The sequence below is a fragment of the Podarcis melisellensis genome (genome assembly GCF_964234715.1).
Source record: "Podarcis melisellensis genome assembly, chromosome: 11".
NCBI lineage: Eukaryota > Metazoa > Chordata > Lepidosauria > Squamata > Lacertidae > Podarcis > Podarcis melisellensis.
The window spans coordinates 36,707,351-36,825,887 of NC_138543.1; the positions used below are offsets into that span (position 1 = coordinate 36,707,351).

The 118,537-nt window shown below is 42.3% G+C and overlaps 1 protein-coding gene and 2 long non-coding RNA genes across 6 annotated transcripts; 1 reads left to right on the forward strand and 2 right to left on the reverse strand.

Moving 5' to 3' along the window:
• Positions 1-14,598: 14,598 nt before the first annotated feature.
• Positions 14,599-23,639, reverse strand: LOC309379960. The gene is made up of 2 exons (XR_014172695.1): positions 23,585-23,639; positions 14,599-15,117 (listed from the first exon to the last, which is right to left on the reverse strand). It is a non-coding gene; the product is annotated as an uncharacterized lncRNA (long non-coding RNA).
• Positions 23,640-33,823: 10,184 nt separating this feature from the next.
• PIK3R1 (phosphoinositide-3-kinase regulatory subunit 1) lies at positions 33,824-97,147 on the reverse strand. 4 transcript variants are annotated; one of them, XM_081929381.1, is made up of 16 exons: positions 96,974-97,147; positions 87,112-87,849; positions 58,632-58,724; positions 56,723-56,797; positions 54,772-54,903; positions 53,629-53,830; positions 53,210-53,289; positions 45,728-45,830; positions 45,085-45,183; positions 44,814-44,994; positions 43,437-43,562; positions 41,688-41,830; positions 41,398-41,574; positions 41,224-41,292; positions 39,408-39,578; positions 33,824-38,294 (listed from the first exon to the last, which is right to left on the reverse strand). In XM_081929381.1, exons 2-16 carry the CDS (start codon positions 87,443-87,445, stop codon positions 38,105-38,107), a joined length of 2,175 nt encoding a protein of 724 aa, XP_081785507.1. In that variant the 5' UTR covers positions 87,446-87,849; positions 96,974-97,147; the 3' UTR covers positions 33,824-38,104. The 4 variants fall into 4 exon arrangements, with proteins under 4 accessions (XP_081785507.1, XP_081785508.1, XP_081785510.1 ...); XM_081929382.1 differs by lacking the exons at positions 87,112-87,849; positions 96,974-97,147 and adding an exon at positions 62,999-63,272; XM_081929384.1 differs by lacking the exons at positions 53,210-53,289; positions 53,629-53,830; positions 54,772-54,903; ... (2 more) ...; positions 87,112-87,849; positions 96,974-97,147 and adding an exon at positions 49,490-49,599.
• Positions 54,910-56,429, forward strand: LOC309379914. The gene is made up of 2 exons (XR_014172669.1): positions 54,910-55,578; positions 56,128-56,429. It is a non-coding gene; the product is annotated as an uncharacterized lncRNA (long non-coding RNA).
• Positions 97,148-118,537: the final 21,390 nt, after the last annotated feature.

Here is a 118,537-nt window from a genome sequence, read left to right on the forward strand (position 1 = left end):
TGGAGAAGTAAATAACTCCCCTGAAAAGTTCATGAACTCTTCCTTCCCCCAATAAGTCTTCATATCTAAGTCTGATACCCTTCTGAAGTTATGCACACACAACATTTTGCCTTGAAGTCTGGCTGATTGTATTTGAATACATGTTTGCTGTCTTCTTCACACAGCTGAGCAAAGCATGTTCCAGTTTCATTTTTACAATATATATTTATTGAAGTTTTAAAATTATAAGAAAAAGGAAAAAAAATGCAGAAAGAAAATATTTGTGTGTCATCCTTGTGCTGGGGCCATGCTAATCTTCTCTGTAACATTACAATTTTAGTATATGTGCTGCCAAAACGAGAAAGAAAGAAAATAAGGAAGAGGGAGAAAGGTTATGGGGTGGAACGTGTACCTGAGTACGGCAAAATATATTTGTGGTTTAACAAATACTGGAAAAGAAAATATCACAGTAATTACCAATGTGTTGAGCACCCAATTGCATTTTACCTTTTTCTCGTTTCTAGAAATTTCTAGTTTCTAGAAATTCATTTATGCCATCCCAGCACTGCTGGGAATACTGCCTGAATCAGAGACACGACCACTGGATATTATGAGTGGAGAGTAGGGATGGGAGAGAAAGTTGATTCAGTTTGCATTGTCAGGTGAATCCATCAAGTTCACACTTTCTGAAACAATATGAGCACTGAAACACAACCATCCTTCGAAATTCCCACGTATCTGGATTTTGTGATGCAGCTCTCCAACCAGTGTTTAAAAGGTAAGCGTATGCACAAAAATAAATACATTCATAGAATTGTAGAGTTGGGAGGGACACTGAGGATCATCTAGTCCAACCTCCTGCAATGCAGAAAGATTCAGCTGTCCCATATGGGGACTGAGCCTGCAACCTTGGCATTATCAGCACCATGCTCTAACCAACTGAGCGTGAAAATAACATACAAAAATGTGTTGCAGTAGAGAGAATTGCTTGCAAAAAAAGGTGTTGGTCTTTCAAAGCAGCAGACAAAAATATGTTTAGTAGGAGGTAAGGTAAAGGTAAAGGTACCCCTGCCTGTACGGGCCAGTCGTGTCCGACTCTAGGGTTGTGCGCTTATCTCACTTAAGAGGCTGGGGGCCAGCGTTGTCCGGAGACACTTCCGGGTCACGTGGCCAGCATGACGAAGCTGCTCTGGCGAGCCAGCACCAGCGCAGCACACGGAAATGCTGTTTACCTTCCCGCTATAAAGCGGTACCTATTTATCTACTCTCACTTAGGGGTGCTTTCGAACTGCTAGGTGGGCAGGAGCTGGGACCGAAAGACGGGAGCTCACCCCGCCGCGGGGATTTGAACCGCCGACCATGCGATCGGCAAGTCCTAGGACTGAGGTTTTACCCACAGCGCCACCCGCGTTTAGTAGGAGAGATTTGCACTAATATCCTGATGAATTTTCAGGAGGATTTTTTTTTAAAAAAATAGAAAATGACAGTGCAAATTGCTGCAAAAACGTGGAGTACTGAATTTTAACTGGAAAAATGAGAAATGGGGAGAACTGAAATGAGCAGAGCCTTTTGTTTCTGGTGAAGAGAGCTATTGCGCTTGTGGAGTTTCCATAGGTAACTGCTTGGCAAATGTGGGAACTGGATGTTGGACAAGACAGATGTTTGGCCTGACCCAAAAGAGCTCCTTCTCTGCTTTCATGTTCTTAAAACAAGGCCACATCCATAGCATACATTTAAAGCACATGGCTTCCTGCAAAGAATTCTGGGAAATGTAGTTCATTCAGGGTGTTGGGCACTGCCGCTCTGTGAGGGGGTAAATTTCAGTTCCCAGGATTCCCTGGGGGAAAGCCACACACTTTAAATGTGCTTTAAATGTATGGTGTAGATGTAACCACACATTAGAGGCAATAGTAAGAAGATGGGAATTCTTGCAGTGAGCAGTCTAGCTGTAGATTTTCTAGAAAGAATAAGTGGCTCCATCTGTTTGATAGTTTGGCTATATGTGTGATCCTGAACAGGAAAGAGGAAGCAACACTGAACCTTCAAAGTGAGGTACTGTGTGGAGCTGAAAGTAATTAGGGATGCCAAGGGCTTTCCCCGACTCATCTTGCAGGTTTCACCACAGAGATGGCTGTCAGTTTGACTGAAGCTATCATCAGTCCTACTAATGCTGAACTCAGGTGGTGTGTATGCTGGCAGGAATGGAGTAAAACAAGGACCACTGAAAATAAGAGGGGGCTACTAGCATAGGGACGTGGGTGGCGCTGTGGGTTAAACCACAGAGCCTAGGACTTGCCGATCAGAAGGTCAGCGATTCAAATCCCTGTGATGGGGTGAGCTCCCGTTGCTCGGTCCCTGCTCCTGCCAACCTAGCAGTTCAAAAGCATGTAAAAGTGCAGGTAGATAAATAGGTCTATTCTCTGGCAGGAAGGTAAACGTCATTTCTGTGCGCTGCTCTGGTTCGCCAGGAGCAGCTTATTCATGTTGGCTACATGACCCGGAAGCTGTACGCCGGCTCCCTCGGCCAATAAAGCGAGATGAGTGCCGCAACCCCAGAGTCGGTCATGACTGGACCGACTGGTCAGGGGTCCCCTCACCTTTACTAGCATGCATGTGGCCTTGGGGTTCACCGAAGTACATTTTTAAAATAAAATAAAGGGGTACCCTCTAAAAATAATAATAGCAGCCTAATGTGGATTGAGCATGCTCAGTAGCCATCGAATGCTGACTGTCAGCTGGAAAAGAAAAACAGGAAGTGGCGGGGGGGCAAAGGAATGGGCAGCCCAAGGAGGCCATGGTTGGTAGGCTGGCTCTGAAGCTACTCCAGGAAATGTGGCAAGATGGTAGCAACCAGCTGCCCTTCCTGGAGTGGCACTGAAAAGTGTAGGCACAATGAACGTCCAGAGAGGGCTAATGATAGGTGCCTAAAATAAAGCGGGGTGGGGGTGGGGTGGTGGTGCTGGTGGAATATTGGGTATGGCTTAGGAGGAATCCTAATGTTATCAGTATTGTTTAGCAATGTTTTGTCACCAAATACGTTTGCTAAACATTAACTGAACTACTGACTCCATCATCAGGCCTTTCCATTCATACAGCCCCTCTGTACTCTGGACCTTAGGGTTAATGTGTCTTCATTTTGCAGGGGGAAAGTCCAGCTCACATAACCTTCCCTTTTTAGGTTTCTCAGAACTCTTTGCTAGCTGGCTTGGCAGGGCACATTTCAAGGTTTTGGTTTCGGAAGAGTTACTTAACAGTTTCACATCAAGGCCAAGGTTTCGGCCCATCAAGAATGACTGTCCTTTCCAAAGAGAGTGAGTCAACTCCTTATTGAGGATCCTGAGGAATGAAGTATGGCTTTGAAATCAGCATTTGCTCCAGAAAACTTTGCTCCAGGGAAACAGTGCAAGCAAAGTAGACTTGAGCCAAGAGAACAAAACAAATTCAGGAGAAAGTAACGCAACAGACAGGTGAATGCTTGTTAAGACATTTGAAAGCCTTTTAATGAAAGTGGTAGTGATGGGTTAATGTTCTGTGTAGCAATAACCATCCAAATGCTGAGAATAGCCTATTCTGAATAGATATGGGGTAGGGCCTGGTTAAAGAGGAACATTTTTGCCTGGTGCCTAAAGGTGTATAGTGAAGGCACCAGGTGAACCTCCTTGGGGAGAGCATTTCACAAATAGGGAGCCACTGCAGAAAAGGCCCGTTCTCCTGTTGCCACCCACTGGACCTCTCATGGAGGAGGCACATGAAGAAGGGCCTCAGAAGATAATCTTAGGGTCTAGATAGGTTCATATAGAAAGAGGCGGTCCTTGAGGTATTGTGGTCCTGAGCCATTTAAGGCTTTATAGGTCAAAACCAGCACTTTGAATTGGGCCCAGAAACTAACTGGTAGCCAGTGCAGTCAGACTAGGATCAGTGTAATATGCTCAAACCATCTTGCCCCAGTGAATTCTGCACTAGCTTCAGAGGCAGCCCTACATATAATGCATTGCAGTAATCTAACCTCGAGGTTACCAGAGAATAGAGAATAGAAAATAGAAGTTAGGCTATCCCTGTCCAGATAAGATTGCAGCTGGGCCATGAACTGAAGCTGATGGAAGGCACACTATGCCACTGAGGCCACCTGAGCCTCATATGACAGGAAAGGATCCAGGAGTACCCCCAAGCTACATACCCACTCCTACAGAGGAAGCGTTACCCCATCAAGAGTAGGCAACTTCCCAACCATTCCAGTCTAGGGAACCACCCACTAACAGAGCCTCAGGTTTACCTTGTTTAAGTTTTGGTTTGTTGGCTCTCAATCAGTCCATTATCGAGTCCAGCACTTCCACATAACACCGGTCTTGAAAGACCTACATTGGCTCCCAGTACGTTTCCGAGCACAATTCAAAGTGCTGGTGTTGACCTTTAAAGCCCTAAACGGCCTCAGTCCAGTATACCTGAAGGAGCGTCTCCACCCCCATCGTTCTGCCCGGATGCTGAGGTCCAGTGCCAAGGGCCTTCTGGCGGTTCCCTCATTGTGAGAAGCAAAGCTACAGGGAACCAGGCAGGGGGCCTTCTCGGTAGTGGCGCCTGCCCTGTGGAACGCCCTCCCATCAGATGTCAAAGCGATAAATAACTACCTGACATTCAGAAGACATCAGGGAAGTTTTTAATCTGTGATATTTTAGTGTATTTTTGGTTTCTATGGAAGCCGCCCAGAGTGGCTGGGGAAACCCAGCCAGATGGGCAGGGTACAAATAATAAATTCTTCTTCTTTTTCTTATTATTATTATTCCACTGCCTCACTTGCAGATGTAAAGGAGAAGAGGAACTGAGTACAGTGGTACCTCAGGTTACAGACGCTTCAGGTTACAGACTCTGCTAACCCAGAAATAGTACCTCGGGTTAAGAACTTTGCTTCAGGATGAGAACAGAAATTGTGCGGCTGCAGTGGGAGGCCCCATTAGCTAAAGTGGTACTTCAGGTTAAGAACGGACCTCCAGAACGAATTAAGTTCTTAACCTGAGGTACCACTGTATCACCCACATACTCCAAACCTCCAGATAACCCCACTCAGCCATTTCATGTAGATGTTTAACACCATATGGGATAGCAGCTAACCCTGCAGAACCCCAGAAGAAAACCATGGTTAATGGTATCAAAAGACACCATGTATACATTTCTACCTCTGGCCATGGAGACAGAGCCCAGGCATCTTGGCTAGTAGCCATTAAGAGGAAAGTTTCTTTGGCTCTTCAACCAAGAACTCTTTCTAGTGTTGATAAGGCTGACCCCATGCTTGGTGCTTTGAGGGTCAGACACACAGCTAACAGCTTTCCAGACAGAAGTCATGAGTTCTGCAGTGTCTTGTTGTGAGTGGGCACCTCCCACTGTGTGTGCGCAAGATGGCACAACCCCAAATTGTGAACATTATAAACTTTCAGGAAACTCAGTACTGACTCTAGATCAATATCCTGTTGCAAACCCCCAAGGTTTTCCAAGCTGGCTGCGAGTCAATTGTTCTTATCGGTCCTACCAACAAGTAGCTATTGAGGTCTCTTGTTCTTGGATCTGACTATTGACACCATCAAACCTCCTCAACCTGGTGCCATCCAGATGTTTTGGATTACAATTCCCATCAACCCTCGGCCGGCGCAGTTGGGGAAGCCTGCAATAAAAACCTTTTGCCGTATAGCATAGCCAGCATCCCTATCATGGATCAGTTGCTGCAAAGGCTGCCAGGTGACATTCTAGTTACTGGAGGGAAATTGGCAATGCATTTGAAGAATTTGGAAGCAGTTCCGCTGAGGTTGCAGAGCTAAAAATGAATGAGTAACTGTGATTTTTTTCCAAGATAAAGTTAAATATGCAGGACACATAATTCTCTGAATCTTTTGCCAGCAGAAAAAAAGTTCAGGCAATCACAGAGCACCCACCCCTAAAAGTATGCCAGTGTTGAAAGGTTAAATCCATGACTATCTTTCCTATTCTGTATATATCTAGCTATCAAACAAACAAACAAACAAACAAAAACCCCAGCTTTCATCCAAGGAACTCCTCTTCCTCATATCCTCACAACAACCTCATGAAGTAGTTAAAACTGAGAGAAAGTAACTGGACCGAGGTCACTCAGTGAGCTTCATGGAAGAGTAGGGATTTGAACCTTGATCTCCCAGATCCTAGCCCAACACTTCAACCTGGACACTGAGGTCCAGCACCAAGGGCCTTCTGGTGGTTCCCTCACTGTGAGAAGCCAAATTACAGGGAACCAGGGCCTTCTTGGGAGTGGCACCCTCCCTGTGGAACGCCCTCCCACCAGATGTCAAAGAGAACAACAACTACCAGACTTTTAGAAGACATCTGAAGACAGCCCTGTTTAGGGAAACTTTTAATGTTTGATGCATTACTGTATTTTAATATTTTGTTGGAAGCCGCCCAGATGGGTGGGGTATAAATAATAAATTATTATTATTATTATAACCTCTATACTACACTGGCTTTCTACAATAATGCAACTTTTTTAATGAATTGCTAACAAAACAGAGGGTTGGGCCACTGGCTTTATCAGCAGCGCGCCATGCAGTTTGTGGGTGGTCTTCTCAGATTTGGAGCCAGCCTTGAGTGAGGACCTTTTACTTTGATGTGATAGCAGATGCTGCAGAGCGGATGATTGCTTATATGTCTCTCAGGCCCATTGCAAGGTGCCATTTGCAAAAGTCTCTCAATGGTTGCCAGTTCATGCTAGCCACTGACTACAGCAGGGGTCTGCAAACTAAGGTCTGAGGGCTTGATCAGGCCCAATTGCCTTCAGGATCCGGCCTGCGGACTGTCTGTGGATTGGCGTGGGGATTCTGTTCATTCGGGCTGCACCATTTTCCCCCTGTGCCATTCCATTCGCCCCCCCCATACACACTGCAGCGCCGGCTCCTCCCTCCCTCCTCCTGGCTTCTCCCTGCCATGCCTAGAGGAAGAAGGGGGCTGGGCTGAGCTGGCTAAGCAGCCCCTCTCCGGAGCCAACCCTTTCTCGCCACTCATCTTCCCTCTGCCGCCGCCACCATCCTGGTGCTCCTGTAGGCCAGAGAGCGGAGCGGACAATCTCGCTCTGCCTACTCATGAGAAGCAGCAGCAGCCCCTGGGAAGGTAAGTGCAGTGGCTGGGGTGAGGGTGAGGAGGAGGATTACTTGTCCCCCTCGCCTCTTCTTCCAGCTCCCCCCCCCCAGTGCCACTTCTCAGCCCGCCACAAGGTCTGAGGGACAATGGACTAGCCCACAGCTTAAAAAATTTGCCGACCCCTGGACTACAGGCCATTCATAGGGTGGGAATCTTTCCCCTGGTGGAAGCTTGGCTGCAAAGCAGAGCTCTGAATTGGACTTCCTATCATTTCAGCTTAATCTTTAAACCTTTGACATGGTGTACAAATGCAGGTGTACTCTCCCTCTTGCCTGTTAAAGGAATTGCACAGCCACTCACGTTGGATATTTTTTTTGAGGGGGGTAAAGGAGAACATTTACATTTTCCAGTCACAGATGTTGCCCATACAATGTGACATGTTGCACCTCTTTTCACACTCACATGGGATGTCTCCTTTAAGATGGGCACCACCTCCTACAAATGCATGTATCATTTAAGGCCAGGAGAAGCGCATCCCCCCGCAAAACCCACTATTGCAGTCAAATGCAAATTTAAGCGGTTATAATCAATTAAACATATGATTATTCAACTAAGATTTCTCTAATTGGGCCACAGCTGTACTAGTCAGATTAGTACTCTAAATATAATCCAAGAAGACAGCCAGGAGGAGTGGGTGTAATTGGTTTTTACTATTATAGAGTAGAATAAAAAGAAAATATGCTTTAACGCTTGGGAGTTCCTTTGGGGAAATGATATATGACTTCCACAGACAGTCATCACTACCTTATCATGAAAATAAATAGAAGTTTGTTGGGGGTCTCACAGCTTCTCCTTTCAAAGTCTGCATGTTTCTTCAAGATGCTTGAGTAGTTCTCCAGCTAAAGTAGCATCCTGGGGATCTTTTTCTTCTCGTTCCTGAAAGTAGCTGTCATGAGAATAAGTTTGTTTGCATCTATTGTGTCCACTTTTCTCATAGTCTATTTCCTTATTTCGACTATCCAAGGAGAACACACAAGGAAGCATGCAGCAACCATATCTTCCCTTACAAACTGTGTTTTAACTTGAAGCCATGATCCGCCAAGGAAAACAATCGGTGCACCAATGCAGAGATAGGCGAGGATTTGATTTTGGTTCATGTTTTAATGGGAAGCTCCCCAAATACGACCTGAAATGCAGCTATGCTTTGAAATTCACACTTCTCTGATTTGTGCAATGCTGTCCTCCCCAAGATATTAGGGGGAAATGTGTGTGAAAGCAGCATGAAGCAACATACAAAAATGCATTTTATTATGGAAATTTGCTTTCAAAAATGTGCATATTAGGAGATGTCCATATTAAAATGCTGAATAATTTTCACAAGAACTTTAAAATAAATAAATCACAAACTTATGTGGAGAAATGAACCTAAAACTAGCCAAATGGGAAACTAAGAGAAGCTGAAATTGCCAGTGTTTCCCATCCCTAACTCCATGAACCATATGCTCGGAAGATCTGCATATACGGGAACATTCAATATACACATTTACTGTATATTGAAGTTACAACAGATTCTGCTCATGTCCTGCTTTTGGGCTTTTTGGAGGCACCTGGTTAAGCACTGTGAGAATAGGATGCTGGACCAGACAGACCTGCCCCTTCTCCTCCTTATCCAATAGGACTCATCTTACATTCTTAAAGATTAAGGATTCTCACAGGCTGATATGGAAAACAAAAACAATTGTTGCCATTGTTAAACAGCTGGCAGTCAGAAAAAGATATGAATCTACTGCAAATCATCCAATCATAACGGTCATCTCTGGTCAAACAGATTTTGGAATTTTTTTTCGAAGCAAGAGGGAAAATGAATCCTGCAGAACTTGAAGGACTGGCCCTACCATCAGACAGAGTGAGGTGCCTGCCTCGGGCAGCAGATACATGGGAGGGAGTGGCAGCAAAGTGTTGGATGACAGAGCTGCGTAGGGTGCATGGCCTCCTCTGCACCCTCTGAGCTAGAGGTTATTGACCCATTGCCACTGTTGATGCAAGAGTCAACTTCTGTACATGGAATGGGGGGGAGGGGAGATAACATCTCCTCTTTCACCTCAGGCATTTCTTGGGCCAGCCTGTGCTTATCAGATGTGAAACTGTACTCACCTTGGTAGCAGTGATCCCCTCTTCAAATGACTTTTTACTTTCCCGCAAGATTACTGTCTGCCTCAAGCCTTTAAAAAAAGGTGGTGCGCCAGTGCTCAAACCTTAGCGCAGATCCACCCTCCAGTAGCATGACCTCTCCTTCCCTGTCCATCGATTGGAGGCTGAGGGTTGTGTCCAGTGGTGTCTCTCAACTCACTGTAAGCCTTCCAGCTGCAGTTTTCAACCATTTATAAGCCCAGTGCCACCTCCCCAAATCAGCTCCATATGGCCCTCCAACTCTCTGGTATTGGTATAGAGGGGGAAGCTGAAAATTGCTTCCCTTCCTGTTTGGCTGATGACAGCCTTACCAGTTGCATAAAACCCTGACTCTATACTCTGCTCTGTGCCCAAGCAGGGCTAACCACGCTTTACTGCTGCTTTTCATATTGACAGGTATTCCTGTGCATTTTTAAAGTCAGCGGGAAGGTTGATTGCATCTATTTGGTATTCTTACTGCTCCGTTGCCTGTAATACTGTTGCTTGCTCTGGACGCTTGCGATCATAAGGGTCACAATTTGCTAGGAAGATAAGACTCCGTTGAGACAAGCGAGAACTGCGTGGGAATCTGGCAGTGCTCTAGCAAAGCTTCCATTCGTTTGAACATTGCTTGTGCAGGAGAACTTCCTTCTGGTAGACTGCATCCAAAGCGCATTGCATTTGCCCAAGGCTAAACACATTTAGACCATAAACTGTAACCCTCTTCCCTCTTCCCCATCAAAGGCCCTGTGAAATTCTCCATGAAAAACAAAGAGAAGCCTTTTGGCTGCATTACATATTTCTCCCTGTTTTGTATCTCCGGCTTCTTAGCAATGAATAATCTTTCAGAGCTGCAGTAAGCATCACGACGCCACCCACATGGGAAAGGAGAAATGGAGGAACATGGCCAGGCCCTACCTCCTACAGCCCCTAGGAACTCCACAAGAACTCTTAGAAATGAATTTTCCGTTTCAAGTTACACATCCTTGCATCCCTGTGTGAGTTTCAGTTTCAAGTAAACCCAAATCTTATGGCAAATTCCGTCCCCACTGCCAAGTCTCAGATTGGTTTAAGGTGGAATCATAACTCAGCTCAGCCTCTTTGAAGCCTCACCCTGAGTCATTCAAAACTTGGCGCAGGTTTGCTGAAAAGTCTTCAAAATTCAGCAAAGCCAGGCTGTCTTTAGGGCTGTAAGGAACCCAAGAAGCAGTTGGCTTCCTTCATATACCCTTCCCATTTCCTCAAGAAATGTTCCGCCAAGTCCGCTCTTTAGTGGCTTTGGGAAGGGAGCTGAGAGTGTCAGCCAAATCCAGGATAAGAATCTCACCTCTTGAGATCCAAGTCAGCGTGCAGGCTAGGAACCGACTGTGTGTTTCTCGCACACAGGTGTATATCTCAGGAGCAGATGGTTTTACTTCTGAGTTTCTCAGTTTTTTTAAAAAAAGCATTATATAGCATTGAAGGAAAAAATTCCTTCCTGAAAAATGACACATATACAATCAAAAATAAGAGTCATTTAGCATCTTGCAGGCCACAATCTGATTTTTCTTCCATGCTGGAAGCCAGTGGCGTAGCGTGGGTTGTCAGCACCCGGGGCAAGGCAAGTAATTTGCACCCCCTAATCCGTGGATTTACGCCCCCTAACCCGTGGATTTGCGCCCCCTAACCCTAACCCCCAGATGTTGCGCCCGGTGCGGCCGGCCCCCCCTGCACCCCCCACGCTACGCCACTGCTGGAAGCAACATTCCCATGGTTCTATGTCGGCACCCATCCAGGCATTGATGACCAGCCCCAGTCCTGCTTAGTTTCAGGAAGATAGTAGCCTCATGTGCCTTCAGATCATATATCTCGGGACAGCTTTTTCTGGACCAGAGTCTACTTCAGTGAACACATGAAATTATTTTCTCAGTTGGCAGCCGAGTATGGGTAATGGTGTAGTGGAAACATGAACTGCGGGCCAAATGTCTTTAAAACAAAATGCAAAAAAAGTATGGCTTCTGATCATGAAAGTTTAAATGTATGCAAAACAAGCAGAGTGGCCATTTTCAACAGTAGCCCTGCCACCAATAGCTGCTGTTATGAATGGTAGCTGTGCTTATTTTTTTGTTAAACTTTATTTGAATGATCAGGGACTGTACTTTTTTGGATTACATTTCATGACGTTTGACATCACTACCAGTGTTCTCCCTGCTACCTTGACATCTCTTTTAATCTTTACCTATCGTTACCTACTGAAGAAAATACTGAATACATCTGGGGTGCTTTCCTCCACCATGGCTGTATATTATGGATGCAAACCCAGGTTATTTTCCCAATTGTTCCTGAAAATCCCATAAGTAACACACACACACACACACACACACTGAGAGAGAGAGAGAGAGAGAGAGAGAGAGAGAGAGAGAGAGAGAGAGAGAGAGAGAGATATGTAAACCTGGATTTAATGGGGAAATATGGGATAGCATTTTGATGAGGATAATGTCATATCAATGCTGCAGAAAATTTGCATGCATAGTAATGGGGAGTCAACAATAAACTGCTATATGAAAAGGTACTGGATGTCAAGGCACCAACTTCTCCCAAACATTGCGGAGGCCTGATGCCAATTCCTGATGCCACACTTTGGTAACACTTGGAGTTCATAAAATCATAGAACTGTAGAGTTGGAAGGCACCCTGAGGATCATCTAGTCCAGCCCCCTGCATTACAGCTGCCCCATACAGGGATCAAACCTGCAACCCTGGCATTATCAGCACCACCCACATACTGGTAGAGCTGTCCAGTTGTTGCCCTTTTCTTTCTTCTATATTTTTTTCTTTTGTTTTGTTTAAATGTCGCATTGGGTGCTGCAAAGCCGTTCTTGCAATAAGGAAAGTGGCCACCTTTGCTAATAGAGTCTGAGCAAAGGTGAAGGGTGTGTGTGTGTGTGTGGAAGGAGAGTAGAATAAATGAGGCTTTAGATCTTATTTAGGAAAGTGCTCTAGTCGGAATGTCGAACAAGGAGAGACTGATTGGAGTCAATGAGATCGTGTTTTCTCCTTTTGGACACTGAATGTAATTACTGAACACCCCCTTGGCTCACGTTGTTATTTCATGTCAGTGTTATCCATCATGTATCTTTCGTCTCTGTAACAGGTATTTCTTGTGAGGCAATGGAAGGGAATAAATTCACCTTCCCATACTCATGGAAGTCACAGAACCTTTCTGGGTGATGAGTTTAGAGCTCGACATATGTGATGCAGTTGCTCACTTGGTGAATGCTGCATCCAGGTGTCAGGCTTGATGCCAGCTCTCGACACCCTTGGTAGGACCAGCTGGCCCTGACACCTGCCCTGATGTCTGTGAGCCACCCTTTAAATTTCCCACAGTGCCCCTAACCGAGTGTCATTGTGGGAAACTTAAATGGACTCCTGCTGTTCCCATCACCAGATCAACCCACTTCTTACAGGAAGGGTCCACCGGGGACACTTGGCTGAGGGTTCCCTCAAACTGGCACCAATCTTGCCAACCATCAAGTGACAAAGAACACCTCATGGACATTATATCGTCAAGCTTATAGTTTGGGTGATAGATGTGCAGACTGCTGCTTTGCTGCACATATAAAGAATGAAGGGGGAAATGAAGCTGCAAACTGTGTTTTATTGTGTAAGGCTCTGAAAGAAACAACTGTGATTTAATGGCCTGGTGAAAAAAAAGGATTGGCCACAATCCAGCACACAGGTAGGTAGGTATGCACAACCCCACTGGTCCCCAAGTGCTGAACTGCAGCCAGAGGGATTTATGTGACTGTGTATGTGGGAAGAATATTCATTTACCTCATGATCTCATCAGCCTTGCTTTACTTTGTGTGCCATTCAGGAGACAATGCACGTTGCTTCATATAGATTGTGACTTGGTTTCCTAGGACTATTTTCTGCTGACCTCCAGCAGCTAAAATGTATCTGCAAGATCTCCCGTTGTCAATCCTGACTGTTGCTTGTACAGTGCTCAATGGCAGCCTTTTCTACCTTGTTTCCATGGAAATGGGAACTGAAAGAGGACAAGTAAGATCGAGAAGGAACTCTTGAAAATATAAGCTTTGGAAATGCTTCCCAATGTGCTTAGCTGTAATTGTACGTGGAACATATTTTTTCGACTTGGGTTGAATTTTTCAAATGAAGACTAGAATTCGGTAGGTAATGGAAGAGGAATAGACTGACTTTAGCACCACCACATTCCTAAATTCATGGAACATTACTACTTCATAGTGTCACTGCACTGGGAAGAATGCAGAGAGAAGAGGGTCTTCTAGTCCAGTAACTGGCACAGAAGGAAGAAGGTCTGCAATGCTCATTCTTCTGAGCAATAAAGAACAGGTTTCTCATGCTCCAGAGAGGAGAAAGAATCTATGTATCAGTCATAGGAGTCAACTTCTAGGGGCTGAGGTCCCCCAATAAAATATGTGAGGGGGCTGGGGGCCCCATAGTCAATAGGCATTCAAATGGTGTGTGTGTGTGCTGTGTCATGTGATCAGTTATGTGGGGTGTGGCTTACCTGGGCTCCCCCAATATTTTATTCAAGTTGGCACCCCTGGAATCAGTGGTCAAGATACATCAGCTAGAGAGCAAAGATCCAGGACAGGGGGTGGAAAACCTGTAGTTCTTCAGGTGTTGCTCAGCTACAACTCCCTTACAATCATCCCTTACAATCTGGAGGACACCACATTGGTTATCCCTGGTTTTACAATGCCTGAAGAAACTGTCCTGCATATCCAACTCTATACTTTAGGTGTTTCCATACCAGCCTCATCAATGCAACTTGGATGGAAGATGCTAAATCTATAGACTCAATGTGCCCATGCTAAAGTCACATCAGACACTGACATTGTGGGAAGGATACCTGAAGTTCCTAGACGGAGCAATTTCTGAGAAAAATATTCACTGGGAAGGAAATCAAGAGAATGAATTATACTTTGAAATGATTAAGATGAAACAGGACCATAGGAAGATGCCTTCTACAGAGTCAGACCACTAGTTCAACAGTGCGTACAATGACTGGCAGTGGCTGTCCAGGATTTCAGACATGGGGCATTTCCTGCTCTGCTTGGAAATGCCCGGGACAGGGGAGTTCTGAGGCGGGGGGGGGTCCCCTGGGTGCCATTCCAAAGGGTGTGTGTGACAAAATGCCAACCCCCAATTGGTGGCACCTCCAGGCAGCGCACCAGGCCCCCTGGGACGAGTGCCGCTCCGGGTACCACAGCAGGTTGCTCTGCTTCTGGCCAGGGAATAAACTTGGGACTTCCTGTATGCAAAGCAGATGCTGCAACTCTGAGCTCCACGTCTTCCCCGTGTTTAAAATGAAATCAAAAGAGGGAGGAAATAGATGAAAGTAAACATCAAGTATTCTGAAAGCAGGAGAGCTGGTACAATATCCATTGAGTTCAATAAGTTTTAAAAAAGCAAAAAAACAACAACCACCCTAAAATCCTAGAGACCTTGCAGGTGCATGTTACTTAGGCAAACCTGTTAGATAAGGAGATATCATGAACCCGCCAGCTTGCTTACTATGGCTTCCTGCCCAAGGGCACTTCATAGAGATTACACTGCACAAAGACATAATTCCACGATAACTCTGTAAGAACAGCACCCTTTTGAGCGGAGCTTTTGCTAGCATTCTTGTTAATTGTTTACAGATGCTGTGAAAAAAAGGGGGGGATTTCCCCATTGGTCTAAGCAGTGCCAATCCATTCACCACAAAGAATTCTCAGGAAATGCAGTATGGAGGAAGAACGAGAAGAGATTCAGAGACTAGTTTTCATCCATTTGTCGAAGTGATGATAGCTACCTATAGAGTTTTTTCCATACTGATGCTGGCTGCCTTGAAGAACCACAGTCAAACCTGGGGGGAGGAGGAGGAGGAGGAGGCTAAAAAAATGGGCATGGTTTAAGACAGGTTTGGTATGCAAGGCCAGCAGGATCTGTGGGAGTAAGTTTCCACTTCCCATCACAGGGCTGTTAGGTGACACTGTGGTGCAGTTAGATTCTGAACTTAGTGGTGTTATGAGAGCATTCTTTTGCTGGTATGAGCATCAAAAGAACCCAGGAAGTTGCCTTATACTGAGTTGGACCACAGACACATCTAACACCACATTGTTGACACAGATTGGCAGTGACTCTTCGGGGTTCCAGAAAGGCTTCTCTCGCAGTCCTACAGAGATGCCAGGGACTGAGCATATGTAGATACAGGGGAATAACCTTCCATAAATACCCTCAAAGATCTCCTATTGATTGAGCCTCATTTTGCTCCCCTCATTGCAGTGGGGTTGCAGCCTGGACTGGGCTCTTGGGTCCCTTGGCCCCACTAAAGTGTGAACTTCTCCTCACTCTTGGGATATGGTGGATATGACTGCACTGGGAGCACCAGAGTATCTGTGGAATGTCCCTCATACTTTTCATGGGGTGTCTGTGAGAAATCCATCTCCTGCAGCGGTGTGAACCTCCTACATTTTTGTGCCCGTGAGAAATCCAATATACAAAATGTCTACTGAAATAGTGAATTTAAAGCTCTGTCTCTCTCAATCCCCCCACCCCCCGTATCCACTGCTACCAATCTGAACAGAGTCTGGGTAAATTTGCCCATCACTCAGCTAATCTAACTTTTTGCCATGTATTATCATAAACCTCATAAGACCCAGCTATACAGCTGCAAATAAAACATTTTAAATGTGTTGTAAAGTGCAATACACAAATGTGGCACTAGACAGCGACAGTGAGCTATGCAAAATTCAATGTATTTTTCAAAAGGTTTTAAAATAAAGCATTTTCACAGCGTTGTTTTTTAAAAAATATGTGTGTAGATTCTTCCAACATAGTATGTCTTGAAGCGGCCTTTGAATATATACTGAAATAAATAAATCTAATTCTGTGGGTGCAACTGGAAGAAAATATATACACGCTTAAATTCTGCTGAAATTAGTCACATTTGAAGCTCCTGTGCTTGCTCCATTCAAATGCAGAGAGCTGCTTCCGTTCATTTTAACTGGACTTGCATAGGCGAACATCCTGCCAGATCGTGACCAGAGCTTATAACTTATATCCAGTCCCACAGTTTTCAATGCAACTTGAACATGCTTTCTGTTATTTACTTGGCTCTGGGTCATTAACCGGCAAGGAGTGATGCTTTTGCTGAGTAACCACCATTTAATACCCTCCTGTTTTCTCTTTTCTAACCAGCCCTTTATTTTCTTAGGAAATAATTATAGTTGATTTGCTGTAGCAAGGAGCGTTCTTGCTAAATGTTCAATTGTTGTACAAATCTAATGTTATTTATTTGTTTGCAATTTAGCAAAATAGCACACTAATATGTTCTTTTTGGAATTTCACTTTCTCATAAAATCAGGCTGCCTGCTTGCCTAGGCTAATTTGTATCCCAGGCAAATTGCGTGCCTCGCCATTTTAGACCCTGCATGTGACGCTTCCTCTCTTCCTACTCTGTGTTCACATTTTCTTCTGGTTCCTGATCACCTTTTTTGCTGCTGCTTCACACTGTTGATTCATGTTCAACTTGTGATCTACTAAGACTCCTAGATCCTTTTCACGTGTACTACTGGCAAGTCCCCCATCTCATTTTATCTTAGAGTTTCCTGCCTACTAGCATGTGTTTTGCTTAACAAAAGGTTGAAAGAATATGTTCCCAGTGAGCAATTGACTAAACCTGGCCATCCTTTGCCCGCCTCCTGTCTTAAAATTATCTCACCATTATCTTGATGTCATCCATTCAGGTGTTAAACAGAGTTTACTGGCAACTTGATTTACATGTGCTGACTTTTACGAGGTGTGAGGAACTCAAGATATTTTATGAATGCCTTCCAGGGCATGCTTTGAGATTAGACTGGTACCAGGGTTCAAGAAAGTTTATAATGGTGGGTCACCTGTCATGTTTAGTAATGCCTATCTTCCTACTTACGCCATGATCTACAGTAATAAACCATAGAATAAGTTCAGATTCACATACACACACACACACACACCTATTGACACAAGGACAATCTATGGTATCTGTCTAAACAACCTTTGCCAACCTGGTGCCCTCCAGATGTTTTGGACTACAACATCTGGGTGCACTGGGAGTTGTACTCCAAAATATTTTGATTAGCCTTTCTCAACCTTGGGTCTCTGCATGCTGTGGGACTACCACTCCCATCATTCCTAGCCAGCTTCGCCAGTGGTCAGGGATGATGGGAGTTGTAGTTCAAGAACATCTGGGGAACCAAAGTTTGAGAGAAGCTGATCTAGAGGGCACCACGTTAATAAAAGCTGGTCTAAAAATATTTCCAGTAGCAGGAGATTTGAAGGACCCCTGCTTGCTATCTCAGAGATTCAGGACCAGAAAGAAAGAATACTGGATTAGTGGTATTATCTGGCTGACCTGGTATCCTATGTTTCCTGTAACTTTCCTTCAGACTGTACTGTATTCACTGCACCAAGAAAAGACTATCACTTTGAGTATGAAGGCCTTTGGTTCTCTGAAGTTCTGCATTTGCTTGGAAATGTGAATAACCTTTAAACAGATCTTCCCCATCATCTTAGGCACCAGCTGCAATCTTTTTGCTTATGTAGGGTTTTTTATTTTTTTGCCTGTGCAAGTTTCAGTTCTGGCCTTTCAAGTTTTCCTTCCCCCACCCTGGGGAATAATGATCTCTTCCTCTGTCACATTGGCCTGTAACCCCTATCCTTGTTTTAACATTATTTTGGGGTGGGGGTGGAGAGATGGGACTTTTTGCCTTTAAAAAGAAAATGTGAGAGATACTGGGAGGGGAAACAAAATATTTTTTAAAGTCAGATTTGGTCAAGCACTTTGGGTTTTAATATTAAGCAAATTAGATTAGTTTGTTTGGTTATTGACTTATTTCAAAGATTTTTTTACATTACCCGGCATCTGGCAATCTAGAATACTTTGCATTAAAAAAACCCAGGTGATTAAAACATTCAAAAACTGAAACAAAACTAAATACAGAAGGCTAGAAAGTGACCAATAGGACCAATGGTTAACATATTGAAGATGCAAATGCATTCCCCACAAGTGTCACAGAAAAACCATATTTTTATTATGAGAAGACAGTGGCCATTTTGGTCACCGTGATCTTGTGCAATTTTGTTGTGCAATCCCCCCTGAAAATACACTTTTTAAAGGGTTGTGATCTTGCATGATGCCCCCAAACATCTGTTTTTGGGCGCCGTGGCCCAAAAAGTGCTGGGGGGGGGGGGGACACGACCACAGTGCAAAATCACACTAGATTGTGGCAACCAAAATGGCTGCCATGCTCTCACGATAAAAAAATGGGAAGATGGCATCTGGGAAAATGGGATCCTGCATTTGGGCTTCAAAGTGTTGGGGGGTATGCAACTGCACATAGCTAAAAAGCCTAGAAGTGAAAGGAAGTTTATACTTGGCCCCTAAAAACACTACAGTCCCAACAACATAAGAAGAGAAGAAGTGTTTGGATTTGATATCCCGCCTTTCACTCCCTTTAAGGAGTCTCAAAGCAGCTAACATTCTCCTTTCCCTTCCTCCCCCACAACAAACACTCTGTGAGGTGAGTGGGGCTGAGAGACTTCAAAGAAGTGTGACTGGCCCAAGGTCACCCAGCAGCTGCATGTGGAGGAGCGGAGACGCGAACCCGGTTCACCAGATTACGAGACTACCGCTCTTAACCACTACACCATACTGGCTCTCGAGGGAAGTAGGGAAGGTTGCAGCATCTACAGAAGCCAATCCTCCCTCATTCTGAAAAATAACAGTAAATGATTTAGGTGTTGTTTTTTTTTTTTTTTTTAAAAAAAGATGGTCTAGATTCTCTAGAAAGATGCTCATGCATTCAGTCCATTGCTGTTCTCTCTTAATTAGGAGCCAAACTCTTCTACCAACTAGCTACAAAGTGTTAAGTTGTGGGTGAACATATCAGACGACACAGTGATTCTTCAAACAGCACTTGTTTATTCACAGGCCAGAACAGAACTGAACTGAAGGGTTCAGTCAGCCTGCTTATATAGAGCTCCAGTACAACGTAACTGTAACAATTTTCTAAAACTATCCAATCACTGAACTTCACTTTCGTTCCCTTATTTGCATAACTATCTACAGTATCCCCCTGCTGGCCCAGGCTGAGAACTTCTGTACATAACACAAACAACATGCTTTGAGGTGAGCTCTGAGCATGTTTGGATTGCCCTTTGAGGTAGCCCTAATATGCCAGTATGAATGCTGCTGGTTAGCCCTCATAGCAACAAATCAGGTGAGCTTTTCATGCAGGTCTAACTGCAGGCAGTTTGAACAGCCACATGGTTTACCTGCTTAGAGACACACAGGAGGGATCTCTTTGCCAGAGATGTGTTTTTGGTTTAGGACTGGCTGAGTACTGCAGAGGCCTAGTTGGTCAGAGAACTGTACATTAACAGGAATGTTTGCAGAGCTGCTCCGAGTTCAGAGAGATGTATAAAGTGTGTGTAGAATACGAGAGAGAGTGTGGCTTTGAGATTTTTTTGAGGGCTGGAGTTAAAAAAAAAGTTTGACAAGTTTCCACAGCAAGGCTGTGATCCAGTGGCCCTAAAGGATCAGCCTACATTGAGATCAGCAGATGAGGTGTTTAACCTGGTAAAAGGCACTGCATGCAACTGAGGTGATGAGCCTCACCGTATAACCAACTTATTTTAGTAGACCTGGAGGTAGCATGCATGGAATTCCTATAGTTCTCCCATTCAGCCACAACTCTGTTTAGCTCTAGCAAGTTTGTTCCATCTTGTGCTTCCATGCTATAGACTTGCCCATGGAGCAAGACCCCCCAAGAGGTGTCTATAGTCTAAGTGAAGTGCTACTGTTAAGCAAAGCTCAGAGCTTGTTTGGTGCTTGAAGGTTATTTTCCATGAGTAGCCTTAGTCGAAATGCACTCTCCCTGCGCTGCTGTAATCTGTATTAGCCGGCCACAGATTTTTCCAACGAAAGAAGATGAAACATTGTTCTCGCCTGCATTTCACATTTATTAAAAGATTTCATCTGTTCCTGTATAATGTCTGCATCACAAAACAAATCATCAGCTTGCTTTGACCCTGACACCATTTTATAGGCTTAATAATAATAAATCTATGTCCTGAAATAGTTTCAGCAGATTACGGCAATCAATCAACATTCAGGGAGCCTTAAACCATTAATGTCATCAGCAATGATCCAGCACCTTGGGAATCTATCTAAATCAGCCATTATTACCAAAAATGTTCCTTAAGAGCTTTAAGAAAAAGGTAGTCTTTGGGAGCATAAATTGCAGCTCTCACCCTCTTTGGGAGATGGGAAGTGATTGTCATAGCGATTTTTTAAAATCTCTTTCGAGCAAGGCGTTACTGAAATAGTGCCTTGCCTTATTACGTGCAACACCTTTTAAGCACTAGGGGGAAACCGTATAAATTGTGGCTTTGAATATCTGGACTAAAATCAGGACCATTCCAAGTTTGCTGGCTGTCCTACACAAATCCAAATGTTTCTCCACCCCCTGGAGTGTATGCTGAGAGGCAGAATAGCACCTTACATAATTCAAACTTGATCAGGATTATGTTTTTTGTTTTGTTTTCATTTTTAATGTCACCAGCTTAACTATTGCGCTGCTACACTCCACATTAGCTGAAGCGGAGTAAATAGTCACTTCCCTTCTTTTCCTAGGCAATTAAAGCACTTTATTTAAGCCGGCGGCCATCTAGATGTTGGGCTCCCAACTTCCGTCAGCTACAGCCAGCATGGCCAATGGCCAGGGACAATGGCAGCTGGAGCCCAGCCACATCTAGATGGCCACAGGCTGGCCACCCCTGCTTTAGAGGGAACCTGAATGAAGATATATATACCGGTATATGGTAGGATTATAGTATTTCTCGTCTGAGGACAATGAATCCAAGAATAAGTTTTTGTTTTCTTAGTGAAGGAGGTTGGAATGTTAAAAACAAGTCCTAATAATATATCAAGCAAAGATTTAAGTATCATACTTAAAAGAGCCAGTAGGGTGTCCTTCAGCTAAAAGAGGAAGCATCAGAGGCAGCCCAAATAACTGTGATGTTGGTGGCCGAAAATTCAAATGGTGCTCCATCTGATCTTCTGCCCAGTCTGGTATAAATACAGAAGTACATCTGCCAGGTAATAGTATCTTAAGGAAGGTTGCTCACTCAGCCAACCCTGGGAAAGAGGCATACCAGAAAGGTGAGCCATGGCTTCATGACTCTTAGAGCTGGCATGTTGGTAAGAACCCTTTTCTAGGAATGTGCAGCACTTCTCTGGTCCCCAATGACTATATTCTGCTTAACTGCTTTGTCTTTTATCTTTAGCAGAAGCAAGGGTACCTTTTCAAGGCGAGACCAGGAACTGTAGCCTTGGGGAACATCCCATAATTTTTATATACTTTGCCCGCTGTTCTGAGTTAACTAATTTGCATTCAGTACTAAATAGTGACTCGTCATTGAATAATAAAGTTGTTAATGGGGACCAGTGCAGCAGTGGGTGATGAGATAAGCTGTAAATGCAGCCTTTAATGTCAGTTTTTTACTGTTTAAGTTAAAAAGAAAACCCAGTAAAAAAACACACCAGTTACGGTAAAAGCTAGAGATGTCCAGGAAAGGAGGTGACAAACCTGTCTGTAAAAGATGTGTGCTTCCTTCTTGTATAGTTAAGGTTATGGGGGAAGGGATTAGTACCTCTTAAAAATTGTTTTAGTTAGTGGGGAAAGGCAGGCACAGAACCTGAACTGGATATGCAGCTCAGCACAGTAGCAGAGGAGTTCACTGCCCTGTTTGTAGGCTAGTGCGTTATACAAACTCAGCTCAAGAGTTCTATCTAGCTCAGCATTGTCTACAGCAGCATTTCCCAAACTTGGGTCTCCAGCTGCTTTTGGACTACAACTCCCAACATCCCTAGCTAGCAATGCCAGTGGTCAGGGATGATGGGAATTGTAGTCTGAAAACAGCTGGAGACCCAAGTTCGGGAAACACTGGTCTACAGAAAGGATGGAGAACCTGTGCCCTCCCTCCTACCACATATGTTGTTGGACTCCATCTCTCACCATCAATGGTCTGGGATGATGGGAGTTCAGTTCAATGATATCTGGAGGGCCAGAGGCTCTCTGTGTCTGATCTGCACTGACTGGCAGAAACTCTCCCAGGTTCACACACGAGGATTTTTCCACCCTACCTGGAGATGTCAGGATTGAATCTGGAGCCTTCTACATGCTAAGCATGTGCCCTGCTAGGCTGAACTGCAAAAAAAGGAGCCCAGCCTGGTTCTGATCTGTTAAAAGTCATACAGTGATAAGCATCTTACCTGTCTTGAAACACCAGTCCTGAAAGACCTGCACTGGCTCCCAGTACGTTTCCAAGCACAATTCAAACTGTTGGTGCTGACCTTTAAAGCCCTAAACGGCCTCAGTCCAGTATACCTGAAGGACCATCTCCACCTCCATCATTCTGCCTGGACACTGAGGTCCAGCGCTGAGGGCCTTCTGGTGGTTCCCTTACTGCAAGAAGCCAAGTTACAGGGAACCAGGCAGAGGGCCTTCTCGGTAGTGGCGCCCGCCCTGTGGAACGCCCTCCCACCAGATGTCAAAGAGAAAAATAACTACCAAACTTTTAGAAGACATCTAAAGGCAGCCCTGTTTAGGGAAGCTTTTAATGTTTAATAGGTTATTGTATTTTAGTGTTTTGTTGGAAGCCGCCCAGAGTGGCTGGGAAAACTCAGCCATATGGGCAGGGTATAAATAATAAATTATTATTATTATTATTATTATTATTATTATTATTAGATGTGGAATTCACAATTGTGGGAGAAGCGCGAACTAGCGGCAAATGCATCAACAGGACTATACTCTACTCAACACAGTCATGGAATGCAAGTTCATGTATGTTTACTTGACAGCAAGTCCCGCTGTGTTCAGTGGGGCTTGCTACTAGGGAAGCATGCCTAGGAAATGTGTTCTTGGTCAACTAGTTGGGAAACAGATATATCAAATTAAAGGCACTACAGTATAGCCTTGGGCACCAGAGATTTCTGAAGCATTCCAAAGCTGGATGAACAGGCTGGTGCGCCGAAGCTGTGTTTCCTGTGGATGCAAGGAGAGCCAGGGCTTCTTTTCTGAAGCACTGGTAGCATGCCAGCTCCTAACCTCAAGCCACTGTTGTAGCATATGGAGGACATCATGTATAGACAGATGGCGTGCACAAAACAACTCGCTGTATATTGGCCCTGATCCAGTTCAGAATAAAAATGCAGTGAAGCCTATTGAAGTCAAGCACATTGCAGCATGCTTCCATGGGAAGGGCTGAAGCTTAGGGGTACCTACATTCAGAAGGTTCTGTGTTCAATCTCTGGCATGTCCAGGGAGGGCAGTCCAAAGGCATTCAACATGATGCACTTGTGCATGCTTATGTATGCCTTCCTCTAATATATGGACATTATTTAACTGGAAAGCTGCAGTGCAACGTTTGGAGAAATGTAGATTTTGAATCATAGTTTCATTTCAGTCCATATATTATTTTGGGATGTGTGAATTAGGTAGGTACACATTAAAATGTGAAATGAACCATTCCCCACCCCCCTCCATCTCAGCTCTGGAGTCAGTAAGAAATGGCCCTTAGGCATAACAGTGAATTGTGTGATTCTCAATTGACCTTGCAATAATCAATATGTAGGGACATGGGTGGCACTGTGGGTTAAACCACAGAGCCTAGGGCTTGCCGATCAGAAGGTCGGCGCTTCGAATCCCCGCGATGGGGTGAGATCCCGTTGCTCCTGCCCACCTAGCAGTTTGAAAGCATGTCAAAGTGCAAGTAGATAAATAGGTACTGCTCCAGCAGGAAGGTAAATGGCATTTCCGTGCGCTGCTCTGGTTCGCCAGAAGCAGCTTAGTTATGCTGTCCACATGACCCGGAAGCTGTACGCCGGCTCCCTTGGCCAATAAAGCGAGATGAGCGCCGCAACTCCAGAGTCGGTCACGATTGGACCTAATGGTCATGGGTCCCTTTACCTTTACCTTTTAGTGACCTACCAAAATTTGCTGACAGTAAGTACCATGGGACGTGGAAGCTGGGACATGGGTGTAGAGTTGTGACTCTATCAGCATCTGCTAAACATGCCACCAATCTGATGTATACAAAAGGGCTCTGAGGATTAGGTGACTCCCAGATGGTTTCAGGGGTGGAAAGACATTTGCTTTATCTTATCTGGCCTAATAGATAAGTGTTAATTCATCCTCTGTGGAATTGGTTCACACTCCAAACAGGAAACACTTATTTTGGGGAAGGGGAGATGAGACTAAGTACATACCAGTGTAGACACTTGGATGTTTGGACAATTTGCAGCTATGCACTTTACTCTTTCACTTCTGCCATGACCTTTGATTTGTTAACTCCACCCCACCATTACCTTGGGTTTTAGGAAATGGAAGTAGTTTTAAAGGCATCTATCACAGACTCCTGACCTTTCGCTTAACCCTGCATTACTTGAGGGCCAGACAAGATATGATGGCCACAGACAGACCCGTCTTTCCAAATGCAAATTTGCCCCAATTTTCCATAATGCGTAGGGGGGTGGAGTCTCCTGCTCACCCACAAAAATATCCAAATGTCTTCAAAAATCCATGTTTTGAAAGAAAATGTATTAAAAAATATACATTTAAATGCAAATTTCCATGCAGATTAGTATTATTAAAAAATTACACAGATCATTGCAGAACATGACGGAATGGATGTATGAAAACAGGTACACAATATTGGATTGCTTCTAATGGACAGAAAGTATTGTTCAGATTAAATGGCTTCTCACGCCAAGTGTGTGTGTGTGTATATATATGTTTTGAGGGTGGTTTTCATGTAGAAATTAATTGTGTCTGTAGGTTTTATTAATTCTGCAGACACACAGCCCCTCCTCCGGAGTACGTTTAGCACCGAGGTCTATATCTGAAATAAGCTAGAAATTCCCTTATGCAGCTTTGATGTAATGAGGTGTTTTTACTTGTTGTCAAATGCTAGTTGTACACCTTTGCCATCTTTGCTATCTTGTGTAGAAAACAAGCAAACAAACAGCACTGCAATCCACACACATGCATTAGCACCCGCCATTTTAAATCTGAACTTAAGGCAATGTTGAATACAATCACTGGCGGAGGAAGAGGAGTGCGGGGGGAGCACACCGCCCCCGGCAGCACGATTCCCAGGGTGCCATCGGGGCTGCCTCCCCCGCCCGTGCTGGGTGCCCCACCCCCAGGACATGAGCCAGCCCCGCCTGCTCTCCGCCTCCAGTGCTGGAGCACGAAGCTCCGCCACTGAATACAATCTGCCATTGTGTCAACAATCTGCCATTGGGAAGCTGCCCTTCACCTCTCAAAGAAGCAATGCTCTTCACTTCAGCTTCAGACAAATTGCAGCACTGCCAATAAAACAATGTGGCACTCAACTCAGTTTATATATTTTTCCAAGGTTCTAGCCCTCACGGCTGCTGAGAATTTCCTGAAAATGAATTGCAAGAGAGGCTCTAAATATAACCAAGGCAGCGCACATAAAGAGTGCCCCAAATTATGGTTGCGTTTGGAGGAGCTGACCTGAGTTCAGAATTCCTGTCGCTCTCCAATCTATTATAGTCTTCCGCCTACAAACTGACAGCTACTGAAGCCTTGGCTACAGATTCTTTTGCGAGGGTGATTCCTTAATTCTTCTCCCCCGTTCTGCTAATGGGAAGAGCAGCAGCTGGGGAGAACATTTGCTGTGGGTCTCGCGTAGGCTGCATTAGGGATCAGCGTTTAAGCACACCATTTCAACATCGATGCAGAACCCATTTAGATTTCAGCTGTGAACATGTTTAATCTTGTTCAAAACTGAGCCTCTTAGAATCTTTCTGTAAAAGCCGAGAACTGCGAGAAATTAAGCTTGTGTGCATTACCTTTGCCACAGAAAGGTCACTGGCAGTGCGCAAGAACAAGATGTCCTTGTCTATCCATGTTGACAATATATTGTGCATTTCCCAGGAGCTAAGTCAATGCAGACCCACCTGTTGCCATGTGTATTCAGAAACTCCTGATACGTAAAGTGGGTGATCATTCATACCAAAATATGGCAATCTTTGAGCATGCAAGAGAAAGCCATTTATCAAGTCCATGCCACAGACATTTCCTGAGAGGTTGAGCACCTGCCCACTTGGCCTAACCAATAGCAGAAGGGATTCTTTGTCAACTCAAGAGCTGAACGGTATAATCTCCATGCCAGGTTAGGATCTGAAAGGGTGCTCTCGATTCCGGCGAAAGGCCTGTGTAAACTGAAGGATGTCGTATGACAACCAAGTGTTTCACCACCCAGACAAGGGCAAAGTACGGTTAAATCAACGTCACGCTTCTTTGTGTGAATGTTAGCTTTGGCAGGCTGAAGAGAGAGTTTCTTCCTGTACGTCAGTCAGGTTGACCTCGGTTTGCAAGGGGGAAGGGATTATAGACCAGAGCAAGGCTGTGGAACCTTCTTGAACCTTCTGTTCTGATCAACCTTCTGGGGGCCACAGCGTCCCAGTGGTGGGCGGGGTCAGAGGCAAAAGTGGGAGGAGCATAAAATGCAAATAAAAAACCCAAACCTTTTGCATACTAGGTTTGTTTCTACATACACTCATACACCCAGTGCTACTTTTTCTAGAAAAAGAGGTGCCGGAACTTACCATGAATGCTTCCCTTATTCTCTTATAATGGCAATTGCACCCACCTGACAGGTGCCAGAAATGAGTTCCGGAAAGTTCTAGCTGGAAAAAAGCCCTACATACACCCCTACATCTAGGCAAGCAAAGGGAATCAGCAAGAATCTTCACCTTTTCTCTAAACTAAAAAGGCCCCAATTCTTCAACCTTTCTTCACAGGGAAGTTGGTCCACCCCTTGATCATTTTGGCTGCCCCTTTCTGAATGTTTTCCCAACTCTACAATACTCAAATTTTTGAGGTGAGGAGACTCGAATTGTATATGGTAGAGTTTACAACTAGTTCCACCTGTACTCAGATTTGGAGAGTTTGGAAAGTACAGGACATCTATGCTATTGAAGAAGATTGCATATCTGAAAAACACAGCAGCAAATGAACTAATATTCACCACTTTGATAGGTAATTTGAATTGTTCTTATCTGTCCAGACCCAAATGTATTCAGCTGGATTGTTGACTCAGAATATATAACACTCTCTGTGTGTTCCCATTTTAATGCTTTAGCATTGTTTATTTGAAATGAATGTCTGTGTGGCTGAAGGTGATAACAAAGCAACTTGTACATTTCCCCTCCTTGCTGACCTCAGTATTGTTACCAGATCTGTGTGCATGTAGCTGCAAATGCATTGCACATTCCAGCAAGAGGACTGCATTGGCAGTTTAATGCACACTAAGCATGTGGAGCAGCTTCTGCCCATTTCTGTGCTCTTTGGGTGTGATTATATCTGGGTAAGTCAGTCTCAGTCTCTCTCTCTCTCTCTCTCTCTCTCTGTGTGTGTGTGTGTGTGCATGTAGAGAAGGAGAGTTACTGGGGAGGCGGGGTGGATATGTCCAAAACTGTTGTAGCTGCTATCACAGTACAAACAATAATAAAGACATTCCTACCAGACTTGTCTCGGTTCAAGTCCTTATGGATCACGTCCAGTATAATATGATTAAAGCTTCTTTTTTTAAAAAAATGAAACCCCAGCCATTCCATTCATGTCTCTGAAATATCTTGGTCCTTGAGGTTCTTAGGAACCATTTGGGTTTTCATGGTAGGTTGCCTAGCACATCACAATGACAAACAATTAACACGTTCTGAGGATCTTCCCTGGATGGTTGAAGTAATCCTAGGATTCAAATGTTATTAGACTTCCAAGAGCTTTGGAAAGTTCAAATTTTTCCTGTGTGCATTATCCTTTCCCAGGGTATCAACAGCTGTTTTCATTCTTAATAGCTTTGTCCCAGTTGTGTCTCCATAGCCTTCCTAATGCCCTTTGCAGATTTGTCTACAGCTATAAGTCTAAGCTGCTCGTATACAGAATACGCTGCGTACATTTCGAATCTTTAGGGGAGCAATGGTTTGATTTAGATCAGTAGATTGCAAAGCAAGCCTGAAACCTGGGTTCAAATCGATGCTCAGCTACCAACTCATGCCGGGTGGTCTTTAAGTAAATCATTATCTCAGACTCAGCTGCTGAACAAGAAAACATGAATGAGGGTGTGTCCAGATGGCATGTTTTGCACCATCTGCTATCGACTGCCAAACAAGGAGGTGCAGTTTTGCCAGTTTAAAGACCACCCACTGTGAGTGGGCATCCAACACCTAATTAAAGAGACACACATTTTTAACAATTGGTCTAGTTGGAAGTCCATCCATCATCCTAATTCCCCATTATCGGGTCCTTATTCCTCCTCCTTTTATTTTAGCATTTGTATGATCATAGAATAATAGAATTGCCAAGTTGGAAGGGACCACAAGGGTCATCTAGCAATGCTGGAATCTTTTTACCGAACATGGGGCCCAAACCCACAACACTGAGATTAAGAGTCTCATGCCCTACTGACTGAGCTATCACCAGTTAGACAACTTGCTGCAGTTTATCTGCTATGAACAAAGGAGTCATTTCATCCAATGGTTATTTTAGCTCCATTTTGTCTAATTCCACTGTGATGGGTCTCCAAGGTCTCCAGTAGCCCTGATACCTGATTAGAGTTATTAGTTGCACCAAGTACTTTATGGATGCAAAGCATGCACTCTATCCATTGAGCAGGTTTAAAGAGAGGCGCATGGGTTAGTTGTGCACAATGTGAGGTCACATCAGTTATAAGTGAACTTCACCAGCTCACTTTGGAATCAGGCCTGGCAAATTAAGCTGTTTTCTAGAGGACTTGGAAAATAGACAACCCCTTGTCCATGCTGGCTGGGGCCAACAGAAGTTGAAGTTTAACAACGTCTGGATGGCCACAGTTCCCCACTTCTATCTATAACATATAATATGATCCAAATAGGCGGGGGGGGGGGGGGGTTCCCTGTCTTTTTAGAAGGCAATTCCATTGGATGTGTGGAGAACCGAAGGCCGCTCTGAAACCCAGAGGGAGGGAGATTAGCTCTGTAAATAATCCTGTGTATGGTGAATGCATGGCACTGAGTCACATGACAACAAACGAAAAGCTGTGGAAACACAAGAAGCTTAGCTTTCCCTGGAGTGAAGGGACGACTAATTAACAAAGTAATCTAAGCAGAGAGATTAGTTCTGGGCAGAAAGGTAGGATGGAAATAAATTATCAAATAAAATGCTAAATACTATAGTCTCTCAATTCCCCCCTTTCCCTTTTAAACCAGGATAATGCCGTTATCTGTACTGTTACTTAAACTTTAAGCAATAATGCTGATAATGGCATTACATTGGTTTAACTGGAGAAAGGGTAGAACGAGAAGCCGCAGAATTGACAATTTTATTTTAAGTCTTAAAAAGAACAGAAACCAAGAGATAATTATGGAAACAGCAGCTCATACTCTGCAAACAAGAGATTTTCATGTGCCTGTATATCCCTTCTCCGACTTCGGATGGAGGAAAGGATGGAAACTGAGAGACAAATAGGATGCTGATCTGTGCCCATTACAACCAAAGGAACTCCATATTCCCAGATCTTCCTTCTGTGGGTGACAGACAGCTCCTGTCCTTTCAGAAGGTAACAGAGCAATGGTGTCCAAACTTTTTTCAAAGAGGCCCGGATTTGATGAAGTGAAGGGCCGTGAGGGCTGACCAAAGGGCCAACCAAAGTTGTTAGGAGTGAAGTTGTTGAGGGATTTTACCCCAGGAAATAAACTGCCACAGGGGCCAGATTAGGCCCCCAAACGGACTTTGGACATACCTGTAATAGAGAATATTCTTTTAGTGAAACATCTTTGCAGGGGTCACCAACCCAGAGATCATGGGCACTAGTTTGCCTAGTGCACGTGGGAGTGTTAACTCTTCCTGCTCAGTTCCTGTTTGCTCCAGCTTAGCCTCTCCTCCATTGAACATGTCCCCCTGAACATACCCACATTTCATTGGATGCCAGGATTAGATGCCTACCTTACAGAAGTATAAAGAGCTTCTCTCTGTGAGTGGTGGAAGTAGATCTGTTCCCCGCCCCATTGAAGGGGAGGCGTGTTCCTGTTTCTTTTAAGATGCAGGAACTAAGCTGTGTTATATCACACCTCCACAACAGCCATTTTGTGACTGGTGCCCGTCACACTTTCCTCAAAATTCCAGATGTGCCCACTGGCTCCAAAATATTAGTGAACCTCCCGGCTTAGGCACTGCAGTAATGTGCATCATTATTTGCTTGGATAATATAATGTAATTGGGTGTGTACAGTTAGCTAGAGTTTCTTCAGCAACTCGTATCTGAAGAGCTTTGTTCCTGTGGCCCTCTAGACAAGGATTATCAGTGGACTGAAACCACCTCCAATAGCCTTTTACAATTTTTGATGCTTCAGATGTAACAGGCAGCACCAACACATGGATACACCAAGGACCTTCACACCTGTTTCCCTCCCACACTTCTCAATATCCAAATAGGAAGTCTGAGCTTGCAAATTTCCATGTGGAGCAGCAGCACTTATGTATAACATGGATTCCTCTTCAAAAACAGCAGGCTGATTTGGAACATCAATTGCTCACAGACCTGCTTCTGTGAAAGTGTCTCAAGCAGATTTGTCCAAAGCATAGTGGATGTCGGTGCCCACCAGGATTTTTGGACCAGTATTTGGACCAGGGTTTTTCAAATACCACTCAGTGGATTTGTAACTGGCTGACTGACCGAACCCAAAGGGTGCTCATCAATGGTTCCTCTTCATCCTGGAGAAGAGTGACTAGTGGGGTGCCACAGGGTTCTGTCTTGGGCCCGGTCTTATTCAACATCTTTATCAACGACTTGGATGATGGACTCAAGGGCATCCTGATCAAATTTGCAGATGACACCAAACTGGGAGGGGTGGCTAACACCCCAGAGGACAGGATCACACTTCAAAACGACCTTGACAGATTAGAGAACTGGGCCAAAACAAACAAGATGAATTTTAACAGGGAGAAATGTAAAGTATTGCACTTGGGCAAAAAAAATGAGAGGCACAAATACAAGATGGGTGTCACCTGGCTTGAGAGCAGTACATGTGAAAAGGATCTAGGAGTACATGGCTTGAGAGCAGTACATGTGAAAAGGACCTCTGGAACGTGTCCAGAGGAGGGCAACCAAAATGGTCAAAGGCCTGGAAACGATGCCTTATGAGGAACGGCTAAGGGAGCTGGGCATGTTTAGCCTGGAAAAGAGGAGGTTAAGGGGTGATATGATAGCCATGTTCAAATATATAAAAGGATGTCACATACAGGAGGGAGAAAGGTTGTTTTCTGCTGCTCCAGAGAAGCGGACACGGAGCAATGGATCCAAACTACAAGAAAGAAGATTCCACCTAAACATTAGTATGAACTTCCTAACAGTAAGAGCTGTTCGACAGTGGAATTTGCTGCCAAGGAGTGTGGTGGAGTCTCCTTCTTTGGAGATCTTTAAGCAGAGGCTTGACAACCATATGTCAGGAGTGCTCTGATGGTGTTTCCTGCTTGGCAGGGGGTTGGACTCGATGGCCCTTGTGGTCTCTTCCAACTCTATGATTCTACGATTCTATGAAATGTTCTCTTCCAGCAATTTAAGCCTGGCTTAACTTTAACTAAATGCATCAGCAGATACTCTCCATTTCTTATATTCATTACAGTTGCTGCTCTTTCCCCCCATCTACGTCTTCCACCCCCTTGAGTCAACTGCTGGGAACACTTTTTTTGTGCCATGTTGAACCCCAGCTCTGTTACCACATAAGACTTGTTTGCATGTCATACTATAGCAGCCTTCCCCAACGTGCTGCTCTCCAGATGTGGTTGGACTACAACTGCAATCATGCCTGAGCATTGGCCATTCTGGATGAGGATGATGAAAGCTAGGGAACGCTGCTTGTAGTGTCCATCCCTCCCTCAAACAGCTCTCAAGAGGGTGACACCCTCAGTGAACCTGGCCCTGTCATTCATTGTGCTTAGAAGTTTCACAGTGATGAAACTATGGTTGGTCCAGATTAAAAATAAATGTCATGCCAAATAAAGAGGGGGCAATGGGGAATGACAATGACCTGATGCACAAAACCAATTTGGTCCATAGACCTGAGGTTCCACACCTCTGCCTTAGGCCCTCAAGTAAGGAGAAGTGTTAAAAAGAGGCCAGGACAAAGAGAGCCACTACATATATGTTTAAAGATTTGGGCATGCCCAGTGAGATTTCATAGAACAGCACCACCCTCACCCCCTGACCTTTAAAGCCCTAAGTGGCCTCGGCCCAGTATACCTGAAGGAGCATCTCTATCCCCATTGTTCTGCCTGGACACTGAGGTCCAGTGCCGAGGGCCTTCTGGCGGTTCCCTCGCTGCGAGAAGCCAAGTTACAGCTAACCAGGCAGAGGGCCTTCTTGGTAGTGGCATCGGCCCTGTGGAACGCCCTCCCACCAGATGTCAAAGAGAAAAACAACTACCAAGCTTTTAGAAGACATCTGAAGGCAGCCCTGTTTAGGGAAGCTTTTAATGTTTAATAGACTGTTGTACTTGAATCTTTTGTTGGAAGCTGCCCAGAGTTTCTGGGGAAACCCAGCCAGATGGGCGGGGTATAAATAAATTATTATTATTATTATTATTATTATTATTATTATTATTATTATTATGGTTCCCTCACTGTGAGAAGTGAGGTTACAGGGAACCAGGCAAAGCGCCTTCTTGGAACCCCCCCCCCCACCAGATGTCAAGGAAATAAACAACCATCTGACTTTTAGAAGACATCTGAAGGCAGCCATGTTTAGGGAAGTTTTTAATGTTTTACCATGTTTTTAATATTCTGATGGAAGCCATCCAGAGTGGCTGGGGAAACCCAGCCAGATGGGAGGGGTATAAATAATAAATTATAATAATAATATTATTATTATATTATAATCTGCTTTTGGAAGTCCTTCGTGTTTCAAAAGAGAAGCACAACCCTGGATGTCACCTAAAATCTAGAGGGGACACTAATAATCTGTTTTACCCTAAAAGCCATTTGTGTGAATGAAGTTTTATTATAATACAGGCGACTCAACATGCGGGGGTTATGTTCTGGGGATTGTGCGAAAAGTCAAAAACATGTATAGTAAAAATATGTTGGGTTCAATTGCTGGTGGGATTGAGAAACCATTTCCCCCAGAACTCTCCCCTGCTCTCTCTCTCTGCCAAGCGCATAAAGCTGAGTGCACAGAAGTTAAATGTGAGTAGGTTGCAAGTTACCTGTACCACATGGAAGGTCATATTATACTCTTACCATCCAAATAAAAAGGAAAGTATGTCCATCTCATGCACTAGGAACTACTAATCTACTGGGGTACCAAGTTGAAATATTTATTTTTCCCTTTATACTTGGGGTCCTTTGGGGAGAAATCATATGCTACCATCCTTTGGACTACCAGCTGATCATCAGAAACCAAGCACACAAGAGAGTCAGCAATGCGACAATGACCTCATTGAGGATTCAACACATAAAGCGCAGTTGCAAAACAATCTTTATTCTGGCTGAAGATCTAGTACAATTTTTTTAAAGCAACTTAAAAACAGGACACAGCTCCATCAATTTCAGAAAGCCAGCATCTTTTAAGGAGGTGCATTTACCTTTTAAAGGCAATGTACAAAGTGATCCATTTAGCTTCTTCCTCCCTTACAAAAATTAAAAACAACAAAATTTTTAATGTTTTAAAGACATTTAACAGAACAGCTTATTTTTTTTCCTAAGGAGGGAAAAAACCAAGAATAAAAATAGCAGCATGTTGGGCAGCTAATGCAGTCTCATAGGGACAAATGGTAATGTAACTTTTCCTAATTTTGTATCTGGCTCATTTTAAATGCAGATCTTACAAGATCTGTGGGATTTCTTTGTGTGTATGTTTTTTCCCCAACGGAATATTGCATTCTTAACCATGTCCCATGGGAGGCATTTTGCTTGGAACTGCCCATTCTGAAAGCGATCCTGAACAAAAGCCACCTTAGGAATCACTTTCCCAAACAAATACCATGCATAGCAAAAGCACTGTGTTAAAACTAACCAATGTTCTTCTCAATGAAAAACATCAGAATGACCCCCCCCCCTTTCCCCAAAGCATCAAAGCTCATTGTTAATTACATGACAAAGCCACTTTTTCTACATAACAGCTGACACTGAAACATAAGATTTGGCTTGACACATTAAAACAAATTCTAGAAACATGACCTTTCCCAAGCTCCCTCTGTCTTTGAAACAAGTTGCTGGAATTTGAAATCAGGTGCATCCAGATCATTCACTCTTCCCTAGTCTGAAGGGCAGGTGGGGTGGAGAAGGTTGTGTGTTCCTTTTTCAATAAAAGTTAGAGACTTTGAAATATGCTCAATTAAGTACCATGATTGAATACAGCAGACTTCTTCCATTTCTCTTTTATAATAGGAAATAGTGATCTGGACTCAATTTTTCCTCCTTGTAAAAAAAACCAAGAAGAAAGCACTCCCCCTTTATACAAACTTCCAATTAACAGCATTTCTCTATTTTATTTGCAATGCGTCTTCTGCCAAATGGCAGAAAGAATCTCCAGGGCAGCCAACGACACACAAAACGATAAAACCCGAACATTAAAATACACCTCAGAACACCATCCAGCCTGCTCCTTCCAGGTTGTTTGAATACATGGGAAATTTGGGGAGTAAAGTTTCACTTTATGCTGAAAACCGCGGTGAGAATGTGATCCTTACACACACACACACACACACACATACACATACACACAAACACACATACACACACATGTAACACCAGAGACAACAAACCTAAGCCTCAAGTTAAGGAATCCATAACTTGTTTTGTCTGTAGTAGCTGTATTCATTTTAGGTGCACCGGGATATAAACAGGACAGTTCATATTCTAGAAACCCAGTTTAATTATCTTTTGTAGCTCAGAAGTTTGGTTCTGTCTCTCCGCATCCTAAACCAGAGAGGGAGAGGCAATGCACAGAGGCAGAGTTTTGCATATGCACCCACTGCTAGCTTGGGGACCACAAACTAAAAAGGATATTGCTATGCAGTTTCCAAGGCTGAGACACTGTATTCAGCTCCAAAAGCTGCACGTGTGGTTTCCCAAAACAAGGTTGGCAACAGTGCACAGCAAATACTGTCAAACTGAGCAGTGCCGATCATTGGGGGGGGGCTAGTTTGGGTGGTGTGAGGACTGAATCCAGGCATCACCTTTCTTTGCCCCCATGGACCTATGCTTAGCCTTCTCTTCCCTCTGAACAGGTGATCAGAACTCGCAGCGCCACCTCTCCGTTTGACAATACGTCAGGTGCAGCCAACCTACAGATGCACAACTATCTCTGTCAAAGTGCATTCGGGTCATATTACAACAGCAAACTACTTGCTATTCAGTGACCAGTTGTAATTTGCCCTCCAAGAACTATCACTGGAGCAAAATGTTTCCTCCCTGCTACTGTTGAGTGGAGAAGAATAAAGGAACTGATTAAAATTGGTATAGTTCTTGTTGATCAGTGCTCCAGGAGATGAGATGTGACTCTCAGCCCACTTCCACCTGAGTAAACCTGAGAGTAATTCCATTGACTCTCATGAGACTACTCCAGTGAAAGTGGATTTAAGCTTGCAGGGGCAGCCCAAACTCCCGCCAAAGCCTTTTTCAAGGTTGGCAAAGCCCCAGCTGGCTTTAAAAGGGGTTTGAACCGAACCCTGAAGTTTTCTGAAACACACTGCATTCCTCAGAAAAGCAAAGCCAACGAATGATAAACAAACTCCTCACAGCATCAAATATAAAGATACTAGAAAAAAAAGGACTGAGGGAACAAAGCTAATTTATTCATAGTGTTACCAAAAAAGAAAGATATATCTGCAAGGAGTCCGTACTGCTTTGTTTTAAGAAGCACTGATTACCTAATGGGTCAAACCATAAAAAGTTCCACAATATCTATTTTCTTTTCGCCTATTCACTAAAACAAAAACAAAGAAGACTTCCGGAGTTCCTTAACACTAATTTGTAAAACAGAAAACGCAACTATGATTTTTAAAGTTTTGCTCAAGAAATGCAGAATTTGGTTAGATACTAGAACAATGAGGTTTTATGTTTCTTTCATTACTTTTAATCCATTGGTACCTGATTTGTTTGCCTTTTCAGATGACTATATTTGTTTTTCGTTTTACTCCATAGAGATATGAAAGTAATAAAAGATTAATTGTGGGAAATATGTGTCACAGAACCGGGGCTTCCTAAAATTATCCTTATTATACTCTGTCATTCACAAAAATATGAAATATAAAAGCCAAATGCACACATGGTTGAAAAACCACCCATCAAAAACAATTTTTCCATACGATATGGAAAATATCTTGATGAAGTGTCTAGAAGTGTTGGTCAAAATTTCACATGTCAATCAACAGGATTAAACCTGATTTAACTACCCTAGTAGCTAATGTTTTCTGACTGTTTTTCTGCAGCATTCAAAACAAGATGGACATTTGTCTTCATTCAAATACAAACAGAACCAGCACAGAAATCTAAAACTCTCCCAATAAAATATATTGGGATTCCATAATCTGAAGGTATTTTTCAAACAATATTGTTGGACTCAGTGATACTTTGCAATGTTCATATATTCTTTTATTGAATAAAGCAGCTTTGAAGCTTATCAGGCACTGCCCAACAAAATATTTAGTCAAGAAGGAAATCTTGAATTTTAACCTTGAGCTAGAAGCCCAATTCTCTATACAAAGTGAGGCGGGGGGGGGGGGGACGGACCCTGTTAAAATAGTTCATAGTTTTAATTCTGAAACCACCTTTTACTGACATCCTGCACGTTACTTTTTAAAAAAATGGCCGAGGAAATAATGAACGAACTGAAAAATAACACCAAAATATGTATTAAGGGAACATTTTGAGATGACAAAAAGAAAAAAAGAAAAGAAAAAAGCTTATCCTCTAGTTACACTTGAACAAATACAGCCTATAGAAAATGAAGTATTGCATAGCAGTGTAAGGATTTAGCTTTCGGTGAAACAAATAGTGAACAGAATGAGTTTGGTATTGACAGTATCCATCTAAGATATTTAGTCATCCAGAACTATGTACATATTATATATACTGTATGCCATAAAAGTCCAGTTTTATTCAGTCTTAAATATCTTCTTAAAACAGGAATTTAAATGTCTAAACAAAAACACTTCCTGGCACTTGTGTTACCCACGTCTGTTTTAAAGTGTCTTCTAAAGTTTCCCTTAAAACGTGAAAGTGCCGCTCTGCTACATATCATTCGCCAGAAAACCAGCAATCCACAAAACTGGCAATCCACATCCTCTGTGCGCAACCACATCACCCAAGTCGCAACGGAGAAATTCTGACGCCACTTTTACACAGCCCCTGCTGCACTTTGGAGTCTTCAGAGTTCCAACATTTGAGCTCTTAAAGCTTCGACGAGGTGGTCAGCAAGCACCATGGTTAAAGGCCTCTATGTCCCTGCAGGGAGACAGGTATAGCACTTCTCTTTTGATGTGTTTTGCCTTCTGCTTAATTTTTTTTCCCCCTCTAAAAAAGAAAGCACTTTAGAAATGTGTGTTGGCAGCTCTTAAAACTGCATTCTCTCCCACTGCGGTTGCGAAGAAAGCTTCAGTCCCATCTGAAGACAGATGGGTTTGACACTTCAGCTCCAACTCAAGAGCATTCTCTGCCCAGAGGCCTCAAGATTGTTGAATGATCTTTGTGGGTGTTTTAATAGAAAGAGACAAACCCCAGAGTATTATTAACATCTTCATCGCCTCTGCTGTGCATATACTGGATAGGCTAGTGTGACATTGAGAGAGTCATTGTGTTGCACTAGCGATGTGTGTTGATAATGTAGCACCAGTTCTTTCAGCGAGTTGTACAAGTTATATGGCTCTGCAAATCCAAACCCAGTAGGCGTTTCGTTGATAACACAATGCTTCACTTCACCATCCACACTAAAAGAAGAGAGAAAGGGTTTTTTTTAGGTACATCCTTCTTATTTTAAGTTATCCTTAAAATGAGAAAATAAAAAATCCTTTGTTCCATTATTACTATATAACCTAAAATTACTCCCACTGCTCCACTCGCCTTTAATAATATTTTTTGATTTTGTGGCTCCAATACAGATAACATAAAGTTCCCCTTTTCTCTGAAATAATTTCAACATCTCTCAGAATATTTCTTGAACTTTGGTTGCAATCCTATACATATACCCCTGGAAGTCCCACTGAATTCAATGGAGCTTACCTCAAAGTAAACATGTATAGGATGACACTATTATTCAAAAACATTTCGTATCACTGAATAAAGTTTGAACATTTTTACTTTAATTCGTGTTCAAGTCATTAATTGCTCATCTTTATGTCAACAACCGGCCTTCACTCAGAAGTGAAGTTAGGCCTAAAAGTGCAGAACATATTGGGTTGGCAGAGTGAGAATTTAAAAAACATGGCTACTCAAGCAAACAAGTATGAGATTGTGAGGGGAGCATGGCTAAGCAAATTACACTGGCTGTTGGGGTCTTCTCCACCAGCAGAGCAGATAAGCATATAACTAAGAGAGATTGGGCAGGGAGGAGAGCACATAGGTGGGTACAAAAGATCCACAAATGTTGGTAACTGATAATATTAAAATGTTAAGATTCAGGACAATATCCTCACAGAATTGGGAGGGATCATGAGGTTCAGGAATCATTTGCCCAACAAGGGGCTCAAACCCACAACCTTGAATGTAAGAGTCTCATGCTCTACCAACTGAGCTATTCCAGATACCTCAAACATTATTAGTCAGATTCAAATGCGAGTCCCGCTAGAACAGCGAGGGTTCCCCTTCTCTCCTTCCTCCTGCCCAGTTGGCTCTGGAGAGGTTGGGAGATCCCCCAGAAAAGCACACAGGGATAGGAGAGTTTGTTCCATCTGGCAAGAAGTCATTGCTTATGCTGACAGAACAATTGTAAGAGTGTGATGCTGAATTCTGCCCAGTGTTGCAAGATGGATAATTTTTAATGGAATTGAGGATGTTACATGTCCCACTGCTTTAGAAATAGGGTAAAACATTTGGATACATACACAACGGAGCACGCAGAGCAACCCGGCTTGCTACTTTCCCGAATAAGGAATGTGCCATCCCTTTTCCCACGCAGCAAATTTTCTGCTTGGCCTCTGTTGATATTTCCTACATTCCATGTTCGCTCATCATGATGAGGCAAATCCTCATCATCTTCCACCATAGAATATTGCCTATTGGGAGGAGAAGCAACATGTAATAGTTAAGAACCAGATGAAATTAACTTCTAATATATTTATTACACTTCCACCCAAAGTATTTAATTCAGGACTGCAAACGTTGGCCCCATCAGCATTCTCAAATACAGTGGTACCTCTAGTTACAGACTTGATCCGTTCTGGGTTGCCGTTCGCACCCCGAACAGTCTGCAACTAGAGCGCTGCTTCTGCACATGTGTGCGGCGCGACAGAGCACTTCTACACATGGGCGAGATGCACAGAGCGTTTATGCGCGTGCGGCAAAACCCGGAAGTATACACTTCTGGGTTTGCTGCGTTCGTATCCTGAAAAAACGCAACCGGAGACTGATGTAACAAGAGGTGCGACTGTACATGAGGGCAAGATTCATGCTTTGATGAGAAAAAAATAATTTTCTAATCATCATGACTGTCTTCCAAATATTGTAAGACACAAACTACAGAATTGTTTTCCTGAGTCTATAGGATGTACAAATTTCTGCCTACAACGTTTGCCATGTGGCAACAAAATGAGATCAAGAGGATTCTTGTCAGCTTCACATTATGGTAACAACCCAGTTATTATTATTTTTTAACAGGTTGGATCCAGACTGCCTTCCATGGGTGGAAAGTCTCCTTCCAACTGTCTAGATCAATGTGAGTAATGTCAAGGAGGCTGCGTGGCGGAAGGTGGAGTGAACAGGTAAGCCATCTCTCTCTTCCCCCACCAGTGAGAATGGAGCCTGGACCTAAGCCAACATGACTGAGAAGTTCTCAAGTACTGCCATCACTAATGGTGCTGCCCTGCTGTCAGCACAAAACAGTTCAACGTGAGCTGGCTTTGGGTCTGCTAAGATGGCTCTAGTTTTCAAACAAGACTATGCATTCACCCAAAACACAGATTGCGATCCATAATCACAAATGTGTCTTATAAATAATGCAGAGCAAGCCCTAGATTAATGCAGACTGTTCCTGCTAACAGGGAATAAAAAAAAAAACCCCACTGCTTCTCCCCCCATCTCACCTTGGTGTTATTTAAAAGCATTCCTCTATGAATTTAGAATCTGCCTTATTTTGCTGGTTTACTGAAAACACATTCTGGAATGCTCAGCAGCAGCATAGCAAATACCTTTCCAACAGAGCTAGCACTCAAAGTTTACTTCTCATTTACTTGCTCCAAACATCTAAGGCTTTAGCTGCTGCTGCAAAATCACTATTGTGGGTTCAATAGTAATAGTAATATAATGTGGTTGCAATTGTCATAGTAAACTGAGAGCTGCTCTTTATTGAAAAGAACAGGAGGTGCCACAGACCTCTGTGTAGATAGAAAACTAGATGAAAGGTTGACTATCTCCTCAACTTCCCTAGGATTAAGATGGACAAAAGGATAACCACCTTGTGGTATCAAGGCTATGGGAGAATCAGACGCCTTAGCCTCTTTTACAAAATATGAAATTGCTACGGACTCAACTCTTAGCTCTCCACTAGCCCAAAATGTAAAATTGATGCCCAAGCTAGCCTTCTTGAAGAGACCAAGTATCACAGTCCCTACACTACAAGATTCATATTCCATCAATGAAAATGTATAGCGTCATCATTTAACTGGCATAATACAAGTGCTCAAAAAGACTATGGATGCTTACTCTTCTGTATTTTCATTGCCAAGCCATTCATTCAGTTTCTTTTGCCGAACTCCCTTCTGAGTCAGCCACCTGAAAAGTAAATTTGAAGGCATAGTTAGTGATGGAAATATGCATTAAAAATGGACTCAAATTGAAGTAGTACACTTAAAAATCTGGCAACTCATAGGCACTTACATCAAGTACTGATCTCTGGTCTTTCTGAGCTGTATAAGGTCTGGTTTAATGCTGTTCATGCGTTTGTCTATCTCCCTGTATTCAGCAGCTTGCTTCTTCAAATCCTCTTCCAGTCTATGCCGACTGTCCACAATTTCACTGATTCGAGATTTCAGCTTTTCATAGTTGTGCATTATTCTGGAGGGGAAAATTAGGCATGTTAGAGTCTAGGTAGATTCTTAATGCACTGCTCAGGCTTGCAGTTTCTTTAGAGCACTTTAAATATAAAAATCTTAGACACTGCTACCAACCTTTGTATTTCTTTCTCATTTCCTTCCCGTTTGAACTTTTCAATATATTCTTTGCTGTATCTTTCCTGTGTTTGGCACTGCTCTTCAAATATTTTTATGGTTTCATTAAATGCTTCAATAGCAGTTCTTTTCATTTGAATTTCCTAGAGGGGAGAAAAGCTGCAATTTCAGTTTCTGAAAAATACAGAAAGGGACTGGATGTTCTATACCTGAAGCACATTTGTGATTGGGTATTTTTTTTTTAATGCCAATAAAGTAGCAAGGGTGGTTGCCTACATGTCTTTCTTTTTGATGCCTGAAAAATCAGCTTTGGTTGGAGAACACAGGAAGTTGCCGTGTATTGAAATCAGACCAGTGGTCCAGCAAGCTGTGTACTGTCTGCTCTAACTGGCAGTGGATCTCCACAATTTCATAGAGGAGTCTTTTCCAGCCTTACCTGAGGATGCTAGCGAGTGAACCTAGGACCTGCTGCAGGCAAAGGATGTATGTGCTCTACCAATGAGCTACCACCCTGCCTTGGCTGAGATCCAAGGAGCCAAGCAACTAGTTCTATGTGCCCAAGGGTGCTATGGGCTGGTGTGTGTTTTTGAACAGCAGCCTTGCCCCTCAAGTCACTGCTACCACCACATGGCAAACTAAACTGCAGGGACATTCAAAAGCAGGTGTTCAAAGAGAAAAGGTCAAAACTTCTGCAGGGCACATCTAAAGTAGTTCTATCAATCCCATCATTTGTTCACTGCATTTTTGTAGATTTACAGCAAATGTAATAAAGGCATTTATATATCTATATACTATGGGCTGGATGTGTACTAAATTAGTTGTGTTTTGTTCCTAACTGTAGGTCTGCTGATTTCAATAGGAACTTAGTTCAACTTCCAGGCTGGATCCAGCCCAATATATACTCAGCATCATCACTATTTTCAATTGCAGGGACACTTTACTCTAATATTGAGTTCGTCTGAGCAATTGGTTAGCTTTCCGGGTTTTATTTTGGCTATAATAAACGCTAAAACCAATGGTTTACTAGTGACAGTACCATAAAGCATTAAGTTCAGTCTAGATACTGTTCCTGACTCCAGTGGCTAAGTTGAAGTCCTTCAAGAGTACTAACAGTACAGTGTTCATATACCTGCAACTATGTTATTCTGATAAGAAATAGAGCATCATGACTTAAAACATATTTCTTGCTGGGGAAGTCATTATTATCACAAATATAAGCATTGGCCGAAAAATTACAAGTGAGTTGTGTGTGCAGACATAAAACACAAAACGATAGTGTTACTATAACCCAGAAATAATATTTTTTTCAAAGGCATATCCAAAACTTTAAGAAGTAGAAGATTCCTCCCATATCAACAGAGCGGTTTACTCACACTAGTAAAATCTAGTCTCTGTATAGATAATGTCAATTTTCCTGCTGTGTCTAGCTGTCTTATTCAAACAGCATATAACCTTTACTGTAAAATTTATTAATTACTACTGTGCTAGTGCCCCTGGATGTGACCAGACATGCAGGACACTGGCCAAGCAAATGAGGAGTGAAACAGCGGCAAGCTGCTCCACTATTCAAACCGTACACTTTTCGTCCTTTCAAAACATGCACTCAAAGGTCATCGTAGCACTTTTACAAATGTCAAGAAGATTTAACCTCAGAACGCTCCTGTTATAATTCCTACTGAAATGAAGAGGCACCACTGTGGCAGAGTGCTTTATAGACTGAGTTCATGGTAGACATTCCACACTGCTCACCTGAGATGTTCTTGTGTAGTCCTCATAGAGTCTGTCATACTCTCTGTTCTTCTCTTGGAACTGGATATTATATTCATGCAATTTCTTCCCAACTGCTTCGATGCTATCCTCTTTAACCACTTGATCCTGGAAAGACAAGCACATGGAGATACACCTCCAATGAAGACCAGGCTTCTTACATATTAATGTTTCGCACAATGCAATGGGTTGGGTCTAGAGACAGGCATGCATAATGCAGCAGCCCCCCTCATCACCAGTGATCAGCCAAGAAATTTTGACTGAATGAACGTCCATGGATTCTGCACATGACAGAATGCATTGCTTACAGTGCTGCCACCGAAAACAGATGTATACCCCATGCATTTTATTGTGGAATGAGCTCATGTGTTTATTAAATGCAACGGCTCGTTCTTCTTGCTTACAAGAAAAAGCTCGTGTCGTGATTAGCCTATTAGTCCAAGATGTTTCTTTTACTTATGCCATTTACAGAGCTCCTGAAATGTGCACCACTATTCAAATCAGCAACTTTTCATTTTAATAGATTTATAAACCACTCACATTACAAAAATACCAAAAGCTGTGTACATAAAACAAATAAATAAGTAAAAATATATACAAAAACAACAGAAGAAGGCAACATTGTAGCAACAGCAGTATTCTGCACCATTATTAGAACTTCTGGACCAAAGTCAAGAGCAACCCACATCTAGTGCATTGCAGCACTCATTGAGGTTACTAGTACATGGACTGCTGTGGCCAGATTGTACCTGCCCAGTAACATTCACAGCTGGTAGAAGCCACGTGTAGCCACTGATACATCTGAGCATCTAATGACAAGGTTGTATCACTGTGTAGCCCCAGACCATGAACCCGCTGCTTCAAAGGGTAAGTGACCCCATTCAGAACAGGCCAATGGCCATTTTCCCAGACCCGGGAATGCCCACCCACAGGGTATCTCTCTTTCCAGGATCCAGTCTCAGTCTTGGTCATTTCCAGCCTACCACTGCATCCAGATGCACACCCAAGGCTTGCAGATCCACTTATAAATGAGACAGGTCTTTAGATAACAGTGCACATTCCAGAAGAGTAGCTGTGTTAGTCTGTACTAGCAAAACACCCCATGGCAGCTTAGACTAACAGATTTAGTGGGCACGAGCTTTTCCTTGTAGGCAAAAACCTACTCTTGAATCTGATGAGGTTAACATGGGTTAGGGTCAGTGAGCACTTAAATGTTACGTTAAACAGTAACCATGCCCCCATCCCCACCCCAATTCCTAACCTTCACAGATACACATACGTTAATTTTGTTAGAAGACAATCTTAGAATATTTTTGTACTTAAGCAGAAGAGGAGATGAAAATATATATATATTTTTACCTGTTGATACTTGGATACCGGGTAAAGCAATTTAACATCCAGCTTTGGATTATACTGGGCTAAAGACTCGTTCCGGTAGTGGTTTATTAGCTCAACAACGGAATTGAATGTTAATGGATCCGAAAAGCCGTATTTCCCATCTCGGTGAAATATTTTGATTAATTTATTATTTCCTCCCTTCCTGTAAATAAAAAATAATGGGGAAAGTCAGTCATCTTCATGAGGAAAATGTTTTCTTAAATCCAGCCATGTAAAATGCAACGATATTTACCTTAGTGTAAGCGTATAGTCCCCATGCATTTTGGTGGAGGCATCTCGTACCAAGAAGGTGCCATCAGCTGTATCACGAAGCTTCTCATTCACTTCTTCCCTGTGATGGGACCAAAGCAACATCTGGTTTAGCTTCTAAAAATGCTAGCCTTTCAGTACTAACCTATTTTCTCCCTTTTTCTTTTTTCTTCAGCACAGTCAAAGTATGAGGAAGTTTTCATATGAAAACCTGCCAAGTTCTGTTATTCTATGAACTGACTTCCCACTTGTTCCAAGAAGTTTATAGCAAGAGAATTCAGTAATAGACTACTTTCTCCTGTATGTACGAAAATCTGAACTGCTAGCAGTTGTATTCTTATTCTTTGGTATGAATTTCAGAGAGCTTTAGATGTAAAAACAAACGCTGGTGCTCTTGATACGTTTGCAAAACAGTTGTTTCCTGTTGTAAGTAACCAGCAGAGAAATGTTTTAACAGAATATAGCTCTGGCATGTTTTGTACTTCTGGTTTGCAAATATATACTTTTTAACTCTTTAAAAGCACTGCAACTGAAACGTGTGCTTCAATGTTTCAAACATTTCCTTTCAAATAGAGAATGTGCTAAAAATGTGCATATATAATTAGCAAGATAAAAGGTGTCCTTACCTTGAGATATCTCCCCAGTACCATTCAGCATCTTGCAGAGACATGTTGTTGTTCATACCGTTATTTGCTACAGTATTAGGCTTTGGAGGTTTTGGAGGCAGTGCTGCAAATGAAAACAATAATACATATATATTTATACTGCCTGCTGTGTACAGGTAGGTGACGTTCTAAAATGACAATCAACTTAAATCCGTTGAGATGAAGAAAATTATTTCAGCTTTGATTTCATTCATTTGTTTTTAATCAGCACTGCTTTTGAAACTTCTCCCTCTCCTGCCAGGAAACAAGCTGAATTCCTTTAGTAAGCCTTTATAATTTCAACACAATCCTATGCATCTGCTTAAATGTAAGCCCCACTGCATTCAACATGGTTTCCTCTAGATAAGTGTGCATATGATTGCAGCCTTGGTTACCTAAAAGTCCTGTGCTCTCAGCCAAGCAGAGCTCCTCCCCCCACTCCCATCGTAGCACAAATTGCAATTTGGACTTGGAAAGATATAAACTGAAGTTTTGCACCTCATTTCCCATCTCTGGTATTCACATCTTTCTATCATTTGATGTATTAAAATTATGCTGCACTCCACACACACGCATACAGACACATACTGATTTAATCATCCAAGAGGAATTACGTTGCTTTCTAGATTCGACACTGCTGTGGCTAATAACAACTGGAAAATTACACAGCACTGCTATAGGGAAAGAATTGGGTTTCTCTGATCCTCTGATCCTGCCAAAATACACTTTAAGGAGTCCATCTGTGACCCAAATATCCCTGGTTCTAATCTTAGCATTCTATAGGATAAAACTGCTCCAAACGGCAATACTGATTTTTCAAAAACCCACAGTCCTGTTTCTCAATGTCAAACCTGCATGCAGACACCAGTGGGTGCCAGAGAAGATACTGCAGGATTTCTAGCTAAAAATGGGGGTGGGGGTGGGGAGTCGGGACTAAATAAAAATTAAATCAAGTTATTTACGTTAACGGAAACTCCAATCTCATTTACGTATCTACAACAATGCATGTGGGAAAGATGCACATCAAAATGTATGCTGTATTTTCAAAGGTTTCATGCAGCCCATTGATCTTCCTATCCTGTGCTAAATGAAAGTAGAAATGGTGACACCTAACATTTAATAACAGTGCTCAATAATTTAAAACGCCGTCATTGTTTTGAGAAAAAAAGCAGCTTTTTACAGCATTTTCTGCCTGACATCAAGACACACAAAGCAGGGCTATTTTTACTGTACAGTATAACAAACAGACCTACAGGTGAGAGGAAAAAACTAAAAACAGAAATCACATGACAATTACAGTTTCATTAAGCAAGCCGAAGAGAATTCTGAACAATAACCCTTGCTGTCTTCTTTTTTCCCCATGCACTAAAGATAATTTAATTCAGCAACTTAACAGCAGCAAGTTAACCCCCAAATCCCAGTTCTGCTCTGAGAGAAGCTTTTGTGGCATCCAGAATATGCCAGCCTCCGGCAATAATGCTGCAACGTTACCTGGTGGGTCCATTTCTATGTAAAACATCAAATCCGTGCCACAATTTATATCTGTCCTAGGATAGTCTATGTCCAGTTCTTCCATGTTCCAGACAGTGTTGTACATTTGTACGAGTTTCAGCGAGTAAGCTCACTTAGAAGGAAACAGTCGGGATCTCTTTGTAATGGTGTCTTGGAATTCATTTTAAAACCTATAAGGGGCTGCACTGTAACCTATTACATCATAATCCCCAGCCAATCATGTCAAAAATAATGTCACTGGACCACTCCTGTTTCATTCCCCCCCCCACTCTTATTCCTTGTTAATTTTATAACAATTGTCATTTCAGAAAGAATAGACACTTCACAGAATTGTGATCGGCACCTGATTGTATTTATAAAGACGACTGAACATGTTCTCAGTTTACACTGATTCCACCCCCACCCCCCCTTTAATCTTTTCTGTCTGCCGCTTGGTACATTCCACTGCTGGCAGGTTGACAAAAGGCTGATAGCAGCAGCAGGAGCGTTTTCCTTCAATACAGTAGATTTCTTGGTGCACAGAGAGATCACATCTCTGTCCCAGCTTTCTGTTCTCTAGCAGGGTTTACGACTGACTGCAATCCTTCCAGGCACATTTTGACTCTACTATGGGTGCGCTTTTTAAATAAAAGCCTGACAAGAGGAAAGTTCGGAAGCTCCAGATATATTATCAAGTGCCCATTTTGCACAAGTCTGGGTACCAACTGCTTCTTTAAAACACAAGGTACTGTACTAATAACATGTCACCTTCAAGAAATGCCCTTTTTCAGGAAAGCTGGCAAATGCAATTGTCTAATTCTTCACAAAACGTAGAAACTCAAAATCTATCTTTGCTGCTTTGAGTTCCAATCAGTCTTTTTTTTTTTTTAAAAAAAAGATAAACAATGGTAAAAGTTTACACTCCCATGAGTAAAACCAAACAACTTCCTGTTAATTAAATCAAGGCCACCATCGTTAAATGCTTAGCAAAATACAACAGAATATTTCAGTATGCCTAGTTCATACTGCTTCTTTTGACCTGCTGTCATCAGGGCATTTGCCATTTTGGCAATTCCTGAAGAGCAAAAATTCTTGGTCAGCCTTCTCTGCTTTAGACTGGATATTTTCTCAGGTCTTTTCCTCCAGGCTCTCTCACAGCTAAAGCGACCTATTATTTCTTTAAAAGGTGATTTCTTACTCAGCATCAGAAAAAAAAAAATCCTTAAAGAAGTCACCAAGCAGACATATTCCAATATTTTACACATTTATCACCACAGAAAGCCAGACGTGGAAAATATTTAACTCATTAGTACTACTGTTGCCTTACCAATTATTATACCGGAACTCTAGGTGATGTGCATTGCAGAACACCACGAATGAAAGCCAACTCACATCTTCTAAGCACTGCACATACAAATGAACTCTTGACCATTTTTATCCTTCAAGACAAGTACTAGCATGTAAGGACATGGTTGCAGCACCAACAGCAGCAAAAACATGCACACACTCGTTGCCCTGCAACAGCCATGCTTAAACCCCATCCCACAGTAGCCTCCCCCTCCTCTACAACCCTTTAGGTGGACATGCTCCAGAGATTCCTTCCATTTGCCTCATGTAACAGGACACTTCAGACAGTCCCAGACACAAGTCCAAACATTGAACTTGAGGGTTTAGCCCACCTGCTATCCAAACAGCTCTGTTGCCAAGGTACATTTCTTAAATTAGGTTCTGAAAGACGAAAGAGCACACATAGCTAGCTCCCGTAGCCCAACGAGGCAGTCGCTGTCATTTTTATTTGTTTCCCCCCCCCCCGCTCAAATCGCTTTTAACAGCAAAAGTGGGAAGAGTAAGTACACTCACTCACCAAAAGTTTTACTACTGGCTAAACTCCGGAACAGCCACACTTATATGATCAGGTTACTGCTTGACCCAAACTAGTCTAGCTTGCTGTGACACGATGTGGAAAACCAGAACAGGCAAGACACTGACAGACAGGTGATTTTCCACTGTTCCAGCAGATAACTGAACAGGTGTCAAGTTTCAGTCAAATCACATTTTAACTATGAAAGCTTGCTGATTAGTCTAATGATCAAGTATGCATATACAATGCATATATGCATGCATTTATATATATGCATACACACACATAATATATACGATCACATGCATTTCATTTAAAGATTGTGTGTGTACACACACACACACACACACACAGAGCGAGCGAGAGAGAGAGAATGAGAGTGAGTCACTTACTTTGTATACTGTGCATGGCACTTGATCACCCTTGCATTTAACAACCTGAAAATGGCAGATTGTGCATGGCCTCTGCCCAGCTCCACAGAATTTACATGTACCAATATATATCAAGAAAATAAACTATCCTTGGAACCGAAGGCAACAAGAATCAAGTGTCTTCTAGCTCCTTAATTCCAGAAGAAAAAGCAGCAACGTGCAAAATAAAAATAATAAATAAAAAAAAACTCCAAGTCCTCTTAAGAATTGACTTCTTGTGGCTCTCTCAGACTATCTGCTCACCTCTATTTCATCACTGATTTTAGTAGTTTGGAAAAAAAAGTCCTCTGTAGCTTGCACGTCTCTCTGAGATAAGGATCTCAGTTTCATGATTAACTTGGGCAGGTTCAAATATTTGCTGAGCAAGAGATTTCAGGCGGGTGGGGGGGGAGGGTAGGCAGAGTCAAAGTCAGAGTTGTCATCGGCTAACAAGTGGCCAATGCGAGACTAACCCAGTCTCCTTTTAGCCAAGTAAATGAGAAGACCATTGTAAGTGGCCTTAAAATAGTCTCTGTAGCTGGCTGCTGCATGCAGAAGTGAAGTACATGACTGTCAAGAAAAGCATTATGAGCAGCCAAACACAGGAAGTGGCTGAGCTGGGGAGGGGAGAGGGGGGGAAAGAGAAACAGAATGAAAGCCTTCCTTGTAAAGTTCTGCGTCTCTGAGAGCCCACAAGCGCAGAAGAAGCTTGTTAGCATTCACTGCATCACCTTCCACACACTTTCACCGGACCACAACGACAGGTGGTGTTTGAAGATCCATAAAACGAAGCCCCACACTGCTGAGTCAAATTAAAATCAACTCGAAGTCCCCAGTCCCTCCCTGAATGCCCGCTAGCTTCAATCTGGGTACATCGACAGCCGCAGAGCTTTCAAGTTACATGAGTTTAAACTTGAAACTCAGCCCCTCCGTTTGCTTGCATTGCCTGCTTATATCAATCAATCACTCAATCAATCAAATCAGGATTTATTAGTCAACTGACCATAATAACTTATACGTATACTTTGGCAACTTTTGGCATCTCGGGTGCCAACTGGTATTCTCAATCTTTGTTGGTCTGGGATCAAACTGCATTAAAAGTCCTGAATTTGGGCAGAAACATATTTTGGGAGATTTTACTTTCTTATGAGCTTCACAATTCCTTGCCTTTGACTACAAAAATAAAAATGTTATACAACCACAAAGGAAATAAGCTTCTGGTTCATTTAATGGGGAACAGAAAATTAATTGGGGGGGGGGAGGGAGAGGGAGACACACATTTATGTTTTCCACTTTAATGTAATTTGAGTACTATAACGGCAATCTGCTTAAACTGTTCACGTTTAATTACAGAAACTGCTATTAATTACAGAAACCTGTTGACTCCATTTTATGATATTGTTTCAACAATTATAGAAAAGTCCATTCCCATCTACTCTGACTTGGAATACAGGAATGGTATTCAGAGTCATTGCCCCCCCCCCCATGTGTTTCTATAAACTTATAGGAGTATCTGATACTGTATTTAATTTGGGCTTGATTTAGTTCTTCCCCTATAGATGGCACCAAAAACACAGAACTCAGTGTGTGGAACTACCGGTAATCTGTTCATGTGTGTGCAAGGCTGCATGCAGAAAGCAAAAGAGAGGGGCAGGATTGTGCACTGTGCCTGGAATTTGATTTGTTCTCTTCCATAAAAACCAGAAAATTACCACAACTTGCATAATTTGGTTACTTGTTTGATGGTGCTTGAAAGACTGGATTCAGAAAGCATCTAAAAGCAGAGGTTGAATACAAACCCAACTTCCAACTGCAATATTTGTCTGTGTTACTTAGTTTACACAAAGGAAATCACTGGTGTCTGTATCCCTCCCCCAACACATACAAAATAAGAATCACTGACAAAGTATGGGAATCACAATTCAGCAAGGTATTTTATTCGTTTAAAATTATATGAGCCTTGCTTATTATTAGCTTAGAAGGGGAGCCCTCTGCTGGGCAAACATCAGAATGTAGACTGGCTTAAAGTAACAGTGAGGAACGCCAAGAGCGGGGGGACAGAGTTAAAATTATGTTTTTAAAGCCAAATCACTTAGACTCAGTAATTTTCCCTAAGCACAGGTGAGTTGTGATAAAGGATTGTACTGAAATCTATAAATGCAGAGCTTACAGTGATGTCAATTGATAATGTACTTAAAGTATTCCTTAATAAAAACATAGGGTGAAATACAGCACAGTGCAGGTGAATTTCCTTTCCTGAAATGGGGCTCTTCCTTCTTTTCTTCCCCTGAAGCCATGATGCTCCCCTCTCCCCACAAAGCAACAACAAGGTTTGAGCAAGGGGAGTAAGCATGGATACAATTCAATAGGTATCATCTTGGAAGAATCCTTTGACATTTGGTGTCTATTCCAAGATAGAACTGAGTGCCTACAGTTTTCATAAAGTTTTTTTAAAAGGGATCAACCAACCATGTTAATTCAATGACCAAAGCTGCCGTCAGATTTCACATGCATTTTCCCCCACAATTCCTTACAACAGCTCTCTAAAGCAGGCAATGGTTTTCATACCCAATCCAATCCAATCCAAATAACTTTACTGTGCTAGCCATTGGTCATGACAAATCTGAATCAAAAATAAATACAAGCAAAAGGGATGCTGCGCCACAAATAACAGTCTCTATTTAGATCTCTGTGTCTCCCTTACAGTTCACAGTTTTCATACCCAGTACCAATACAGCCCATTTGTTTCTGGGTATCCGTTTTCAACTGACTATTGCTTTTTAAAATTCCGCTCGTACACCCAATTCACATCTGTTTGACTTCACATTCTGTTCCCGAGACAGCCTCTACTGCACTCAGTTTTTCAGACAATGCCTTAGATCTGTTTTAAAGAAAAGTATGTGCCCAAAGTTTGCTTATTTGGTCATCAGTCTCCGAAGAACACCTTACAATGTCCACAGTATGCAAAATCCCCCAGAGAAAGGTTCTTTCCAACATTATGTCAGTGCAGTGCCAAGGTCTGCCCTATGGTTACAGGTCATGGTTTCAGGAGAGTGACGTTAACCTTGACCCTGAGCTTGGACAATACCCTAAGCCAAATCTTTCCTGCAGGAGCCAAAAAGGCCCAGGGAGGAGCAAAATGAGTGCAAGCTCCTCACTGGGAGTCAGCACATTCATGGAGCCATGGTAAGCCATACTCTTCTGCGTTGCGATGACATATGGCTTTAAGCAAGGAAAAATTGGTTGACAGATTACCATCCTTACCTTACAGACCGGGGTGGGGACAGCACAGTAGATTGTGTAAATCTATCTAGGGAGCTTGTGGCAGAGGTGAGATTTGAACCCAGCTCATGCTACGACTGTATATCTTATCTTTGGATATTTCTACACAGGAGTTTCCCTCAGTGTCTAATCAGAAAACAAGGCAAGCAGGAAGGTACAATTGCATATCAGAACGGCTCTCGTGCACTGCCCTAGATTCCTCATAGCTGCCTTATGGACAGCGCGGCTTGCTAGAGTAGCCTACTTGGTTTTCAGCTGTGAACATTGCTACCTGAAGTTAACCATCAGAAAAGGCAAAACCATTTTGCTTCAGACTTCCCAATTCAACATAATAATAAAGGCAGAGGGTAAGAAAATTCCACAAGTACAGCCGTCTCCAAAATATATTTCAAAATGCTTCCAAAATCCAGATTTTCTTACCTGGTGCAGGTTGTCTTTCATTCCATTCACTTGTAATTAACACTTCCAGGATTTTTATGTGATGTTCAGGACTGTCAGAGCTGTAAAAAAAATATTGGTCTTATATTAAAACAAGGAAACATGCGCTGAACAAGTTGAATATTCTGAATAATATCAGACATATATACAAATGATTTCACTTGCTTCTGAAACTGTAATTGGTTTTCTAACTGCACGATTAAATGGGTGGTATTCAACTAAGGTAGAGCCACTGAAATTAATGAACATGACTAAGTTAGGGCCATTAATTTCAATATATATACTTTGAGTGAAACTTTATTAAATACTACCTCATTATTAACTCACTCTAGTACCTTACAGTTGGTGGGGAGGTAAGAAATCTTATAAATAAGTAAGTTAAATAAATGCATACACCTTACCTTGCTACCTGGGTCCTGAAGAGCAGAAAGCTGAAAATTTCAGCTAGGGATCTTGCATTTAAAAGGTTTTTGGTAGAGTTCTGACAAAGTCTGGAGAAATGTTTGAGTAGATACTGGAGTGTGAGCCAATACTGTTGAGGTATATTAGGAGATCTGATGAGCCTCTTCAGCACTTGAGCATATTCCTCTGAGTTTTGCACTTCTGCAAAGAAATTAACGTTTCCTAATGAGGTTCGTGTCATTCAACAAGAAGTTTTACAGGAAGACACGAATTCTTTCTTCTCTTGAACGATGAAAACTTTAGTAAGCATGGGCAGAAAAAAGGATCAACTATACAAAAGTCAAAGTGAAACAGGAGTATCATTTGGTAAAAAGCCACAAAATGTTCAGCGTGTGCTGGTGGAAGTCTGTCTTCTGTTTAGTATCATACATGATTGGGTAATTCTGAGATGTAGCTGATAAGCATCGGAGGTGCTGTTGTAACTTTGAAGGTTACACCAGCAGCAATATCCTGTCCCTAGAATTTGCAATAACTATCAAGGCTGCCACTGAACAGGTTGAGTCCTACTGCCTGAATTCAATACTAAAAGAGATGGGCCTTATCTATGCATATTTATTGCACTGTATCCCAGAATTGCAAATGGACTTCAGAATCTTGTCTACTCTAATACATTTACCTCGCAAGTACTGATAAAAGGTTAACAATTAGCTCTTTCTGCATACAGACAAATCCTTGATTTGTTAACCAGGGTTTGTACAAATATTGTACTTGCCAAGTCACAATGAGTTCTTAACACCAAGAACCGCTTCGTACATTATGTTTTTAAGAAAACTCCATGAGATTTTGTTAACATGAAAATGAAAGGTGAGCGCATAACATGCAAACATACAAACGTTTTCAACTAGATATGTGTGCCATGGAAACAGGACTGGCAGGCAGATCTTTGCTATGTGTACAAAGCAGATCCAAAAGGAATGTGTGTGTGTTTCTGCAGGGCTCAAAAAATGTATGCGAGTCTTGTCTAAAGGTCCGATTTTTGGTATATTAAGCCTCCCATAACCTACCCTTGGAGGAAACAAAAATTACCACTGTTAATGAATTTTGCATTTGCAAAAAAAAAAAAAAAAAGTTTACATTCATACCTTGTGCTATGGAAATCATTTCATTGTAAACAGATGCTGGAATGACAGGATTTGGCAAGTCCACAAAGTACCTCTTCAAAGCATCTGATAAAACCTGCAGATCGAGGGCATCAAAATCCACTGCAGAAAAATCTGAGAGAGGGAGAGACAGGTCCCAGTCACGCTTTGCCTCTGGAGCATGTTCAGTCTGCCTGCTCCCACCCCTACCGTTTTCTTGATCATGCAAAACAGAAAGCAATGCTTGCATCTCAATTTCATTTATAATGAACCATTTGTAGCAAACAAGGCTCCCAAAATGTGCTTTCATTTATTTATTTCGATCCAGAAGGCTACCCAAGTCAGCTTACTTAAAATAACACGCGACACAACATCACTGAGGCTGCTTCTACCCGGTTTCATGCAAGTCATTGCTCTGGGGTAGCATGCCCCCAATTTCCTACAGGGCTATAGGTCTTATTATACTATCCAAGGGCAGATAGGGAGCTACTGTGCATTGGCTGAGCTGCTTAGTGATGGCAGTTGGGTGTTCTGTTGCCTGGATGTTCTGTTGCCTGGATGTCCGGTTCTTATTCCCCTCCCCCTAGGACGCCATACCTTTTACAACTATCTAAAAAAGGAGCTCTTCACAGAAGTTCAATTTTATGTAGAACACATGTAAGAGACATTGCAGAAAGGCAACGTACTGTAAAAGCTCCGCTTGTAAGAAGTTTGACAATCACATCCCATGCCCCCCTCTAATGCCAAGTTTGTCTACAGAAAGTAATGGCAACAGGCTGCTAAGAGAGAGCATGGTGAATCTGCACACTGGTGAGGAATAATATATATATATATATATATTAAGCAAGAACCTTTACAAACATATTGAATGCCTTTGCATTATGCACCTGTAAGACCATTCAAGGAATCATGAATGAAAAGGAAAATACATTGCCACACCATACAAATAACATACAAAAGTATACTCCAGTCAAGGAGATCTGTCCAAAGCCCACCAGGAAACTTCGTTCCTTTGATATACCTCTCACTAATGGGGCAATATGAGTAGAATGATTTAGGCCTTCTAAGAGTTCAAGGTATTTTTAACTGAGCTATGTTTTACATACTAATATTTTGTGTAAACAGTAGCACAGTAAAGCATTATAACCAATGATAAGGCCAGAGTGAAAACAAGAAAATGTTTTATTGGCTGGTGCTGAAAGTTACATTACATCTCTAAAATTTCAGATATGCATTCAGATGCATATACACATATATGCATGTGTGTGTATATGTGTGCATGTGTGTGTGTGTATGTGTGATCTGTGCATGCAGAACAAAATTATTAAATGGATGCAAAGTTTAAAAATATGTTTTCAGGTCCAAGAGAAATCCTCCTTGGACCCAGAAGATTTGAACAACTGTAGACTGCCTGTATCTGGAGTTTTACAGCATGTTTTCATCAATATTCTCCTTACACAAGGCTCTATTTCTCATGTTTTGCTCAAGCAGTTATAGTGATGGATGTACTGGATCGGTCCCTAAGGAATTCTCTCCCCAGGGAGGCCCACTGGCACCAACCTTGCTATTGTTCTATTGATTGTGTTTTCCTGGGCATTTGGGAGTTTCCAGCACTATGATATTGTGTTCTTATATCTCTTTTAATAATGTTTATATGATTTGTTCATGGTATTTCTTTTAGTAGGGAAGCCATGCATAAATCTTACCTTACCTAACCTAGGTTATAGCAGCATCCTCAGCCAATCATGTTTCTTAAAAGCTGTTACTGACCAAGATATTTCCAAGTAGGCCTAATCCCAGGAATTTACGAAGTCAATGGGACCCGGGGTCAGTGAAAGCTAAGACTGTAACTGAATACCAATGGAATACACTGCTCTGCCATGTGTAAGTTTTACATGTTAAATTAATTTGTCCCATGTGAATTACCCTGAAATCTATTAATATTTGTACCTACCACACTCAGTAATTTGTCTCAATTCACCAGTACTGCTTGATCCATGTGACCTGTACAGCGTTGAACATTCCAGACCTTAAAAACAGAGCAGATTGGGTTTTTAAAACTAAGAAACAAGCACCATCAAGCAAATCCTGTGGCTTTTTGTACATCGTATTTCACTCAAATGCCACTGCATAGCAGGAGTTTGCACATGCTTGTGTAATTACATTCTTGGTCTCTCACATCTAATTGCACCCCATGCAGGACATGTCTGCAAAGAACTAGCTGAGCAACACTACAAAAATATACCTTATCCAAATTCTTGACTTTGAAATTTGCATCAGGGCCAAACTAAACATGAAATGGAAGATCTATGATCAGTTCTGACTTTAAAACAAAACAAAACTTTAATAGTTAGTTGGTGGAAGATGCTTCAATAGCATAAGAGTTTGGCATGATCCTTTAAGAAACCCTCTCAAACTCATTGCCTATATATTTTGAAACAGCTGTTCTCAGTACAGGTACTACTTCCTTTCAATAAGAAGTGTTTGAAGTTGGTGACATTTAACAATGGCTGCATTTAAAGTAAACCAGCCATGACTGCAAGAACTACACTTAAGAGATTGCAAACAACAACCTTCAAATCGTCTGCCTTTTAACCTGCACCAATAGTCAGTCCTGTTTTAACTTCTAAACTTATGGAATAACACTGCAGAGGTGAAGCTGACCAGTTGAAGAAGTCAGATGGAGAAAGGAACCCACCTACACAATAAATCCATGCTGGGATGGGAACTTTACAGTGACAGAAATGCTAGTCAAAATATAGTAGGAAAATTCATGTTTCATGATGGGAGGAAATTTCTCTCCTCTGGCAACATTCTTCAGCAAATGGGAAGGGCAAAGAAAGATTTGTAGCAAGTTTGAATTTTGACACACACAGATGGAGAAGTGAGAGTTTCCACTGAAGTTTACTAACGCTGAAGCGCTCTGACGGCTGTTCTTCTTTCTAAGAAACTGACACAGCCTTAGCCATTGTGTTTTTTGCCTTATGAGTTTTTTTTCCTCCAAAGTGAATGAATGAATGAATTTATTAATACGGTCACAGACCAGCATCAACACACACAATATCACAGATCATAAAAAAATATCAGAAATACAAGGGACAATATGCTTCTCCAAAGTGTGATGTTGGTATATTTGTTTACAAACAGGGAATACAAAAGACATTATTACTCTCCAGGACTCCACGCCGTTCAAAGTAAACCCAAACACTGTGCCTTGGCTTCTCACACCTGAGGGAAGCAGGGCCCCCGTAAGGCAGCCTTTCCCAACCTAATGCTCTCCAGATGTTGCTGGGACTACAAATCCCATTATCCCTGACCATTCATTGGTGGGTTCGATGGGAAATGTAGCCCAAAACATCTGGAGGGCACCAGGTTGGGGAAAAGCTGGTTTAATGCTCCCAAGCAGTCCCTACCTGTGGATCAACTACTCACATCAAGTACAGAGTTTTTTGCTACCTGTTTGAAAACATTCCACGTTTCTAGGGCTTTTTCAAATTTGTCTTTAGGTAATACATATTCATTTCAATATAGCTCAACAGCCAGTTATGAGGTGGCAAGCTGTTCAAGCTTCATTACTATTTTAATAAACCAAGTAGCCACAATTCAAGCAGCATGCGACTGTATTATTAATATTACTACTACTACTACTACTACTACTACTACTACTGGACCTTGGGTATAATTCCAACATCATTGGAAGCAAGCACATGAGTATTGTGCAAGACTAAGCATGACCTGATATGGCTCCTGACATTTAGGCCTGCCATTTGCAATTCAAAAATGTGAAGCTCAAAAGGGGTGGTATCCGAATGACCAGGCACACAACAAAGTTATATTCTAGCCCCATGCCACCATATGCATACCTTTTCTTTCAATGGCTTCCACTAACTTGATAAGAAGAGGAGCTGCCTTTTCAGGTGGTGAAAACTGCTCTGAAAGATCTGGAAGTGTAAAAGCTGTAAAGGAAAAGAGAAATAAAATAAATATTATTTTTTTTAAAAAATGAAGCAGCTGAGGTACAGTTAAGAGTTCATGAAAAGCATGAGATGTAATGCAGCTGGTTAAATTTTAAACACTGAACAAATTCCCTTTATCAGCTGGCAAAGTCTAGGCAAACAGTTTTCTCGTCAGCCCTTGCGTATTAGAACCATACATAATCACTTAGTTAAAAAGAAGAAGTTTGAGTCCCAAATAATTCAGGATATATTCAGCATAGTTTCAGTAGAAATTCTGCTGGCCTAGAATGAAACTTCAGAAACACATGCTACACCCTTTGCTATTTTGAACCACTTATCACTACAACATGAATTTTCTCATGCAATAATAAATAATATGCACCCTTATATTTCTATAACTCTTTTACTGCAAAGGGCTCAAGTCATGTTGCATCAATGGCACACTCATTTCTGTGTAACATAAATAAAAGAAAGGTCATGAACCTTATCCAGATCTGTGTCTAGCCCATGTGTGATAGCCATGCACAAGTGTTTTAGTGGATGGGAATAGCAACCATGTCACAGAAGTGCTTAGGGGATCACTGTGCCACTATCAACTTCTTGCAAAAAAAGAAGAAGAAGAAGCAACCTTATATCAAATGCTATCCCTGCCAGCATGGCATATTTCCATGGCTAGCTAAAACAAAGTATAAGAGCAGTGATGGACCCTGCTGGGTGAAAGATGGTCCACAGTTTTGCACTGGCTGCCATAAACAATGAAAACATGCATCCAAATATGCTGGGGATGTAATAAATGGGATAGTTGCTGTACTGTGGTTCATGGAAAGTGCATAGTAGTTTGAAACAAGCATCCAGTTTTGTGACCATGGACACACCAAAATGGCAACTGGAGCTCTTCATTGGAGCAACCTTTTGAGAAGTCTCAACAAACCTTCCCCGGCCTTGTCTGTTTCAATTTTCAGTATAACTGATGAAGGAAGCCTGTTAGGCATGGCAACGCAGAGCTCTGTACCGCAGGGCACCACTGGAATGTGACCATTTAGCAATGATGCAGCATCAGAGCCACACCACTTCTGCTGCTGAGGGGGAGGCATTCTGGTGCGCAGCATTGCTGCTCGTCTTCCCCTCCCCAGGCGGAGAAGCAAAGCGAGTAGCAACAGTTGGAGGAGCGCCCAGGCTCCTGCAGAGTTTGGTGAGAACTGGGACATGGCAGGTGTGGTAATTCCCGTTTCACCTCAGGTGGCAAAACGGGACAGGCCGCCCCTATGCAGAATTGCACCCGTATTCCATTCTGGGTCCATTTGCACTGGGAAGTCCAGATGGGAGATGCAGAGGCGCCTGTGTTCATTGCTCCTCATCAAGTTCCTGAGGCCTTTCTGTCCTTAAAAGACACTTGCACCTGCTTTTCCTCACACTGCATATACAGCATAACCAATACTCAAACTCGCTTGACCCCACCACTCACTTTTCTGTCGCTACAAAGGCTCTTTAAGGGCAGTATGCTTGCTTCCCTCACAACCTATAATCTCCCTGAAAAGACACGTGCAGCCTCCCCAAGGAAAAAGGTTCAGAACGGAGGTGCACTTGACTGGCGACAGGCACAGGGAAGTCTGTGTTGTCATCGAGTCCACATCATAGCACTTGTTTCGCCCTTCCTTTAAAGTTGCATACAGTGGTACCTTGGGTTACATACGCTTCAGGTTACAGATGCTTCAGGTTACATACTCCGCTAACCCAGAAATAGTACCTCGGGTTAAGAACTTTGCTTCAGGATGAGAACAGAAATCGTGCTCCAGTGGGAGCGGGAGGCCCCATTAGCTAAAGTGGTGCTTCAGGTTAAGAACAGTTTCAGGTTAAGTACGGACCTCTGGAACAAATTAAGAGGTACCACTGTATTTGATGAGCCACCTCCTACTCTTTTCCTCCCCTGTCCTCCACAGGCTGCACAGATGCATGAACACATATGTCCGCACACACTAGTGTTCCATACAAAATGCCCGCATGTTTCTCTATGTCAACATGTGCTCTGCACAACTGTAGAACTCCTGTGCACTTCAAAACAGGACACAGCCAAATGTGCAAAATCTATACAACCTTCTTATAATAAAATGCAATGGAACAGAAAGCTCTGGACTTGACCAGCCGGGGGAGCTACGCACCTTCTTTCTTTTTGCCCCCCCTTCTGTGATTTCTACAAGAACTATTTAAAATACCGCATTATTTAAAGGATCACAAACTTCCTCTTAGCAGTAGTTCTTTGAGTATGTCACAATTACTAGGAAATCCACAGTACAAGAATCTGAAGAAGATTTCCTTGAAGTGCTCTTTGTGAAATGTGTCCAGCAGAAGAATGAACTCTGTGAAAAGAACATTCACTCCCATCCTAGCATGGTGGAGCCAGCAGTAGCCAATCTCGCATTTGTCAACAAGCAATCATGTTATAAAAGTTTAGAAGAAGCTCTGCCAATTTTGGGGAAACTGATCATTGTGAAAGATATCCATGCACAAAGCACCTTGCTGTATCTTTAATAGTACTTGTACTTTTATACCTACATGAGTGTTCAATCACGGTGCCTTTTTCAAATGCATGCATGTGTGGCCATGTATATGTCGGTTTTCTGCACAAAAATATCTGCATCGAAAATAGCTGTGCACAAAGCAGTTCTGAGGGAAGCAAGCGGCAGAATGAAAAATTCAGCTCACTGCCTTCTCTCTCTTACTCCCTCTAGCGGTTTCTGTAAGGAAAACAAATTGCATTTTCCACCCGCCCACCACAATTCCTTTGAGCCTAGTTCTCCCATCCTAGATCAGAAGTAAATTAGGAATGCTGTATCAAGTATTTTGATGTTTTAGAAGAGAGGCTTCTCTTATCTTGTCTTATCTTTTGCAGTTAGAAAAATAAGCTGCTGCGGAGCTATAAATGCTCTTGCAATCAATTGGGTTTGCTACATAAAATATAATTTTGAGGGCTGCAACATGCCCTATCCTATGCACATTTCCAATGGGGCTTACCCCCATGTAGACAAATCAGTTAAAACTGCCTGAAAATCTACCACTACCACCCATTAATCAGTGTTCGAAACTCCCATTGTTCTAGGCGCATTTTGCGACAGGGAATTCCATGTGCGCGAGCAGTTTCTGAGACCATGTGAAAAATGAACGTAATATTTTAGCTGCAGTTCATTCATTTTCAGCTCTGTATTCTTGTTATAAAAAAGCGCACCTAGACATTGCGTTGTTGCGCCCATAACTTAGGTTTAAGGTGCCATTTAGCTCCTAGCTCTCATATCTCAGTTTCTAACACTGCTATTAATTGAGCAGCGTTTAAAACATATGTAAGCTGGAAATGGCCACTAGAACAGGTATTCTCCGTGCTCTCTCAGAAAAGAGAGAATGACTCTCCTAAGTTAAAATGAAAAAGGTGGAAGAGGAAAAATAATCTAGTATGGTATATGACTACTTCACAACTGTTTTTACATATGCAAATTTAACTGATTAATCATAGGTAAATCAACCAATATCATAAAGTTAAAGAAGATTTGTTTAATTGGGTGACAGCTCTGATTCTCTGAAGCCAAATACCACCTCATTGATTCAAACAAACTGCCAATCGAAATTAGTTAAATTCTATATAAACTGATGGGGAGGGGAAACCCTTAACTTTGTAATGTGATGAAGTGATGAGTGAGCAAAGCATATCACCAACAATCCTGACACAAGGACACTCTCTTAATAGTAGTGGGTTTCGTAGCTCTTGTAGCCGTGAGCTGCTCTGTTCTGCGATGCTCCTGTATAAAACTCCCATACCATTATACTGCAATTGGTACTTTCGACAGTAAACTTTCCACCTTTGGCACAAAACTGAAAATTACAGTCATTTAGGGTTTTTTTAAAAAAATAAAAAAAGACCTCAGGAAACAGTTGTCTGCCAAACTAAACACTTTACAACATTCTTAGAACTAAGTACCATTTTACAAGATTTACACAGAAGGAAGCCAGGTTTGTTCGTGGTGCTTTAATTTTTTATATTTTTTTTTAAAGAAAGCTGACATGCTACAGCAACAAAACGGAATGGAAGCAAGTATTCCAGCTATCACTGCCAAAACAAGCTCTGAATATGGATTAGTGGTAATAGAGCAGAGGACTGAACATGTATCAAAAGGATTATGGCAAGAAACAAGCCCCCACCACACCCACCCCAACCCTCTCAACACACAATTTTTCAATGGACACAGAGAAATAACGAAACTTGACAAGCAGCCTGCAATCTGTACCTGACTTCAAAACTATCTTCTGCTTTGATGTGTGCTTCACAGCACAAAGGTTTGGAGAGCCAAGTCCACTCTTAAGAATCTGGGCAACTTTGCAGATCCCTTTGCTACAATCCAGTATCAATTTTTCACTTAAAGTAATCATTTTAACGTTCACGTTAAGACAAAGTGTACCCTTCGGGTTTTATTTTGAAGCCCGCTGCCCCCGGTGTTTAAAAGTTGCTGGGGGTTTGTCTTAAAAGAGCCTTCTTCCCTGGTCATTAGGCATTTATCCCAGGTTAAAAGGAGGCTTCTGATGACATGCGAGAAATGCTGGATTTTCCACTCCTTCTATTTTTACCTTGCCACCGGCCGTAACCAATCAGACGAAACAGAAGCTGAGATTCCCTCCAATCCAAAAGCTCTCCCCCCTCTTGTTAATAGAGACATGCCTGAACAGCATTTAGCAACAGCAACGTGTGTGAGCAGACGACACATACCTTGCAACTGAGCACTGCCAACATAGCTATGAACTGCAAGACGAAACCAGCACACAGCTGCACTTTTTGCAGGAGTTCTCAGTAAAAAGAGATTTTCAGAGTTATTACCTGGCAAAGACCTATGGAAAGTTAAAGCTGGAAGATTGGCTCTGCAAGCCTCTGAGCCAAACCTTTCATTACTGCTAGAGGAAGCATGAAAGTGGGTAGAACCAAAATTATAACCTAACCTGCCCTTTAAAATGTAATAAGATACACTATTGAAAAAGCTGGGGGGGGGGAGGGGACACACCTCATTTACTAGAAGGTATCCAGGAGACTATGGTCTAACATTAGTTAAAATCAAAATCTGAGTACTTCTACCTTTTCTTTTCTCCTAGATTTTCTCAGCACCAGGTCTAATGAAGGCCTAATGGCTACAGCAGTTCCAAGCCGGCATAGATCACAGCACATTTCTGCCTGCCTCCTTCAACTTCCACCACCAGCATAATGGATGGGGCTGTGGATACAATGGTGACTGTCACCCCAGCATGGCCTGCTGTTGCCTGGTCACAGTCTGAATTGCTCTGTTGGTATTTTATGAGGTGGTCCAAAGGCGGAGATTCACAGAGTTGTAGAGTTGGAAAGGACCACAAGGGTCATATTTTCCAAACCCCTACAATGCAGGAATCTTCTGTCCAACATGAGGCTCAAACTCATGACCCCGGGATTAAGACTTTCATGCTCCACCAACTGATGGAGGTGTATGTAGGTGGCTGGATCCCTTTATTTATGCTCAGTGTGAGTTTCACATGTACTCAACCACAGATTAATTCCTTGCCATGCTTTATTTGCAGTTAAAAAAAAATTGCACTCAAATTATTCACACTTTCTGCTAAAATGTATGTTTCATATGCTTTTCACTGCACTTCCCCCCTTAAATACATACTATTGCATTTTTAATTCTGTTAAGTATGCATTTTGTGTGAATATTTTGAGCAGAAATAGCACCGCGAAATTCTGAGAACTGTGTAATCTGAATGACAGCTGCATTTCAATCCACATTTCTCTCCTGGGGTGGAAAATCAAAAGGTGGACCAATGAATTTCTCTTCCTTCCTTATCACAAGGATTGGTGTTGGTATTCTCTTATCTTTTTTAACTTTAAAATGAAGCCACAGTTTAGCGACAGAACAGCGGCAGCCCAACTGCTACTGTGGGGTGCACTCTTGTAGAGTGATGTTGTGTTGTTAGGAGCACATTGTATGAAAACAAGATGGTTGCCTCCCCATAGGGTGACCACAGAAGACCTCAAAAAACAATTAGTAAGTAATATAGTCGCCCCCACCTGGATTCCAGACCACTTCTGCCCTGTCCCCCAAATGTTCAAGAACTCACCCCCATATTTTATCTGTTCCAAGGTCTAGTGCAGAGCTTTCCAAACTGTATGTCATGACACATTAGTGCAGGCTTCCCCAACCTCGGCCCTCCAGATGTTTTTGGCCTACAACTCCCATGATCCCTAGCTAGCAGGACCAGTGGTCAGGGATGATGGGAATTGTAGTCTCAAAAATTTCTGGAGGGCGGAGGTTGAAGAAGCCTGTATTAGTGTGTTGGCTGTAGTGTGTAGGTGTGTTGGGCGAACACCCCCCGCCCTGCTCCTGTGGCTGGAAAGGGGCTAGTTTAATCTCCAGTTTGATAGTACTGTAAAACTTAATTACTGTGTCGCAAAATGATGTATGTCTAAAAAGTGTGTCAGCAGCATGAAAAGTTTGGAAAGCTCTGGTCTAGTGAGATGGGAGGGTTGGGTGTGCGCAGTGGTGCAACAACTGTTCATTTGGATGGCACCTGTTCCAAAGAATTGCTTTCTAAGCAACATAATGTAAATACAGTGGTGCCTCGCAAGACGAAATTAATTCGTTCCGCAAGTTTTTTCTTCTTGCGAGGTTTTCGACTTGCGAAGCACGGTTTCCCATAGGAATGCATTGAAAATCAATCAATGCGTTCCTATGGAGACCGTCCGGGGACAGAGGGGAAGCGCCGCGCGCCTTCCCCTATGTCCCTGGACCTGTTTTAAAGCAAGGGGCAGCCTTCCCCTCTGTCCCCGGACCTGTTTTAAAGCAAGGGAAGGGGCAGCGGGGAGAATCGCTTCTCCCCGTTGCCGCACCTTGGTTCAAAAGGGGTCCGGGGAGAGAGGGGAAGGCGCGCGTGCCTTCCCCTCTGTCCCCTCTTTTGAAGCAAGGGGCGGAGGGGAGAAGATCGCTTCTCCCCGTTGCCGCCCCTTGGTTCAGAAGGGGTCCGGGGACAGCGGGGAAGACGCGCTGCGCTTCCCCGCTATCCCCGGAGCTTGGGGGGCAAGCTTCGTTTTGCGAAGCAAGCCCATAGGGAAATGCGTCTTGCGAAGCGGCTAAGAAAACGAAAAACTCCTTCGTCTAGCGAGTTTTTCGTCTTCCGAGGCGTTCGTCTTGCAGGGTACCACTGTATTTATATTTGTAAAAATGATGCATTTATATTTCACACATTATATCATTTTAAGCTGCTTTAATAAGGTGTATACGCCATCTGTGGTATGAATATGTGTTGTGAGCACCTCCATACCCTCAAAAAGAAAATGCAGCTTTAAAACTTTAGGAAAATGCTTGCATAGAGAAATACTGCTTACCAACAACTTACCAAAGCCTTCATCCAAAAACTTGATTATAAATTAAGTTGGACATACCCTCTCACAACAGGCTAATTCAATCCCAGCCCACTACCCAGAAAGCTCTCATTTACCAGTATTAACAGTATTAACAAAATAAAAAATGATATGCTAGAAAATGTCTTCCCTCTCCCTTGTTAAAGAAAAAAGAAAAACAATCCTTAGCACAACAACGCAAGGGGTTCCTATAATACGAAACAAAAATAGATTCTGAGGGGGAAGTTAACTGGATTTAAAAAACAAAACTGGCTTAGAATCACACTAACAAGATGCATCTCCCCAAATTGCTGGTTCTGAGCCAACATTTTGCAATAATAGGCCATGGTGCTTCTTTATTAAAGTTTAATTATTATAACAAGGGCTGTAAATTGTATGTCAGCGCTCAATTTAATATGTAGCAAAGCCATGCTATCTCGTGTTAAAAGGAAGCGATATTGTCTGTGTGGGAGGGAGGAGTTTGTACATTATGTTCCATCAGATTAGGCTTCGGTAACTTTATGAATTATGAGCTGTCATCCTCTTTTTCATCTGCCACAGAATATACTTCTTGGAACTGGGAACTATAAATAAGACAGCAGATGTTTTTAGTTGGCTCCAACTGGAACTCTTTAAAAAAAAAAATGCCTGTAGTTAAATCGTCCTGTTATATTCTACTCCCCTCTACGGGCTGCTTTTGAAGCACACACTATTTTATAAAAGCCACAACACCTTTTTCAACCTGCCCTCTGTTTAGAAATGCCATGTTCAGTGTAGAATTGTTAGTTCAAGGTGCTGACAAAACTTTAGTGGCACTGGAGCAACAGTTTAGCTCAGGGGTCTGCAACCTTTAAGACAGAAAGAGCCACTTGGACCCATTTCCGAGGGAAAAAAACTGGGAGCCGCAAAACCATTGCGACATTTAAAACAAATATAACACTGCATATATTGTTTCTTACCTTAATGTCCGATCTGACAGCGGGAGGGAAGGTGACGTCGGGACGGTGCGTGACTAATGCACGCACCGCCCCCATGCGACGTCACAGCCAGTACAGTGCCCGCCACAGTGGGGAGTGTCGGGGCGCACAATGCGCCTCCTCCCCTCGCTAGTATCCGCCCCGGAGCAAAGGTATAAAAGAGCCACATGCGGCTCCAGAGCCACGGGTTGCAGACCCCTGGTTTAGCTTGTAAGACCCTTAGAGCTGGGAACTATCTTCTTTTTGCTTGTGCTACTGTAGAAAAACACCGTGTAAAGCAATAGCATGCTGTGGAAGTAATAATAATAATAATACACACTTAATTTTTTTCCTTGTTGAACAGCAACTATAGAAATGCATTTTCTAATTACACTAAAATTAGATTTCTTTCCATCCACAGGGCCTGTAAGACAGAGTTGTTCCACCTGGCCTTTGGCTTGGAGCCAATTTGATTCCCTCCCTCTCTTTCTTTTTTCTTTTCCTTTCTCCTCCTCCGAGGAGGCTACATTTTAATATTTTAATGTTTCAATATTTTAATGTTGTATTTTAATTTTGTTTTTAAGTTGTAATCATTCAACTTGTTTTTATTATTGCTTGTAAGCCGCTTGGCTGGGGAGGGCGGGGTATAAATAAATTATTATTATTATTATTATTATTATTATTATTATTATTATTATTATTAAAACAATGCAGGACATTGGAAAGATCCGCAACCTGCTTTCTCTCTCTCTGGCTCTTTTAACCTGATGGCCCTAGCAGTACCCAATGTAGACTGTCTGTTAGTCCTGCTTTACAAAGGGTAGTCTTCTTTTTGAAGGAATCCTCTGTTTTGACCTAGTCCGGTTTCAAGACAAATAACCCTAAAACAGGGGCATGGAAATTACTGCACGGACAGTAGTCTGAGCAACCACATAGGTCACCTGGACACAGGGTTCCCCCTCCCCCCTCCCAATGTTGAGATGTATTGGCTTTCTATTTAAATTATAGTCCAAATTTTAAAATTGGCACCGGTGCTTATAGGAAGGAACACAGGGGTCTGTGGCTCAATATAGCATCGTACACTGAGTTGCAGTGGCTTTGCAGGGTTTCAGTTCGAGGACATCCTTGTCCTACCTGGAGGTGGCCTGCAATTTTTTGCAAGCAAAGCACATGCTCTTGTCTTTTGTCCTCTTTTTTGGGGTGATGTGTAAGTGGTCACCGTAACATAATTCATTTACTTATTTCATTTATAACTGGCATTTAGAGCTACAGTCCTACATGTTCTCTCCAAGTTTTATCTTCACTGAGGGGTAGCCTGAGAGATTGACTGTGGGTTACTTTTGGCCAGTAAAATATGTAATATCTTGCCAGTTTGGTACCCAAGTGAGACATGCAAAAGATATTTTACCTGAACCCTGCAAAGGCCAATCTTGCCGTGACCTGTACAGTGGTAGCTCGAGTTACAGACGCTTCAGGTTACAGACTCCGCTAACCCAGAAATAGTACCTCGGGTTAAGAACTTTGCTTCAGGATGAGAACAGAAAACGTGCAGCAATGGCACAGCAGCAGCAGGAGGCCCCATTAGCTAAAGTGGTGCTTCAGGTTAAGAACAGTTTCAGGTTAAGAACAGACCTCCAGAACGAATAAAGTTCTTAACTAGAGGTACCACTGTATTGCATTGTGTTAAAAAGGGAGCAAGTACCATGTAATGTCGGTAAATCTTTGCCAAAAGAAGAATGAATTTTCAGTGCCTAGAGAGCAGTTAACAACAACATTAGCAGTAACCCACCCACCCCCCACAACACTTTGCATGCAGAAGTTCCCGTGTTTAACTCCAAGTATCTCATTGTATGGCTGGAAGGACTCCTGCCTGAAACCCTGAGCTAGATGAGCAAATGGGTTTGACTCAATATAAGGCATCTTTCTATGTTCCTAAGTTCGTTAGAGATGGGCAGCACCAGTTACAGGGCCAAAGTTCTCAAAATGCTTAGAAGGGATACCATCAAGAGGAGGAAATGCAGAGCAGAAAAATCTACTGGAAACAACGTAATGTAAGAGTTAAGTGATCTTATAACTGTGAGATTGGTTTGAAGTTACTCTTCACCTCAGGGTGTCAGTATTTTCCACAAAAACCTTAGATCAGTCTCCTGCACAACAGCAGGCCATTATGCTATAAGCAGCATGATGCTGCAGAGATCTCTTTTAAGTCTCTAGTTATTCCTTAATTATAGGCTACAACTGATGCTTTAAATTTTTTTATTAAAAAGTAATCCAAACCTTTTTTCTAATCTGTGCAGTTCTATGAGAGCATTGCTTTTACCCCTGAAGTGTTACATTATTTTGTATTTTACGTTTACCTTTTACTACATTGTTTTGTCCAGGAATTAAACAGGTTTTGACTAATCATGTGACTAGGGGAACAGAAATGGATTTTAAGCGATTTATTTTATAACAGATTGGCTCATTACCACTTATTTTGTCCAAAGTGGGGTTTTATATGAAGAGTTGAAGTCTTGTCACCCATTCAAGCAAAAGGAGGCAAGATTCATAATGGTAGCTTTATATTATCAGAAAACATTGACGAAACTTAACTGTAAACATTTATTGTCAATGTACGCATTTGTTCTTGGGTTCCTACTATGTATCCTTTTTGTTTGTACTATTAAGCCATTTAGCTGCCTATTTTATCTCTCATACAAGGGAGATGAAGCGAATACTTTTCTTCCAAATTAGCACCTCATATTTAGAAGACGAAATGTTGTGTGTGTGCCTAATTTAATGACATAATGAAGAATTTATTCTACACAGAAAATTGGGTAGGTCACCAACCATGCACATAAGCATATGCTGTATGTATTTGTGACAATGTCTGGTCTTATTTCATATTGGCACTCTGACAACAAGCTGTCACTCGTAACAGGAGTTAAGACCGTGACATTTCACACTGCTCTGCAGATTCATTTGTCATCTGTTAAGATACCTATGACAAGTTTTGGCAATCATTTTATAGTGAGCTATTTTCAGTCTGGTTTCGTTTTTTAAAAAAAGGACAGCTTTGTTTACATCGAAATGATTAAAATCACATAAGCAGGGTGGAGAAACAGTGGTCCTCAAGATGTTGCTGAACTCCAACTGCTATCATTTCTGAGTACTGGCCACAGCTGGCTAGGACTGAGGGCAGCTGTAGTTCACCACCATTTGGAGGGTGTCTTAGGTTACCAATAGGGGACAGGGACTAATTCCTATAATTGATTTAATGCAGGTTTCTTGCTTGCAATTATATCAAGAAAACCACCCCTTGCCCGTCTGTGAACATCTAACTATCTGGAATTTCAAAATTCTGCCAGTAGGAAAGCTCATCTCTTTTCTAACACAAAAACTCAAGCTGCCAGTATTTAACAATCCCAAGATTTCTAGTATCAGCAAACAGTTCCTTGCATGTTCTGTTTACACAGCATCATACAACATGGCACTATGCCAGACCCACAAGGAAGCCCATGCAATACAGACAGGAGATGTTTAGGCCAGAATGCTCAATGAGGACTTTTTCATTACATAAAGCAGCCCTACTTGTACGGAGAACTTAAGATCTACGTACAGTATTTGAATTCTGGTAAACAGGAAATGGTGTGTGTGTGTGAGAGAGAGAGAGAGAGAGCTGTGTCTCAGCTAGGTCTGGTAACCTTTTCTTCTAATAGGCCAATGCACTTATTCCTAAAATAACTGAAGGCAACACCGCCCACAGCACCTGAGCATGTACTTTGCAGACGATTTTTTATTACACTGAATCCACACAGGCAGTTAGAACAAGTTGTACCCTAATTAGCCTTTCCCTTGAATCTTACAGCAATGTACAAACATATGCACCAATTAAAGCTGCTTAAAACTGCGCTGATGTGGCAATTAATCTATTGCGCCTCATATTGCTTTGCTGCAGAAAGAGAAGTAACTCTCGGGGAGTGGATCTTATTTTCTTGTCCACCACATTTTCTTTCCTATTCCCTGCGTGCCGTTTCATTTTTTAAAGATACTTAACATTGCAGGCCTCTCCATGTCTACGCATAAGTAAGATCCACTGAGTTTGATGGGACTTACTCTAAGGTAAGGGAATCTAGGATTTCAGCCAGTCACTTCCCTTATACTGGATGCCTTGGTACTGCTTTCTATCTCTCTAGTATAACAGGCATACTGTGTAAATAGCTATCTTAATTATCTGTAGGAAAGGGTTTACAGTTTGTGTTGTGCAAGCAGTGCTGTCATCAGAGGCTCATACAAAATAACCTGAACACACTGAATGTGCTCTGATAATGGTGGTGGTCTCTGAGCTAGTGCTGGGAGTCACTTGCTGTGGGGCAGATGCCAACAATGGGTAGAGACAGGATCATCTTTCCTCCCACTCAATGGGCTACCAGGAAAGGGCAGGTAGATTGTGCCTTAACTGGTCACTTTCAGAGAGCTTCTGTTGCCATAAAGCAACAGAAAACTCACTTGTGCATTTTAGTCATCAGTTTCCCTACTACGGAGTGACAACAAGGGTACTGCAGCATGGAATTGGGTCAAATGTGGTGTCAGGGCCAAACTAAGCATATGCTTAAACACATATCATCTTTGGTCCCGTATAGGTGGCATCTGAATTAGTACAAATATTATGCAGGGCTATCTGGTTTATCATATTTTGTTTTCCAGTTACCCTGTATGCACATATATTCAAACCTATCATAGCAGCATCCAAACACATGATAAAAGCATAGCTTGAAACCATGTGTGAAGTAGCCGTAAACTGCTTACCATAAAGCTCACTGTTAAATTGACAATGGACTCAGTGAGCTGGTCCACATGTAAATGGTGAACCGGCTGCTCATTTGTGTCAACTCCCTCCTCTGTGTGTTGCACCAGAAGGCAGGAAGGGGGACCCAGAATGTTGTGAATTGCCCTGATTATTCTGAGAACCGCCCTGAGATCTATGGGTATAGGGTAGTATACAAATTTAACAGCAACACCACCACCAGCAGCTTAGCACTGCATGATAACTGGATAGTGAGACCAGCAAATCTAGCTGTTCTGTTACTATTGACATTCTTTATTTTCAAAGCTGCTCAAATACTTAAGAAATATTGAGAACAAAATGCCCGCACTTTCTAAAAGTTTGAAGAGAAAGGTATTCCAGATCTTCTCAACATATTTGACTTAAACGTGTGTTTTTTTTTAAAAAAAGCCCCCCCCCCCACACCATATATGCCCAAATCCTGAAGGAATATAATCTTGAGCCCAGTACAATAAATTGGAACCACATTTAATCCTACTTTCCTCCAGTAACATTATAGTTTCCTTACACTATAAACACACTCTACCTCAACATTTGGGCTCTCTGCCCTCCCCCACCCCCAGTCTGCTGTAATCTTGCCAGCAGACAAGCTTTGCTTTTAATAAGTTGATCTGCCAACTTAAACAGCAGTCTCCTAAGGCAATCAAATAATGAAACACATGCGCAAGTGCTTGCATGTAATCTGTCAGAGGTTTACTCACCCCGACACAAATGGTTTCCTCAATATTAGCTGTTATATAAATGTACATTCACAACCCTTAGGTACTCAAAAAGCACACATATGTTCCATCAATCTCTCATTTACCACTCTTCCTTCTCTTCTTCGTTCCTTCCCCTCTTCATTTTCTTTAAGTTTCATGATTTAGCAGAGAGAGAAAGAGATAGAAAAGTCAAAGTACAGAACCTTGTACAGAATCTGTACATTGACAGGAATCCAAAGAGAAATAAGACTTCTATCAAAAAAGGCAACAGATGACGTCAATAGGGGCTGGTAGACAGAGGGAGGCAACTTTTCCTCCATGAGCTCCACAGCTGTTGCTCCCCTCTGTTGCCACACGGTCTGTTCTGGGGCCCCTAACTCTGGTGCAGTGGAAGATGTTACCCATCACCAGTGCTAAAATGAGATTCAATTGCCAGTCTACTTGGGTTCAGATGGGATGGAGGTGGGGCATTACTTTGTGCTTCACCTCAGGCAGCAAAATTTCTTGGGCGGTTTCTTACTGTTGCTTTGTCTCTTCTTCCCTTAGAAACCAAAATAGTGAAATAAATAAATAAAACCTTAATTTGCTGTTTCTGTGGAAGTAATTCCCCATACTGAAGAAACAAGGAGTTCCAACTTTAGAAGAGTTCTTCCACAGTAAGTGTGTGGTGAGAAAAATATAAAACAGTCCCTTAAGTTCTTCACAGGTAAAGAGGGGATATAATCCATTCCAGCTCCTTGCTACATGTACCAGTATAATACTGTATAGGCATCTGCAAATGCACATTTACTGTCTTTATATATATATGCATTTATTTGCTGGTCTGGGCCTTTAAAGTCCTACATGTCCTAGTATTTAAAGGGCTGCTTTCACCCATAGAAACCTGCTCACAAATTTCTTGGTGTCCTGTCTAAGCAAGTAGCTTCTGGAGAGAGGACCTCTTCCATGATACAGTAGCACCCAAATTATAGAACTCCCTCCCAAGAAATATTTGGCTTGTGCTTTCTTAGGTGCTGATGCCTTCTATGTTTGTCCAACTCTTCAATGGCTTTTACTGATGTTTCAGACTTATTTACTGCTTTGGTCTAGCTTTCACTACTGACCTCACAGTTTTATTTCCTGGTCTAATTTTGCTGTTTAGTGTGATGGATGTGTTCTTATGATACCGTATTGTTAAAAATGTAAGCTAGCTTGCAGCTGTTTGGTAAAAGTCAAAATATGAATAACATAAATAAAATGTTTTATGCATTTGCAAAATCAAATTTTGAAGTAATTCAAATTTTTCCTTCAACCACACAAAATCATTCAGAGGTAATTCCACGTGACATTTCTCTACTCATGCTCTGGAAGCTGCCAAGCGCATAAAGCTGCTTTCACACGAGTTAAATGTGCACAAGTTGTGATCCTACTGTCAGGAGCTCGTCCTACACTCGAGTAGACCCCGGTAGAGACACAAACCCAACTGGCATGTTCTCTTCCTCCTGGTCATTCGTTCGGGAGCTTCAAAAGCTTTCTTCAGCTCGAACATCACAGTGACCGATGCTAACAGACACTGGCACACTTAGGGATCCACAGAATCTTCACAACTTGCGTTAACAGACCTCAGCTACTCAGCATTTTGGCTAATCTACTTTATTTACATACAAACACACATGGAGCACTGCAACATGGCTCCCTCTCTTTCTAGCATCAGACGGGGGGGGGGGGAGGACAATAGTCCCATTTCACGGAACACAGTAACACAAACATCCTGTCTCCTTCACTTCCCACTCTGTGGAGTCAAAACGTACACCGTCATGTGATAGACAAAAATCCCATGACTGCAATCATGGAACAGGAATTCTAACACCTACTGCATTCTAACAGTGTTCTTAGATGGAATCTCCCAAAGGTTTGGGATAAACTTTTGTTTTAGATAAAACAAAGTACTTCTTTGTGCACCACATAGTCAAACTAGGGAATGTGTTCTCCCAGGAAGCAGTGATGGCTGCCAGGTTGGATGGCTTTAAGCAAATTCATGGAGAAGAGCGCTTTCAATGGCTACTAGCCATGATGGCTATGCTCTTTGTCCACTGTTGGAGGCAGCAATACTTCCAAATACTAGTTGCTAGAAATCAGGAAGGTAGAGGTGGAAGGGGGAGTGTTTCTTGTGCTCATATTCTGCTCCCTGGTTTCCTACAGCTATCTGGTTGGCCACTGTGAGAACAGGTGTTGGACTGAATGGGCCATTGGCCTGATCCTGAAGGCTGTTCTTATGGCTATAGTGCAACCCCACAGTACTTTCTCAGACAAGATTCCCAGGTTAAACAGGCAATCCCAGATAATCTTCGCTGGTCTGATCCTATTTTCACTCACGTTAATGAGGGATTTGGCTGACGGCCTTGGTAGGAGGAAGATGACAGCTTGCTCTTTCCTGTCTTACTCTGAACAAATATGGAATATTTGAGAACAAAAAGAAAGTTAAACACACCCTTAGCAAAAAAAATAAAATCTTTTTTTTTAAGCATTTCAGTGGTAGTTATTTACGAAAAAGATAATTCAACCTTGCAGATTAAAAGGGGCAACATGTGCTTTTATTCTGTCCTGATACAAACAGTCAATGAGAAATGCTGAACATCAGGCAAATAGCACAAACTAAAAAAAAAAAAAAAGTTAATTGGTTCCTTCTCTTACCTAAATATAATAAAAAACCTTCTAGTTGTGAGTTTTGGAGGAAACATCTGGAGAAAACCCTAGACCAGCCTATAACTGTCTTCCCCTCTGGTGCTTGTGGGGAGAGTTGCACCAACGTATGTTGGCAAGAATGCTCAAACATCATAGATATTTACACTATCAATTTGGGTCCCTTTTTTTTTTTTTGCTTCAGTCATTCAAATGGTGGGCATTTAACTTTAACGAACAGCTTATGAAGGAACCTTAATTATGGCCAAGCTCACAAAAGTTACGAACTTGTCTCCCGCCCCATAAAAAGAGGGGGGGAAGTGCCATCTCTCCTAAATTGCAAAATCTTCCCTGCCCAGATGCCTGGAGGCAATTCTTCATCACCAGAGGCAAACAGAAAAGTGGCTATTTACAAATCTGGGAGCTGCCAAGAGGCAGTCAGGGTGGAGGCAGTAAGGAGAGCGTGCCAGTGAGAAGTGATGATGGGACCCTGAGTGTGTCAGTCAGAACTATGCAAGCATATAGTTGTCAACCACCTAGCATTCTCCACTGATGCCAGCAATACACACTGTGGGTTCCTAGCAGTTGCACACTTACATAGTGCTGACTGAGACATCCCCTGAAGTGACCGCCTTCCCTCTCCATCTGATTGTTAGGCACAAGGTCATGCCTTCTCTCTCAAAGTGGCCTGCAGTGCAGACACAATTCTGACCAGCAAACAGCCTTATTTGCTGAAAGCTGTCTGGAGTGGTCAAACTAGTCTGTAACCGTTTTAAACGGGTACATTCACTGCAAGGTGCTCTGAAAAATGAGTGAGGACAACAACTGTCAGTTTATTAACAACAAGGGGTCTTAAAAAGCCCATGGCATGTGTTGCAGCTATTACCATCTCACTGGGTACAGGCCCCAAAATTATTACGCCCCATTAGAATTCATTTCTGGACCACAAATAATTAATAGTAAAGATTTTTGTTAGCATCAGCACAAAAATATATCCCAGAGAGGAAACTGCGAAAATACAGAACTGGTGGCAGTTAAGGGTGGTTTTTTTTAAAAGCTTGTTTTTTCCTTTCTTTTTTTACCATCACTTTGCAGCATCAGTGCACTTGAGGAGGCCCCTTCCTGGATGAACAGAGGTCCTTTAAAATCTAGATATCTGATTTAAAAACAAGTAGCTCTTGTTATGTACCATTGTATGACTGAACATGCATTCCTCAACACTTTCTCCTACTAACAAGCAAGACTCTGAAGCCCATAGAGAGGTCAAGTCTCAGAACTGGATTATGCTAGGAAAAGCCCTCAATAATGCTTTTCATAAAAATGCTTATGCAGGCTAATTATCAGCTAAATTATTCCGGATTTGGAACAGCCGACTGGATTTGAATTGGCAAGAACTCTAAATCTCTTCTATACTCCATGTTCAAAAGCTTAAAATCAAACAGCAACCATTTCGGAACCTTCTCTCTCTCAAGAGAAGAAATAATCATAATTTATAAAGCAAAGAATAGCCTCCCCCCTTTAAAAAAAGACATGTACTCATGTTTGCTGTGGCATTCTGTGACAATAAATTCCATAATTATTGTGGGAGGTTTAGCTTACTTTTATTTGTCCTGAATTTGTGACTGATCAATTCCACTGTATCACTCTTATGTTCTAGTGTTTGGAGAGAGAGTATTTTCTCTCTCATAATTCTCTCCACACTTTTCATAATGATGAGTTATCTTCTACTTTTGCCCCCTAAACTCAGCAGCTGGAACTTCTCAAGCCTTCCTTCATAGGTGATGGTCCACATACATCCCTTCATTCTTTTCTCTCTCTCTCACACACACACACAATCAGTTTTCTTGCTATACAATCAGCAGGTGCTGTCAGTGAGCTTTTTGCTATGAACCAAGGATCTCATGAACAATTTCAACCAACTTGGACACCATCAGCCTCTATGTGCAATCAGGAACTTTTGTCTCAAGATGCACCACTTTGCATGTGCTTAGGCTGAAGTTGATATGAAACTGCACAGCCATAATGTCTAGAAATATCTCTTTGCTGTCTGCTTCAGTGTTGGGTTAAAAGCATGAGCAGACCCCAGTTTAAATAGTAGCTCATCCACAAACTTGCTAAGTGCCCTTCAGTACGGTTTCTCCAGTCTTAGCATCTCTTCTCATCTGTAGTATGTGGAAGAATAATATTGGGCTGCCTTGTTGGATTTTTGTTGTTGCAAGGACTGCTAAGATTAAGTATGCAAGTGACTGTTTAAAACTGAAGATTTACAGCCTGATACACAACACTGACAGGAAGCTCTTAATCCATTCCTGGCCCTGTCTGGAATTCACATGTTGTCATTGCTCGCTCACAGTTGAGACCAGGATGCAAGGCCCGCTTCTCTGAGTATCAGTTTCTCTTTGAACAAAAGACAAAAGCATATGTATGGGGATAGCTCTGAGCTGTAGTAATCAGCACCTTGCTTTCTTACACAAAGGAAGAGCAGTCATTCATTCATTTGGGGAGTCCAATTCTATGTCTCTTGCTGCTGGTCAGCAAAGCGTCTTCCCCTTGCTCCAGCAAGTTTAATCAGACTGCTAAACCCCTCAGTACTGTTCTCACTACTAACCGTTACAGCAAGGCATGCAAGTAAAAAAAAAGAGACCAGTTTTGACTACAAATGACATGAGCCACAGATGCAAGATAATGAGTTGGGTTTTGCTGCATTTACAGTGCAGGGCAATGATGACTAAATCTCTGCTTTTAACAGAAAGCAATCGCAGTGGCGCAAACTGTGTCGTTCACCTGCTCACCATTCATCATGAGATGTCCTATGATGTTCAGTTTAGCAGGCAAGCAGCTGTGTGAGCTTCTGTACTCACTGCGGCAGTGATTACTTTTGCCTCCAGTGACTTGCACTTTGAGAAAGCAGCATTGTGGGGTTTGCAGCTGGGAGACTCAAATTCAAGAACTGTCTTAGGGTCCACTCTGGGTTTATCCTGAGAAATGCAGTTACAGCCCCATAGATAATAGCGAGTGCAGTGGAGGGACTATCAGCAGAAGATCAGGAAGTTGAAGGCATCAGTTCCCATCCACCTGCTTATTCTTCTCTGGAAGCGCTGCCCCCTGTATTGGGATGATGAAGGATTTCCTGCCTTTACATTGTGAAGGAAAGCTCACGTTCCCATATAATGTCTACCTTGGCTCCTTAAGCCACATTATAACTTCAAGTGAGCCACACCAAAGTCACATCCCTGTGTAAAACACAGCTAAATTTTACTACAAATCTCTAAACATCTTAGGCTTATCTAAGCTTGGCTCTTCCTCTATTCTTCATTCCATTTCATTCTAATATCAGACATGACTAGCCTCCTAATATTTGTATGTGATACATTCAGTAACCGGGGTGGAAATTTTCCCACTACCAAAATGCATATGCCAGAAAATTGATTAGTAACACAATGAAAAGATTGTATACTATGCAATACTAGTCAAATTACACAGCTCCTGAACTGTATTGTTTCAAGTGAGTCATTCCTAAACACGCATGCATATATGGTGGTACCTTGGTTTTCGAAGTTAATCCGTTCGACTCCTGAAACCGTTCAAAAACCAAGGTGTGGCTTCTGATTGGCTGCAGGAGCTTCCCGCACTCAAGCGGAAGCCGCGTTGGACATTCGGCTTCCAAAAAACGTTTGCAAACTGGAACACTTACTTCCGGGTTTGCGGCATTCGGGAGCCGATTTGTTCGAGAACCAAGGTACCACTGTATAACAAAGCTAAACACACTGATTTCTAAGCATGCTAAAATTGGCCTAACAAGTCTTTGGTCCCTTCATTCCTTTCCTTAGCCAGTTTCTTGAGTTGTGTGTTAAAATATTTACAAGCATTCAGAGAAGAATAATTTCCCAGTAAAGCTTTGAACTAAGCATTTAGTCAACACTAAGGCTGTTATTCTATTAACATGTGCTGCTGAGCATAAGGTCAATGGGACTTATTTCTGAGTAGACATATACTGCAGTGCAGGTGTGGTTTACTGACTTTTCAGCAATCAACCACACAGTTCAATTCAAATACTTCTTAGGGGGGAAAACTGTGATATGTATGCAGCGTATTAAATCCCAATGTTGCACTGTGCTTTTAAAGTTTTGTTTGCTAAATAAATGCAAGTCAAACAAACATGCTAACCAACTCCAATCTATTCAGGGCATCAGAAAGTTTGCTGGAAACTCCATTCACTGGATCCGTTCAGACAACAAAAAGGCACAGACAGAAGAGCTCTTGGTCTCTGTCGCAGCTGTGGAATTCCCCTCCCCTTGGACGCAAGCCAAAAAAACTAAGCATATTTTTTAGAAGCACTGTAAGACCTTTGTCTGGGCTGGCTTCTGGGGTCAGGGTTTAGTCAACAGAAGTTTTTTTTAAAAAAAATAAAATATGTTGTGTTTCATTTGATTTTATGTATTGTTATATAGTGCACTATCTTTGTTATAGGGCAGGATGAGAATTTAAAGAATTAGGACATGGCATTTGAATCTTTCTGCTTTGAAATAAAAATTAAAAGCTGGCTGGATTTAATAAAGCAAACCCAACCACTCCTTCAGTACTGTCAGTATAACGCCACAGAATGCATCAGCCATAACCACTGTTAAATACTTAAAGTGCAACACAAATGCCCTTTTCATTCCAGGCTATTAAAATAAGGTAATTCCTCAGATTTCAGCCTTCAGACTGATTTCATGGTAATTCATCATGGACACAAGATTTTAAGCAAGATACACATGCAGAAAGTTTTATGGCCAGCTGCGCTGCAGACATCTGCGTTCTTTCACAAGAAACTGTGTATCTGTAAATGGCATTAAGAAAAGGTTTAAGGGGGCATGGTGGTACAGAATTAATCATTTCTTGGCAAGAAATTAGCAGCTGCAAATGACCACGTTTTGCAAAAAAAAACCCCAAGTCTTCCTTTATAAGTAAACCCCAAGTGAAAGACTACTAAACCTATAGACTATGTCAGCAATGCGCATTACCACCAATTAAGTATATCCTTCAATTTTGTATTAGAAGTTGGGTGGGATCGGGGTTTGGGGCTGGTATGCAATTGTCTATTTTAACACAAGCAAGTGACCCTAAAAGTAGACAAGACGACAGGTTTTGGCTTTCTTTTCATTTTAGCAGGAGTTATAATCAGACACACTACTAGGTTGGAACCATTAGATACAATATTTAAATAAGATGTCTGTCTTGGTTGGGTGGGGGACACACACACACAAAGACTGGATTTCATTTTGTTACTTTCAATCCATCAATTACTTGTGTGAAATATTTTTGGGACTATGAGTATTTACCAGCAGATGGAGTCAAACAGCAGTCAGAGAAGCTCTGTGGCATTGAGGGGGGGCAGTGCTTTAGCCTTTTAAAAACAAATAAACCAGTTGTTCAAATGTAACACCAAAAATATGCCAAGCAAACTGATAATTCCATCCCTTTTGTGTGTATATTACTTAAGATTAATGGCTACCTAGAAGTCCTTTGATAAATCAGCCATTTAGCCCTTAAAAACAATAACTAGTGAACAGAAACTTCCTAAACAGGTAGACATTTTAGGAGGAAATGTCAATCCATTTTTCAACAGTATTAATGTAAAAGTTGTTCAGAAGGTGTATTACCATGTCCATCTATATCAGAGTTCCCCAAACTTGGGTCTCGTATCTGTTTTTGGACTAAAACTCCCTAGCTAGCAGGACCCACCAACCCTGTGGAACAGGCCTCCCATCACATGTCAAGGAGGTGAGTAACTATAGAACCTTTAGAAGTCATCTGAAGGCAACCCTGTATAGGGAAGCCTATTAATGTGTGAAGTTTTATTGTCTTTTTATGTGTGCTAGAAGCCACCCAGAGTGGCTGGGGCAACCCAGTCAGATGGGCAGGGTATAACAACAACAACAACAACAAAAATTGTAATAATTCCTTCCCCTTTTCTTCTCCTCCTTAGGAATAAAACAGCCATATATATTTATCTGTATGTACACATACACACACACATATGCATCCACACACCCCTCTTCATTGTGGAGTTCAGAATTGTTAGCATGAATACATTAGCCCTCTTTAGGGATTAACAGTGTCTAACTATACAGAGGCTGCAGGGTTCAGGAAGTCAGCCCCACGTCCCTCCATCCTGACATTCCTGCATTTATAGTGTTGAATGGGCTTATTATCCCACTTCAGATCTTCCTGCTCAATGTGGGAAGGCGCGGGGTGAAGGGGTGTAGCCAACATATACATCTTTGTGCCTCCTACACAGGTATTTAGAACACCTGAAGAGAACTATTATCTCCGTGGGCAAACATGTAGATATACCCCATTCTTGAATTTCCTGCACAAGTGCAAGTCCATGATGTACAAGTCCATGATGGGATACCAACTTCTCAGCTACTTTGTTTGATTGCTATTTTAGAGTACAGGGATCAAGATACATATTGAAATGTGAGTTAGGGCAGGAGGTTACTTGTAAATGTCACATGTTTTAAAAGCACCTGGCTTTGCAATATATTTCATGGATATACCAACACATTTGGGGAAAGCAAGAATTCCCCACTATCCTGGCTTTAGACAACTGCCTCCCACAGAAGTATCTGTACAAATATTGAAGAGACTTCATATATTATTTCACATCTTTGTAAATAATGCAATAAAGTTTTGAAACATTTTCTTTCTGGGTCTGAAAAACAGCAGTAGAGATTTTTCCAAGCTGAGATATTGTCACCTATCTTTTCAGAAGCTTTATTTCAGGAGTAAACAACCAACCCCACTTGCTTTGCTGGGGAATCAGACCAGTAGATTGCAATGCCTCTTAAAAGAAACACAAATACAGTATGCTGTAGAATAGGATGCTGTTTCACAGCGTTGAACTGTCAATTTTCAATATTTTACTATCAGTAAAGACTCCTGATATTGTTTATTTGTACAAGTAGCCTCTCTCCCTTGAGGAAGATGTCCCTAGAGATTATCTGAATTCTTCTGCAGGGTGCTCATAATTGCATTTCCCTCTCTGTGCAATTCCCAACAAAAGACAGAATATACATAAAGACCATGCTGTTCAGCTTTGTTGAATGTTGTCAAATGGAGAGGTGAAACTCACAATGATATGTCCTCCCCTTCACTGCTATGTCTCTCCCTCTCCCCCCAAGGTTATTTTGGAAACTTTTTACCTTTGAAAATATATTTCTAATATTAATTGGTAGGGCAACCACCATACCCAAAAATGATTTTGTGTTTTTTTTTTCCTGTGTGTGTGTGTAAACACATAGAATAACCAATAAACATCTTAAAGGTTATACAGATTATTATTATTTTTTGCAAGAGGAATAATAGAAGTGCCCTCCATCTTGCAACCATATGATTATACCAGCACTGATACTCACACAAATGTTAGTGGAGTAGAATAAGCACGGGGGGGGGGGGGGACGGGACTGGAAAGGGAAACATACTGGGGGAGGTATCCAACAAAAAATTGCTCAGAATGGATGCATTGAAACGAACAGGATTAAGTTAGGTCCATTAATTTCAACGGGCCTCCTCTGAGCAAAACTTAGTTGAAGACCATCCATACTTCTCCAGTCACCCCAATTCCTTCCCCACACCCAATAATGACCAATTATAAACAGCACTGTCTACAAAATTTCAAGGGGATGTTCCTGAATTTCATCCATAAATTATGGCTATTTGGTTACCAGAGCAGTGTGACAGCCGGTTCCTGTTGGCTAAATTCCTTATGGCTCCAATCTGAAAAGAGAAACCACACCATGTGGGCAAGTAATGTGGTTTCTTCCAAGACCAGCATCCCTGGAAGAAATGATACTGGTGTTTGATATAACCACATGGTTTCCCCATATCACATAATTCCTCTTTCTAGATATGACAATAACAGAAAGAGTTCTAAACATGGGGAAGCAGTAGCACCCATCATTAAGATAATGTTAAATTGGCCCTTACTGTCAAGCTGTACTTACATGAGTACACAGAGGTCCTACCCTCAGATAATCACTGGAATTCCCAATAACTACCAGTAATTTTTATTTTAAAAACGGGGGGTTAGAAAGAGGAATTTCATTTTTCTGCAGTAAGGCTAACCACTGTTATTATTTTAAAAAGATTAAAGGCATCTTAAAGATTAATGCATTTCTTATGTCACATGCTTTTGGTAAGCAAGGTCCCCTTCATCAGATGGGCGAAATGTTATCCTAAATTGCTATATACATGCAAAGGGAAAGGATTGTAAGCAATGAGGTCAAAGGAACATGAAAGGGAAAGTGCAGACTGATACTTATGTTAAAAGCTTAAATGTATTGGTATGTAGAACCATTCACAAAGCAAAACAGTGCTGAAGATAACAAAGATCCTGGAATGGGTAAGCCAGTTACTAATTTGTTAAGTAATTAGGGTGCTACAAAACTGTTACTTTAACTGCAAAAAGGCTGAGACAAAACTGTTGAAAACAATTATTATTTGTCTTCCACAACCCCTTAAGAATTTCTATGTTATTTAGGCATACATTAAATTGCTTTGGTTAGCATTATATATTTTAAATCCTAGGTTAGCATAGAAAATTAAATTTGAAAAAGAAAACATCTCTGTTAGCTAATTAAAGCTCAGCCGTCCTCAAACATAGTGCACAAATTTCAATCACATCTGTTGATTTCAAGATATGTATGCTCACAAAGACAAAACACTTGTCTGATTAAGGAAAGAGAAGTGTTCCAAGTATCAAGTTACTAAGTCTGATAAACAAAAGCAGAAACCCCAAATAAAGCTTGTTTTGTTTATGGGAACACATGTTAAAAATAGTTTGGGGGAAAGGTACCATGGTGAATATATCAGTGAGAAACCACAACAGAGGCCTAATCTGTAAACCATACAACTATGTTTTCATTTTCAATTTGACTCCAAGTAGTACAGTAAGAAACATCACTCCTCATGTGCTCCCTCTCCTACTGATGGAGCAGTATGAAAAAGTTAAGCCTGGGAAATATGAACTTGACCAAATACAGTCAAGCAAGCTTTACATCAAGTCTCCTTATAGTCAAAATGCACTCTAATGGGCAGAACAATGGTTTATTATCCTGGGAAGGTTCCTGTTGGTTTGCTGCCCACATTCATTTGGACTGTATAAAAGATTAACCATTTCATTATCCTGGGAACAGAATTTCCACTTTTAATAATTTACACTGTGACTCCAGAAGAGGAAAGGCACCAGCGCTGGTATTTAAGCACCAAATATTTTTCCCACACCATAGGATCCAAAGGCATTTCTTAATATCTAATATGTAAGGGGAGATTATGTTTTCGACATAAAGCTGTAGGCAGCCATATTGTCACTACTTTGTGGAACACTCACACAGTTGTGAATTATTCCCTCTGTTGTTCTAAAACAGCTCTATTAAACACGCAAGGTGCTTACATTTGCCATGTGTAAGAAAGACAGCAGAAAGTACCATGTTACATGTTTCCACTTTCTCTTCTACTTTGTGGGCATTCTGCACAACAGAACCTCAGAGGGAAATTCATTTATGCACATCCTGCTCCCCAGGCAACGTCAAAGGAGATGGATGTACACAGATACATGTGGCCACAGCCATCTCTTGCAATTCAGTTCCATTCCACTTTGCCACCTTCCCATCAGCAACTACTTTTCTGAATCAAGCTTTAACATTTTACCATTCTGTACTACTTTGGGATTTTGGTGGGCGGGCGGGATTCAGGGGTCCATGAAAGGTGAAGATGACAAACACTGTTACTCAACAAAAAAAACGATAAAGATTCACGATACGTGAATTCATTTAAAGTAACAAAAATGATTTCCTAGTAAGTTACTTCTGTTGTCACACACACACACGAGAGCTTGAAGAGAGAACATGAAGGTCTAGAAGTCAGCAAGACTAAGGGTTGCATCCAAGTGGCATCTCTCTAATGATGGAAGACTCTCTGATCCATTGGAACCTTCCATCAGGAGAAGATGAGAGTGAGGCAATTTCCAGTGATTCCCATGCCCCCCTGCAAGTACCAAACCATCACCCATGCTGTTCCAGAGGGTCCTCCCAACTCTCTGGAGCAAATACCGGGGACATAGACTGTGGCGAGGTGAAAGAATTAGTGAAAACCATCTCCTTCCCAACCTCCTTCTCTTACATGTATATATTTCTTACAAAAAAAGTTGATTGACCTGGCTTTCAATACCAGTATGCCTCGGAGGACATACATTTAGGCCCAGACCAAGGCATTTTGCTGTCTGAAGCAAAGGACAAAATGGTGTTTCCCTCAAGCAAAAACTAGCTGGCGCTTACATTAACACTAGTGATAAGATGGCATCGTTCACTGGATCTGAGGCAGCAGGCCACATTTGGGGGGGGGGCAGTGGAAGGACTGGAGGAATCTGGAGGAGCAGCCATGGGCCGCTGCAGCAGCATCTGTCATCTGAGACAGTTGCCTCATTCTGCATGATGGTAGGGCTGGCCCCTATTACATTTAAAAACCATGTATTTATCTGAATAAAGTTAGTGTATATTTTCTTAAATATTAAGCTATATTAGCAGAACTGGCACATGAATACAACCCAACAATAGCAGTGATATTTCATTTCTATTTATAGTCGCAAGTAATAGTTTCAGTGATATGTGTTGTTACAACTACTCAGGTGTTATTGAAATAGTTATAATTCATGTATGCAGATCATACATATTGCCAAACTCCCATCAGCCTCAGGCAGTGTAGCCAATAATCATGGGCGATGGGAATTACAGTTCAGTATCCGGAGGGCGGTTTGGGACGCAGGTGGCGCTGTGGGTTAAAGCCTCAGCGCCTAGGACTTGCCGATCGAAAGGTCGGCGGTTCGAATCCCTGCGGCGGGGTGCGCTCCCGCTGCTCGGTCCCAGCGCCTGCCAACCTAGCAGTTCGAAAGCACCTCCAGGTGCAAGTAGATAAATAGGGACCGCTTACCAGCGGGAAGGTAAACGGCGTTTCCGTGTGCAGCTCTGGCTCGCCAGAGCAGCGATGTCACGCTGGCCACGTGACCCGGAAGTGTCTCCGGACAGCGCTGGCCCCTGGCCTCTTAAGTGAGATGGGCGCACAACCCCAGAGTCTGTCAAGACTGGCCCGTACGGGCAGGGGTACCTTTACCTTTACCTTTATCCGGAGGGCACCATGTTGGTGACAGCTGCCCTAAACTGAAATGTTTATTATCTTAGAATTTCCCTGTGCTATGCGTTAGATGAGCAACAGGTTTTTTTTGGGGGGGGGTTACATTCAGGGCACCCCTTCCACACTTGTCTTGAAGAGAACCCCTGCTTTTTGCAGAGGATTCTGTAAATTTTCAAGAGCACAGCACTGAAGAGTACTAGCCAGATCTCACCCTAGCTGACTTGACAACATGCCCTGAGACTCAAAAGGGTAAAATGTTACAGAAGAAATTCGGTAGCAATGGAAAATGTATCTTTAAAGAAAACTTGTTTGCCGTTACCAACATTCTTACTGAAGTACCACAGGGTTCTCTGGAACACGGTCTGAAGGCAAGTATGCTGAAGTACTTCCCAAAACCATTATGGTTTTTGCTATTTTATGGTCATGCTGCACAAGGGCAATCAAAATGCAAGGAAAGCATGAACTCTTTTCTGGTCCAAATAGGAAAATGCAGTTGTTACAAAGTGAACATGGTTTAGGGAAATACGAATAATAATAATAATAAAGCTACCAGTGTTCTGACCAATTTCAATGACTTACCGTTTGCAGTATCCACTTAATATTCCATAGAATAAAGGTTTGGACATTGAACCACAATGATTAGGGGTGGGGGAGAGTTGCTACTAACCTGGTTGATCATTGTCTGTTCCTACTCTTGCTGGACTTGGTGCCACAGGAAGAGGTCGAACAGGCCGAGGCTTTGGAGTTGGGGGACAAATCTTTTTTCTTCCGATATATTCTACGTAAGTTCCTGGGAAGTCCCCCCTTTCTCCAGTAGTTTCGTTATAACCATTCAGCCAACCGATTTCCTCAGGTTTCTCTTCTTCCCCGTCATTGAATCCAAGTGCCACTAAAGTACCTTTATTCACAGTTAAAATATCTCCCAGGTGTAAGTCAATGTCTTCCTCTCGTTCTTTTTTGTAATCGTATAAAGCTCTGTACTGGTATCCTTCTGCACTCATTTTGGCAAAGGTCTTAACATTCAATTATTTTAGCGAATAACAGCAACACAGTGCTACTCGGTTTTATTGTATATACAGCGAAAGAAGTTATAAACAGGGGAAGTAACGTGTCAGTTAGAAGGACTGTAACACAAACATATAAGAAGCACCAGAATCTGTGGCTGTGCAGCTGAGGCTGTATGTGCGTCTTTTACATTTAATCAGTGAAATTTCAGAAGAGTGGACTTTTATCTATGTATAGACTCCCAGTCTAGTTCCTTTTCAGGTCAGCTTGGCACTTATGGGCACAATTTTTCAAGGTGGGCTGAAAATTACTCCTTGCTGCACCTCCTTCTGATGTACTTGCTGGAAAATGTTCACTTTTCTTAAACTTTTTGCGGTGGAGTTCTGCACACATACTTCACCTACGGAGGAAGAAAAAAATTCAAACATGAAATTAACGTAACTACTCCCATTCTCATTGAAGGCTCTAACTATGGTAAGTTCAGGTTCTAGTGGGGAATGTTTCAGAAACAAGTGTGCTGGCACAGAACAAAAATTATAATGGAAGACCTGATGATGTGGGCAGAGAGGTGGGGGCATCAGGTTGACTGCCCCCATAGCATGCCACCCTCCCCATCATCTTGCCTCTCTCAGTTACCAGCAGCGACCTCTGCATTGGGAAACCAGGTGAACAATGCTTCCGCATTCCAGTCCAGGGGTTGCTAGAATGGATAGTTCAGTTGGTTGGAGCGTGGTGCTGATAATGCCAAGGTTGCAGGTTCGATTCCCGTATGGGACAGCTGCATATTCCTGCATTGCAGAGGGTTGGACTAGATGATCCTCAGGGTCCCTTCCAACTCTATGATTCTATGGGAAGTCCCCCTAATAAGTGCTCATCCTTAATGGCCAAGTCACCCCTGCTCTCTGTTTGGTGCACTTCCACCCCACCCCTCGCAAATTACTGAATCCCTATCTCATACATATTTTTTTTTTACAGAGGAGCTTAAATATCAGTATCAAACTTTATTTCGGTCACAGACCAGCATAAGATAAGACATATGGATAAACTGAACACATAAGACTTAAAACAGGTATGGGATAATGACTGGCAATTAATTTATCATACATGCTTAAAAAGATAGAAACAGGGGCAAACAGTTAAAAGTGACAATAAGGGACAGAGCGTGAAGGCACACAGGTCTTTCATCTTAGGCCTAGTTTGTGGCGCAACCATCCTTCAACGAATATCCATCATGGCAGCGCAGAATCTAGTGACTGAGTATGGACAGAGGAGCTTAGGTTCTAAGACAGAAGGCGGCAGGAAAGGGGCTCTAGGGCTCTTATCTTTAAATTCTGCTATACTCCTAGGGGATCAGTGCTCTTCTCCCTACTGGTCTACCTTCTCCAATGCTGAGGGCAAGCATGAGAAAGAGTGAATTAAACTAGGGTAGGTTTAACCCATGGCATCCTCCCAAGCTTGCCTTCTTGCTTTGGGGGGGGGGGGTTTCTTTTGAGAAAAGAAGCATTGCTCGAACACAAATTGATTTTATGCATGAAATCACGTGCCTCCATTTTTTATTCCCTCAGAAACTATACATTTAACAGCAAGGTTACAATTTTTCTATGAAGACTTTAACCTACTCCTTTCATATTTTGATGTGATTTCCCACAGCTTTATGTAACTGTACTGAAGCTAGACCACCTAAGGAGCAGTATTTTGTCAGGCTGGGGGAAGTGGTAAATACTTAAATTAGACCTGGAGCAACAGACGAGGCTTAAACATTTAAATCATGTTGGTGTGATTACGAAGTTAAAAAAGCAATACACTGCTGTAAAATACTATAAATATACACACTAAACACTACCTTACAGAAATCCAGAACAGTAGGTGCCTTATAAAGTTTTTATTATTTCACCTGTTATTCATTCTACAGCTATAGAAAAAGCTAAATTCAAATCATAATCTAATTGCTGCATTGCTGTACCAACAAGTGAAAGCATTCACTTAAACAGTGAAAACCTTTTAAAGCAAAGAATAAAATGTCTTAAGGGGGCTATGTAATTCTAGCAGGTGAGACTATTTACAGGATAATATATTTTTTTTATACTGCCACTCTGCCATTTGCTGCAAAGTATAATGAATAACGGTTATGTGAAAATTCCAACTGATGGATTAATTCTGCCAAAGAAATTCTCTAGAAAAAACCCCACTCTATCCCAGTTGCAGTAGGATCACATAACACAATTTTTGAAAATCTGTATTTCATGAACTATGGCTCATAGTAGAATAGACGTGGTACCCAATCCTACATTTTCAAAGTCACAGAAACCATTTACACCTGACCTAATAATTCTAGGATTAAAACTCCTTCAGTAGAGTTAAAGTTCTTACAAGGTCATTCATGCATCAAAAAGCATGAAAATTATGAGTTAAGGAGACAGTTTTGTCTTCTGCACCAAAGGCAGTATACATGTTCTGTACTGTGACATACTGTGCCTTCATGCATCTGAGCCACACTGGGATCAGCTGCACTAAGGGGGGCTCATTTTCAGTGCCTATCAGCTGATGGGAAATGAAACTGAGCCCTGCTTCGTCCATTTGAGCTAAGTGTGGTTCAAATTCCCACTCAGCCATGAAGCTCACTGGGTGATCTTGGGCCAGTCACCATCTCTTAGCCTAACCCATGGGTTGTTCTGAGAATGAATTGGGGAGGAGAACCATGTACAGTCATACCTTGGGTTACAGACACTTCGGGTTGTGCGATTTTGGGTTGTGCACCGCGTCGAACCCGGAAGTACCAGAACGGGTTACTTCTGGGTTTCGGTGCTTGCACATATGCAGAAGCGCTAAATTGTGCTTTGAGCATGCGCAGAAGTGCCAAATCATGACCCGCGGTGCTGCGGGTTGCGAACGCTGTGGGTTGCGAATGTGCTTCCCGCACGGATCACATTCGCAACCCGAGCATCCACTGTACACCACCTTGATATTCTCGGAAGATAAAGGCGGTATATAAATATAATAAATAAATGAAAATAAAATTGGATGTTTGGATTCAAACCACAGCTGCAAATAGACATTCTCCATCTGTAGCAAGCACCTTTGAAGTTATCGCCTGATGTCACAATGGGACAAGTGATTACCTCCCGCACCTAGACAAGGTGACCTGCAGAGGATGGTGGAGGTTTGGATCTGGTCCACCAGCCAGAAAAGGTCCCCTGCCTTACATGGTCCTCAAGTTTCTAGGTGTTGGAAACCAAAGAGCTTTCTAATATGTCTCCTGAATTTGTTCTTAGGACCTGGCCTGGGTTCACACATCGTGGTAAACTATGGTTTACCATGACTGCTCATATTGCATCTACTCTGCTGCTCACTTTGCTTAGCACAGAGAAAATAAATGTGAACCAGGGCTTACATTTGTTTCTCTCTAAACAAGCCAAACCTTGGCTTCTGCTCATGGCTCGTCTGAAAACAAGGAAAGCATGAGTGCTGTTCACATGTAACATTCAGACAGCACTCTGCTTTGTTCCCACCCAGTAAAGGAAGGAGTGTGACGAGCATGATTTGTGGTATGCCATGGTTTGTTATTGACCATGGCTTACTGTTCTGTGAAAATAGGGCCACCATAGAAATGTGGAAAAATTAGAAACAAAATAGAATCTCACACAAACAAAATATTTAAGCTCAAGATACTGAGATCCAAAACAGTGATGGTACCACTGTTAACCTCTTTCCTCCTACATCCAGCACTTTGCTTCACTATATACAAATAACGTCTTACCAAAAATTTCAGTGAAGACAACTGTACTGCTATTATCACCAACTGGTCCATTAATAACACTGGTTGAATGATTAATGATGACCGATACCTGACGACTGTATTAGTGAGTTCACAGGAAGAAGAGGAATTATGTGAAGAAACTTGTAGCACAGATGGCTTCACAAGCAATAGCAATGACACAGATTCAGTAGCATCAGAGGATAAAATATGGGGAAATATTTCTCAATATAACCGATGGTTACTAATGAATGTAAATGTTTACTAAAAGTTGTTATCTTTTTCTGTATCTAGACCTGCAATGTGCAGTTATGTATGAAAGAAGAAAAATGGAGCACAAAGTGCCATATCTCTGTCTACCGATGACTGGCAAATATATTGGAAGTAATGATAACAGGACCTTTGGTTCCCATGATCTTAAAAACATGGGATTTTACACCATGTTTACTCTTCCATGAGCCACGCTTCATAATATATGGGGGAAAGTGCCTTTTGATCCCCTACATCTCCAATGCACTGAGGAAATGTTGGTGAAGACTAATCAATAAGGACAACCAATCATCATCCGTCAACAGAATTATTTTCATGCATGTTGTCATTTGCCTGTGTGACTGTAAGCCAAGTGTAAAAGAGCGTTCCTGTGTATATACACAACGTCAAGAAGCAGTTCTGCACAAGTCGCCATCTATCAATATAATTAAAAGGTGAAACTTTTGGAAAGAAAGAGGAGAAACAGACCTCCTGCAAGTACAGTCCCTTCCCAAACTCCTACTTTGGTTATGTTAGTTGGGTATACTGACTGCTTTGATTAAACAATTACATTTGAGAGCCAGTAAGCTCTGTTACAAGTGCCTATTCCCCCACCACCACCTCTTCTGTCATTCTGTTACACTCCTCACTGCAAAGCTGCCCCTTTGATTCTGAAGATGCCACAAGTTATCAACCATCCAAAGGCACCATGTAGCGTCTCTACATAAGCTCTTCTCCCACAGTACTCCAGCCTTTCTGCTGTACTTAGGAACCCACGAATGAACATGCAGTATCACTATATGCTAATTTTCTCCACTCTCTGGTATCTGCAAGAAGGGGAAATGATGCATTGAAAGAATTGATATGCTACAAGGGTGCCAGCTCCTGGGGGCTGAGGCACTGTGCCCCCCCCAATCTTGCACAGCATCCTGATGTTGTGCAACATTGCATGCACGACAACTGGATGTCGGATCAGGTCCCCTCGGTCCTCCGGAGAAGGCGGCGCCTCCAAGTCGCTTGACAAATGCACATCTAAAAAAGCCCACCACGAAAACTCAGTGGTAAACCTCTTAATAAGAAAAAATATGCATATCAGTAAATATATTTACTGATTATACTCAGTAAACAGCCTCTAATAGAAAAGAAAACCACTTTCTATAGATACAGCACGCAGAATTTTGCACAGCATTGCCACTGCACCTATGGGATTGTGCTATTGCCCAGGCATCAGGCTCGCCTAGAATGCTGGTCTAGATAAACCTTTGATCTGATCCTGCAGGGCTCTTATGTACTGGTGGAAGCTAGCCAAACATCTTACATTGGATTTAGACTCTTGGAGTATAGTGGTGGGAAGTTAAGGTTATGTGCCTCAACATGCCCCCACTAAGGAACTGAACACTTCAGCATTGGCTATGAAAGTCTACTAATAACTCTAGAACTTTCACACCTATGCCTAGGAACACATCTGGAACTGGAAACAAGGGGGAATGCACCGTAAGTATTAATTAAATTGTTCTACAGTGATTTCTGTGTACATTGTTTTCGTCACTAATTCTTGCAACAAACAAGCAAGTCCACTTAAACACACCTTGACTTGAGAGTCTGGAACATCGCCAACACTCAACTAAATATATACACAACCTGTGCCAGAAAATTAACACTTCTCCAAATATCTCAAATGCTTTGAAATATTTATTATCATGCTAAGAAATAGTTTCAGCTCCACAAGCACACAAGTGTGTGAGGAGGGCTACTCACTTTGCTCTTGTTGCCACAACCATTTTGGCACACTGCCAATTAGAGTTCTTCTCTAAACACTGTAAAAAATGTCTAGTTTGACCTATTTCCCCCCTCCCCACCAGTAGAGAAAGATAGCACAGCCCCTCCACCCAGCCCAACAAACTTTCAGTTAAATCTGAAAAGGGAGGGTTGCACTGTAGATACAATACGGCAACAACCCCCTTGAACCTCAGGGTTGACAATGCATCACATGGGAAGCAAATGTCCCAAGTCACTTTGTTAAGTGCTGAACTTCTTTATACCCATGTACTAATGTATTCCCCAAATGCAGCAGTTTCATTTTGCCTTTTTGTTATCAGCCAGTACAAATCTGTATTGGAAATCAGGGCCAAGCAATGGTCTTGCCCAGCAAACCTCTAGCTGTTAAGCCTACTCTCCAAGACAGTAAACTGGTGGATCTTACCAACACAGCTGCCGTGCTCCAATACTTCCATAATACAGAATTACTGCAGTATTTATACCAGCAAGTGATAGGGTACAGATCAGTGTCTGGTTTGCAGTCAGTTTGAGAACAGGAAAGAATCTCTCAGGATAGACTCAACTGTTTCCTTGACCAAGACATTTTAGTATGAGTTTTCTGCTTCTGAAGTTGTGCCGAAGAGCTATTCGCTCTGCCTAAGACATCTTTATGACCTTACACATTAAGCAATAACTTTTTAAAAGAACTATTTACTTGTTACATTTGTTCTTTGTGCTATTAATGTGTTCCACAAGCCAATCACATTTTAAACAAAATTAAAACACTGTCTCCAGCCATTATTGTAAACAGTCCTGTACTAATTATAGGAGCTTTTAAAGATGTTAGAATGCAATTCTCTGCACATCTATTCAGAAGTAAGTTCCATGAAGTGCAATGGGGCTTACTCCCTTATAAGCGACTACAGCATTGCAGGACAATCCAGGTACTATATGCAAACATTATTATGATCTTTTAAATAAAGTGGAATTGGATTTGCCTGATCAAGAAGCAGAATGCCCATTAAATTTATGTGGTCCAGATTTTATCCTTCTGTAGCTTACAGGTTTTAATCCTGAGGAGTAATGGGATTCTTTCTTTATAGCAGTCCCTCTACCTCAGAACAGTATACAGTGGTACCTCGGGTTAAGTACTTAATTCGTTTCAGAGGTCCATTCTTAACCTGAAACTGTTCTTAACCTGAAGTACGACTTTAGCTAATGGGGTTCCCTGCTGTTGCCGTGCCGCCAGAGCATGATTTCTGTTCTCATCCTGAAGCAAAGTTCTTAACCTGAAGCACTATTTCTGGGTTAGCGGAGTCTGTAACCTGAAGCGTATGTAACCTGAGGTACCACTGTACTCTGACTGTAGAAGTCATTCCCAGCTCTTCTGGCCAAAATTATTTAACAAACTGGTACCTTACACTTGCAAAGCATCTGTTCTACTATACAAATTTTTAGACTTTGCATTCATTCCTCAAAAAGCTTCACATTAAGACTACAACTGTGTACTTACTGAAATAGAAGTAAGTTTCAATGAACTCAACAGAACTTGCTACCGAGTAGACAGGCACAGGATTGCACCTGTGAGTGTCATAGCCTTAAGTTATAATAGCTCCTCCTGTCGGCACCACAGAGATTTTACTAGGGTGTTGGTTTTTTGTTTTGTTTTTTGCTCCCTTATACATTCAATTAATTGGTCTGTATCCAACTAAGTTCTACGCACAGTAGACCTTTTGAAATTAATAAATTAGTCAAGTTTATTAATTTCAATGGGTCTACTCTGAGTAGAGATTATGTTGGATACAACCCAATGTCTTCATTTTTCACATTATGGGTACCACACACTGGTTTTTTTCTGTTGATGAATTAATAAAAATATAACCCAGCAACACACATCATGTGAAAATGCAACACCTTGCTTAATTCCTTTTGCAATTCCTTTTGCATTTGTCATCTGAATAGCAATAAATTTCTCTGCCTATTCAAATGGTTCTATGCATCTTATACCCTCTTTTTTCAGTGTGGGCACGTTTTAATCCAATGCTTAGAGGCAAGGATTTGGCAGCAGAAAACACAAGACTTTCCTCTCCCCTTCCTGAACTCAAATCCTTCAACCAGCCATTTGTTCCTCCAGAACCAGACACTTTCCATTTCCAGGAAAGACACAATACACTAATAAGAGCTATTTTTCTAAAATGCCACCAGTAAGTCCCAAAGCAAACACAATGCAGCACTCTCGATAGCACAAGAAGTTCGCTTAACAGCTCATTACACTTCACTGAAATGCAGCTTTGGCAACACAAGCTTCATATAATATCTGGGCTATGAATTCAACAAATTGCATCTCTGCTTCACATTGCATCTAATTAAAACCAGTAAGTCTCCCTGTGTATTCCGGATAGGGTAGTAAGAGTTTGCTTACTTATTTATAAGAGAAATTAAAGTTTTTCAAAATAGTAAAGACAATACATGTAGAAAAGAGCAAAGTTATGTTGAACAACATTATGCAAATTCGGTACTTATAATATTAATACATTACAGGAGGTGGGGGGGGTAGCCTTCCGATACATGATTAAAATTCCTATCAGGAAAATGGTGTGAAGCAATTTTCCAGATTAACTTCCGTGGATTGCTCACTTATCCAGAGAATGAGATTTTAGTGTCAATATTTAGCCAGCTTTATTTAGCATCAACCAAGTCTAGCACCTTGTGCTCCACTCTTGCCATTGCACACTGTCTAGACCAAGAAGTGCCATGCACTCTTTTGATTCGCTTCCCCACATAAGCCAGCAGTGTGGACTTCCTCACGCAGCACAGCCGCTGTGCAAAGTCCAAAGGCAGAAAAAGAAAGAAAAAGGAAACGTGTTCAGATTTTGAAATATAAAGTCAGCGAGAGGGTTTATTCCTTCCGGGTTTTTCAAACGACCTGTAGCCGATTGAGAATTCGCCTAACCGCGATGCATGCAGTTCAGCGGAGCTTCAGCTCTGTCGGCCGCCACCAGCACCCAAAAAAGGGGGAGGCAAGGCAGGGAATACGAAATATTTAACCCGGCAATGACTCCCTTCCTCGCACCCTTCCCAGTCCCCAGACCTTGAGAGTGGAGGCAGTGGCGTAGCGTGGGGGGTGCAGGGGGGGCCGGCCGCACCGGGCGCAACATCTGGGGGTTAGGGAAATCCACATGTTAGGGGGCGCAAATCCATAGGTTAGGGGGCGCAAATTACTTGCCTTGCCCCGGGTGCTGATAACCCACGCTACGCCACTGAGTGGAGGGCACCTAGGCTGGTCTGGGGCTGAGGAGCGGGGCTGCCATAAATGCAACCTCCTGCAATCCTGAGCGCCCTTTCCCAGAGAAAGCATTTTTTCCTCCTTCGCAAGCTAACCAGCTGGCGCGGGGATCGGGTCCCGCTGCTGCAAGGACGCCGCTCCGCTCCAGTTCAACTTCCTCCAGCCAAGCCAGCTGGGCAGGGGAGACGGGAAATGAATGCAATGCAAGGCTTTGCTTGCTTGCCTGCCTGCCTGTCACCGGCAGGGGAAGAAGCCGGAGCCGCGCGCAAGAAAGAGAGACAGCGAAGCCCCCCTGCAGGCGGCAGGAGGCCTCGCGCCGCCGAACAGGATGTCTGCAGCGCGCGGCCAAGCGGCGTCCCGGCCCCGGCGCCGCCGCCGGACTCCCCTCCGCACGCTCGCTAGGCCGGCAGCAGCGAGGCAGGGAAGGGAGGCGGGCGGCGGCGAGGGGACGGCGACGCGGGAAGGAAAGGCTCTCACCTTCGGCTGTCACGCACCCGCCCGGGCCCCAGCCGCGCGCCCTGCAGCGAAGGGAGAGAAGCCGAGCGCGCCAAGCCTCCGTCTGCGCCTGCTGCTGCTGCTTCGCCGCCGCTACCACAGCAGCCCTCGCTCGCCGCCGCGCTGCTTCCTTCGCCTCAGCCCCAGCCAGCCAGGCAGCCCGAGCCCAGCGCAGGATGGCGTCCCTCCCAGCTCGCCTCTCGCCCCGCCTCCGCTCCCTCACCCCTGCCAACCCGCGCCAGGCCTGGGGGACCCAAGCGCCGCCTCCCCGCCCAGCCAGGCTGCAGCTTCTCCAGCTTTGCTCTCGCTCTAGCCGCCGCCACAGCTGCCACCGCAGTGGCCGTCCGCTTCCCCTCGGGCTGCTTGGCGGTTCCTCCTCGCGGGCCGAAAAGGTTCCTCTTGCTGCAGCCCGCCCTTCTCCGTTCGGGTGGCGGGCCGGAGGAAAAGGACCGGCCATTGACCCGCTGAGATGACAGTGAACTATATGGAGGGAGGAATTTTAGGGGGGTGTGGAAATCCCCAGCGCGCGCCAAGGGGATCGAAGACCAGCCAGGCGCCTTTTTTTTTCGCTCAGAGGTTCCTTCCCTGCAGAATGGGCGCCTGGCCACACCTGCACCTTTCACAACTATCTGCCATTTGCACGCCTCTGTAAATGGGTGCGGGGGCTACAGGTGGCTTCCATAAGCTTCAGCCAGCATCCTAGGAGCCAAGTCGTAGGGGCTGAGGTCCCTTCGGCCCACCCAATAAAATATTTGAGGGGGCCGCCCCCCACAAAGTTGATGGCCATTGGCATTCAAATGGTGTGCATGTGCCACATCTTGTGTAGGTTATGCAGGACAGGGCTTACTTGCCCCACCCCCTAATATTTTATTCAAGTTGGCACCCCCTGACCAGCATGGACAATGGTCAGGGGCAGGGCCAGCCCACCCATTAGGCAGTGGTCAGGCGGCAGGATCTGCGAGGCCAGCAGTTCCTGCTTCCAAGGAATGCATCATTGCTGCAGCAACAAAGACTGTGGGGTACTCCTTGGAGGTTGGATCTGCATCCTCATCAGAAGCTCCCCACCCCTAAATGCTGCCAGTACAGCGGCCTCTCAGCTGATAAGAGGCACCAGGACAGCCTTCTGGAGGGTCTTTTGGGCTCTACACCCACCTGGCATGATTCAAAGTAGGCCCCTTTCCCCACATGATAGCCCTTGATTCTCACTTCAACCATTGGGTAAGGTTGATTCGATTCTCATCCTCTTGTTCCCGTTGTGTGTGTGTGTGTGTGTGTGTGTGTGTGTATAGGTAAAGGGACCTTTATATGTGTGTGTGTATATGTGTGTGTGTGTGTGTATATAAAAAGGTAATATATATAAAGGTTTTATATATATATATATAAAGGTAAAGGGACCCCTGACCATTAGGTCCAGTCGTGACCGACTCTAGGGTTGCGGCGCTCATCTCGCTTTATTGGCAGAGGGAGCCAGTGTACAGCTTCTGGGTCATGTGGCCAGCATGACTAAGCCGCTTCTGGCAAACCAGAGCAGTGCACGGAAACGCCGTTTACCTTCCCGCCGGAGCGGTACCTATTTATCTACTTGCACTTTGACGTGCTTTCGAACTGCTGGGTTGGCAGGAGCAGCGACCGAGCAACGGGAGCTCCCCCCGTCGTGGGGATTCGAACCGCCGACCTTCTGATTGGCAAGTCCTAGGCTCTGTGGTTTAACCCACAGCGCCACCCATGTGTATATATATATTCCCCTTCTTATCCCTGATGTACATCTTCACTCACCTCTTCTTCCCTGGGGGATGCCATTTTGTGCTTTGCCTAAGGTGCCGAAATGAATTGGTCAGTGGTAGGCACATGAAAACAGCCCAGCTGAATCAGACCAAAGGTGCATATAGGCCATAGAGAAACCTGTTCTTATGCTGGCCAACAACATGCCTATGGGAAGCCTGCTGGCAGGACATGAGCAGCAACCGCGCTTTCTCCAGCAACGAGTATTTAGAGGCATTGTGCCTGCAGTACTTCAGCCATTGATAGCCTTATTTGTCGTGAATTTGTCTAAACCCCAATTTGGCACTCCTGCTGGCAATGACCTCCCCACTGCCGTGCCTTCACCTCACTGTAAGCAGCAACAACCCATCTGCCAGGCAACCAGTAGAGCTGTTCCACTGCACCCAGCAAACCACTTCTGCCTCATAGGGAAGTTGCTCCAGCCTCTTGGCCATTTTGCTTCCCCTTTTCTGAGCTTTTTCCAGCTGTACAGTATTGTTTTGTTGTGGCAACCAGAAATGAACACCGTATTCTAAGCATGGCCACATCACAGATTCGTTCAATGGCAATATAATATTGGCTGTTTTATTATAAACCCTTTCCTAATGATCCTTAACAGGGAATTCGACTTTTTCACAGCGGCTGCACACTGGGTCAATATCTTCATCAAGCTGTTCCTTGGCCAGCCACTTCCAGTTCAGAGTCCTTGAGTTGTATATGCGGTTAGGATTATTAACCCAACATGCATGACACAACGCTTGCTTCCACTGAATCACATTTGCCATTTTAATGCTCATTCCCCCAGTTTGGAGATATCCTTTTGGAGCCTCCCGCAATCTGTTTTTGTTCTTACAGCTCTGTTATCATCAACAAACACAATTACCTCACGGCTCACCCATAACTCCAAATCCTGTATGAACAATTTAAACAATTTAAAATGTTCCAGCCAATCCTTGGGGGACTTCACTTCTTTTATTGGGAGAACTGTCCACATTTATTCCTACACTCTGCTTCCAGTACTTTAAACAAGTTACTTTAACCAGGATGATGGGAGTTGGAGTCCTACAACATCTGGAGGGCCTCAGGTCCCACAGCCCTGATTTAAATGCTGCCCCCAAGGCTTCAGAAGTCAGCCTAAATGTAAAACAGCTTGTTTAGCACCCTTACCCTGCAACTCCCGCTGTGTGCAACATCTCACCTGAAGAAGAGTTCTGGAATAATTTTTATTATTATTCAAAGCTTGCACACATTTTTGCAACATTTTATCGGCTCCAATAAAGTTATTCTGGTTTTGGATTTTTTTGTTTCGTTTTGTTTCTGCCTTAGCCAAGTTTATTTAGAAGTAAACGCACACATTCCAGTGCTGCAGGTTGCTCTTTCATCCCTGTTCCTAAGAAAGCTTGAGCTGATAAAAACACTGGAGCCCTACTATGATTACATAAGTCCTAGGGTTTTTTAAAAAAATGTTTTGTGGACTTGAATGGCTCGATGACTAAATAAAACCACACAAGCTCAAATCAGAAAATTCTGATTTCAGAATGTCCTGTGGCTCGGAAAACTATGTAAATAGCAGAGTTCTTTGTAATGCAATGTTCCAAAACAAGAGGTAACACCATTAAAACATTTTTCGGAGTGGAAACTCTTTCTCCAAAAGTTGCCGAAGAGGAAACATTCCTAGGCCTCCTTTCCACTTTTTTCCTCATCCATTCCAAGCACCAGAATCTCCTCCTCGTCTGGAAGTTTTTCTTAAAACAAAACAACAAGACACACACACACCAATTGAGTGGGTTGTAGATTCCACCCCGTGTGTACTGAAAAGAAGTTGGAGTGTCGGTGAAATTGCAGGAGGAATATACAAAATTCAAAGAAAGAACTTTCCATTTGGATCAGGTCCCCTTGGAAAGAACTGGATAAATTGCTTATGTCAGAACTGTAGATTCAATTACACTTGCCGTGGTTGACAAACTGGCTCAAAACACCTCCCCATCCTTAGTTTAAAGGATAGCATAAGGAGAGTTCAAACAAAAACCCAATGCAAAATGAAATAATACATGTATAGGTGATATGCTTCTTCTGTGCTACAAACCTGCAAAGTGCGTATCATGTCTTGAAATAATTAGATGTCTCCTGAATAAAAGGGCATTTTTTTTATTATGACATGTTCATATGTCAGCTATGTAAGCTGTGTTTGGGTTTCCCTTATGTGATGATGCAATGGGACAATGATGTGTCATGGTTGTGCAGTTGCTTCCTGAGAGCTGTCAGTGCAGCAGATCTCATTGAAAAGGTCTGTCCTGCAAAATCTAAAATGTGTGACAGTGCAGTTAGAGAGCTAGCCCACTGACAGATTCAAAATGAGAGATACGTGCTTGGACTTGTCAAGAGCATCCAACTGCACTATGAGCTGTTTAGGCTTGCAAAGATAAGGACAGTTAAAAATAAGTCGGAGTAGATGGGAGGTGTTCAGGGTAGCCAGATATTAGCTCAGGCCATGGTATAAAACTGGGGCATTCAGATAACTTATCAGAATATAGTTATTGTAACAGAGGGCTGAGTGAAATACTCAGGCAGACAGGATTAAAGTTCTAAAACCAAGGCTGAGAATTTTTAATGCCTTTGTGAAAGGAAACTGGGAATCAATAGAAATGTTCAAAAGAGTGAGTTCTAATAACCATCTTGGGGGCCATCAAAGAAGATGGATTTAGCACTGAATTTTGTAGAGACTGAAGACAGCTACACCACTGTCATAAAGGTTGGGGAACAAATGTTTGTAATAATCAAGCAAGAATATAAAGACGTGTGGAAGAGTTTGAGGTGTGTGGACAAATGTGAAGGAATCAGCTTCTAACTGTGTCAGAAGAAAGATTATTTCTAATTACTAATAGCTAGATGGAGACCACAGTCCTCACTGCACTCAATGGGATATACTTCTGAGTAGATATGAATAGGATCATGCTGCTCAATTGGGAACTTTTTTTCCTTTAGAATTCAAGTACATTTTGGAAAGAGTAAAAGAATAACCATTCATTTTCTGGTTTTAAGAAAAATTAGTTAATTGACCGGTATTTACAGCTTCCTTGGGGATGCCATTAAGTAACTTCCACATTTGTTGATGTAACTGGCCATGTTAAAATGATGTCATGGTGGACCTTCCTTTTCAGTAAAAATATAGTCAGTAAGGCAGAGCTTTCCAAACTGTGTGTCGCGACACATTAGTGTTTCAGCTCTGGTGTGTGGGTGTGTCACACGAACGCTCCTCATGCTCCTCCTGGGGCTGGAAAGGGATTGGTTTATCCTCTGGCTTTCTAGTAAAGGTGAATTACTGTGTCGTGAAATGATGCATGTCTAAAAGGTGTGCCACCAACATGAAAAGTTTCGAAAGCTCTGCAGTAAGGTATCTGTAATGAAGAAAGTAACAAAGCAGAGGTTCTCAGGAAATGTTCGTGATGTCGACCTGGGACTCAGAAATTTTAGTGAAGTGCAGTGTCTCCGAAGTTCACCATTCCTTAGCATTTTCCACACTGATAATTAGATATCTGAAACTTTATTTGCAAGCACATAGTAAAATGTGCAACATTATCTGTAATTGTGACATCTGTGTTTATTTCTCAACCTTGTAAAAGTATGACAACACAGATCCTACTGTTTCTAAAATATGAGTAAGGCTTTCACCGCTAACAAAGTCACAGTAAAACATGAACCATATTATTCCATAGATGATTATTGTACTATGCGCTTCCCAGTCATGGAGACAATTGTCTACCATTTAGAGAATATCTGTGACATAAGCAGCACTTTTATAAGCATCTACAGATAATCCATTAAAGGAACCATAAAATTTATACTAGCAACTCCCTTTAGAAGTCACAGTGCCCTTTATGCTATGTTTATTTCTTCTATTATGGGGCAGATCAGAGGGCTAAAGTTGGTCACAGAATCACCCTGTACTGGTACCAATTTAATAGGGCTAGTTTTCATTAGGTCAAAGGTAAGGTAAAGGACCCCTGGACAGTAAAGTCCAGTCAAAGGCGACTATGGGGTTGCAGTGCTCATCTCTCTTTCAGGTCAAGGGAGCTGGTGTTTGTCCACAAACAGCTCTCCAGGTCATGTAGCCAGCATGACTAAACTACTACTAGCGCATGGAGGACCATGATGAGTGCCAGAGTGCATGGAAATGCTGTTTACCTTCCTGTTGCAGCGGTACCTATTTATCTACTTGCACTGGTGTGCTTTTGAACTGCTAGGTTGGCAGGAGCTGGGACAGGGCAACGGGAGCTCTCCCCACTGCGGGGATTTGAACTGCCGACCTTCCGATCAGCAAGCCCAAGAGGCTCAGTGGTTTAGACCACAGCGCCATGTGACAGATGGTGCATGAACATGGTCAAATATTCTAATTTTTCTCAGGGAAATTTCCCGTTCCATTTCAATATTGAATTGCCATTTCGCTCTGTGCCGCATGTGTAAAATATGGCTCATCCCCCAATAGTATCCAGAGAGTTAAAACCTATATAGTAATGGTTCTGCTACAGACCAAAGTCAGAACTGACTCCATAGCTAAAGGTCAAAGGGAAGGTCCAGATGGCTGCCTGCTAAAAGTTATTTTTGTGAGTGTCCTGAAAATTATCCATACTAAATGGAAAGGTTGATGCCCCCCTTTGCTAGCAACTACAGATAAACAAGAATGTACAATGTAGGAATTCTCTAAGGTTGATATCTGGTCTTCCTACCACTCCATGGGTTGTAATAACCTACAAGGGGTACCATCAGTTAGAATGCATGCTAAAGTCTATCCCCAGGCATTCCACATTAGGAAGGAAGACTTCCCCTCTTCAGGTCAGTTTGTTACATACACTGCTGCTCCATAACCCTCCTGGTTACAGGGGTGGGTTTTGGTCCTTCAGATTTCAGTGGCACCCTATGCAAGATCAAAATTTGGCGCATGCTCCCACGCCTCTTGCCTTTTATTCTGCTTGGCGCCTACTTCAACAGAACCTTAAATCCACCTCTGCCAGTTAATGACCTCCAGGGCATTTTCTAAGACTCTTATGTAGTTCTACTTATCACAGCTCAAGTGCTTGGATTTGTGAATGGCATATATGCCTTGGAAAAACTATGACACTAATCTTCTCAATGACCCAGAGCTAGCTGACATCTGCACTGTGGCCATGTGTCCTGTGTTACAGAAGATAGTCCTGTATTTGAAGGTGTCCTCTCTCTGAAGGGTTTTCTGGTTCAAGTCCAACTGGTTCAAGAGAAAAATGACATGAAGGTTAGCATAGGGGCCTTCAACAGTTGCACCTAGACAGCAAACTGTGTGGGCACACAATTCACTAGGTCACAGCCTTCTGCACTATGGTAAATATGCATTGTGTTTCTATTTAAATCTTAGTAATTATTTATAAATGTGCATCTACACATATAAAGCAAAGCAACTTGCAAACTTTATGCAATTTTGTGCCCTGTAGCATCATCTTTTTAAAAAATGATGACAACCACCTTAATCATCTGGCTGGCTGCCATTTTGTTCGCTGGCTTTCTTTTCCCAAAAAGAAAATTAAACTACAGCCTGGTTATCAGTTCTGTTGCCCTCTTCCCAACTGTTGGGCTGCTGGTTTGGGGAGTAACATTAGAATCGAGTGCATTGACCATGCCTGGGCATCACTAATGTATTAGTGGCATTGATTAAGGATCAAAAAAGATCCCAGCAAAATACCTGTACTGATGGTACCATCTCACCTGACAAATGAAAAAGCGGCAAAACAATGTTTTCTATTTTTGATTCGACTAATTTTAAAATGGAAAAATCGCCTTCAAATGTAAATCACAAGAGTGCTCATTTGGCACAGATACAATCTGCAGACAGGAAACACATGTATGTGGGCAGCAAATGTTTGAGGGAAAATATATTGCAATGAAATATGAGGAAGAACTGGCAATAACTGTCATGATAACTGCCAGACATTAATACAGTGGCAATAGTAGAAGGATGGGAGCTATTTCATAAATACCGATTGATTTAGTAGATGTCAGATTAACAAGATTACCGTATCATTTGTATATCCGTCATTTTCTAGATATCATTTTTCTATTTAAAAATCTTTTAAGGTTTATTTTGGTGCACAGCTTGCCTTATCTGTAAAGTTTGAGGCAAGCAACACAATCTTTTTGACAATCAACGATAAAACTGCATGTCACTCTCTCTAAAGACCAACAACCCAAGCCATTTGATGCTAATGTTTAACAGAATTTGAAAACTGAAAAGGGAATATTTTAACTCATACAGTGTAGTATTACAGCACTTCTACGGGTCTCCTCTCACCTGGAGGCTACCTAGGGAAGAAAGATACCAAACCACACAGTTACAATACTCTGTGTACTCTTTTTATTCTGAGCCAGTGGGATTAACAGAGTGTCTCTACAGATGAGGGAAAATTCAAACGACACCATACAACACTTCTGATGAGGGAGCTGCTGCTGGCAGGTCACTCGACCAACTTCAGCAAGTGCTGCAGAGCCAAAAAAAAGCATTAAACTCATCTGCTTGCATTGGGTTGGCAAACTACATCTTAGAAAGCTTCCTGCATACAATGCTTCATAACTTTGTATCTAGAAGGCCCAGAGACTTACTTTTTCAAATGAAAGCTGAAGAGTTTGGGGTCTCTGCTGGAATGGGCCCTGGTGCAAGTATTCCATCTGCACCATTATAAATCCAACCCTGTTAGGACCTCAGGGATTCCTATTGCCTGGAATCGAAACAACTCGCTTATCAATCACAGCTCTGACTTCACTCATTGGTTAAAACAGGTGGGAGCAGCCAGACCAGCTCATTTAACAGAAATTGATTAGAAACGGCACATTATGCTTCATAGATTTCTTTCTAGAAGGGCCAGATACTTTCATTTTGGCGAAGAGAATTGCACTGCAAAATTGGAAGAAGTGTGAATCTTGGAGACTGGCTATGTTACCCATGTTGTTTTGGAAAGCACAAGTTATGTAGGTTTGCCCTCAAATGTGAACAGAATCAAAGTGCTCCCCAGTCCCTGCTTCAGAGAAAATATGCATAGGATTCACCTGCATTTTCCTAGTATATTTGGGCATTTTCTTCCACTCTAAACAGAATCTTTGAAAATGTCGAGTATTACATAAGCAGTGTGCGGGGGAATTGTTGAATATGCTGTGTAATGAAGCATGGTGGAGAAATCTTTTATGAAAACAATACAATGAGAGCAACAAGAAACCACAAATAATTTGTCTTTTAATGATAAAACTGTCCTCACAATTCAGTTGCCGTTTGCATAATATCAGTAATGCCCAGAGCAACCAATTGATTCGGGGTTTTTTATTAAAAAAAACTTGCATGCAGCTGGTACAACTCCCTACTAGTCACTTTTTATCTTTCAAACCACAAAAAACTGCAATAAAGTAATAAGGAAAAGTATGGACCTTCAAAGATAAGGCAGAAATTCAGCCCTTTACCTTTGATACCATGCTTTGCTACTGGCACAGAAACTGAACTCCGCATGCTTGTCAGCAAGAGTTTACTAGTCTGGAATAAAGAATTCTCCCACTTCATTATTTTTGTATAATTATTATTATTATTATTTAAATTTCTTATTCACCTTTCTCCATAAGGTTCCAGGGTGGTTTATAACAATAGAAAAATACCCTATCAAAATCAGACTGAACAACCTGCAATTAAAAGAAGGAAGTGGGTCCTAAAAATACATCTCACACATGTCTAAGGCCAGGTCAAAAGGTACTTCTTCAGCATATGACAAAACACTGCTACCAAACTAGGACTTATAGGCTAAACCCATGTTGCTTATTTCCATTTTTTAAAGCAGGGATTGGGAACTTGATGTTGTTGGGCTACAATTCTCAGCTGGCAGAGCATGAGACTTTTAATCTCAGGGTCGTGGGTCTGAGCACCATGTTGGGCAAAAGATTCCTGCATGCAGGGGGTTGGATTAGACCCTTGTGGTACCTTCCATCTTTCTGTTCTAACTTGCATAACCCTTGACCATCGGCCATGCTTGGCTGGTACTGATGGGAGTTGGAGTCAATCAACATTCCTTTGTAGGAACAAAGAATAGCCACCTCTTCGAAAGCACTGCTTTATACAACAAGGGAGAAGAAAAGTGTCAGACAACAAGACAACATACCGTATTTTTTGCTCTATAAGGCTCACTTTTTCCCTCCTAAAAAGTAAGGGGAAATGTATGTGCGTCTTATGGAGCAAATGCAGGCTGCGCAGCTATCCCAGAAGCCAGAACAGCAAGAGGGATTGCTGCTTTCACTGCACAGCGATCCCTCTTCTGAGATTCAGAATATTTTTTTCTTGTTTTCCTCCTCCAAAAACTAGGTGCGTCTTGTGGTCTGGTGCGTCTTATAGAGCAGAAAATACGGTATATGCCATATGGCATATATGGAAACATATATGATCTGAGATACAGTGTGGTACTATGGTTGGAATTTTGGACCAGGTTTGAGGAAATCAGGCATAGAAGTTCTCTCCTGATGCTTTACATGATGAACAAGTTTATGGTCCACAGGCTTAGAACTGAATTAGATCTCATGGCACAAACACAACTCCTCCATCTCCATGTTTATCTAATAAGTCAAATATGGGAGTTGGGGGGTGCATTTGAGACCACAGATCCTTCTATTCTGATCCTTCCTCCTCCCCAACCCTTTTCACTTACTCTCCTTCAGCCCACCAGCCAGCTGGACTGTGAATCCAGCAGTAAATCCAATGGTGTTGTTTTTTGTGGTGAGAGGCAGAAGAATGGAGGATTGGAGGTAAACACACCAGGGAAAACATGCTGCATATGGGGAGGGTTTTGTTCATCCTCCTACCTGTTGATCTGGTCATACGATGAGTCCCCACCCCCATATTTACATCACAACAGCAAATGCGGGTTTTGCTCATAGGAGCTGCTAAGCAAAATTAAGTAACACAATGCTAAATAAATAAGGCTCCAGCAATATGGAATATAGGTTCACAGAGCTGGAAGTCAAAATGTGGACACATGCCTACAGTTCACCTTCTGAAAAATTATGACATGAACTTTCGCTCAAGCACTGGATACTGTGAGATGTTTTCTTTTTCACACTGATGGTTTTTATTTTTCCATCTCCTTCACCCACTTAGGCGGTAGAAGTGGAATTATTTGAAAATGAAGGTCCAGGGAAAGCCATCTGGCCCAATTCCCATGTGAAAATTCCCATTGTGTTTCTTCTCAGAGAAGCACTCAGCATCCACAGCTTCTACAAAAATGTCTGATCCATTTGTCTGTGGTGAGACTTCTGCCAAGAATGAAGCTGAAAATTGTTCAGTTGGCAAAGAATGTTATTAACTTCTGGTTCAGAAGAATGCTATCCCATTGGCTTTCTATATAAGCGTCCAAGTCAAGTTCACAGTTGTTTATACCACATCAGAAAATGGCCATTTCAAGAGGGTCTGCGAACAAACAACACAAACAGACACACAGACACAAATACACACTTAGACACAAACTCTTCCCTCCTCTAAATGAGATGTTATAATAATGAGTGGTGTTACAAAATAGTGTAATATCATTTTGATAGTTCCACTATTAATGTCCTAATGTGGTGAGGAGGTAACAGACCATGTTTGCTGTACCTACAAGATGTATCCCTCCAACACGGACACACTCACTGGCTACATTTGTCCCTGTGTCCTGCATTCAGTGTTTGTGTGAAAAGGAACCTATGCACGTACAGATGTCCCAATTCATGTGAAGGTGTCCTCCATGTGTACACAGGCTCCTTTTTCACATTGTCACCAGATATGCTGTTGTGGTGGTTGCCCAAGGCATACGTTGGTGAGGGTTTATTTCTGAACAGGCCTAATATTTCACAGCTAGAAAAATAACATTGGAAATAGTTGCTTGGTCAAGGAAGACTAGCATATCCACATGCTGTAAGTACTGTTTAACATCAAATGGCTGATCTGTGGGGTGGGGTGTAAGCAACAGCATCACAGTTTCTCTGGTTGCCATAGGCTTGACTGTTCTGATGTCATAGAAGGCTTTGTCAACTTTGGTTACCAGGCCCAGCCGCAGCGATTGGCCAGGCCAGGCATTGACTCAGAGCCCAGGAGCTTCATAAAGCCCTTTCCCAGCTTGACCCAGTCATGCTGCCAATCACCAGCTGCCCCACTCGGTCCATGGATGCCTTTCAGCAGTAGGTGGTGCTGCCAATTTTCAATGAGAGTCAAACGCAGCTCCCACCTAAGTGACTGCCTGCCATTTTAAGTCACCTGAAATGTAATGCCTCCAGCCCATAAATCTATTAAATACGATGCTTTCATAAATTGATAGTCTGGGTAGTTCTTAGCTCCTATTTGCAATCAATGCAACCTGCCCACTGCTGAAGTATGCCCAGCAGACATCAATGCCAAGGCCTCAGGTGTGTCAGCTGCAGTCACCATAAGCAAGGCTGGGCCCTTCCCTGGTTGTGGGTAGTGTGGGGATGGTGGTCAACACCATACTCAAGCCACCACCACCCCAAATCTGGCCCTGGCCCTGGCCAGGGCTGACAACTGGTTTAGCTTTCTTAATGTTCATCTTTGCTGGAACCAAATATGGTCCACTAATTTAAGTGTTAACATTTCCAGTTCGGCCTGTTTGATCTTCCTCATTAAATCGTTCATTTGATGAGGTTGCGCTCCTGCTGCTTGGTCCCAGCGCCTGCCAACCTAGCAGTTCGAAAGCACCTCCGGGTGCAAGTAGATAAATAGGGACCGCTTACCAGCGGGAAGGTAAACGGCGTTTCCGTGTGCAGCTCTGGCTCGCCAGAGCAGCGATGTCACGCTGGCCACGTGACCCGGAAGTGTCTCCGGACAGCGCTGGCCCCTGGCCTCTTAAGTGAGATGGGCGCACAACCCCAGAGTCTGTCAAGACTGGCCCGTACGGGCAGGGGTACCTTTACCTTTTACCTTGATGAGGTTAATTTAACAGCCTGATAATATCTTCTAATATTGGGATGCTTTACCCTTCCTACACAGTCATTGCTGAACTATTTGGTGGTATATTTTGCTAAGCAAATCAAATTATGCATTTCTGCCATTTATCCAGAATCAATGTACTGATTTGTAGATGTCGATTGCTAACGGTATTTTAGATAACACATTTGTCTTGATGGCTGCAGCTTTCCTCAGCCACGCTGGGTTGCCAGGCTGTTCATCAATTCATGACTTTCTCAATATCTGCGAACAGTTATTGGTAATGTGTAAGGAAGCATTCAGCTGTTTAATACACTGCAATTCCTAGTTTGTCATGAGAAACTTCCCCATTTTTGATGACTGAAATTCACTTTTGGCACAAATGCACCAGAAGATATTTGAGCCCAAGTGAGGCTCATATTTTAGCAATTATCGAAAACACTTGCATTTGTATGATGGAGTATGACAACAGTTAATAATTTATGTTGTTCTGATTCCAAAGTACAAGAGTGTGAAAAGGAATGACTAATTTGTGATTATTGATAAAGAACGGAATGTTAATCTTTTATGAGAACATATTGGCCGCAGGCATGTTTTATCTCAGAAAGACTCAGACATTCTGAAGTGGCCAACAAATGAGTATTGAGCAAGTCCTCAGCCTGTGAGCCCTACGATAAAAATAACCGAGGAAGAGAGATGCTACTACTGCAGAGTTGGGTCTTCTTCCCAGGAAGTGGCTTTCTATAACAGAGATAGGTCATTTCAGAAAAGTGATGTTTAAGCTCTGCGTATTCATCTCAATTCACAGATTTCCATGTGTCCTCTGTTCCTACCTGCAATTGATCACTGGAAGGGCGCTAAGCTTCCTGCACTAATAAGCCAAATTAGTGGGGTAGGAGAGCTGGGGGGGGGCATCTGGCTTTGGTTTCAGGTAGTACATGAGTAGTCTGAAAAGCCCAGGACACAAATTTTCATGGCTCTCCAGCAGCTATGGTAGCTTACAGTGGTACCTCTGGTTACGTACTTAATTCGTTCCGGAGGTCCGTTCTTAACCTGAAACTGTTCTTTTTTTAAAATATATATATATATTTTATTAACAAACCAATCAAATCACATTAATTCCTAATCACAGAGCCAAATTTTAAATTTTTGTTGGGGGTACCCATGTTTCGAGCTCCGAAAGGGATCCAGTCATCTTATTGCTGCTGCTTTGATGTTCACAATTCTGTCCAAATAATGTTCACAATTCTATCCATTCCTTCTTTGTTGTTTTCCTCATCTCTTCTTGTTGTTTTCGTATATTTTTCCTTTCTAACCTGAAACTGTTCTTAACCTGAAGCACCACTTTAGCTAATGGGGCCTCCAGCTGCCGCTGCGCTGTCCCGGCCCGATTTCTGTTCTCCTCCTGAAGCAAAGTTCTTAACCCGAGGTACTATTTCTGGGTTAGTGGAGTCTGTAACCTGAAGCGTATGTAACCCGAGGTACCACTGTATTTACAAGAAGTAATGTATTCACTGTTAACTCTGGAAGTACATCCTCAAATTAAGCCTCCTAGAGCAAAATATGCATCAGGAGGCTTCTACTCAATATATACGTTCTAGGAAGTGTCCCTGATGGATAGATAAAGCTATGAGTTGTAGTTTGGATGTACCTAAGTTCACCAAAATCGCCTTCAAAAATTGCAGCAGCTATAGCTGTATGTCACTGAGCATTCACAGACTGCCTCCTATCCTTTGATCCCATCAGAGTTCCTTCCCTCCTGTTTTTCCTGGCTCTTGAAAGCGTTTCCTCTTTCTTTCTGCCTTGTTTCAGAGCAACTGGAAGAGGCAGCATTTTATTGGATTAAAATAATTTTATTTTATTGATTTGTATTTATGAGATGCCCCATAAAATCCCTTCTCCAGGCATCACACAAAGGAGAATAAAATAATACTGTGATAAAATCATGCTAAACTTAAGAGAGCACATAAAAACTCAGAACCAGCACAGTTAAACAATATGTAGAGCACAAAAGTGAAACAGTCACCAGATGCATACATTAAAACACTGGCTGTGGCTTAAGACTCTTCCCCTGAGCTTTTCCAGATCAGGTCCTCGGGAAAATTTACCAGCATTTTAATGTGAATTTCTTCTACCATTTTCCCCATCCTACCCCCCAAAAGTATTCATTATATAGCCGCAGACACATTAACTCCTAATATATACATTTTAATATGCAGCTTTGACTAATACGCATATTTTTGCAAACATTTTCCCATAATATAATGCATATCTGTATGTCATTTTAAATAATGTATGCATTTTTGGGCACACTTTCCCTAATACGTGCATTTCTGTGTGCAATGTTTGGTTGGGGGAAAGTGTGAATTTTGAAGGATGCTTCTATTTTGGTTCTCAAATTGGGTTCAGATGTGAGAATTACGTTGTTTCTCATTAAAATGCACAAAAAATAAAAAGATCCCCCATTCCGCGGGTAGTTTGGGTCTTCTTCGTCAACATTTGCTGCTACCAGTTAGGTTTATTATCCCATCCTTCCAAAGTAGGCATGAAACCATGTAGGAAGCCCAGGCACTATTGCAGCAACAAGAACCTAAAGCTGTCTTTGTGCTATCACCTTTCTGTTTTATTGAACATTGCTCTTTCTAGTTGATTGAGTTGTTTTTAAATGTCACGAGTCCTGTGCCATAGGCACCAGAAAGGTGGGCTGTAAATTTTCATATAAAATAAAAGTGAGAAGATCTAACTTCAGATCCATAAAACACATCTTCCTCAGAAATAAAAAGCCCCAACTCCCCCATTCACAGATTTTGTCATCCTTCTGTTAACTTCACAGAAAGGTTTGAACTTTTATGTCCTGCATTCTCTTTCTGTTCTCATGTCATGTTTTGGCCAAACGAGACAGGTGCATGAGAAAGAGAAAGCTATGATGAGACTAGGCAGGTGTCCAATATCAATTACCATATTAAATACGAGCAAGACAACCTAGGTAAAGTGAAACCCTTTATTAGATGAGGGCTAGATGATGAGAGTGAGCATGTTTAGCGTTTCGTAGATCTCTTCTTTAAGCAGAAATCAAACTGAAAACCAACACACGTTTACATTTTTAAACAACAACAACACACAACACAAAAACATTTATTTATCTATTTCCCTGGAAATATGCTCCACAATTCCTCACAGTGGGAGTTCAGAGCAGCTAACAACGCAATGCAAAATATCACAATTATAAACAGCAATCAAATATCTTTAAAACATCACATCAAATACAGATACAGAAACGAAATAATCAGCAAAATTATCAGAAAAGCCTGGACTAATCTAAAAGTTTTCCCCTAAATGCGGCCAGGGTAGAGTGCAACCAAATATCATTTGGGTGCCCCGTGGATTAATTTGGGTTTCCCTTATATGCTGTATTGCATTTGAACAAGTCTTATATCTATTCTAGTTACAGTGGTACCACAGTTTTCGAACGTAATCCGTTCCAGAAGACTGTTCGAGTTCCGAAACGTTCGAAAACCGAAAACTCAATACGGAAGCCTCAATACAGAAAGCTCAGTACGGAAGCTGCATGGCATGTTTGATTTCTGAGGCTTGTTCGAAAACTGAAGCTTTTATACCAAAGCCGATGGATGAGTAATAAGTTTGTATAACATATTCTTTATTTAAAGAGTCCCACCCCTATCTGAGGTCACCATTATTTATATATATATTTATGTTAGATTATGAATGTTTGGCCACTGTGAAAAGTCACTTCCTGTTAAAATGCGTCTGGCCAATTCATCTATGGTGTGCTTGCTTTTAATAGGCATTTCAACTGCAAGGAGAATGTAAGAGTGCATTATTCATATCTATCTAACCGAGGGGGGGTGGATTTAAAATATTTTTTATGTTTGTATAATCTACAAATAAGTGTTTACCTTAAACTTTGTCTTTTTGAAGTTATCGCCTGTTAAAGAGAGTGGATCTTCTTTTTCTGCTTCTTTCTTTTATAGGCAATCCTGTGTCAGGATGGCTACAGCAATGGAACTTCAAACCAGAAAGACAATCGTCACTAAATCTCTCATGAAATGTCATTCTCATTACAGAAGTACAGAAAATGAAAAGTCAAACCAGATTAAAAACTTCTGTAACACCCCATTCCAGCCTTTATCCAGGACAGGTTATTCACTGCACCCCTCCTGAGAAAGGAAAGGAGACGATGGCAGAAAAGGAGATGTACAGTTCAGTCCTGATGGGTACTGCCTTGCCAGTGTGTTCCCTGGAGAAAGGGGGGGGGAACACTTTTTAAAATCTAAGTCTTGTCTTGCCCCTCCAGTGTAAAATGGTTCCTGGGTAGCCCCGAGGAGGCAGTTGAAGACAGGAGCACCAGGAGCTAGATAGCAGGCAGCTCACCAAACTGTTCTGTCTTCTTTCTCTTGCCTCACGGCAAAGCCTTCAATAGGTTCCTGCCTTCAATAGCCACCGCAGGGCTACTCAAGAATCATCTTGCCCTGAGGGGAGAAAACACTTGGCTTTTTAAAACATTTTTTTCTCATTGAAGCTTGCTCCCCACCCCTTCTGCTTTATTATATAATGTTCATTTTCATCTAAACTGCTTTGAGAGGGTTGGATGAAAAGCACTGTATAAATACTTTTCATACATAGTTCATTCAAAATCTTGAGTTAGAAAAACACTTTAATTTCATTTCATAGCTCCTGGGGAAGAAGATGTCAGTCAAACCCTGAAATGCCCCCTTTCTAATGTATCATTTCATATCTCTTCAATAAACTCAGATATTCAGTGCAGGTCATTTAAGGCACCCAACACTAACCCATTAAACCAATACATGAATGCTTGGAATTTTTCAACAGCTCTTTCCCTGTCCTCAGATGTGCAGAAAATAAAAGATTTTGTTTAAGATAGGAGAAAATGGCATTCTGCACATGTGTTGTGGCACACCTTCCTAAGTAAGTGCTGTTGTCCTATTGTCGTGAAAATGGCAAGTGTTAAATATTGCAGCCGCCCCCCCTCACAGTACTGTGAGTAAGCACTAGTTGCATTAAATATCTCACTGCTTAAGAAACAGAGAGTTTAAAGCATTCCTTATACTTCATGTTGGATATTTTAATTCAGTGTGTTTCATCTTTCTAAGATTCAGCAAAGATGGAAGTTGTGGCTCTCAGAATCTGGAAGGCAACATGTTGTCTACTCCCAGAATAGGTAGAGAAGATTCTACAGCAGCACATTAATTGCAAAATCATACAAAATCCAATGTATCTTAGTTTTATTTTACAGAGATTATGGAGCTAGCCCAAATTCAAAATACTTGGTCCACAATATGAGGATATTATAAGAATATAAAGTTACAGTGTAGAATCTAGAATCTAACTGCTTGGCTGCTCTCTTCTTGAGCCATTTCACACCTATGAGGCAACTGCCTGTTTTCTTCCATTGGCATCTTCCACGAACAAAATCACTTGGATAAAAATTGGTGCAAACTAAAGTTTTCACAAGTACAAAGTAGAATTGAAATACCCGTCTCTGCTATTATGGCTACCTTGCAACTGTGGGTCATAAAATTCAAAAAGCTGCTGGACGTGAAATTGGCCATGCAGGTAGGTTAAAGGAATTGGTCCTTCACCACATCTGACTGGGTTACTCAAGACAGACACTTCTGACTTCATATTTATAAATAGTTTGGGCTCTGGGACGGTAAATCCAGGGCACATAAATCACACTGTTTCTTCCAATCTGAGTTGCCAGAGACCAGCGCCATATGGAATAAGCTTTAGTCATCTCCCGAGGAAGTCTCTCAACAAAAGTATTTCACACAGGTGGCTGTGGCAATAAAGTGAACATTAAAATGTTTGCCTAGCTCAGAAGGGTCTGTCTTTCATTCTTGACTTCAGGGGGAATCTGACCCAACTCTCTATTCTTTCTTGACAAAATCAAAGCATCTTCCAGTGTTGTCAGCTTATTTGTAAGAAAGAGAGTTTTGAAAACGAACCCTCTCAGAATATGGGCCAATTGGTCAGCTGCAAACTTGGCACAGGCACGAAGCATGTTTGCTGGGCTGCTTTGCGGGAACACGATGTTCTTTTTCACTTCTAAGTGCTGAGGAGAATGAAATCAGGGCTCAGCCCAGGACATAACTGGATCAATGCTGGAAAAAAAGTCACTAAGCGTAAAATGAAAGCAGGAACGAAAAACTGAAGTGTGTTTGTGTTTGTGTTTGTGTGTGTGTGTGTGTGTGTGTGTGGCAGGGAATCTCAGAGAAAGACACACAGAGAAAGTAAATAAAAACATTTTATTTCATTTTAGAACTCAGTTGTTTGGGGTTATTGTGTGAGATGGATCAAACAAGGAGAACACGCTGGCCAAGGCTGACGGAATCTGATATTTCTCTTTCCCCAGAAGGGATAGCATGCATAATTCCAGGGGTGGGGTGTGGGGGGACCTTAACTTGACATTCTTAACTGTAAAATCAATTTCAAAAGGTGGTAAGATCCCATGAAACCCAACGTATTGAAAGCCTCCTCTAAACAAATTTGAGATGTGATTGTTTTAACGGGAATAACTCAGCATTCTTGTGCTCGAAGAAATGCCAGCGAACATCCTGTTGCCAAAAAGCACTATTCTCCTTCCATTTTGTGAGTCCTCTCACAAATGCCTTGGCTCAGAAGGCTACATTTTGGTTGGAAATGTCAGCTGGTCTGGAAAGGATCTAACAAACTAGGATGAAACGTACCCTAATTTGCAACAAAACCCTCTATTGAAATGGACACGTCCACAACCTCTGTTTCAGCCTTTCCAACCTGCTGCTTTAATAGTAGTAGTAGTAGTGGTAGTAGTAGTAATAATAATAATAATAATAATAATAATAATAATAATAATAATTTATTTCTACCCTGCCCATCTGGCAGGGTTTCCCTAGCCAATCTGGGCGGCTTCCAACAAAAGATTAAAAATACATTAAAACATCAGTCATTAAAAACTTCCCCAAACAGGGCTGCCTTCAGATGTCTTCTAAATGTCATATAGTTGTTTATTTCTTTGACATCTGATGGGAGGGCATTCCACAGGGCGGGCGCCACTACCGAGAAGGCCCTCTGTCTGGTTCCCTGTAACTTCGCTTCTCTCAATGAGGGAACCGCCAGAAGGCGCTCGGCGCTGGACCTCAGTGTCCAAGTTGAACGACGGGGGTGGAGATGCTCCTTCAGGTTGGATTCCATCTCCCATCAGGCCAAAGGTCAGGCGGAGATGGTACCCGTCATCCTATATTTATCTATATCGTGTATTCAGAGAGAGCAAGGGAGAAGGAAGTCTTTCTTACTAGCTTTCCAATTTCCCCCTGCAATTTCCCATTCATCTTTTCTGATGTGTGTTCTGGGAGGACTTATTCCCCAAACAAGGAGAAGTATGCCAAAACCCCAGACTTCCAAATCCCCAACGTGACAGATAACGGCACAACTGCACAAGGAGCTGTGGGATCTAGAACAAAACCCTACAGTAGCAAAACAATTGCAAATGTGGCGTGCCGGCACAGTTATTTATATTCATGCACAATGTATGGATGAAGTCATTCCACGAGACGAGCGATTCTGGAAATAATAGCCTTTTGACCTGAAGCATGCTTGCCATGCCAGGATAGTTATCTTTATATTCAAGAAGGCTCTTATACAGCCACAAATGGCTACAATGCATTGTATAGTGTTACGGGAAGTGCCTGCCAACTGGAACGGTGGCTGATTTGTGCATCCAGCTGGCAATTTTGTGTGTGTGTGATAGCCAAAGGAAACTCGCATGGGAGATGAGCCATGTATAGGATGTATAGGAAGATGCAGAAGCTGCCAAAGACATTATGCTGCCTGAAAGAAATCCTAAATCCAGGGTCGAGGAATGTGTGGCTCTCCAGATGTGGTTGGACCCCAATTCCCACGAGCCCCAGTGAAGCCAGTGACCAGGAACAATGGGAGTTGGAGTTCAGCAACATCTAGAGGGCTGCATGTTCCGCACCCCTGTCCTAAACTGGGAGCTCGCCCATCCCCGCTAAGGCGAACAGTTTCAAAAGACCACACAGACATGCCTCTCCCTTGTGAGGCATGGCAGAACCGGCATTTTTAATCTATACGAAAATTCAGAAAATTCCACACATAATATTCAAGGCAGGATGTGCAATGAGGCCCCTGCATTTTATTCCACAAAGCATTTCTGTTGCAAAGCCAGACTGTGACCTGAAGCAAATACTCTAGAATTATAGCACAAAGCTTAACGTTAACTGTCGGAGTTATATCTATAGAACATAATAGATGGGCTGGAGTGAGTAAATAATGCATTGCAAAATGTATGGCTGTAACCGTGCATATCCATGTCTCCTGCCACCCAAGAAGCTCAAACCTCAACATAAATGCGCTTTTGTTAAGGAGACTGCTATTTGAACTAATTTGATAAATTCCTCCTTAAACATAGATATAATAAAGCTGGATGCTAGGGCTTTGAAACAAAGGCATTCTTAGGCCATCATGGAGGAAAAAGTGCTTTAAAATGCATATTTTATTCTTGTTTAAAAGATCATATAAATTGCCAGCCTTGGAAGACTCAGCTGCTGCCTGTAAACCTGCATTTATAGCTTTCAGATAAAAATCTAAAAGTGAGAGTTCTCATTCTCAGCTGCCAGTATCCTGCTGGCTCTCTGTGACTTTTCTGACCTTGATCCCATGGAAACTGAGCTGGGTTAGGTTAAAAAAAACACACACACACTAAGGGATTAGTAAGATTGTTTTAAACATTTATTTTAACTAATCCAATGTCTTCTTTTTTAAAAAAAGTGGTGTAAATT

What these genes read in the sequence shown, in the direction of transcription:
- PIK3R1 (XM_081929381.1), bottom strand. Translation starts at nt 87,445, where the DNA reads ATGAGTGCAGAAGGATACCAGTACAGAGCTTTATACGATTACAAAAAA. An exon ending in GAGACAAATTACTGAGTGTG is followed by an intron (nt 54,904 to 56,722) that starts GTAGGTACAAAT and finishes TCCCTCTCTCAG; the next exon opens with ATTTTTCTGCAGTGGATTTT. An exon ending in TACTGGGGAGATATCTCAAG is followed by an intron (nt 45,184 to 45,727) that starts GTAAGGACACCT and finishes GTCCCATCACAG; the next exon opens with GGAAGAAGTGAATGAGAAGC.